The 133,576-nt window shown below is 41.6% G+C and overlaps 4 protein-coding genes across 15 annotated transcripts in view; 1 reads left to right on the top strand and 3 right to left on the bottom strand.

The window, feature by feature from the left end:
- Window positions 1-8,555, bottom strand: part of galk1 (galactokinase 1) — a 14,237-nt gene extending 5,682 nt beyond the window's left edge. The window contains exons 1-7 of the mRNA XM_020639953.3: window positions 8,225-8,555; window positions 7,166-7,355; window positions 6,807-6,926; window positions 5,379-5,514; window positions 5,076-5,257; window positions 1,019-1,169; window positions 768-930 (exon numbers count right to left, since the gene is read on the bottom strand). Of these exons, the coding sequence (XP_020495609.2) occupies window positions 768-930; window positions 1,019-1,169; window positions 5,076-5,257; window positions 5,379-5,514; window positions 6,807-6,926; window positions 7,166-7,355; window positions 8,225-8,389 (1,107 nt within the window). The 5' untranslated portion in view covers window positions 8,390-8,555. The remainder of the gene's footprint in view (window positions 1-767; window positions 931-1,018; window positions 1,170-5,075; window positions 5,258-5,378; window positions 5,515-6,806; window positions 6,927-7,165; window positions 7,356-8,224) is intronic.
- A 14,966-nt stretch (window positions 8,556-23,521) lies between these two features.
- plcd3b (phospholipase C, delta 3b) lies at window positions 23,522-45,687 on the bottom strand. Its single transcript, XM_020638110.2, has 16 exons — window positions 45,373-45,687; window positions 42,361-42,416; window positions 42,130-42,241; window positions 37,647-37,875; window positions 36,747-36,876; window positions 36,342-36,567; window positions 34,188-34,389; window positions 32,658-32,802; window positions 31,821-31,973; window positions 29,299-29,442; window positions 29,059-29,212; window positions 28,733-28,849; window positions 28,344-28,522; window positions 27,790-27,925; window positions 26,458-26,607; window positions 23,522-26,010 (listed from the first exon to the last, which is right to left on the bottom strand). Exons 1-16 carry the CDS (start codon window positions 45,461-45,463, stop codon window positions 25,862-25,864), a joined length of 2,373 nt encoding a protein of 790 aa, XP_020493766.1. The 5' UTR covers window positions 45,464-45,687; the 3' UTR covers window positions 23,522-25,861.
- Window positions 45,688-47,211: 1,524 nt separating this feature from the next.
- On the top strand, window positions 47,212-59,995 carry acbd4 (acyl-CoA binding domain containing 4). Of its 4 annotated transcripts, none has more exons than XM_020640387.3 (11): window positions 47,240-47,335; window positions 50,707-50,831; window positions 51,788-51,908; window positions 52,962-53,046; window positions 54,134-54,254; window positions 54,362-54,526; window positions 54,948-55,045; window positions 55,192-55,402; window positions 55,665-55,894; window positions 56,447-56,506; window positions 57,857-59,995. In XM_020640387.3, the coding sequence occupies exons 2-11, from the start codon at window positions 50,741-50,743 to the stop codon at window positions 57,983-57,985; spliced, it is 1,311 nt and encodes a 436-aa protein (XP_020496043.1). In that variant the 5' UTR covers window positions 47,240-47,335; window positions 50,707-50,740; the 3' UTR covers window positions 57,986-59,995. The 4 variants fall into 4 exon arrangements, with proteins under 4 accessions (XP_029134328.2, XP_020496043.1, XP_020496041.1 ...); XM_020640385.3 differs by lacking the exon at window positions 47,240-47,335 and adding an exon at window positions 47,342-47,496; XM_029278495.2 differs by lacking the exon at window positions 50,707-50,831 and having other exon boundaries at window positions 47,212-47,335.
- Window positions 59,996-60,331: 336 nt separating this feature from the next.
- LOC109988372 (rho GTPase-activating protein 23) lies at window positions 60,332-131,827 on the bottom strand. 9 transcript variants are annotated; one of them, XM_065950086.1, is made up of 26 exons: window positions 91,046-93,335; window positions 83,148-83,339; window positions 80,077-80,107; window positions 79,813-79,908; window positions 79,157-79,235; window positions 78,996-79,056; window positions 76,129-77,569; window positions 73,524-73,679; window positions 71,447-71,555; window positions 70,796-70,835; window positions 70,551-70,688; window positions 69,987-70,295; window positions 69,845-69,906; window positions 69,498-69,604; window positions 68,955-69,067; window positions 67,894-68,046; window positions 67,631-67,709; window positions 67,115-67,188; window positions 66,926-67,015; window positions 66,696-66,821; window positions 66,561-66,605; window positions 66,328-66,421; window positions 65,635-65,659; window positions 65,499-65,531; window positions 64,789-64,820; window positions 64,522-64,626 (listed from the first exon to the last, which is right to left on the bottom strand). In XM_065950086.1, exons 1-24 carry the CDS (start codon window positions 91,259-91,261, stop codon window positions 65,510-65,512), a joined length of 3,858 nt encoding a protein of 1,285 aa, XP_065806158.1. In that variant the 5' UTR covers window positions 91,262-93,335; the 3' UTR covers window positions 64,522-64,626; window positions 64,789-64,820; window positions 65,499-65,509. The 9 variants fall into 9 exon arrangements, with proteins under 9 accessions (XP_065806156.1, XP_065806155.1, XP_065806152.1 ...); XM_065950085.1 differs by lacking the exon at window positions 65,499-65,531 and having other exon boundaries at window positions 64,489-64,626; window positions 91,046-93,321; XM_065950084.1 differs by lacking the exons at window positions 65,499-65,531; window positions 65,635-65,659; window positions 91,046-93,335 and adding an exon at window positions 131,419-131,827 and having other exon boundaries at window positions 60,332-64,626.
- Between the last annotated feature and the right edge of the window lie 1,749 nt (window positions 131,828-133,576).

Genomic DNA, 133,576 nt, shown 5'->3' with positions numbered 1-133,576 from the left:
ATGAAAAGGGCTTTTTATCCGCTGAGAACAAACCAACAATGTCCTCAGACAATTTTCATTTCAATTTCTATTCACAAAGAAAAGTTTTCCCACAAAACAGAACAGAAAAACAGAAAAGTTCAATGTCCCGACTAAAAAACAGCATAACTGACTTCTTGGCGTCTGCTGTATGCAGTCACAGGATGTGAAAAAAAAAGGCTCAGATTCAAAAAGTCCACAACAACAGGAACAAAACCTCATTGTTTTAGCAAATGAAACGTTTAACTGTGTAGAGAGACATAAAAATAAAGAGGTAATGAGGATGTTACCGACGTGTGTTTATGCTGCACGTTAATGTAAAATTAGAAAGTTTTAAAAACCGTTTGGCTTTCAGGTGTTGAGACGAATCAGAATAATATTTGGATATTGACGGTGCAAAAGTAAAAAAAAATGTGCATGCCTCTAGGTACACCAGCATGCCCTATGCACTGGATAGACCGTTTTGTGCAGATGCATAGTTTAAGACAACTATATGTAATGGAAGATAAAATGATTCAGTTTTCAGTCTTCATTCAGACTTGTTCATTCATTTCTGGACCATGTGAGTTAATAGGTCATAATAGCAATGTTCCCTTAAGTCTGCCCCTGACAGACTAACTGTTGTCTCTGTGAACACACTTAATCCCACCTTGAATGTGTTAAATTTAGAAAAATCTGACAACATCAAACTGCGGATGTAACTGTGATTTTTACAGTATGTAATATAATGTGAGTGTGTGGGTCTTAACCTGTAAGTGGAGAATCATCCTGTCGATGGCGTTGGCCTGCAACAACGTCACAGTGCACCCCCCGAATCCTCCACCTGTCATCCTGCTTCCAAACACGCCCTCCACCTCCATGGCTGCAGACACCAGCTCATCCAGCTCCCTGCAGCTCACCTCGTAAAGGTCTCTGTCACAGGGACATCAGGTTACCGCACATCTGCCTCACCCTGTCCTGAACAGTGACTCCAGATGTGCTACGGCTGCAGTAACTGTACCTCAGGGAATCGTGGCTCTCCACCATAAGCTTCCCGAACTCTTCGTAGGCTCCTCTCTTCAGAGCTTCAGCAGCCTGGACGGTTCTCTCTATCTCCTCGATCACATGACGAGCTCTGCGATAAGTCACATCATCCAATCGGTCTTTTGCATCTAAAATGAGAGGTAGGGGGAAAAGTTAATGCAAAAGATCAGCACCAGCTGTGACTAAGTTTAAACGTAGCTTAGTTTGAGTTTACACACTGCTAATAGTTAAGGTGTTGCACCAGCTGAGAAAGTTCCAACATAGGCAGAAGTCACACCTTCAATTCTACACTTAGCTCCAAGTAGATGTAAAGTCCTTTGGTTGTCATGGTGATTGTTTTGAAAGGTGGGATAACTTAGGGAATGAGGAGCAGCAGAGGGTTTTTTACTGGCTGTTTTTCATCAGCAACACATTCTTCCTGATAGATTACATCCTGCCTGATGACAGCTATTTATACAACTGCTTCAGTTGCATGAGCAGATATATTGTATCTATAATAGAGTACTGTTACTGTTTGTGTAGCGACAACAGCTAACATTAAAACACAGCCACTTCCTGTATAAGTGTCTTAGTGAACAGATAACTCCAAGATTACGTCAGATATGTAATTGGGTACTCAAAAAGGGAGAGATCCCTCATGGAGGGAAGCAATAATTTCAGGAATACCGAAAGAAAGTAAAGACAAGTTAGATTGTAAAACTGACAGACGCATTTCTGTTTTAAATGTGGATTATAAAATGTTCATGTCAATATTAGCTAAAAGAATAGAAAAGGTGTTGCCATCTCTTATTCACCTGGACCAGACTGGATTTATTAATCAGAGGCAGACTCAGGACAGTTTAAGGAGGACATTACATATTACGTGGCACATACATCAATATAAAATGCAAGCTATGCTTATGGGACTCGATGCAGAGAAGGCATTTGATTCAGTCAGATGGACCTTCCTGTGTAAGGTGTTGGAAAACTTTGGATTTCACAAAACTCTTATCAAGGCCTTCCAAGCCATATACAGTAATCTGAAGGCAAGAATTAAAATCAACAGCAGTCTCTCAAAATCCTTTAGAGTGTTCATGCAGGCAGGGTTGCCCCGTTCACCACTTCTCTTCGCCCTATTAATAGAACCTCTCAGTCAATATATTAGACAAACTTAGGTATAAATATATTGCAGGAGAGGAAACTATCTTTATTTGCAGATGACGTATTCATTTTTTTGAGCCAACCTCTAATATCTCTACCAGTTTTAATGTCATCTTTGGGAACATTTGGCCAATTATCAGGCTATAAGCTAAATATTCAAAAAACCCAAATTCTGACTTTCAACTCTGATCCACCAAAGCACCTCCTGACCAAATATAGTCTGAGATGTGACAAAAAGTAAATGAAGTACCTAGGGGTTAATCTCACTCAGGCTATTACAAAATTATATGAAGCTAACTACACCCCTCTAAATATCAAAATTAAGTCAGATATTTCCAGATGGAATCACATACCCCTCCCAAGTTTAACTTCAAGGATTGAATCAATTAAAATGGTTATTTTGCCTCGTTTGTTATATCTTTTCAATTCTCTGCCAATTGAAATAAAAGATCTGCAATTTATTGAATGGGATAAGCTAATTTCACGGTATATATGGACTGGTAAGAAACCAAGAATAAAATACAAAGTAATGCAATTAACCAAAGAAAAAGGGGGAATGGCATTATCAATTTTAAAAGATTACTACTATGCAGCTCAATTAAGACCTCTGGTGTGCCTCTGCGATTCAGAGTTTAAGGCAAGGTGGAAGGAAATAGAAAAGGGAGAATCTCCAGCTCCACCATTACAAACTGCAATAGCAAACAGTAAATTGATATGAAACCTTGCAGATAAAAACAACCCTTGGATAAAAATAACTTAAAAAATATGTCAGAAAGTGGTTAAAAATCATCACCTGAAGAGTGCCAAAGAAAATACTACGATGGTGTGCATATGATATGGACTTTATCTCAAACAGGACAGACTCCAGATTTAAAACATGGAAGAGTAAAGGGATAACGGCATACTGTTGCTTGATGCAGGGTGGAAAATTAAGGAGTTTTGAAACTCTCAAAAGAGACTATGGACTGGAAAACCAGGATTTTTTTTTAGATATTTACAGGTAAGACATCGGTTATGCAATTATGACAGAGGCACTGGGGTAAGTAAATAATGATATAATAAATGTCTTTGTGACAACTTGCAAATTCGGGAGTGGACGTAGAATAATATCTGGATTATATACAAGTTTTCTGGACTCTTTAAGTTCTAATACCCTGTATGTTAAAAGTAAATGGGAACAAGAAGGAGGTATGTCGATATCTGAAGAGGAATGGGATAATATTTGTAAATTACAGTGGAAAACTACATCGTCACACAGCTGGAGGGAATTTGGGTGGAAAAGCATCCTGAGATTCTTCATTTCCCCTGCTCAGAAGAGACATCTAGGTACTGGAACAAATTGTTGGAGGTTATGTCGTTCAAATTTAGCCAACCATTATCATTTATTTTGGGAATGTCCAAGAATGAAGTCTGGGAGGACGTTCATAAATGTTTAGAAACTAGATTTCAAATCTCTATTCCATTTGATTTTCTGACGATATAACAGCAGACAAATACTTCATGAGAATATTGCTTGTCGGAGGGAAGACAGCCCTGACTAGGAAATGGTTACAACAAGTCGCTCCAACATTAGAGGACTGGTATAAAATTGTTTATGAAATTTACATTACGGAGAGAATAACATTCTCTATAAAAATACAGTGAGAGAAATTTAAGGGATTGTGGTCAAAATGGGTCAAGTAAGTAGCCCACGGAGACCTGATATGCTTGAGTTACCTCGCTAAATTGCCTACTGAGGAGACTGTTGTGAATGCATCTTTGTGGATAAATGAGTGAGTGTGACATCTTTTGTTTCTTTTGTTCTTTTGTTCTGATGTTTATATTTTGTTGTAAAGTAAAATGAAAGGGAGAGCAACAGCTGGAAGACAGTTTTTTGTTGAGAGATGGCCTGATACACTTACCTGTATGATGTCTTTATCATCGTATATTTGTTATACATCTGTGTGTGTAGTGATTTGTGCACATCTTTTTAATTCTGGACTATGTATGACCCTGATAAAAATTAAAGTATATATACATTTTTTTTTTTAAAACACAGCCACTTCCTAGCTCACATTACCAGTCCAAACACGAGGTGATGAAAGCGGTTGGATTTTGAGCTAAGGCTTACTGTGTTCAACCTCTTACCTGCCATAATTAGCATTAGTAACAGGGAACAAATGATCAGGATGAGATGCATGTGTGAACGCAAACGAAACCATTTTATCGCCCCGACTTTATCCAGATGTTTCCTGCCAGCTCCCTGTTGAAATATCTGGTGAGGACGGTGTGAGCCAATGTGTGAACGCTGCAGGAAATAGTGAAGATAAATCAGAGCTAGTGACAAGCGAGGGTTGAAACATTCATATCACATGACCTGTGTGCACCCTTTTCTGCTCGCCAAAACGTTTTTCACTCATTTGTGGATACTGGGAATACATCCAATTACATATTGCAGCTATATAAAGGCAAAAAGGCGTGTCGTTTAGCCTAGCGGTTATGTAGTTTGCGCCATGTACGGAGGTTGTAGTCCTTTATGCAGCGGCCCATGGTTCTTCCTGAAAGCTTGAAGAGTTTAGTGAAAGTGTGAAAGCACTATAATAAAGACCCAAAGCCCCCTTAATATAATAACATTAAAAGGCAAAAAACTTTAATAATAGTGTTGAACTCTGCTGCTTTGTCTGCCATCATGGACTTACACAGTGTCTTTTTAACATCATGTAAATTTCACCTCGTCTACATCACCTACAACCACTAACAAATTACTGGAGCAGAAAAAGTAAAACAAGAAACAAGAGCAAGGGCAACAGGAGGGAATTATATCAATAGATATGGGGGGAAGGAATCAGGACAGAGCACAGGCAGGGAACAATAACATAAGACAAAATGAAAAATAAGAATGATTCAATTCATACCCTCCAGGTTTTTCATGGTAGCGTCTCTGAGACTGTCCTTCCCCAGGATGGAGGCGGCCTCCTCACACTGTCTGCGTCTCGCAGGGTACTCGCTGCCGGTCAGAGAGTGTTTCACATTAGAGTTGGTGATGAGGATGACCAGGCCGGGATCCGTCAGGGGGATGGGGGTGGCCTCCAGAGACCTGAGAGAGACAAGGGAGGAAAACACGACTGATCAGGGTGAGTGGAAATACTGTATGTAGAAATTAAAACACACCAGTGGAGTAGAATGATCAAACTTCTCTCATTGGTTGATTTCACTACCTGCAGTCAATGAGCAGAGCGTGGCTCTCTCTGCCGAGAACAGACACAAACTGGTCCATGATGCCACACGGTACGTCAGCATGAGTGTGTTCTGCCTTCTGACAGGCCAGAGCTTTGGATACCTTGTCTCCATCATCTGTAGGAACAAACACAAAGATCACAAAAGATCACAGAATATAACGGTAGATCAACTAACAAGTTTGCAAGTAACTTCTCCTGTAAAATATTATCTAAGTAAGGGGAAAACTTCAACGTGTGCAGTCAAGTCAGCAAGGTTATCCAGAATTGAAACTGACATACCTGAGACAGATTATATTCTACAAATCACTTAGCAGAAACTTTGATCCAAAGCTACGTACATCAGAGAGCAGACTGTAGACACAGGCTCTGTGTCACTCCCTGTGCTTGTGTCAAAGACGTTAACTTAGGACATTTTCATTTACAAAACAGTTTCAGCTAGTTATCATTTTTATTTAAGTTTCAGTTAATGAAAAAGTTATAAACATTTTAGATTTCCAACTGGCTATATTGTTTTGTGTTTCATTAAGTAAATTAGGGGTTTCAAATGTTTTTTCCTGATATAACCAAGCTGCAACCTCCGGTGTTAAAAAGTGAAGCCAATGCAGAAGTGCAAAATCATGCAGTTTGTCAAGGGTCCGCTTGAGGCTGAGTCCAAGTCAGAGCCCCGAAAGTAACATACACACAAGAGCCAAAAAAAGAGTCGTTTTTACAGCATAAATTAACATGTTTACAGCCTGGCAGAAAAAACAGTATTGGTTTTATTAGTAAGGCACACAATGTACAGGGGGTGTATTTTTTTTATGACGCATCCATTTTGATTTAATGAACGATATGTGTTATCCATAGTTAGGCGAGTAGCCGACATGACTGACAGGTGGGCGCGATGAAACGGTTTGTCAAGAGGCTCGTTAGGTTGACTGAAAGTTAGACTGAGACAGGATTTACAGCATTGCGGCTGCTGCTGATGAGTCTCCGGGAACAGATTGGTGACGTCACTAAAGCTTGGTCCATTCATATTTACAGTATACGGATCAGACACAATATGTGTGTCATACAGAATAAAACCAAAAACTAGAAAGTTAAGGTATTTGGTGGCATTGCAGAGAGTGGGGTAGTAGTTGTTTCTAGTTAAAAATATAATAATTTTCCTCACAAGGAGATGTATCTCTTTGGGAATCCTTTCTGTGTTGTTGTCTGACATGAACAGTACTAATATGAGACTATCAAAGTCAAAAAGAGCGGCCCCGTTTTTTTATATAGCAGAACTACCCTCGAGCAATATCCTCTAAATCACCTTCAGCGTGCTATGCTGACATGTCTGGTGAATATCAGCATTTTCCTTAAAAAAAAAAAAAAAAAAAAAGAATCAGTCAAATGAGTCTGACTGTAGTCTCTGTAAAACTTGACCTGGCTTGAGTTGTTGCAGGAATGTGTAGAAGGCAACCTCCAGCGAGGCGGAGCTGGACAGACCTCCTCCCAGGGGGACACTGCTGGCTATCACCGCCCTGAATCCTGGGACAGGAGATGCTGCAGCAAACAAGACACAAGAAGGTATTCATTATGTATATCATGGTGTGCGAACAAGACAGGGCAAGATAACACTCACTTTAACAGGTCAGGTACTCTTTGATTTGTAACCTGTTGAAGGAATAATTATAACTTGTTTTTCCTGAGATTTAAAAACAAATTCCATTATCATGGAATCCCGGTCATGTTTGTTAGCAGCAAACACAATTATTGATACCTTTTTTTTTTTTTTTTTTTACCTCTATAATGTTGTATAACCCCCTTCACATAGTTTGCCCAGCTGGGTAACCCTGGAGCCAGCGTTGATCCATCACTACACAGGCTGAAGTTCACTCTGTGAGGCTCGTCAGCATCCCCAGTTGCTGTTGCTATAGTAACATCCTGGCCAGAGGTTCGACTCCCTACCACCACAGTCACCAAGGGAAGTGCCTGCATGGTTCATCAAACACAAAGAGATGCAAATAGTTATCTCGGTCACAGAGGAATTATCACACCAGTCCCCATTTAATACTTCACGAAGAAAACTGCAAGATGCTAAACACTGTAATATGTAACTACAGTTTTTGTTTTTAGAATTTGCTCTTTCGTTTAAGTTGACATGCCCACTAAACAGCTAAGAAAATCCTGTTTCTGCAACGACATTTTTAATGCAATAAAACGCAAATGGCTACTTTATTTTAACAGCTGCATTTTTGCACAACTATTTATTAGGGATGCACCAATTTAACATCAGATATTAGCCTTGTTGACACACATCAGAACACCAGCAAATATTGTAGCATGTAACAATGTCAGTCGATGTTTATCTGTTGTGCCAAATCAATTTAATGCTGGCATATAGTGAAGCTAAATAAGAGAAGAGGTTTTAATTGGTCAGATGAAGGCACCTGTCGAACAAAATCTGACTTGCATACGTTGTCAAACATGAGACAAAATGTTGGCATTGTGGGAGTCTTTCACCAAAGCAAGTCATGAAAACAAACATCGGATTCAGTGTCAGAAAATAAGTTAATTCAAACATTGGTACCGGTCCTGATTTTCCCAATCGGTGCATCTCTACTTATGACTGCAGGTTGCTTCTCATGCATGCCGAACAGTAAAGCAGCTCCTTAAAATACAATTAGATGAGTTGAACTTTGGTTGTGAACACAGTGACCCCGCCAGCGTGCACGCGAAAGTTAAATTGTCTTATTTTCCAATGACATTTGGTATGACAACATATTTCCCCTCATTTTCACACTCAAGTGTAGCCTATAGGTTTTTTTTGTTTGTCAGGGATTGACCAGTCATGATGTTACCATAGGAAGTACAAATCCTTGATTGTAGTCCGTGTGTTCCCCTATCAGGTTGACTCTTCCAGGAGCACACACCGCCACCTGAGGAGCCTCCTCCCCGAACATCTGCCCATAAAGACGGCGAGCCTCCGCTACGAGCGCCGATGCATCTTGAAACGAACTGGCCATTGTGAGAAACGGACAGATTACGTCAATTGTGGCCGACTGGGTGAATGAAACATGCGCCAATATGATACAGCAAACTGAAAAGGATGTTAGGTGGCTATCATAAAGTTAGAAGTAACTTTTGAAAAGTCAGGTGACAGGTGTTTACTTCCTGTTCGTGTGGCAAGAGTTTGAGGAAAGATCCTAATTGGTGGGGAAGCGTCATGTGACATTCAAATTTTTTTGAGGTTTTTGTCTGTGAACCCAGTGTTGTTTTATGTGTTTTAATTCGTCCCGTTTTACTTTTAGTCCAAACTCACCCGTTCCTCATTCTGTGGTTTATTTTATGAGGCAGCACGAGCGTCTTCCTTTACAGTCATTAGTGGAAAAAGTAGCATCGTAGCGACACCTGGTGGCTGCTGTGTTAAAACACAACTTTAACCTGTATTTTAGTCAAAGACTGCAGAGCTACTTTTAGGAACAGGGCTAAGGAAAAATGGAAAGTTGAAGATGAACGATATAGCCTACAGTATATTACTGCAGTCACACAGTGTCAGATCTGCCAAATAACCCTGAAACCAAACACGCACTGCGAATGTATCACGTAACTACTGTAATATTATCCTCCAAATCTGATATCAATCTATGCACACTGATTAATGTAAGCCTAAGTACTGTAAAACTATCTTCCTCATGCAAATTAACCCATCTGTTAAATAATTACTGTTATTATCATATTTATTTAAACCTTTTTGAACTACTTATCGCTGCACGGTTGTCATAGTAGTCTTAGCTTATTTTGTATTTTTTGTTGATATTTATTGACATACTTTTTGTACATAGAGAGCACAGTTTACCAAAGTCAAATTCCTCGTGTATGTGAGCATACCAGGCCAATAAAGCGGATTCTGATTCTCATTATTGTAAACTGTTACGCAACGTGCGAACAATTGACTCTTTCTGTCGATCTATACAAATTTAATAAGGAAGTTAAAAATACTTATACTTATAAAAAATAGTAATGCAAGAAATACTCATAACAATGCAACTCATTAAAACTGATAAATATTATATTAATTATATTATATAATTAAAAATAAGAAATCATTATTTATTAAGGTGTTGAATATAAAATAAACATATATAATTTAATATAATATAATCAAATATATATATCACTCTACATAAAAATATAATCTAATATAAAAATAAACATTTAGTAAAAATAAATCTATCTACATAATCAATCAAAAATAAATCCAATCCTAAATAAATATCTAACTGTATACTGTATATAAAATAAACGTAAAATAAAGTAATTAAATAAAATGAGTCTAGTAGGTCTAGACTGTGCTCTTTACATTTAATACAGAAACCCAACTTTCCTAACAGAGCAAGTATGGAGACAGTGGCAAGGAAAAGCTCCCTCATAATGGGGGCGCCGGTAGCCCAGTGGTTAGTGCGTGCTTCCCATGTACGGAGGCCATAGTCCTCCAAGTGGGCTGTCCGGGTTCAGATCAAACATGTGGCTCCTTTCCTGCATGTCATTCCCCTCTCTCTCTCTCTCTCTCTCTCTCTCTCTCTCTCTCTCTCTCTCTCTCTCTCTCTCTCACTGATTTCTGACTTTATCCACTGTCCTCTGATTGGGTGGCCATCTGCGACAACCCGTTGGGTAGAACGGGAGAAAAAGGACTATATACTGGAATAAGGAGACGGGGAAAGTGAAGGAAGGAGAACCCACAATAGCAAAATGTGACGGAAAGAGAGGAAAAGAAAAGATACACTGGTGCAAGGATGAAAGACAAGACAATATACAGTTACACAAAGAAAGGAAAAAGAAAGAAAGAAATCATTTGGGGGGTTGGGGGGGGGGGAGTAGTCTCATTGGATTATGCCTGAAGCTGAGTATACTCTACTGAGTTGCGCTGTCTCCTTCTTCTAAATTGCAAGCGTTTCTTCCACCATGGCTTTCTTTTTTTCAGGAGCCCCTGAAGCTTGATGTCTTTGGCTTCCATAATCTGTCTCCACTCTTCTTCTCTTTGGAGAAACAGCTTCCCGAGTTCGTTGGTTCTTTCAATCTCCTTTACTCTTCTCTGGCAGCTCTCCTCGTTTTCAGCCAGCTCCTTTATGTAGTTCTCCTCCAGAGATCTACATTTAATTTCCCACTTCTTGTTGTTCCTGCTCAGTTCTGATCGAATCTCTCCAAACCGAATCAGGTTTTGCTCGTGCTCCTCCGTGACTCCGATCGCTTTCTCTAACAAAGAGGAGAAAAGGTCTTTCTGGTCTTTCAACTTCCTCTCCAGCAGTCCAACCTTGATCTGCCACTTTTCTTCACATTCCCCTAGCTTTGTGGCAGCATTCTCCTCTTTAAGACTGGCCAACTTTTGGTAGAGATCTTCCATGGCTGAAAATATCGCAGCAGTCTCCTCTCTCTGCAGGCGCAGAGCTTCCTCAAGAGAGTCTATTTCTCTTGAAACCTGCATTCTGCATTCACTGAGTTCACTTTTGGATACTTCCAGCTCCTGCTCAAATTGTCTCACTCTCATTTGCCACTTTTTGTCACTTTCGGTCAGTTTTACGGCAGCGTTTTCCTCTTTAATACTGATCACCTCTCGGTAGTGATCTTCCATGGCTGAAAGCCTCGCAGCATTCTCCTCTCTCTGCAGGCGCAACATTTCCTCACGAGTGTTGATTTCTCTCTCCATTTGTGTCTTGCCTTCATCGAGTTCTCTCTTCGATCGACTAACCTGTCTCATTTTCTCCTGCCACTTTTCTTCACATTCCTTCAGTTTTGCGGCAGTGTTCTCCTCTTCCTTTTCAGAATTTGCTGCGTTCTCGTCTCTCTGAATGTGCCGACTTTCCTCAAGAGAAGTTTCTTCTTTCTTCATTCGTTTCGTGCCTTCATCGAGTTCTCTGTTGGATTCCTCGAGCTGTCTCACTCTTGTCTGCCATGATTTCCTCTCCTCCTGAAAGTCCTCCTCCATCTTTTTTATGATGGCCCTCATGTCTCCTTTTTCCTGCTCCGTCTCACTCTTGAAGCTTTGTGGCTCCTCAGGGTTGCTGCGCCTCTGCTCAATCAGCATTGAATTCTCCTCCCTCAGGCTTTCATTCTCACACTCTAGCTTCTTGATTGTATCCTGAGCTGAGTGATTAGCTGCATTAAACATCTCCAGAAGTGGTTTGGGAGATGTTGCAATATATTGTCCATTTTCATAAGATTGCACAATTTCTTCATTTGATAATGGGGCACGCCACAAGCCATAACTTGGCAATTCTCTTTCGTTTGGTTCCATTTTTTAAGAAATATATTGTACACTTGTGTAAAGGTTTATTTGTTGATGAAGAAAATGATTTCTTGGTTCCCTTTGTGTTTGTTGCACGTTAGATGTGAGAAGTTGTCTCTTGTACAGAGCACAGTGAGATCTGTGTTGATAGTGAATGTTTAGTGATGCTGACATGCCGTCTGCCTTATGTGGGCAGTGTGATGTCACAGATCAAAGGTACAGTGTGTTTCAAACATTAAAACATTTAAATAAACCTTATTGAACAGAGCATGTTGTTTATTTTTAAATTATGGCCCCATTTGTTTGGAACTTGACTGTTGCACTTCCCCCTCTGAGGTGAATTGATCCATCCCTCCCCTGACTCCAACAACTGGCCAGGTGAAGAGACAGCTGGAGAAGCTAAACATTAGCAAGGCTCCAGGCCCGGAAGGCATCAGCCCAAGGGTTCTGAAGACCTGCGCCAGCCAGCTGTCTGAGATTCTGCAACACCTCTTCAGCCTGAGTCTGAGCCAGGAGAAGATACCGGTGCTGTGGAAAACATCCTGCTTGGTCCCGGTCCCAAAGAAGATGACACCATCTGATCTGAAGGACTATCGACCAGTGGCTCTCACATCTTATGTGATGAAAGTGTTGGAGAGGCTCGTCTTGACCGACCTCAGGCCGCAGGTGAAACCATCCCTTGACCCTCTACAATTTGCCTACCAGCCACACCTGGGAGTGGACGATGCCATCATCTACCTGCTGCAGCGTGCTCACTCACATCTGGAGGGAAACGGCTGCACTGTGAGAATCACCTTTTTTGATTTCTCCAGTGCATTCAACACCTTCCAGCCACAACTGCTGGAAGAGAAGCTGCAGTTGATGGGTGTGGACTCGTCCATCAACTCCTGAATTACTGACTACCTGACAGACAGACCACAGTTTGTCCGACTTGGCAGTGTTCAGTCTGGAATGGTGGAGAGTAGTACAGGAGCTCCACAGGGGACTGTGCTGTCTCCTTTCCTTTTCACCTTGTACACCTCTGACTTTCAGTACAACTCCAGGTCATGCCACTTGCAGAAGTTTTCTGATGACTCTGCGGTGGTGGGGTGTATAAGTGATGGGCAAGAGGGGGAGTACAGAGAGCTGGTGGATAACTTTGTGGAGTGGACAGGAAGAAATCACCTGATTCTGAACTTGGATAAGACCAGGGAGATGGTGATCGACTTCAGAAGGAAGAGGACAGAGCCACCACCGCTGTGCATCCTGGGAGAGGACATGTCTGTGGTGGACTCTTTTGCAGTGGTGACAGAGAGGAGGACTCTGAACAAACTGTTATCCATTATGGATAATCCTGATCACCCTCTGCACACCCTACTGGGCAAACAGCAGAGCAGCTTCTCCAACAGACTGATACAACTCTGCTGTCACAAGGACAGATACAATAAATCTTTCTTACCGAAGGCCATAACTCTGTACAACAACTCACCTCATGTGAGCAGAGAACTGTCATCATGATAATATCTGTCTCTCCATACTGTAAGCTGTTCTGCACTTGTTAAATTTACAAATTATCCCTGCACTCAAGGTCACTTCATTTGTCTGTCTACTCGCCGTTATATTGTATAGTTTCTGCTTATATGTCTACACTCATGCACTTTAACTTATGTCAATACTGTCCATTTACTACTCTGTTTTTGCACATTTACATTTAATCTTTCATATTTAATTTACGACTATTTACGACTCTGTTTTTGCACATTTACATTCAATCTTCCATATTTAATCTTCCTATTTAAGACTAGTAATGCTTGAGTTAAATCCTGGTTGTATATATTCACATTCTTATTTTTAATATCTTTTAGTACTTATTTACTTTGTAGTTAATATTATATTGTGTTTAGATTGCTAACATTGTGTTTTTTACTCATATCGTGTGTTGGATAACCTGCTGCTGTAACGCCACAATTTCCTAGTTTGGGATCAATAAAGTAATTCTATTCTATTCTATTCTATTGCTAAGCAAACATTTCCCTCACAGAGTCACTGTGATTGGCTAGTTGTCCCTGGCAAGCCAGCTCTGATTGGTTGTTTGATTCAGACCTGATAAATAAATAAAAAATACAAAACATGGCGCTCACAGATCAGACACATGTTTGTTTATTCATTGCTACATAATGAATGAATCTTATTTGGCAATAATGAAGGGTTGAAGTGTTGCTACCTGTGATTGACAAGTCTGAACCATATTTAACCAGCAAAGGTAACAATACTGTAGGTGGTTTCCAACCAAACAGTCCTGGGGACTTTTTGAAGAGGAACTATCTACTAGAGAGTTCCCTGACAACGACACACCATGGGGACTTTTTTTTTTTGTCTGCATTCACACTGCCATGTTTTTTTTTTTCCAAATTATTTTAAGAACTTTTACCAACATTTACCGTGGAATTTAAAAATGGCGGTTGGTGGTACTGGATTGGCTGTTGTGTTAGACCAATCACCATGCACTCAAAGACCCTCTTGTGCTGAAAGAGTAGGCTACCCACACTGAAAAAAGTTCCTAGAATGATGAAAAAGTTCCCGGGGTCTGAAAAAAACCTAATGTGTATGTTCCCTTTTCAAAATATCAAATATGGTCACTTTATGCTCCAAAACAAAACAGTGTCTGCCAAAATCCTAAAATTAAGCTTTCTGAACAAAGGTCACCAAAACATAGAGGGTTTGGGCATCTATTTTTTATTCAAAGTCAAAGGATTACACTCAGTTTCAATTCATTTTCTGGACAACAAGTACATTTGTGATACAGAGGAATATTACTAAGTACTGTTGGGAGGGGGGTGTCCTGATTCATGGCCTATCACAACCAATTATTTGTCCAAATAATCCTCAAGAGTGTGCCGTGTCAATACAAATTACAATAGCCCCGTTTCCACCAAGCGGTCCGGTACGGTACCCATTTATTGGCGGTTTCCACTGTCAAAAGTTGGGAATGGTACCAAGATAAGGGATCCGTACTGTCCTGCTTTTTTGGAAACCTTCTGTTGGGGTGCCAAGGATACCAATCCGACGCTAAAGGGTCGCTTGTTTACTGTTTCCCTGTTTTTCTTGAACGTTTTAATTAATTAATAGCAGGCTTCACTGTGTTGGGCTGCTATGATGCCACACTATAACACAGCTGACGCGGAAATCTCCATTTGGCTTACACTCGGCTTACCAAATATGGTTGGCTGTGGAAACGCAAAGCAAGTTCAGGTTTTACCAAACCGGACTGCTTGGTGGAAACGGGGCTAATGGGAATACCTGCATAAGCCAAAGAGAGTGTAGTGTCATTAATTTATTAAGATGTAAATAATCTAAATAATACCTCAAATTAGGGCACCACTCCCGGTTAACCGAAAAAATAATTTAGTAACTTTAGTAGTTAAATAAAGTAATCAATCGATCTCATATCAGAATACTAAATTCTCAAGCAATTTAAACGGAAAATACACAGACAAAGTTCTGAATTTTATGTGTAAAATTTCATGTAGAAATGGTTAACAAAAAGGTACATAAATGAGACATATATATGTAAAGAATATGGTTCTTATGACAGTGATCATGCAATTGTAATGTACAGTATATGACGTTGTAATGTTATATTTTGAATTCTAGTTCAAAGAATATGTTGTTACATATGATTTAGTAAAAAGATTAGACGCGGTATTGTTTTGAATGACTTAATCAGCAAGCGATCAAAGGAGAAAAAGTTGACAAACTAATTTTGGAGTTAAATTTGGACTCGCATTCTGGATTAGACATGGCCAATCTATTTCAACACAAGCTCAGAACAAACATTGCTACTTTGTGATGTCTTACCGAACTTCTCCCAATGTGCTCTATCAAAGGTATTGATGGGATCTCTTTGGGTCAACCAGCACTTTCCACTAGCCAGAGGCTGCCGTAGTCAGCCGAGTAGAAGCTGGGTCTGTAGCTTTAAAGGTTTTGATGTCTGACGATGGCTGCCGGAGTTGGTTTGTGTCGTCGTTCCAGCAGCTCCGAGTGGATCAAAACGGAAAAATATGAAAAAGTCTTTTGATGCATCGATTTCCAACTTTCAATTAATCTGATGGCCATCCTGATTTGTTCTCAATTAAGAAATTGCCGTTCAAAAATGATGAGCCAAAACATTGAAAAGAAAGAGTTAAAAAGCCTTGAGGTTAAACTATGTAAGCCAAGAAGAGGGGGTTTTCCTCATTCAATGCTGGGAGTTCAGCATGTGCAAGAGGTAGAACAATGAGAGACGACTGTTTTTATTGATCATACACTTGACACCTATGTGTTAGGTGTTGCAGAGCATGCTGGGAGTGTTTCTGCAGAGTATGCTGAGAGTGTTTCTGCAGGGCAGGGCATGCTGGGAGTAAGAGTCATTTAAATTACTCGTACTCAGGCTTCTGTATTGGCTACAGGCCAGACCTTTGTTTCAACACATGGAGTTGGAGTTCATTTGTATTGGATCACAGATGAATTATGGATTGTTAGATATAGAGCAGTGATTGAATAAATAAATAGACAGTTAAAGTGCAGTGACTGAGTAAATAAATAAGTAACATTTTTAAAGCAGTGTATTAAAAGTTATTGCACAAGAAAGTAGAGGACAGTTAGCAGCAGTAAAGTAATTATTGCACAGTTTATTCCCGTTTGTTAGGGGGTGGGGGGTGGGGTGTTTATGGGTTAAGGAGTTTGTCCACAGCTCTGGGATAGAAGCTGTTTCTTAGTCTGTTTGTTCGTGTTCGGATGGTCCTGAGTCTGCCTGAGGGAAAGGTATTGAACATACAGTGTCCGGGGTGAGATGTGGCTTGTGGAGACGGCGCGTCTCTGAGGGATGGAAGAGGGGAGCCAACAATCCACTGAGCCGTTTTGATGATCCGCTGAAGATCTTTTCTGCTGCAGTGCAGCTAGAGTACTAGACAGTACTAGTGATGTGTCTGAACGGGAGCTCCTAGTCTCTCTCTCCCGCTCAGTCAGTCAGTGATTATACTGAACGTACTAACAGAACATTCGGGGTAAATATATATGATTGTTTTAGCAGCTTTCAGTTTGCAAACTGTAGCTTTATCCAACTAAATTCTCAGGTCATTGGCTTATTATTCACCACCGGCCGTTCTCATTACGATCGCGAGCAGGCAGAGTTGCGGAGAAGTACTGAACGATTCGGTGAACAAATCTTTTGAACGAATCACTTTACTGAACTGATTGTACTGATTCAGTACACTGAAAAGAACTGCTTTTCACATCACTAGACAGTACAGCCGTACGTCAGGATGCTCTCGATTGTGCAGCAGTAGAAGTTCTTCAGCAGATTGCGAGGAAGTCTGTTGCGCCTCAGGGTCCTCAGGAAAAAGAGGCGTTGCTGGGCTTTCTTTATTATGTGTGAGGTGTTCAGGCTCCAGCTCAGGTCCTCTGAGAGGTGAACTCCCAGGAACTTAAAGCTGGAGACACATTCCACCTCTTCCTGGTTTATGTGCAGACTGTGTTTTTTGTTTTTTTCTGTAGTCGATAATTATTTCCTGGGTTTTCTTTTTGTTGAGGTGCAGGTTGTTGTTTTTACACCACCCAGAGAATGTTTGGACCTCCTCTCTGTAGGCCGCCTCATTGTTGTTGGAGATCAGTCCTACAATGGTGGTGTCGTCAGCAATTTTGAAGAAGGTGTTGGAGCTGTGGGTGGGTGTGCAGTCGTGGGTGTACAGGGAGTAGAGGATTGGACTGAGGACGCAGCCCTGGGGTACACCGGTGTTGAGGATGATGGTGAAGGAGATGCTGTCTCCCAGCCTGACATACTGAGGTCTGTTGGTTCGAAAGTCCTGGATCCATAGACAGAGGGGTGTTCCTAACTGCAGTGTGTGCAGTTTGCTGACCAGTTTGCTGGGCTGGTTAGAGTTGAATGCAGAGCTGAAGTCAACAAACAACATTCTGACGTAGGTGTTGGGCTGTTCCAGGTGGGTGAGGGCAGTGTGAAGTGCGTGTGAGATGGCGTCGTCTGTGGATCGGGTGGTCTTGTAAGTGAACTGGTGTTGACCTGCTTCTTCGTGGTCACATTGTCCATGCAGAAGTTAATATAGGACAGTACTGATGAGGTGTGGAGCTCGATGTCTGGTTCCTCAAAGAGCTCCCACATGGTGCCCTCGAAACAGTCCTGAAGTGCAGATCAGTGATAGGTGCAGAAGGGGGGCATTGTTAATGCGCATGGGCTGATCAAGATGAAAATGGATTGATGAAAGAATGGCGTCTTCACTGAAAACTATGGAAAGTGGGTGACCTTTAGCACAGGGAGACCTTAATGTGGACGAAGATTGATACGAGTGAACGGCTGGAGCCGTCGAGCTTGAGAAGTCGGGCATGACGGTAACCTCCAAAGATAGAAAAAAAGTCAGGTGAGCAATATAATCCCTGTTATTGCAACAATCTACAGTCCTTATGGTATATAAAAAATTGACAGCGGAATACCTCGCCTCAGGTGAAATAAAAAGAATTCAGAGCTGCAGGGTCTTAAACCCCGCAGAGGTCAATCTATAAAATCAGAATGCACGTCTAATCAATTTTCTCAAACCCGATTTGCCTATTTGTATTCTTTCTAAAAATACATATTTTTAATTTGTAATTCGATATTACACAAAAGTTAAAAATAACTTGATTGACTGCTCTGTCGACGAATGCAACTCTTGTGATGTTGTGTGCGCTCGATTAGCAGGATGGAGCAGAAACTGTGAGAATGCTACAAACACTAATATAAGAGTCAGTGAACTTCCCTAGTGTTTTCCATCACAAGAATCTCTTCTGCCGAGATCTTTACCATCTTGAATGATCTTTGCCTTTTTATCTTTAAGTTAAATGTGTGTTTCGTGAGCTAAAGCGGCGTGACAACAGTATCACAGCACTTACAGACGATCTCTGCTACACAGACTCTGTGTTCTGTGTGTCTGCGCCTGTCATGGTGCTATTTGGGCTTTATCTTTGTCCAATGAGAGTACGGAGACTCGTGAAAGGCAGGGTGAATTGTCCCAGGAAGTCATTGCTTGAGGTATAGTCATGGTCCTCTATTGTGAAGCGAACCAGGGCCAAGTCTGGGGCATGGACGGTAAAGTTAAAGGTGCAGTCCCACCAAGGGTTAAAGCCTGAAACGAGCATGTCGATTGGGGGTCCCAATGGTGGAAATGCTGTCTCAACCTAACTTGCACTCAGCCTAACGACAGGCTGAGAGCCGAAGCTGAGGCGGGTTTTAAGCCTCTTGACAAACCGTTACATTGGGCGCTATCACGGCTCTGACCAGACACTGCAAGGATGATGTGACACGCCTCATGTAAGGGGATCATCATATATTTAGAAAAGAGCGCTGGTGACGTCAACAGCAACTTTATGAAAATGATCAAGAAATTTGTAGCGGAGTGGCCACATAAAAAAGGTAGAGCACTCTGAAAAAGGATGATGAACGGCACAGTGGCCATCAGGGCTGCAAACGCTCTCTCCTCATTGGGAACAATTGAAAAAAGAAGCTGGCACTCAATAAAAAAAACATCAGGTGGACACAAGCCATGAGTAAGTACGGTCGGTGTTTACCATTGTTGTCAACATGATGAGTTTTCTTCTTATCGTTGTCAATGGTTGCACTGTGTATCTCCACGCACACCCCAGGGTCCACAATGGAGTTGGGCTTGTCCCATTCTGGTTTTGGCAGCTGTTGAGCTGAAATCACCTGGAAAAAAACAACACAGCGTTATTTGAATAAGAGAAAGAAGTGCGAAGCGCTCATCATTGGAATCTTGTATCTATTCCATCAACTATATTGATCCAGGATAATTAACCTAGAAGCAGTAATCATTGATCAAGTCCCAGCAACATGATATTTATTTAATTATACTGAGTCATTTCCAAGCAAAGTTTATCAGGATGATATCTCTTGAATCGCTTTGAAACACATTTAATGTTTTGGTTTGAAGCTGCTGGAATAAAGATGTTTACTACAGTGATATCACATGAGAGGGAGTGAATATAAGCACTGTTGTGATACATTCCTTAAGGTACTAAGCAGCAGGTGAAGATTTAGACGGCAGGGTATAGCCGGGCCAAGAGCCAAAGAAAATCTTTACTTTAGTCCTGTATTGAGGAAACTTTTAATCCTTCTTATTGAGAAGAAGGAGAATAAAATTTGAACTTGTTAAACATTTAGGGAAGATTTTGCACAGTCTTACCTTAACAGTGAGCAGGAGGGGTCTGTGGCTGGGACCTCCACCGACATTCTCTGGGTTGAAGGTGGTGTCAGACTGGCACATGAAGGGACTGACCGTTCTGCAGGAAGCGGCCATGGTTTAAGTCCATCTGCTCACCAGGGGGGTCATTTATCAACAGTGCCTTAGCACGGTTCTGTGCGTAATGTGTGCGTAAGAACATTCCCATGTGTGTAAATATAAGCACAGCTCTGACCATGCTTGCGCACAGAATCTAGCGGTAGAACATTGAAACAGCAAATAAAAAGCACTACGAGTGTCACAGCACGCCAGAATCAATCTCAACGTAGATGCATGTTCCGAGTTTTCTTTAATTAAAAACCCCAAATAAGTGATTTGTCTAGTTTGAAACAGACGTGTTGCCTTAATTTGTTCCAAAACCTTAAAAAGACCGCTGTCACAGGCGTTTGAAATGTTACATCATGGCTCGTTTTGCATTATTAGATGATTTGGCGAACGGTGCGCGCGTAAGGGCTTTTCAAAAGAGCGCACTGATCTGTTTGGTCCAGCTTGTTCTCTCGTGAGAGCGTCACTGTTTGATTAATTTCCCACAGAGAGCTGTGCCCCCGATGACGCTGTAAATGCACCGTTTTTGGGTGAAATTGTGGATTATTCTGTTATGCTCCAGCTGCAGATGCTTCTCGCTTTTGTGCCGTGATACATTTTATTTTTTGCACTGCGCTTAATATCAAACATCGATTAAATGTTTCTGGAAACACTGTCTCTTTGTATTTTAAGTGATGATATCCCTTTTTTAATGTCCTGTATTCCTATATCTGTGCATCTCACACACTCTGAGTATCCATCAGAAGCAATGATTTAATCACGTCAGGTTTTTTAATCTTATCTATTCAGGAAATAGAAAACTGAGTGAGGTTTCAGTACACATGGGAATAATCTCCTGTGTGTCCCAGTTAAAGACTCCACTGGTCTCAACAGATAAAGCAGCTCTACATGTGATGTAACTTTGATCCTGTTACAGAGAAGTGTCTCCTCTCTGGAGAAGGCAGTTTGTGAGGGTCCAGATCGTTGAGGGGCTTAGTGAGCAGTTTGTCTCCCAGGATGGATCGCAGGCGTCGAGCCATCACCGTGTGTGGTTCTCCAGAGACAGGATGACCTGGTACAGAGAAGTTTGGAAAGGAACCTGGTGCAAAGTCAAGAGAAAATTATTTTTTCCCCCTAACAGAATCAGGAAAAATGTCTTTGTCAGCTGATCCTATCATCAGTTTGGGTGGCTGTGGTTCAGTTGGTAGAGTCGGTCGACTCTCTACCGGAAGGTCGAGGTTTCTATCCCCGGCTCCTGCAGCAACATGTCCAATGTGTCCTTGGGCAAGACACTTTACCCCAAATTGCTCCGTCGACAGGGATTAATGAATACTGATGGTCACTTTACATAGTATCCTCTACCATCAGTGTGTGAATGTGTAGGTATGACCTGCGGTGTAAAAGCGCTTTGAGTAGTCAGGAGACTAGAAAAGAACGACACAAGTTCAAGTCCATTTACCATTAGTAGAAAATACTGTAGGAAATACAGTATGATGGTGCTTATGGTGGTTTAGAAATGTTGTCATACTGTAGTATGTGCTGACTCCATACCATATAGCATATTAAATGCTCAGCACTGTCTGCAGCACATAGACCACAGCATCACAGCTGAGCAGACAATGTTTCACACTAGGATTGGTTTACATCAATATTAACCCGTTCTTTTGCAGTCAGTGCTATGATTAAACAACACCACCTGAACACTGGCCGAGGTGTTTAGATCAACTATCAATACTTTAGCAATGGTCTGGCTTACTACATCTAGCAGCTCGTAGCAGCTCAAAAGTTGTTTTCATCTAAAGAAAAAAGACAATTAATGAAGCGTACTTACATGATGTGGTTGTGAACTTCCAGAAGGATCAGAATCTCCATAGCTGCCACAGAGAGTAGGAGCTGAAACTTCTTTCCAAGTCCGTTTTTTGCTCAAGCTAACGTGCATTAGCACCTTAGCACTACTGTGCTACCGCAGGCTGCGGCATATTGTGGGCATGCCACAGAAGTTTAATGGGCGTGCAACATGAGCTGCTGGGCTTGCCACAATGAGCCAATGGGCTTAGATCAGTGATATCACACTGACAAGACGTCACACTGGCACATTTTTTTCGAGGGGGGCTAGAACCGAGCGTTACCTGCAGCTAATGCTGCAGGTAATGCTGCAGCTAACAGGAGGACCAGTAAGACGTAGGAGAAGCCGCATTTACGCCGACTTTGAATTTTTGCAAATAGATGTGCATAAACATGCACAGGACGCATGGAAAACACACTAAAGAGCATATAAAACCAGAAAAAGCATAATATGAACCCTTTAAGTGACATTAATATTTCCCAGTGTCTCATACCGATGCCTATGCAACATTTCTCATAATTACAAGATCTTGGTCATTATTTTTTTTGCCAGCCCTCAATTTGGGAAGTGTGGTAGAATGACACCAAAAAGGACACTCAATCTCCGAGGGATTAACACACCACAGACTTTTTGGAAAATGGCTGGGGCAGCCACGGACGTGAGAACCGGCTTTCGGGGTTTGTGGGTGCAGCCATTTTGTTTTGCGTTGCTTTTATAACCAGCGGCATAACAAGGGGCATCAATCCAGGGAGCTCATTGGCCAAAGAGTCAATCGTTACAGGGCGTTGAGTGAGAGGAACAGGTAGGCTAATCAAGAGGAATTTAGGCGGACCGCCACAGTGTGGGCGACAGGTCTTCTCTGAAAACCTTGAATCTGGGTAAAGTCAATAATGATTTTCTTCCCCAGGACTAGATCTGATCCTGTGAAGAACCTGAGGAACAAACACATGTGATGTGTATCCACATTCCTCAAGTATGTGGTTAGGTACTTCTGAATATCCTTCTGGTGGACATTCATTGTCTCTGGGAAGGTTAGGGACTTCACAACCTTTCTCACAGTTGTTTGCAGGGTTTCATATACTGTTGTGAGATCAGACAAAAGGCGCGGAGAACACAAAAAACTTAAAAAATAAATTAAAATAAAATAAATAAATACCGCCAATCATGGAGATGCCGTTTTGAACGGGACTAATATTATCACATAACCTCTGTGTTTGGCAAAATATGGTAGGTAATTTGCGGTGGAATTTTTACTTCACAAATTACGGACATGGCAGATTCACACGGGATTAAGATCACAGATGACCTTCACATTTATTACAAATTACTAGAGGTCCCCAGGTAATACTAGTCCTGTGCGAATAGGGCTTAATTCTAATTTTTTTTCTTCTCCCATGTCCCCTTAGGGGCTCTGTAGAACCTGCTCAAACTAGGATCAATATTGAAGATGCTTTTGAAAAATAGAGAGAGGTTAGAATGCAGAAAGGTTTACAGACCGATGCAGAGCTGGCTAAACACTGAAGCTTCAGTGTCCACCACATGTCAACCTGGGTAAGCATTGACTCTAGAGAGGAGGGGGCGGGGGGAGACAGCTCTCTACAGTGTTTGAATTTGGACTGAAGTACCCATTTTAAACACTAGGTGTCAGAGTTACATGTTGCTCCTTTAAGACAGAACTTACCCATCTGGTTTTACAGGCCAAAGTTTATTATTCAAATACAAAGTCACTTTGAAGCTCTTTCACTTTTATAAGAACATTTTTATTGCATATCTATTCTACCATAGTGCATATATTACCTGTTTCAATAAATACATCAGGTTAATTACGGTACAGCTAGCAGCAAAAAAGCAAACAGTAACATCAGTCAGATGTAATAAATAATTGACAGTCAGTTTTTGGATTGCACAATAACAGTTTTTGTTACCATAGCAATGAGATAAAAAAAACACAACTTTGGTCCTGAAAACATAAATAGTCGTAGTTTCTAATACTGACAGTTCCTGATATATGTGAGTGCATTATTGTTGGAAACATGGCTGGGTTTGTTGACGGTTTTGGTACTAACTCTAAAATCAAAAATTTACACAATTTCTACAAAAATCTTCTGAATTCTGATTTTGACATAAATGGCAAAGCAGATGAAGATAAAACAGCTTTTCATGTTTCAACCAAACATTATCTCAGGCTGTTTGATTGTTTCGTGCATTTATCAGATACTTAAATACTCATACTATGAAATATAACAGTAAGCAATCTCTAAATCTGCTCAGCAATCATCCTAGACTAAAAAATCCTTCAAGTCATAACATAGCAGTGAGGTCGTCATGTATGTGTGAACATACAATAACAAAGTTAAAAAACAAACTCTTACAAGATCACACATCCCTCTTCAATGAAACAACGCTGTGTAAAACATGAACAGCTACGTGACTCAGAGTGATATCTAACATATAGAAACATGTCTGATAACTTGTTCAAACACTGACAGTAAGAAAGTCTTTGTGTCACAGTTGCTGGGATTATCAATCTAAACACAATGTAATTCAAAGATGAAGCCAAATAAAAAAAGAGAAGTCTTTGCTATTTTGGAGGATGTCCATATGTGTCAAGTCTAAAAAGCAACAACAGGGACTTCCTAATCCCGTCTTGTCACTAAGTCGCCTTGTCACTTCTTATCCAGCAAAGCAGTGAATTTAGAGAGGGTGTTAATTGATCAAATGTTTGCCTCAATCACAATAAGATAAGATATCTTTATTGTCAATATCATCAGAGACCGCATAGGTGATTTTGGAAGTTTGTTTACAGATTAATTATAATTTTTTAAAACGAAGGAGGGAAACCTCAGTTTAAAAAAATACCTGCCTATATGTGGACTAGGCCTCAGAAAGGTTCAATCACTGGCTTTTTCACAGATTTCAAATTTTCACAAAAATGATCCTGCCCATATAAATTAACCTTAGTATAACCTCCTGATATAGATCGACTTTCTTCAAGCATTTTCTTCTCTAAAGGTGTACCTTTTTAAAAGGTGATTTACATGCATAAAAAGTAAAATGCGTAAATTGTTTAAATACTACAAAACTTAACCAACCTTTCCAAGTATTGATTGAGTCACAAAGCAGCAGGCATTTCTAGACTATTTGGCAAATCTATGAACTACTAAATAACATTTAGGTTAAAAAAATAAAAAGTATCAAAATACAGGGATAAAGTCGAGCACAGATTTGGTCATGCCTCATTCAAATACAGATATGCAGGGAGGAGGGATGCAATTTCTCACCGATGGACCATGGATGTACATCTTATTTTGTTAACACATAATGGAAATTGCCTTAAACTGGCTAACAGAATTAGGATCGGGATGGCAGGAGTTTTAAGTTAAGAGATACTTGGTTAATTTCTTAGTATCTCTATGGTTTGTAACAGGACAGTTGTGTCATGGGTCAAAAGTCGGTGACCTGTGGACTGAATGAATGTAGCCCAAATGATCATCAAATCAAGGGGGGGGAGCCATGACACCTGTCACTCATTTACACCACAGAGGTGAATAGAAGAGGGAGCTACATTGCTTGGGCTATAAAAAAAAAGAAGAAGGCCCATTTAAAGATATCCTGTGTTTATTAGGTTTGCTCGCTCCTCTAGGTTTCACCAAAATGGAAAAAAATCTGTTGTAAGTTATTTGAAAATAACTTTATCATAAGTCTTTAAGAAAGGGGAGGGCTTAGCTTAGCCGTACTAGTTATTTCCCCTGCAGATATCTCTTTAAATAGATTACTTAAAAGCTCAAGTATAGCCCAAAGGAGGCTGATTGGTTGTTCATGGGTGCTTCAGACACCCATTAAACCCCCCCTTTTTTTGTTCAGCAGCAGGTTTTGTTTTTATACTTGATTTTGGTGTTCTGCTGTTTTCTTTTAACTTCAGACATTAAGAAAACTAGTCACTTTTCTTTCATCACAGTCTTCTTATATGATGTATAGACCAGTAGAGGGGGTAAAGCTGCAACATTTTCTGATCCCATTTCCTGGGATCTTCCCATGCTGGCTCCAATCCTTCATGTTGCTGTGGCTAAGGATGAGATCAGGGTTTCTTGGTTGAAGACTTGGCCGGGGATTTAGCAGATGATTTTGACGGACTGCTCTGACACGGGGAGACCTTGATGTGGACGAAGATTGATGCAGGCGAAAGGCTGGAGCCGTCAACCTTGAGAAGCCGGACATGACGGTAACCTGCAAAGATAGAAAAAAAGTTAGGTGAGCAATATAATCCCTGTTATTGCAACAATCTATAGTCCTTATCATATATAAAGAATTGGCAACAGAATACTTTGCCTCAGGTGAAGTAAAACGATATAGAGCCGCAGGGTGGAGCAGCTAATATAAGAGTCCTTGAACTTCCCGAGTGTTTGCCTGAAACCTACACAAGAATCTGTTCTGCCGTGGACTGAACCTACTTGAGGGAGCGTTGCAGTTTTTTAAGTAAATTTGTGTTTTTGTGTTGTGTTTTTCGTTAGCGTAACAACAGTATCGCAGCTCTTACAGACGATCTCTGCTACACAGACTCTGGTTGAAAATTTGCTAAATGTCAGCGCCCGTCATGGGGCTATTTTGGCTTCATCTTTGTCCAATATGAGCAGTTTGGGCCACGTTGTCCATTTGTATGTCTGCGATCCTTACCTGTACGGAGACTCGTGAAAGGCAGGGTGAATTGTCCCAGGAAGTCATTGCTTGAGGTATAGTCGTGGTCCTCCACCATGAAGCGAACCAGGGCCAAGTCTGGGGCATGGACGGTAAAGTTAAAGGTGCAGTCCCACCGGGGGTTAAAGCCTGAAAGGAAAAAAATAACACTTTCAGAACAGTTCTTGCAATTTTACTGTCTCAGTAACTCATCTTTTTTTGCAGTTTTTTTTTAGTCAGCTCACTTTTTAAAAAATATTTTCAATCACAACACTATAGGCTTAATGTGTTTATATTGTTAATCATATGTAAATTTGCAGCCTTTCAATTAAATGCAGTTGACTTTTTTGTTCTTGTTTACAACCATAAATATGAATGGACAAAGCCTGAGTGACTTCAACTGTCTGTTACTGCAGGGGGCTTTGGAAGCCTGTCGATGGGGGTTGCAATGCTGGAAATCCTGTCTCAAACTAACTTTCAGGCTGAGAGCTGGAGCTGAGGTGGCTCTCTACCTCTAGTAGTTTGAGGACTGGAGGTTAAGTATCTTGACAAACCAGTGTATTGTGTGCTATCAGACTCTGATCAGACCAAGCGGCAACCTCCGGTCTTGAAAAATGAAGCCAATGTGGAAGTGCAAAATCCTGCAGTTTGTGAAGTGTCCACTTGAGGCTGGCTCCAGGAGCCCAAGAAGTCACATAAACACCACAGGCAACAAAGCTGTTTTACAGCATAAATAATCATGTTTAAAGCCTGATACAAAAAACAAATATGTCCAATTAGTTATTGTCCTAACAGCACACACTGTAAGGGGGGTTGAAAATGGCTCCGTTTAGATTTTATGAATACTACGTGTTATCCATAGTTAGTCGCATAGCTGACCTGATTGACAGGTAGGCGTGATGTAACGGTTTGTTGTAAGACTTAAAACTCTTCTCCAGCTCTCAGCCTGTCCTTAGGTTGACTGAAAGTTAGCCTGAGACAGCATTTCCAACATGTCGGCTGCAGCTGATGAGCCTCCAGAGCCCCTTGCAGGAACAGATGAGTGATGTCAATCAGGCTTTAACAATTAATATTTACAGTTTATGGATCAGTGACTTCAACAGTGCCCTTCTGAAACATTTAAAGAAATTTTACGAGAAGCATTTGGAGTGGCAGCACAAAAAAGGCGGAGCACTTGTAAAAAGGATGATGGGCACTGTGCTTTTCTCCGGGAGTCCGATTGCCGCTGCAAATGCTCTCTCCTTATTGGGAACAATTGAAAAAAAGAAGCTGGCACTAAGAATAAAAACATCAGGTGGACACAGGCCACTAGTCAGTAGAGTTGATGTTTACCATTGTTGTCAACATGATTAGTTTTCTTCTTATCGTTGTCAATGGTTGCACCGTGTATCTCCACCCACACCTGAGGGTCCACGATGGAGCTGGGCTTGTCCCATTCTGGTTTTGGTAGCTGTTGAGCTGAAATCACCTGGAAAAACAAAAACAACAGAGCGTTATTTGAATAACAGAAAGGAGTGCATGGTATTTATTTAATTATTCAGAGTAATTTCCAACAAAGTTCATCAGCAAAATCAATCTTGACCAATCCCTTTAAAACACATTTAATGTTTCGGTTTACAGCTGCTGGAATAAAGATGTTTAATACAGGAATATCGCATGAGAGGGAGTGATGTTGTAGTGAATATCAACACTGTTGTGATACATTCCTATGGGTACTAAAGCCGCAGAAGAAGATAAAGATGGCAGGGTTTCACCGAGCCAAGAGCCAAGCTTTGAAAATCTTTACTTTAGTCCTGTATTGAGGAAACTTTTAATCCTCCTCATGGAGGAAGATGAGGAGAATACCACTGAATTCTACATAAGGGGAAGGTTTTCCACAGTCTTACCTTAACAGTGAGCAGGAGGGGTCTATGGCCAGGACCTCCACCGATATTCTCTGGGTTGAATGTGGTGTCAGGCAGGCACATGAAGGGAGGCTTCAGGGTGAACCCACACTGACCGTTCTGCAGGAAGCGGCCATGGTTTAAGTCCATCTGCTCACCAGGTGTCTGGAAATTCAATGCAACTGGAGAAACACACAACAGTCAACCATTCTGTCGACCACAGTGTTGTTTGCATGATGCTTCTCGAGTAATGTCAGTGGGGCATTGCATAAATGGTTTGCACACAATTAGATCCAAAAGAGAGTGAAAAGACTACAAATAATGTGTTCCTAAGAAACAACTCTTCTCTTCTTCTCTGTAAAAAACAGACTTAAGTTAGAACAGGCTCTCACCGATTTGACAGCCTCCATTCCACATCTCCTGAGGGTTGTAATTTGAGGACTGGAGTCGCTGGCCTGAGGGGTAGATCCTGCTCAGCTGGTGGCTGTTGTGACGCACAAAATGCATCCCTTAAGGGGCGAGACAAAAAAAGTCCTGTTAGTCCAGTTAAATACAAAGAGAGACTTATGTTGGGTTTGTGCTTGTTCTGCCTAAAGAAGTTACAGTCAAAGGGTAAAACACAACCTTTACTCTAAGCTTGATTTCTCTCATTGTGGATAGCACACAATCCAGCTTATTTTTCTTTTAACGTAAGTTAGGTCACATTCACTCATCACACCTGAGTCCTTAACGTGCCTGAGTGCATCACTCTCAGAGAAAGAGGACATGTCCGTTGAGGGGTTTTTGGCTGCTTGATCAAAGGTTTTGAATGGGACACTGCGGGTGTACACCACCAGCTCAGACAGCTCTGGACTCAGCTTAGACACAACTGGCTGATATAAAAAAACACAAAGAATCATGTCATATTTATAAGGAGCTTGTAAACTTCTAGCATAAAGGTGAGCTGGTGGAGTCGTACCTTCTGTTCTGGTTTCTTTGTCTTGGCTTTGCCTTCAGACTGGCTCGCCTCCTCGTCTGAGGAGCTCAGGTCTGAAGAGCTGTATCCGCCCTCCTCCACCATGCGTTCCTTTTTCCCCTTCACCAGGATTTTCCCCTTCAGATCCTGCACACACAGGCAACATATAACACACAAACACTAAACATGAACGAGTTGTCTTAAAGATGATACTTATAGTTAGAAAAACAACAAACTAGTAACCCAAGATTCAACTGGTTTGACATTTCAGGTCACTTGTTTCTTGGCAAATGTAAAAAATATAAAGCATAATTATAGACTTAATTAAACTTATAGGTCAAGAGAATAAAAAATGCTTAAAGAACAGAATCCAACCTCAATCTTTGTTGACCTTAAAGGATAAATAAATTCTGTTATAATTTTAAGTGAAGTTATTTGTGATTACTGGTGTATTTGCATTGTGCGGGGGCTTGGTGTACGGGTTTCAGGCCTTCAGTTTATGTACCTCATCAACGCCAGGCTTTCCTCTGAGGCCACAGGACTGGCAGCCAACTGATAGGACTCTGCATCTGCACTAAATCTCACTTTTATGTCACCGGCTACCATAAAACGGTCAATGCAACTATCCAACTCAAGAGTTTATAAATTATACTGCCTCTTCCTCATTTGAAATCATATTAATCCGCCTCTGATTTGATCATTATTTATTTCATTTGTTTTGGTTTTAGTCAAAAGAAGCAAAAAATAAGGTTTTAAATTCCCATTTTGAGATGAGTTGGAGGTTTTAATGATTTGTTATTAGACTTTACATGTTATTAATTTTTAATAATATAAGTATTTAATCAATTAATTCGAGACTGATTTGGTGATATTTGATTATTGTTCTCTGGTATCAGAGTGGTGCCCCTGTTTAACTCTTAATAATTAATTAAGGATAATTATTCATATTAATTTAATAAACAAATGTTACTATATAAAACACAACATAAATGTTGCCCGTGTATTAGCTGTATTAACTGCTGTTTGATTTATTTGATGTAAAAGCACTTTGTGATACATTTGTTGTATGAAAAGTGCTATACAAATAAAGTTTGATTGATTGATATTAGCTCTGCAAAACTCCTTAACAACATAAATGGTGCCTTGTGTGAGGTCTTCTATCCATATAAATGGTGCCCCGTGTGAGGTTATCAATAAACCAGGTTTATTGCACTGTTAATGCACAGATAAAACTCAGGCTGAACTTCCCGGAGAGTTCTTGACTTCATGAATAGCCCACAGACTGAAATCAGGGACCAGTACTCAGCTCTCAGCAATGCTTTGTGCAAGGAATTCTCCACCTACACCTAGACTGTATCTGCCCCTCTTAGAGCTTTAAATGTCTTGCACCAGAAGCATGAGGCCCCCAGAGAGTATTACTGGCGCCTAAAATCTGCACATTTCCAGGGATGTAATGCTCCAGGTTTGAAAGAGGACCAAACTTTCAAGTCCATTTTCCTGCACCATCTGCATGGCTGTGTACAGTAGAATGTTACCATGCATTGCCAAACACATCAGCTTAGTATGCATGAGATCAAGAAATTTGCACAGATGACTTGGGAGACATGCATACGTCCTGGGTTTTGGAGAAACAATAGTGACCTGACCTAGCACTAGAAGGCAACACAATTGCCTCATGCTATGAATAATTCTAAGAGACCATGTCACCGGCAGAATACACGACAGAGCCAGGGGGGTGAAGGATGGAGCCAGCCACAGGGTAGTTCCCAGCCTGAAGTACTGATCACCACCAGACCCCAAAATGCCTCTTATATCTCTGAACTGTTAACCCTATGGAATGCTTCCCGAAGGAACTGCACAAAACCTTTCTACCCCATCCCTGACACATGGACTGTTAGGCCCATGTGCTGCCCTAAAGATCGTAACACGCATTTCACTCTTCAGGACAAGGAGAGATATTGGACCCAGCCATGTGTGCTGAGCATAGAGAAGAATAGACTTTAAAAAAGCCTTTACATACTGTACATAACAGAGAAATTAAAGTTCTCACAACCAGATGGAGTGTGTTAGAATATTAAAATGTGTGTCAGACTGAAATATTTAAAAGAGTCATCTCACACACTAAATGTCCATCAGAAGCAATGATTTAAGGGGTGCGCGCACTAAACCCCATGTCTGTAGGCTGTAATCTCAAACTGGTGGCCCGAGTTTGCATCCCACTTGTGGCTCCTTTCCTGCATGTCATTCTCCACTCTCTCTACCTGATTTCCAACTCTATCCACTGTCCTGTCTCTCCATTAAAGGCACAAAATTCCCCAAAATGTATCTTTAAAAAAAAAAAAGAAGCAACGATTTAATCACGTCAGGTTTTTTAATCTTACCTATTCAGGAAATAGAAAACTGAGTGAGGTTTCAGTACACATGGGAATAATCTCCTGTGTGTCCCAGTTAAAGTATCCTCTGGTCTCAACGGATAAAGCAGATCTACATAACTTTGATCCTGTTACAGAGAAGTGTCTCCTCACCTCTGGAGAAGGCAGTTTGTGAGGGTCCAAACCGCTGAGGGGCTTAGTGAGCAGTTTGTCTCCCAGGATGGATCGCAGGTGTCGAGCCATCACCGTCTGCTGCTCCACGGAGCAGTGGTTCTCCAGAGACAGGATGACAGGGTACGGAGAGGCCTGGGAAGAGAAACGATGTTGCAAAGTCAAGAGAAAAAGATTTTTCCCCCAAACAGAATCAGGAAAAATGTCTTTGTCAGACGATATTATCATCGTATCATCACTTAATTGTCGACATGAAAACTTATTTTACAGAACAGATGATGCATAAAACAATACTTATGGTGATTTCGAAATGTCGTCATCCTGTAAATGTGCTGACTCCATACCATATAGCATATTAAACTCTCAGCACTGTCTGCAGCACATGGACCAGAGTATCACAGCTGAGCAGGCAATGTTTCACACTAGGATTGGTTTACATCAATATTAAAATGTAATATTCATAAAGTCACTTGTTTTTGAAAGCAGCAAGATCATCTAAAAAGAAGGATGCGTCTTATATACAGTGTGATTATACAAGTGCTGAGACATGGGCTGTCATGCCCACAGGTGCAGGTGATGGTAGATGCTGCCTGCCATGTATAGTGACCATCAGTATTAACTTATTCCATTCACACCCCCGAGCAACTTGGGGTTAAGTTTCAAGGACACATCGGACATGTGGCTGCAGGAGCTGGGGATCGAACCCCCAACCTTCTGGTCAAGAGACGACCGACTATTACAACTGAGCCACTGCCTCCCCATGTCTTTATGTTCTCTAGAAGATTAGTGAAATGATTCTGGTTTGAGTGCTGTACTCACTTTAAAAGCATACTCATTGATGGTCTCAATGACCTCGACAAAGGGCACTTTGGAGGTGAGTGTGTGTCCGTGGTAGATGACCGGCTCTCCTTTATCTCCGTCCCAGCAGTCCAGCTCCACACAGCGACAGCCATGATTCAGAGCTCTGACAGAAAGAAAACATCAGAGTTAAAGTCCAAGAGATGATTCACTGAGTAGAAGTGTCATTTAGGCCCTTGTTACTATTCTGGGCCGAGTATTTATTTATGTTGGCAAGTATCCGCAGACCATGAGACTGTGAATATCCTGAAAAAATATATGAAGGCGGGGCGTCTGAAGCCATAACTATTCCCCAGATAGGACATTCTGGCTTGGCAGCTACCAATGCTAATGAGGTTTTGGGCAAAAAGATGAAGATATTCCCTTTAAACATAGGAGTGCAAAGTCTGGACAATAGTTTTAGGGTCTGATTTTGGACTGTAGTCCGGCCAATCATATTCCAACCTTAGTTTTATGCAGGAAATAGTCCTTTTAGATGTTCATCAGGGCACCCATTAGCTATTGCTTGACAACAGTTTAACATGTTATTCATCTTAATTAGCAAATATCTGCATAAAAGCAACGTTGCCCCCTGCTGGTCTCTAGAAAGATTACAGGCTTAAGGAACTCCTGCAATGGATTTGTGTAAGAAACCAGAGACTTCATCAACATTTGAATATTGTCTATATTTGTGAAGTACCTCCCTATTTATGTCACAAAACCATATTTTTAAACATTCACAGACATGCAAAACATTGTAGAGAGCTGTCTCCCCCACCCTCTCCTCTTTAGAGTTGATGCTCGCGTAGGTTGCCATGTCGGGGGCACTGAAGCGTCAGTGTTTAGCCAGCTCTGCATCAGTCTGTAAACCTTTCTGCGTTCTAACCTCTCTCCATTTTTCAAAAGCATCTCAAATATTGATCCTAGTTTGAGCTCGTTTCTGCTCATGGAGCTTATTAGAAACATGCAGAGGCTTTTTAGGTCGGGTACAATCACTTCTATCTGAACCCGCTCTCTTGCCCACTGCCATCGCTGCAACATCTGTTGGTTTGACCTGATAACTGGTCTCATATCTGGCAAACCGAGGGGCGTCCAAAACAGCCGTGTGGGGGGTGCCTTAAAACCGCCTACCTTCTCTGGTACAAACAAATCCAGAGCATTCAGGACCAGAATCTAAAGGTAGAAGGAGGACATACTGGCTGCTGCATTGTTGTCAGAGCCAACACTTCAACATAGCATGTTTCCTTAATGTCTGATCATATAGTAAGGTCACTTTATCATTCAATTCAGTAGATATCTTACAGATTGGTCCTTTTATGATAACGATGTGATTGATTGATCACTGATTGCTTGAGATTTATTTACCCTACAAAGATAACAAAAATAATGTATGTATTTCTTTGCTACATTTACATACCAGATTCATAAATACATACATATCAAAACATTTTCACTTTCTTTCAGGTAAAGTAAGAGAGGTGCAGGTGTATGTTTGGGATGTTTCATTCTAACCTGATGTAAGGCTCTGTGCTGCTGTCCCCGGTCAGCTGATCCTTGGTGAGGTAGGTGTTGTGTGAGGAGGAGATGAAGTAGTGTGAAAGCGGATGTTTCATGTCTTGGTAAACGCGGGCGTGGTCCGGGTTAAACACACAGTTCTCCTTAGACAGCATGTACATGGTGAAACCATTGGGTGTCATGAACTGGTTCTTCTGGGCTAGAAGGGGATGAAAAAACAGCTTTCAATTAACAGATTTATTTTTTTAACAAATCTGTCTTTTTTTCTAATCAATGAGACAAAAATGAAATGTTCTATTTTCAATGTATAATTGTGTATGTGGTTGTAACTATACAGAATTTAAGACTTTTAAAAGAAAAAAAAAACAATATCAATATCTTTTTGATACCATGGCAACAAACATTTAAGTCCTAGGAACGCAATTTTGGGTCATATCTTGTTTTCAAATCATCAAAAAAGTTGCAATCAAACTTTTGCACTCTGTTGGAATCGCACAAATATTTTGACATCTCGGTACCGAAACGTTGCCAACATATTGGTGCAACTAAGACGATGTTTCCTCCTCTGCTCTCGGTATGTCAGGAATAGATATAAACGTACCATCAGTATTTGCAGACCTGTCAATTTGAATGAACCAACGCTCTTTGGTAAAATGGTAAATGGACTTGAGCTTGTATATTTCTTTCCTAGTCTTCTGACTACTCAGAGCGCTTTTACCTCACAGGTCACACCCACACATTCACACCCTGATGGTAGAGGCTGCTTTGTAAAGAGTACATCAGTATTAACTAATCCCATTCAAACACATCCATACGCTGCAGACGAAGCAGTGGGAGGACACATCCGAAATGTAGCTGCCGGAGCTGGGGATCGAACACTTGACCAGATAGGAGATGACCAACTTTTTTACAGCTTTAATATCATTCAACACTTTTGATCATTAAAATAATGGAGGTGAATCATTTTAAAGCATGTGGAATCAAAAGTAGGTTTGACACTGCTGTCTTTGGGATGTCGCTGAACCTTCTTGACACATCACACCACTCATAAAAATATCTGTGTGGATGCGATTTCACCCATGGCTTTAACTTTTGCAAATTTACGAGGCACCTAAAGGACTAGAGAAGCATAAGTGTTTATAGATATGACTAAACTTCTGTATTTTTTTTAAAGCTTCAATACCCTTCAATACTTTTGATCATTGAATCGATTCAAAGCAAGTGGTATCAAAAATATGACTTTATTATAACTTCACGATGTCTCTGAAACTTCTTGACAACATCACATCCCCCATAAAGCTGTGGGATATTTTTTTAAGGTTCATGCCTTTATTTAGAGATGACAGTGGAGAGTGTCAGAAATCAAGGAAGGAGAGAATTGGGAATGACATGCGGGAAAGGAGCCACAGGTCGGATTGGAAAGTGTGCCTCCCACTTGGAGGACTATGGTCTCTGTACATGGGGTGCACACACTAACCAGTAGGCTACCTCCTGGGTTAAGATTATGTTTCTGTGTAGATGGGATTTCACCCAAAACTGCAAAATGATTTTAGAAAGCTCCAACCATCATTTTCACCATTTCAACGCATTTCATAATTAAAGGCTTTCTATGCTTAAATGTAATAGAAACCAAGTGTAACCTCTGAAAATAACTCTGTGAGTCATGACTGTCTACAATGGGTGTAACACCCGAGTCCCACTATCTGTGATGCTTTCCGAGTTCTATCTTCAGTTTGTTTACATCGTCAGGACGGCCAGCCGGCTCATCCCCCCGCGTATAAAAGTTGTTTAACTGAGGGACTAGAGAAAAGAAGAATAACATACTGTACTGCTTAACTGTGTTTCTAGATCACGGTCATTTCGGGTAAATTTACATGCAGTGTTAAGACATGAGCATAATAAAGATCGCTAGCATTAGCATGCTAACCCAACAATGCACCACGAGTTGTTTTGGTTTCATGCTGGTGCTCAGGGGCGACATCTGCTGGATCAAAAAATCGCATAGTAAGCCTTTAAGCCAGTTTAAAAATGGTTGTAAAGAGGTCTTGGTCAGAACAACCAAATGTTATCGTTGAAATCCCGGTTAGTGCTAACTGTGACCATTTATCAAAGGTGTATTTTTTCAACATGTATTGTAACTTAGTGCCGTACCCCATTCATTTAGCTCATAGGTGAGTATGACGCTCTGGGCATGAGTGACTGAAGCGTCCTCGCCCTGGTCTTTGAAGAAATCTCTCAGGTCTACCGTGGAGAGCACACAGCCGTTAGCAGAGTAACGGATAAATACAGCATCCAGTTCCGGTCTCCGTAACAACTCCCTGCAGAAAACTTCGATCTCTTTGTGATCGAGACGACCGTCGGCTGATTTGTCACATTTCTGTCAGAGGAAAGGAGAGAGAGAAACTGTTCTTACACTGACGTCTGTCAAAGCAGAATTATCCCATAAATCACTTTAATTTAGAAAGTGAAATCCTGGACAAGAGGCTTATGTCTTAAAGGATATGTCAGTGTGTGTGTGTGTGTGTGTGTGTGTGTGTGTGTGTGTGTGTGTGTTACCTGGAAGAGGTTGTGTGCATACTGGTCACTCAGGTCAATATTGATCATCTGCAGCAGCGTTTGGACTTCATCATAGCTCATCTTGTCGTCGTGGTTCTGGTCGGCCCGACTCAAGTAAGCATGAATCCAGGTGACACAAATATAGTTAAGGAATAAAATAAGATGTAAGGACATGAAAGACTTTGCTGCTGCAAAAACAACAGAAAATAAGAGAACAGAAAGACGAGGTGAAATAGCACAAGCAAAGCAAAACACGTTCAAAATCACAAACGTTTGGATCACAAAGGAACCAAATTAAAGAAGACAAAAAAGGAAACAATGAACAGATCACAGTGTTGGCTGTTGCAGTAATTAAAGACTAGATATCAAAAAGAGGTTTTCGAGACTTTAGCTGTGTTGCTGCATTTATGCACTCCTGTTCTAATAGTTCAAAAACCAAAATCAGGGATGCTGGAAAAAGGGGTGCTGAGTGTGCTACAGCACACCCTAAAATCATCCATCAATAGCTTTTCTTCTCCTGGGTGATCCCATGCCACAAGGGAAATATAATCCCCCCCACCGTGTTCTAGGTCTACCCCTGGTTTGATGTGCCCAGAAGACCTCCAAAGGGAGGTGACCAGGAGGCCTCCGAATCAGATGCCCAAACCACCTCAACTGACTCCTTTTAATGCAAGGGAGCAGCAGCACTACTTCGAGCTCCCTGCAGATTTATATAATAAAATAAAATATGAATATGTCCAATTCAATGTATGACGTCATTTCCACCAAGTAAAACAGGCTTCCAGCGTCCCTGGATAAAAATGTTCTAAAAATCATTCAATCAAGTATTATAAAGGAATATATGATAAACAATACATTATACTGTTCTTCCTATACAGATGGAAACAACTGTCAGGATATTGGTTAAGTTTCTCCTTCTGGGTCATGTTCTCCACCCTCTCCTGGAGGGTGCGGATACCGCGGGCCCACTGCTGAGCCTCCTCCGGGCTCTGACAGAGCAGATCCAGGCTCTTGCGGGCCCCTTTGAAGACCACCGTCAAACAACAACCCTCTGGTATCGAGCCAAGCATCGGCCGCAGCGTCTCCGATTGACAACCCTCACGAACACACTCCACGTCCATGACAGAGACTGAGGGAGAAGAGACAATTTAAGTTAGTAAAAAGACAGGTTATCCATTCTGTTATAAACAACATTCCCCTTAAACACCATTAACACAATAAAATGTTGTTTCTTCAAGATGTTCAATACATCAATATTTTTCAATAACACACGTTTCAAAAGACAGAGAAAGCGCAAGAATGACAGCAAAAGATTAAACCAAACTCAAACGAAGCCAATGCAGAAGTACAAAGAGGTGCAGTTCCTCAAGTGTCCAGTGGAAGCTGGCTTTAAAAGCCAAAGAATTCCCATCAGATCCCATATTAATATGCAAAAAAAGAAACATGTTAACTGCCTGGTTCATAAAACACATTTGGTATCAATAGCTAGATGGACAGAAAGTTAAGGGGAGATAGCATTTTTCAATATAGTATCGTTGGGCTTCAAAACGCCTCTTTAGGAACCACTGGGTTACGTCACTGAGACAACGTCCATGTTTTATACAGTATGTGATCTTAAAATAAAAAACATAACTGCAGGACTCAAGTACCGTTTTGTGTCAGTCTATGTAACTAAGGACTAAACCGCAGACTGTAAAAAACATGGACGTAGTCTCAGTGACGTCACCCATCAGTTTCTGAAAATGACTTATGAAGCTTTTTTGACTTTTGGAAACACTGACTCATAACAGACAAAGAGGTGGAGCTGAGGCGCATCTTAAGCCTCCTGGCAAACAGCTAATCTAATCAGTTACTCCTATATATGGAAATATACGAGTAACTCTCAGTTTTCACAGAATCATAATGAGTGAGTCTCGAAACAACTAAACCCCTGTATAGTGTGTACCAAAAGATGAGTGAGCTACTGATGCCAAATTGAGGTTGTAAACATGTTTAGTTCTGCCGTAAAAGCATACATTTTAATGTGGGATCTAGTCAGGATTCTTCGCAGCCTGCCTTAAGTGGACACTTGAGGAACTGCAGTTTTTTGCACTTCTGCATTTGCTTCTCTTTTCAACACCGCTTCATGGTCTAAAGCTGCAGAACCAAAGGAAGTTTAACTCACTTTCTTGGTGTGTCATTATTCAACATGAAGGCCTCTGTTCAGTGTGTTTGAAGGTGGTGTCGTTTAAATAAAAGTTGAATTTATGAATAAATATTTGACATGCCGTCTCTTTCCGGTAACCTGTGTCCTCTATAATACTACCTCTATTCATTTATGTTCTCATGTTTGTCTGAGTAATGGTGTTCTTCAAATATTTATTAGACTTCTGCCACAACCACTATAGCTACATTGAGCTGTATTATGTAGTACTGTTTCCTCTCCACACACACGAACACAGCAGTGTCTCAACAGAACATGTTTGTTGCCGGGTACATGGCTTGGTCAAAGACAGGTTCAAAAACTGAGGATAAGTTTGGTTTTTCTTCCTAAATATGAAATAACCCAGTTTATACTGTATGTTTGTAAGACAGTTTGTAAGGACACTCTGCCAGCACTGGCTTAGAAACTCATTATATTGATGACAGTGCTGCACTGTTGATTAAAATCCTCCTAAATTTAGACAGTTTGTCGGAGAGGTGGGCTGTCTATTTGTGAAATAAACACACAGTTACATAACTCAATCAACCTCTCTGTGAGTGTTTCCCTCTTAAACAGAGCAGTTTGTGTTTCATTTTCTACCTGTTTATTTATCCAAAACACCCTGACGCTTATTTCCACAGGTGGACATTAATAATCCCACCATACACTGTATTGTGTGAAAGATTTGAGAGGGCAATGCGGTTCCTCAGTCCACCCAGACCATACATACATTTACAAACAAACAACAGATGGAGTATGTCAGAGACAACAACAAATCAGTACTTGACAGAGATGAGCGCTGACATGCTGACACCCTCTTGTGGTCCCTTTGGGTAATAACACACACAAGGGCCAGGTAAAGATGAAAAGCACAGCTTGAAGAACCAATCTGTAAAATATCTACTGACTGAAATGATAAAGTGACCTTACTATATGATCAGACATTAAGGACACATGCTATGTTGAAGTGCTGGCTTCTCTGACAACAATGCAGCAGCCAGTATGTCCTCCTTCTAACTTTAGATTCTGCTCCTGAATGCTCTGGATTTGTTTGGACCAGAGAAGGTAGGCGGTTTTAAGACACAGCCACACGACCGTTTTGGACGCCCCTCGGTTTGCCAGATACAAGACCAGTTATCAGGTCAAACCAACAGGTGTTGCAGCGATGGAAGCGGGCAAGAGAACTGGTTCAGATAGAAGTGATTGTACCCGACCTAAAAAGCCTCTGCATGTTTCTAATAAGCTCCACGAGCAGAAACGTGCTCAAACTAGGATCAATATTGGAGATGCTTTTGAAAAATGGAGAGAGGTTAGAACGCAGAAAGGTTTACAGACCGATGCAGAGCTGGCTAAACACTGAAGCTTCAGTGTCCAGTACATGGCAACCTGCGTGAGCATCGACTCTAAAGAGGAGGTGACGGGGGGAGACAGCTCTCTACAATGTTTTGAATTTGGACTGCAGTACCCATTTTAAACACTAGGTGTATTGCTACTATATGGACAACCGTGTAGTTCGACATTTGCAGGGTATCAACAAAAGAGTGGAGAAGGACAAACTGGTGTACAGAAAACATAATGAAGTGGTTTTGTTTGAGCATTTTAAAACATCTTGTATCGAAGTGTTTCTATGTATAAAAAACTTACATAACAACATAAATTAACACACTAACCCAAAATCTGTAGCAACAGAACGGGAACTTTCCAGGTCAGGTCGCGGTTTCTAAAAACCGAGTGAATCCATAAGAGCCCTCCCGTATACGTTCTACCCAGGAAAACTCAAAATAAGTTTTGGAAACCCTTTGATGGCCTCTGCAGGGGACCCACCCCGAGGTTGAGAACCCTCTCAGTGAGATAATTAGAAACGAGTAGACCTTTCCTTCAACATAGAAACAGTTCAGAGCTCTGACAGGGCGTATAAGACGAAACATGGATCTATTTCTGCGAACTTAAGTGCTACTTTCTACCCCGTTCAGAGATACACTCGCTCACACAGCCCGTCTCCCTTTCCTCCACTATCAGACACACGACTCCCTGATTATAGAGCTCATCTATTTTCAGTCTAACATGACAGCCGGTCCTGCTGTAGTTCAAACAGAGAGATTATAGGACATTACATGGTGGTGGGAGGCGGCCCTGAGTCTGTGGTTTGGTGCTATATAGTTACCATAAGACTCGACCACTAGGTCTGTATCCAAGTACAGTACAAGGCCTTTAACTGCCACAAAACTACATCTGCTTATGATGTGGCACAACGTGTGTTTAGTGTCCAGGAGGTGTGTGTGTGTGTGTTACAATATCTTCATAACCTAAACAAAATCTGAAGCTGAAGTCTAAATCTGGTATTTAGTTCTTCAGCTGAATCATCTTAATTCACTCTCCTCTGGGATCCAAACCTCCTTCTGAAAACTCCCACATAGATGTATTAAATTTGACATTTGCTTCACTTCTGCAGTGTGCTTCTTATCTCTGCTTGAGGATAGTCACTCAAGGCTACGTCTGCTCTGGCTTGCATGATTAACCAAAATAATATTCCTAAATAGGAGACAGGTCAGACATGATCAGGCTCACTCTGGCTGTCAGACTCATTTCTTGTTTCTGTGTCACTTCTTGCATAGATGACTACTTTTGCCCTTATTTTGTGGACCTAGATGTAACAGACGATGATAGGATTTCTTCTACGTCTTCTTCTGGTGTTTATTGAAGTTTGGCAAACAAGATTAGAGGTGCTTTACCACCATCTAGAGAAGGGTGGAACAATGAGAGAAGATTCAGGGCAGGCAGTTCTTCTTCAACTCAGTTTGACCTGTGCTAAAGAGAAATACTCAGAAATTGAACAAACTTATGCAACTATTATCACAAATCCCATAATTCACTTATGGAGTTGTCCTCATCTTCAATCTGTGGTTGTCTATACAATGTCCACTTGGTTTTTCTGAAATGTATTTGCCTTGAGCCGAAGAATCCTATGATGTTTTTTTACATTACATTTGTGCAATGATTGTCTCGTAAAATATCTAACATGTCCCCTCGCCATGACCGCGTTTTGGGCTAACCGGTTGATCGGTCCATTAGCATATGCTTGCCTCATAGCTTAAGCCATGCAAGTTGAAGAACACACAACCGGTCCAGCGTAATTGTGAATGTCTCATTAAATCAGTAATGCTTCCTTTGATGAATTATTTTTGATATCAACACACTTACAGGACTGTAGCTCCTTGGCTCGGCTGGAGGTTTTGTGGGACTGACACCAGACAGTGACTCCGTCTTCCAGCAGCTTCAGAGTCCGTCTTTTCTGCCATCGAGGTGAACGGACCTTTAGATATAATAAATATGTCAATTATTTCTGTTTAAAAAAAGTCTTGACCCACAACATGACTCAAGATTTGAGCGATAAAGTGTTGACCCAACAACTCAGTTCATAAGATATATTACCTTTACCATGCTGGAGCCCTGCAACATCCGTTTCACATCTTCATCATCCTGCACACCTAGAAAGCGAACAGATAAAACCATTGTTGAGGAAAGACAAATGTAATGTCTGTTCAGGAGGTTAACAGCTGATGGGCACTCTGTGGCACAGAAAAAAGGGCGGAGAGGAAAGGGAGGGGATGAAGAGAGGGGGAAAGCAGCGTCATAATAAGCATGGGTGTATATATACACATGAGTTGGACCACAGCTCCTCTCTGTAAGCCGTAGCTGGGTGGGGTTAGAGAAGAAAAGGTGTGGACCACATACAGTCTATGGACTGTGGACCCAGAGAGAGAAAGACCTGAGGCAACGGAGTGAGGGTTGAAATTTCAATTAGCAGAGTGCTCCGGTCCGTTTTGGAAGCTGTCGTTAGATTAAAAAATGACCAATAGATATTCAGCTGGAAGTTCATCTTAGCCTGAGGAGATCATGTACAGTGGTTCATGTGAAAGATGTGAAGTTTCTATACGGCAGGTTATGTTAAAGTTTTTAATGCTTTTGATACCATGTGGTTTAAAATGAAACAAACTCTGTTATCTAAATGCTTGATAGTATCAAAAAGTACCAAAGCTTTGAAAAACAAAACAGGATGACACCATTTACTAGTTGCTTATTAGCATGCTAATTATTACTGGCTGCTTATTAGTACCTTATTCTACATGACTAGAGTCTATAGTTGGCCATTAAAGGGGACATCTGAAAAATCCACATGTACAGTGTTTTTGAACATATATTTGGGTAACCTGAGTGTCTACCGTCCCACAAAATGTGGAACTAACCAATCCAGTCCTTTGTTTGTGGTCTGCATAAATCTTACAACACAGAAAAAAGTGCTCTGTCTCAAATGTACTCTCCTTGTGATGTCACAGTGGGATTCTGGTAAAAAGAAATTGCCTCCCCTCCCCTGGTATCTCCACCAATGGAATCCACCCCCAGCCTAAAACAAAACTTTTGCGCAGGTCCGCCATATTTATTCTCGGCAGTGAAGGAGTGATTTCTACCGGGAAGAAAAAGTTTGCCTAACTAATAAGCAGCCAGTATGCTAATAATTAGCATGCTAGTTAGTCAGTTAGTTAATGGTGAATATTGTAACCTTCATTTGAAGTGTTACCACATACAGGTCCACAGTAGTGCTGATCTACTGAATACTAAAAACAGCTCCAGGATAAAGGGCTGTTCGATTATGACAAAACTCATGATCATTATTTTGATAGATAGAGGATTACAACTTCAATCCTGTTGCTTAATATGAGTTACATGCTGAAACTATTTCAGAGAAACAGTGATAAAAAGAAGAGTTGGGAAAACATTTCTCTTCCACTTTTAAACTGCAGAGCTGTTCTAGTCCTGTTTTCTGTGCCCAGTGCAGCTCCACTTATCAAAGACCCTCCAGGGATTGTAGTGCCTACAGAGTGTGTGGTATTTAAGTTATCGCAAGGGTCCAGGAAAAAGGGAGCGACTGTGGCTCAGTGGTAGAGTCAGTCGCCTCCGAACCGGAAGATCTGCGGTTTGATTCTCAGCTTCTGCAGCTACATGTCCGATCTGTCCTTGGGATAGACACCTAAACCCCAAGTTTGAATCAAGGAAAAGTACATCCTTTCATTGTGTTTGCAGGCAAAAGAACACTTTCCACCTCTGAAGTGAATCTGTTAGAGTGCTGTGAGGTCTCCTCTACACGCCTGGCTGAATCCTGAGCTGAGTAAGCAACATGCAGGGTCTGAATCTGAAGCAGCTCTGTGATTTGGGAAGGGCTGGGCCACTACACTCACAAACTCCCTTGTGTGACTTACTGTAAATGAGGAGTGCAAAGCTGCAGCTGTGGGAGAAACTCAGTGGCGGTGTGGTTGTGTAATGAGCCTCTGAATGATTTTTGTTCAGCCTGTGTGATGAAACACACTGTTCTGACTGATTATTTACCAAACTATAGCAGCATCTACAACATCTGCAATGTGTCCTGATACCTCATTTCAAACTTTGATGCGTTTCTAAAACTCAAACAATGTCTGTGCCTTGACCTGTGTCAAGACCACTGCTAGAAAAATAAACGTCTTAGGCGGCCATTAATGGGCAAGTTCTTGTTTTTAATCACCCGAAATTTCAAGCAAACTCCTACACACATGTCTAAATATGCAAAAATACAGTTTCAACAGTTATTTCTTCAATTCAAACAGTGCTTGTTCTCTCTCTCTCTCTCTCTCTCTCTCTCAGTCTGTAGGTATTTTTTTCAATCTTTGTATCTTTTCATTACATTAGAACAACGGACATAGTATCATTTAAAACATGTGGTATCAAAATGTAAATTTGGTGGTGTTGCCTGCATAGGGCATAGGTGATAATCACAGCCACGGGCAGCCGGAGAACGGAGTCACAGGTGAAAGAAAGAGGACATGCAGGTATCAGAAGAAGCCACACGGTTTTTCAACCATGCATGCGATTGTACTTTTTTTTTTTTTTTTTTTGTGCTCCTGTCATCAGTGTTTTCTTGTTTTCATTCCTACAGACTTGTTTTTACATAAACACCTGTCTTTTGTAGGTGTTTTTGCGATTATGTTTGACTAATAAAGATTTAAATCATATTCCTGTTAACATCCTTTTTTACCCACCATGCATTGGGAACGACTTCAAGTTCACTCCAGTGGTCTTTTTGGTTGTAAGATTGCCAATATAGGTCATATTATTACTTACTTATTACATATAATAATACATATATATTTTTTTATCTTGCTGTAGAACTGAAACAGTCATAAAGAGACATCAATATTAATTTTAGTCCATTTCAAAAGCAGCTGAAAACTCCTCACTGCAGCTTTAATATTTCCTCCTTACAGCTTTGAGAGGGGGGGCGGGGAGATAACGGTTCACCAGACCCATCATGTGTATTAGCGTGTGAGTGTATCAGTGTTACTATCAGAGGAGAAATGCGTCTTTGACCTCTGAACACATGATGTCTGAACGACCTCTGACACAAACACTCACCCAGATTCCTCAGGGGATCGATGGCCTTTGACTCGGACGTCCCGGCTCCGTTCTTAAGCACCGGGGCTCCTTTCTTCCCGTGTCCCAACATAACGCAAGGAAGCCGCGCTCAGACTCCCCCTCTGCCTCTCTGTGCACCTCCCAGTGTCCGGATCTTGCGTCGTCTTTGAGGCAGGAGATATGCGGTGTGGAGGATCAGCTGAGTGGAGCTCCTGCAGGAGAACAACGTGAGAGTGTGCTCCTCATAGTTTTATCCTGGAGGAGGAAAACAGGAGTCTGGGCCAGCCTTCACCCTGCTGATGTCACTGAGATTGGATTTATCACTGAGCTGCAGACGCGTCAAAAAAAACCCACAACGCACAACGGCTTCCTGATGCCACTTTCAAAATAAAAGTTGCTTAGAGCCCAAAGAAAAAAAGAACAATAAATTGATAATGTTTTAACACATATTCTTAACTCACACTCCTAGACTAGCTATTATCAAAGACTGTATAAAACATGGACGTAGTCCAGTGACGTCACCCTTTGGTTTCTGAAGAGACGTTTTAAAGCCCAAAGATAAGGGAAAGATAAGTTAAATTCAGATATATATGTATTGCAGTAGTCGCAAACGCGCGGCTTAAATACACGTGTAGGCAAAAACACTCGCTCACTCTCTCTCTCACACACACACACACACACACACACACACACACACACACACACACACACACACACACACACACACACACACACACTATCACCATGAAACACAAGTTAACTAGTGTTAACTAACTGGGGAATTGGCTTGTGGCTTTGCTCTCACTGTGTGGTTGTGTGCAGGTGTACAACCAACATATCAAACATATCAGAAACCCATCTGTTGGGAGCAGCTGATCGGGTGATAGGGTCATTGTGAAACAACTTAAAAGTCGGGACTAGATGATAAATCATCATTCAAAATGGATGAGTTATAAAAACAATTCACCCCACTGTGTTGCCGCGTTGCCTTTACTGGACCTTTCAACCACAACTGTTTTCTCCCCCTGTGAAATAGTTATTGTCCTGAAATCAGCTCACCTGAAAATATTCTATTTTTGTAGAAATGATCTCTTTATTGACTAAATTCATAAAATAGTCACTGGATAAATGCCAAAAGACATTTTCTCTTTATTTGCACAGTCATGTTTTGATTGTTTTTTCTGTTTTGTTGCATTAACTGAAACAACTCTTTACAGAAGACCATTACCATGCTTTTATTCTGAAGAAAACTTTCATTTCCGGTTTTGTTGTTGTTTGTTTCTGGTAACTTGACATCAGACGGATTTTTAAAGGATTATAGACGAAAGAGAGACGCTCATGTGTACAGTATGGATTAACGGTCCTCTTCTTGAGCTACTGATCTATGATAATTGTGTATATTTTAAAACTGCGACGAACAGAGCAGTAAATGAAACAGTCTTTTATCCCCTTATAAAGACTACTGTCATCTTTAATTGGGTCAATGCTGCTGCGCCTAAACCGAAAATAATGCGTGTAATTTCCATGAACTGCAGAGGTTCTCCCGGGATTTGATGGTTCCAGGTTTTTCTTGATACGTCTAAATTCTTGTCCTCAAATTCTTTAAATGACCCGGTGAGAATAAAACCCCACAAATAAAATAAATCAGAGAAAGCGATCATCAAAGAGAAGAAACAAGCTTTGGTTTCGATTGATTTTGAGGATGCCAATTAATATCGAGGCGTGGCTGAGGCAAAACAAGATATTTAGGATAAATAATTTGAAAAAGGGTGTTTATTCAAGCGATTTAAAGTTTAGTACACTGTTATTATTTGACCGAATAGTTATTATTATTTTAGGCGTCTGTCACTTTAAATGCCCAGTCAAACGCGTCCAAAAACGTGTGACGTCATCCGATACGGAAGTCATCTGTTTAGAACTACATCGCGGAGTGGCCGTAGACGACAGGGCAACCCCAGCCCAGGTAGGTACAGCAGGGGCAGCTTCACGAATAAACTTTACCGTCAGAGTTAACGCTAAAGTCGCCGGCCGGAGACGTGAGGTCTCTTAAGCTGCTTCGGTGTCTCTTATAAATCGGTTGTTTACGTCGCGCCGGAGATGTAAAGTGTCCGGACAGTCCGAGAGGTGAGACAAGTTGACAAGCTAAGCTAACTGCTGCTAAGCTAAGCCACACCGGGCTCCATAACTTGGCTGCTATGTCAGCTGACTGACTTTATTTCAACTAAAAATGCGCTTTTCTGCGTTAATGTGATTCAGATTATTAAGAGTTTGATTTTAAGGAGGTGATCCGTGTGTTGGGGGTTACATTATCTTTAAGGTAAAAAGTATTTATTTCGAGAGGCTTTCTGTGGATTAAACTGTAAACAAACAATCGTCCCTGGACGATCTGTCCCCAAATCAACATCACGAGTAATTGAACAAGTATTTTTTTTTTTGTTTTTGCCCTCATAGTTCACTGACATGGTCTTTTTACTGTAAATATGCTCAACTGTTAAAGCTGGGATATGTTTTCTAATGAAAGAGAGCATATCTGATGAACTGAAATCAAAGCATGAAAACGACATATTTTAGTTTTAAAGTAAAACAATGAACTTCTCTAAAACAGTAAAAAAATAAATAACTTGCATTTCTTACAAACAGTTTTTCCGCAGTGTTTACATTTGACTTCTTTTTGTTTGGTGTTGTCTTCCCTAAAGAGAAAACATGTTCAAATAACAAACACTGTTTCCATGTAGGGGATTGGATGTGTTGTCACGTGACTCTGCCCTCAAAATAATCAAAATATTCATCATTAGAGGATCTAAATGTTGGTTTCAATTCATTTTCCATTAATTTCCCAGCCCTATTGGGGAGGCACATTTAAATATAATAATAATAATGATATTATAATGCTCAACTTTGTATATAGCACTTATCAAAACAGTGTTACAAAGTGCTTTGAAAAATACAATAACATTCAAAGAGAAATGTGACGAAGACAATAATTACAAGAGTTTTGAGACTAAATAGTTCCTGATTATTCAACAAGAGAGTCACCAATTAAAAGGGAATACAATGATGTAAAAAAATGAACAGTAATGGCATATTTATTTATAAAGCAAATGTTCTGACATGTAAGATCAATACCCTTCACATCTAGTTTAAAAACATGAATAATTGAATTTGTGTCCAGTAGAGCCAACCGCTTAATTTGCTGATATTATCATATCACGTGGCTGATAAGTGCCGATATAAAATATAACTGGATATAACTAATGTAAGTTTATTATTGATTTCTATATAGTTTATTTCTATAATTGTTAATTTGTAATTAAACGTTAATCTTTCAGTGCACCGTTGTTTTTATGGTCAATAAAAGTTTCTGTTTAACTGTAAAAAAAATAAATCTAGTCTTTTCATAAGTGTTTGATAACAGCATTTGAGGGATCAACGCAATAAATGTTTGTGTATTCCTTTATCTGTCTCTAAAGATCGAAGATATCGGCCGATCTATCGTTATCAGAATCTTTTCTCTCTTTAATATTGGTATTGGTTGGTCCCTAGTTTCCACAGTCATGAATAAGATACAGAAATCAAAACAGCAGAATCACACTCATCACAATGCAATCATCAAAACACCAAACCAAAAGAAAGATACATGTAAATATAAATAAAAGCCTAATGCTCCACAAATTCTTGTTTTAAATGACCAACAATTGCAGGCAAACTTCTTCACGCTGTCTCACTTGTCAAGTCGAGTTCTCTTTATCGTCTTTTCAACCAAATATAAAAGTACACAGTGAGATGAAATGTTGTTCCTCTCGGGCCGTGATGTAGCATGATGGTGGAGGCATGAGATTAAATGTAATGACAGTAGTCATTACATTTACATAGTTTAAAGACACAAATTGCACAAATGCTTTGGCAAATTATTGCCGTGTAATCATCTCATAAACATAATCTTTGCATTTTTATGAGATGATTACAAGACTTGAGAAATGTCCGTGTTTGCCGACCTTTGAATGGACCGCCGCTGCTCTTTCTCTCTCACAGCAGCTTTGGGTTAAAATATGACTGAAGGTCTGTTGTTTTCTCAAAACGTCAGTACTTTTGGATACTATCGGTCAACAAGGACACCTATTAGGGAAAAGGGGGAAACTTTCTGAGGGGCCTGTTAGGGTTAGGTAAAACATGGTCATCCTAAATTTAAGCAATCATAACATATTTTTTGTAAACCTACGGTAAATACTCACACAAAATTTAATTTCCCTCTTCTTAAAATGGTCTGAACCCTTTTTCAGTGACATTAGAGGGGTGGGCGAGCCCATTGAACTTAACTGTTAGGCTAGTAATGTCCTGCTGGGTAAAGCAACACCAGGACCTGCAGTCAGGATGCTAGAAAGAAAAGAGGCTGTAAGGCATTTGACCCCAAAAGTAATTTGTTAGAAAACGTTTTTCAGAGGTGGCAGATGGACACAGCTCCTGGTACAGGCTCTTGTGATCTTATCACACATTGACTTTTGCAACTCTCTACTGGCAGGTCTTCCTAAATGCACTATCAAACCCCTGCAGATGATACAAAATGCAGCAGCGCGACTGGTCTTCAACCTCCCTAAAAGAGTCCATGTCACTCTGCTGTGGGGCCAGGGGCCTAGCCATTCCTGTGGGCGGGCCTGTCAGTCAATAAAAAACAGAGATTGAGTCGTTATAAAACACGTGGTATCAAAAAGTATTGGAAAAATTTGACAACCTTGACATGGAAACGTTAACAGCTTAATTTTTATTTACAAGTTGTATAAGCAGAAAAAAGTCAACAGTGTATTTTGAAAAGTAATGTCTCCGCCTGTTGTGGTGAAAACAAACAGTTTTTTAGATATTGTGGAAGTTTTGAAAGTCAAGTCTGTACATTCTTGAATCCATTTGTTCCTCTCAGTCTGACTGCGAGCGGCGATCAAACAGCAGTCAGCTGATCTGTGGAGTGATTTATTAATCCTGCAGGCAGCTAGCGGGCAGCTGATGCAGAAATCACTATTCTTTTAATCTGAACATGGATTACAATCAACTTGACAGAGATAAAAATAACATGTGCAAAATATCTGTTTAAATTTACTTTAAAGATGAATGCAGCATATATTCCATTAAAATCAATTTTTGTCTTTTGTGATATGAATGAAGACGTTGACACCGTTAATAGCAGCATAAAATAAACTGGGGTATAATTTATTAAATGTTTTAACACTCGTCGATTCCTTGATGAGAACCTCCAGCAGCATTATGTAAATAACATGAACAGTCTTGATTGCTGATTGGACTCTCTTAACAGACTCTTCCTGTATTTGGGTTTTGTCACCTCAGCGCCTCCTACACTCGTCCCATAAGTTCGAGGGTCATGCCGGTCCCGGCGATGGCTGAGTGCGTGGTCGATCACCAGAGACGCTTTCAGGCTGCTGTGGATGTCATCCATAACCTCCCCAAAAATGGTACCTCACCTTTTAACTCGCAACAAATCACCTCATACACCTTTTTCACAGTTTGTTTCTGAGTGTAGAAACTGTCTTTATTATGAGTCGGGTTAACTCAGAGGTCATAGGTCGGTTAACCTGTTATTGCCGCTGGGGTTTATGCTGAATTCTTTTATACAATACAATACAATACTTCATTGTCCCCCAGGAGGGAAATTTGTTTTCACAGCTTTGCATGGTTGGTACACATGAAGAAAACATTTAACATTAAGTAGAAACATGTAGCACAGGTGGAAAACACATAACAAGAAGGGGCCAGTCAGCGTGGAAGCTTGTTTAGAGCTTCAATCGCTGAGGGGACAAAGCTCTTTTTGAAGCGTGCCCTCTTCCAGGTCAGGGTTCTGTATACGACAAAACTTCATTTAAAAAAACTGTGTTAAGTGTAGCCTTAGACAGCTGTTACACATTTTTGAGCTTGGGTCTGATTTTTAACATCTAACGTAGATGATGACAAACTCTGAATGGGGGAATCGGCCTTCAGGGATTACAGCACAGCCATCACAGACTTTGGAAAATTTTGAAACCCCCCCCCAAACTTCGTACCTTTTAATCATTATGCTCCAAATAATGAAGTATGACTAAAACATTTTTGATTATTCAACCAGACTGCATTAGTTATTGTTGTTTTAATGAAACATTAGATTTCTGAATACAGTTTGAAGTGATGTTTGTACCGTTGGATGTCCAAACTGAACCATTTTCCACTGAACAAATCGGATTGGTTAAAAAATATCAGACATTTAGGTAAAGATTTTTGATGAAGGAGTTGGTGGTGGGTCCTGAGACTATACCAGTTGAGAACCACTGTTGTAGTCGGTAGTAGTTATTTTATGTTTCTTTCTGTGCCGGTAGATGTGTCAAAAGCAGGTAACCAAACCTGATAACTGTGTGTGTGTGTTTGTGTCATCCTGCAGGATCCTACAGACCATCCTATGAGGTGATGCTGCGTTTCTACAGTCTGTACAAGCAGGCGGTGTGTGGACCCTGTACAGTAGCTCGACCCGGCTTCTGGGACCCCGTGGGGCGCTACAAATGGTCTGTTTGTGTGTGTGTGTGTGTGTGTGTGTGTGTGTGCATGTGTTATAACAATGTCTAACCAACATTTTTGAATCAATTTAGCCAGTAGAGTAGACGCTGTGTCACATGTGCTACATTTTTATATCATCGTCAGTGTGATCTCTCTGCAGGTTAGTGACTGAAGGCTTTATCTCACACATTACAAAAAGGTTTCATTCAGCCCGACTCTGTTGTGTAAGCTGAAACTGTGACTCAGGTGCTCGTGCACATGTTGGCACATCGCTACATTGAGGTAGCAGAAAGTGATAGCACCGTTGACATACAGAGACCTGGTCTAAAGTCAACGGTGCAGCACTGTCCTGTTATTTAAAGGAAGCTTTATTTACATAGCAGGCAAGTTCACAGCCAGTTCTACACAAGGATTTGAAACAGCGCTCCTACCACTCAGTTTAATATCTGGGCTACTCATTTATATTAAATGACAAAAACTGGAACCATGTGCCAAAATCCACACAAACGTTAATATTGACTCTGTGTCAACAACATGTGTAAAGCCTCGTTCACACTTTGCACAAAACTCCTGAAAACTCACTGAGGTTTTCCGGGTTGAGCGGCTTGTGTGAACAAAAGAGACTTCCTCCAGAGTTTCTCCTGTCAGCCTCTGGTTATTGAGTGGCCTATGAGTGCTCTGCTTTTACAGGGGAACAATGGAAGGAGTGAGGTTAAGTGAACCTGACACGCTCTGTTAAAAATGACTTAAATCAGGGCGCCAGAAAGCCTAACAGTCATGTTGTGTGCCTCATGTACAGAGGAGTTAGTCTTTGTCGCAGCAGCCGTGGGTTAAAATCCTTTGCTGCATGTCATCCCCCGCTTTCTCCCCCCCCCCAACATTTCTTGTCTCTCTTCAGCTTTTCTATCCGATAAAGTAAAAAAAAAAGTCCCCCAAGAAAAAGATTAAAAAAAAGAAGTCTCATTTCACTGCACAGTAAACACTTGATAGTTAGTATTACAGCAGTTTCATCACATGTAAGTGTTGATATTTTTAACAATTGTTGTGTTTGTGTGTGTTAGGGATGCCTGGAGCAGCCTGGGAGACATGAACAGCGAGAGCGCCATGTCAGCTTACGTGGAAGAAATGAAGAATGTAGCTCAGGAGGTACATGACAGGTTTTTTTGAAGCTCTGCTTGGCTTTTATTTAAAGTATTTAGAGTCCAGTATATACTTTCTTGTACCACTCTGATTTAATCAGGACTCCAGAGGTCCTTGGACCTTGGTGGGGGGGGGGGGGGGGGGGGCAGGGCCTACAGCACAGAATGTCTCTGATTGGTCAGGCACCCGCAGTGTTTTTAGTCTGTTTTGAAAAGCCTGAAGCTTCAAGCCCACTGTTTATATTTTCATCATGCTGCTATTTAACGTTTTTCGAAATGGACCCGGAGAAGAAGGCGTTCGATAGGTACAGTTAGGATTCCTACAGCGGTAGATCTTTTTGTAAAAGAGTAAGATGCTTTTACACTGCTTAAAATCACCAGACTCCAGTGGGGGAAAGATGCTTGATTTTCCTTGCAGAGTTCAGGAGTTGCTGGTTGAATACTGCCCTTTTTGTGTTCTAGTGGGATACAGAAAACTTGAGTTGGATTAGACCCAAAAAAAAAGCAAAAGAAACTGTGAAGCGCCGCAAGGTGAAGTTATTGTTTTTGTTAATTTGATCTAGTGGCTGTAAAAAGAAAAGCAATGTAACATCAGTTTCTGGTTAAAAAAGTAACCTTGCTATTTAACAGACTTACCATAAAATCTGAGCTTTTTTAGGTTATTTTAATGATGGATAATGTCACAAAATACTGACGCTTTAAAAAAACACTAAACCACAATGTGCCAGAAGTGAAAGAGAGAGAGCAAAGTCTAAAATGCACAAATGTGTTGGCAAAGTTTCAAAACCAAATCGTTTTGTGCAGGAGTTGGTGTGCATGTTTTGGTGATTAGCAACAAGTTTAACCTGATATCAGGGGCCTGAGCAGAAATCTTTTTACAGACATGACGACCTTCTGGGAACACCTGAGCTCTTGTAACATATCAGTTATTTAGACCTCAGTTTATGTAAAAAATAAAAAAAATAGGATGGAGACTAAACAATTATTTTCCTGATTAAAAACAAAGTCTCTGAGTAGCTTCCCCTCTGCTCAGATGAACAGAGAGCCGTAATTAGAAATCCAGGGATCAATAAATGTTTCCACTGACTCTGCAGGTCATCGACACCATGCCCATGAATGAGAAGACCGCCTCGCTTCTCCACCACTTCGAGCCTCTCTACCTGGTGATCGACGACATGCCGCGGCCTCCAGAGTCTCTGCTCATGTTCAAAGAAGGTGTGTGACCCTGAGGCTCAGACTCTAACCAGCACTGACTGACCGTCTGTCTGATGGAGGATCTCTATTCTAACAATGATAACTGTAATGTTGACAATCTGTTGCAGGCCTTAAAGGCAGTGAGGACGCTGACAGTCCTGCACAGATGAAGGAGGAGGAAGAGGAGCACGCTGCTTCTACAGAAGACTCTTCTCCTCCAGAGGTTGCAGATCCAGATCAGGAGTTCAACCTGTCCGAGGTTATAGACCTCACGGCTAACACCATCACCAACGGTAAGTGATTGTGATGCACTCTGATGTCACAAAGAATCCACCCACCAACCACCGGAGAGAACTCATTCACAAAAGTCTTACTCAGCACTAAAAGGGAGTTACTTATTTTGTCATGAAGGATAGGGAACACATTTTGGTATGAGGGGCTTTGAATCTGTGAGTTTTTTATATATTTTGTTGGAAGATTGTGAGAAATAATCATAACAAACCATGAATCCCTTTGAGCCTCGATCTCCAAAATAAATATATTTAAAGCATTATTGCCAGCTTGTCTTTTATTCAGTGTTGTTCCCTTTAAAAAGTATGGACATGTCTTAAACAATCCATTATCATATCATATTATAATATGTCCTTTTTATCGCAAACACAAATACACTTAAGGCTGGTACTAAACATGTGATGTGTTGTTGTGTTCCTGCAGACTCGGGTGTGTCGGAGGGTTTGGTGTTGACCAGCGACTCAGAGAGCGAGATCTTCTGTGACTCTGTGGATTCAGTCGAGCAAATCAGCAACATCAAGGTGCAACATCTGAAAATTGATGACATAAATGCATGGAATCAGATGTAGTACAACTATTTATTCCTGTTAGAGGGGGCAGTATTTGTAATATGACGTGTAAATTCTGAGTTTTGTTTTATGTGAATGAGCTCATTTTCGCTACACAGATTCCAGTCGTTAAGTCAAACGGTTTCCACAATGGCCACGTGTCCTCGGAGTCCTCTGCGGTTCAAAGCCATCACCTCGAAGGTCGCCTGGAGGTCAGACAGGTCGGAGCAGGTCAGGGTGGAGAGGGGGCGGACGATGGGAAAGGTCCCGGACACAACAGGAGGAGTCGAGACGTCGGACGGGACCCTTCGTACCACAACTGGAGAGAACGTAAATATGGGCAGAAAGACGTGACATCATACAAGAGCTGCTTCACAATGAGACCTCAGAGTGTCTGATTTAAAGCAATATAAATGTTGCGACAATGAAACTTTTCAAATTTATTACAATTTGATTTAACGGTTGTACTAATTGTGACTTTCCCTGTTTCTGAATGTCTGTCTTACTCAAGACTCACAATGCACACGTATCTGGTGGAAGTTTGGGGTTAGAGTGAAATATCTGCATTTAAACTACTCACGATGTTCTGCAGGTGGTGTTCCTCAGGGCAGTCCGAGACGGGGGGCACCGGGCGGAGGTGGTGGTGGTGGAGGAGGAGGGGGGGCCGGGCGAGGAGGCGGAGACGGCTCAGAGTCAGCAGCAGAGAGGCTGCATGACGTCCAGCTGCAGCAGCAGATCATCCTGGCCCTACGGAGGCTCAGAGAGGACATGAGGAGCGTGATGGAGCGCCTGGAGGTGGTGGAGCGGCTCGCTGCCACGCATGTGAGCTGCTATTCCAAAACTGTTCTTTGTTTTCTCGTTCAATGACTGTATGTAAGGATTGGATTTATCCTCTCCTTTTAGGAAATGTGAAAATGGTTAATACTTGCATTCTCTTTAATGGCCAGCAGGAGGCGACTCCACTGATGTCAAAAGAAAAACTGATTGAATTCTATGACAAAATGTTAACAGCTTCTTTCCACAGATTATAACCTTTATAATCGTTTTATTCAACACACCACAATGTGACGTTTGTAAATATTCGTCACATTTACAGTGAAACGACGACACAGAATGATTTCTCTCTGAAGTCTCTGAGAATGTTATACTTGGGGCTTTTTCACTTCAGGCAAGATTGTTTCGTAACATACTCAAGCACAATTCCTCCCCGCTCGTCTGCTTAGTTAGTAACATCGTTCAGTGTCCGAGTACACTTGTGTTTGATCACAGTCTGATACAGCAGGTGGTAATATAACTCCTACGGCGCTTCATCTAGAATATACTCTTGAGTCTTAAGATGCCTTCAGTGCTCTAAAGTTATTTTGTGTTTGACAGACCCAGAGTTCAGAGTGGAGGTCGTGTCTGCAGTGTGCAGCTGCAGCCTCACAACAACAGGTAAGAAGATCTCCTGTGTGCGAAATGTTCTGGTTCAGAAAAGTCGATTGGGAAGTAAACACTAGAAGTGACCGACTTCACTATCTCCTCCACTCTCCAAATATTGTTTTTTTTTTTCAATGTGAGGCACTAATAGTCGAGGAGACGGGGGCGGGTTGTTCTACAGAATGTAATCAGAATAGAACACCCAGACAGGAGGAGATCGTGGATGAATGCTGTTAAATGCTCGGCTGTCCCTGTGAGGGAACAGAAGAACAGACTTCTCCTCATCCTCACATCAAAGATTGTGTAAACTTGAGCTAATTATTTCTGCCCCAGAACACTGACTGACAGTGATCCTGATTCTATCATAAGGGAACGTTTACTAGCTAATGTTAGCTAATAAGCACTCACTTAGTATAAGTCCAAGAATTGTCCACTTAATATAAATTATGTAAACGTCACAGAAGGAAAGTTCTGGCAAGGCCTTTACTGCGAATTAAATGGTGTCCCTTGTTGCTGTATAAGGGTCCCAAAACGTTTTTTGGGCACTTTATCTTTTTCGTGAACATGCATAGTTTTAAAGTGACAGTAAATTAAAAACCTGGTGCTGCAGCTCCACAGAGTGTTCAGCTCTTTCTGCCCTCCAAGCCTCCACACCAGTCACGAGTCTGAAAGCTTTGAATTACAGATGGTGACTCGCACTACCTGTCAGTCAATCTAGTAACAGGAAAAAAGTCGGAAAAGTCACAGAATGTGTCTTCAGTGGCCGAAGGTTCGCACACTGGTTATTGAGTGAAAGCTGGATGGTAGCATTTTTTATTTTATATATTTGAAATGATATTGCTGTTTTTTTTTTTTTTTTTAGATAGAATTAAAATGAGCTGAAGCTTTTAAGGGCGCGGTCTCACTGGCCATACATACCATGCCCAAGCACGCTTCAACGCAAGCGTCCAGTTCATTTGACCAGTGTGACTGCTCCGTATCGTGCTCAGGCACGGTACACTTCCTTGGCACACTTCGGAGAGGTGTGCTTCAGCACGGTACACTTCATGCACAAGCACAAGCACGCGGGTACACAACGCTGACAGCCTTCATTATGGAGAAATCCAGAGTTTCATGTATCTGACTATAATGACACAATATAAGCCACAAAGTAGCTGTCATATTCTCTGTGTTGTTCTCCGATGTGCGGGCGCCCGCCCGGACTCGCACACGGAGCGTCTATACTACTCACTGTACTGTACTCGCACGGTACAGATGGCCAGTGTGACCGCGCCGTAAAAAAACTAAGGTGAAAAACTAACACTACACAATGATAAACAGTGCTGTTTGGGTGTTATGTCTAAATAACATTTCATTCTCTCTCAGGAGGAGACGTGGTGGCCGTTCGACGTGTCGGGTCAGACCGTGCTCCTCTTCCTGGTGTGGCCGTTTGTGGCTCAGGGTCTGGTCTACCTGCTGAGGAGAGCCCAGAAGAAGAACCGCATCACTTCATGAACAGACCTCACAAAAGACTTTTCACCCATTCACCCACAGCGAGAAGTTTTTATTTGTACGGCAGAAAGGATTGAATCAAAAAAGAATGAATGGGAAGCCGTCATCCTCCCTCACTGAGTGCACTGGATCGAGGGAGGGAAGACGCATATGTGATCCACATCTGGATTTTAATCCCCTCTTACCTGCTACATAAAGAGGGTCTTTATTTAAATCATCCAGGTGGATTAATCTGCTGGTTTTTGACGGCAGCAAGAGATTGTCTTTGCCAAGCCTGGACTGGTACTTACACTGATCATCGGAGCCTGAATACTAGGATTATAATGTTCCTGTCTAAGTATGAGCGACACAATGGGCCTGATTCACTTAGAAAGGATTGCAGATTACGCTAATCGCGCCAAAAAAATTGTGCATCATTTGCTCCCACTATCTGCCCTGCCTTAAGGTCTGCTTCACAAATCGTATAACTCTGAAGATATTGGGCACTAAGTTGGGCACTTTGTGTGCTGAACACAAATAAATACAATCCAGTGTTTCCCACAGAATGACGAGATACCTGGGCGGTAGAGTTCGCACGGGGAGGCTTTACGGGGAACTTTTCTTTTCTTATTACTCTTATCCTAGGGTTTATTTTAATATTAGATTTTTATTCATATCAAATGTGTTTTCCCAAATAAATGAATTAACTTTTTTCAACATCTTTAATCTGCTCAATGTATCAACGCACGCGCACGGACGTAAACACCAGGAGTACGCCACGTTTTGAAAAGTTCCACTCCATATTCCGTTATTTACAGGAGTTCAGCATCAGCAGCAAGCGGCTGTACGTTAACATTTTTTAAAACAAAGCCATGAGAAGCTTCACTTTTGATACGAGCAAGAGAGGTGTATGGACAGTGGACCTTCTCTCTCTCTCTCTGAAGTGGATTCGATACAGCTGTCTTGGTTTTACCGTGCCGTGAGGTCCAGAGAGCGTGCGCCTGCACTTTATTGTGCACGCTCTCTCACTCTCACTCTATCTGTGCACTCAGCAATTTTATTAATAAATGAAAATATGAAAAAAAACAGGTCAGAAATGCGGCCCAGGTATGGTGGATTTGTGGGAAACACTGCCATCAATCATGTTGCCGTTAGCAACCATGTTTGTGAATGGGGCTTATTTGCGTAGAAAGGGGCTGAGTTTTCCCATAATGACTTATCATCTGAAAACGTGCAAACAGCATCAGAGCACAGAGACACGTTCCTCTGCTGTGCAGTTAGGGGAGCATTTAACCCTTTACGTGTGTTGTGTGAATGGACGGCGTCTTTTGCACAGCTTTGGTTGAATCTGTCTCTGTTGTGAATCAGGCCCAATGTCATGTCACCATATATTTATTTCTTTGTAGGCTTTAAACTACCCTTATCTCAGAGCGTTTTGCTGCAGCCATTCTGCTCTCCACTAACTGAAGTCAACCTACAGATCTGATGATTATGAGTCATGTAGTAAAAACATCACCGTTTGAAACGGGGAGGAGCAGCCATTTTTAGATGAGAGCACTTGTCATTTTATTGCACTCTTTCACAGCTGATTCTTGACCCCTGAATGTTTGTCAGTGTCTCCTCTGACTTATATTCACAGAGAATTCAGGTAGTTTTAAAGTTTTGATGGAGGTACTTGGATAGAGCTCATTTGTCGCCATGGATACGCCTTTACAGCGTGTTTGCTGGCTGAAGAGTTTTGGTGCCTATACTGTAAGTTAAACACAATTATTTTAAATACAGGAATTCCCTTTTAAGACTAAAAATGAAAGCGCCTGTGAACTTCTCTGGCATTTCTTTAATGTCTGAGATATGTGAAGCTGCACCTTTTTATCACAGGGCGACTCAAAATGTGGCCGATCACGTCGATCCAAACGGCAATGTTTGCATCATCGGGTTTTTTGTTGTTGCATCCGTTTGTTTTCCAGTGTTTTCAAAGTGACACTGACATGACAAGTGTAATGGAGACAATCATCAATAAATGATGGAAGATCAGTTGTGAAAGTTGGTGTGTCGTAATAACTGAAGCTTCACATTTCACATCATCAAATCTGCAGCTCCACTCAGATGAGTCATTAAATGAATTTATACAGGACAATAACAATTAAATTAAAAACCCTTACTCAAGTGATTTATTGAATTATATTGTTGGTGAAAAGTCAATTCAGTATCCAAATTGTTATATTTGTTTAACTAGTCGACACTAAACTTTGTGAGTGTTATTTCTATCAAGCTGTATAAAACACTGTTTTTTTTCCACTTACTGTCAGTAACGTTATCATTTTAATTCATTTTATGTCACATTTGAGGAAAAAAATACACAATCCCAAATTTTCCAAAACAAATAATTTAATATATTATGTATAACATTTATATACACAGGTTAACTTAACAAGGCTTTGTACAACTGTTACAAAATTGGTCCACGCACAGTCATCCACGTACATAAAGAACATGCACAGGGGCACAGAGAGAGAGAGAGGACAGACTGATATGATTAAGACAAACATGGAGTCTGGTCAGACGACAGGGTTTGGCAGTCACAACGGTTCAGCTCAAATTCTTGTTTCTTCAGACTCGGTTTTACAAAAACTAAAGTTACAGGAAGGAAGTAGAAATACTGAAACTGTGAAAAAGGAAGAATGCAAAAATATCACTCGGGTAAGACTCAGTGGTTGGATTTAAGGAGGTTATACTCTCCCATGACGATTCTCTCGCAGTAACCAATTGCTTAGGTTCTCCTTGCCTCTTTTATATTGCATCACTCCACTCGGCTTTCTTGGAACTGGACTTTTCTAGTTTCCCATCAGCAGTCTCAGCTATTCCTGGTATGACTTCTGCCAAGGTTCTAGTAAGCTGAGCAAATAAAACACTGCTGACCGTCAGCAGGAAATGTCACTCGCAAGACAATATGCCCAAATATGTTGTCAAATTTACAATAAATTCAAAGTTAACATTGTGTAATGTTCCTGCCTATAGGAGCCCTAATCTTACATCACTCCATACATTTTTTTTCTGTAATAACAAGTAAATTTCAGATGTTCACTCAATATCTCCACTTTATTTATCCCATGTATACGTTAAAAAGAACACTGATCCGTGAGGGAAAGAGAGCGAGCAGTGGTGACGTATTGAAATTCACACGGCAGCAAATACTGGCTTTCGTCAAATTGTTACGGCATCTCATAGACGCAAGTTACCGCAGAGGAGGGGACACTGTCAAAATTGCCTGTGTTTGTGTGCAGTTTAGACAGTGATGACTATTTTGACTAGAGTCAGCAGCTTTTTCTTTAAAAAACCCAAAATATAGATATATATAAAACTAATGTTGCTCAATCATCCCTTCTGGGCCTCCATACACGAGTGGCGGTGACTGTGTCTGCAGACACTCTGTCCTCTGACTGGATTTTAATGTGTTGGTTTGTTTTGGTCGACTCTGGGCGTTTCTGGGCGGGGAGCTGGTGTGTAAATTCTAGTTTACTGACACCCTAGTGGAAAACTTAGAGAAAGTAGAAGCGTCAGTTCCAAGCAAGTAGAGTTGAGTAGAGTCAATACCGTACTGTGTAGGAACGCAGCACACGGTCGTCTTTTGGCTCCATACTGCTGATAATATACATATACCCAAATAGAAAAAAAATAATTTGGCATGACTTAACATAGCTGCCTTTAAAAACTTTCTGATAAAAACAGTGTTAGTATCCTCAAAAGTCTGACCCTCCTCCTCAAACATACACACGCCCTCACACACACAAACACACACACATAGGGGAAGCATGATAGGCTTGTGTTTAACACTTAGGGTTTGCATATCTTTATATGTCACCGACCCCATGCATGCAGTTTTTTAGTCCACAGAAGCTTTGGCATAACGCCCGAGTGACATCGTCCGGAGAGGGAGTGAGTTGCTTTGCTCCTGCAGATCTTTGACGTTCCCTGTAGATCCACGGGAGACTTTGGAAGAGCTTGTAAAGGGCTGAGAGGTTTTCTGTGCTGTACTCAGGCTGGTAGGTAAGTGTGCCCACATGGGTTTTGTTAAAGACATCATTGGTAAAAACCAGTGGGGGAAGACACCAGCATTTGTACAGCAAAGTCAGTCAGTTTGGATTCAAAAATAAAAAATCACATGGCGGCACGACTGCTGAAGTCTTTGCTGGTGATGGTTAATTGTGAAAGCAGCTGCTGCGCTCTGGAGGTGATGTCTAATATGGCATTTAAATGAATTTTTATTATAACCTTTTGTTGAAGAGATTCATTCCCAAACATTGTTGAAGAAATATGTGTTAAAGCTTCCTTTTAGAATTAGAAAATACCTTACTTTGTCACCACCTAGTGGTAGTATGAAAACATGTAAAATAACATTTGCAGTAATTTTCAGAACAGATCGATGTATTTGTTTTTAGTTTTGGAATAAACCTCTTCACGTGCGCACAATCAGGGGCGTGTCCAGAAGGTTGGCCAGCCACAGCAATGGTCCCACCTGCAAATCTGATTGGCCACTCCTGGTGCCAACCCAAAATTCTACACCTTGATTGGCTAATTGCCTAATCAGAGGCGGGGCTTAAGTTCAATCAACTATTTAAGCTATACTGAGTCAGACTGCTAATGGCTATAATTTAAATTCAATGTGACACATAATTTTTTGGTCCTTAATTTAAAATTTTTAATTCTAATTTCTTTTTGATTCCTTAAAGGTATAAAATGTGTAATTTTAATCATTAATATAGCAAATATCAAAAACATCCCTTTTAACTATGTAATTGAGTAATGCCTTTGTAAAGATAGTGAAGTCAAACTTCCTCCGGGTTTGTTGTTAACACCCCTGTGTTCACACTGACGGGCCGACGCTTCCTTCACCTTGTATATGATTCACTCAGAGGCTCAAACATGTTTCATCCTGTAGATGTTTTTTTTCCACAAAATCCTTTCTCTCTAACTGTTAGCCCTGCCACAATGTGGGGGATGACGGCCCCATCTATTCAGGGACGCTGTTTCTTGAGGCATAATCACAAACTGTCATCGCAGGAGTAAAGGAGAACCAAAAGATCTTCCAAACCACAGACAATACTCTGGTTCTAAATACATCAAAGAATCATCTTTAGTGTGCATATCAGAACGGAGATCAGTCCTAAAAACGGCTGCAATCGGTTGGCACATTAAGGAAGGGTTAGGGGAGGAGGGCAGGCGGTGCACTGAGGGACAGAGGAGGCATGGCCAAAGAAACGTTTTGTTTTGGTCAAAGATATTTTGCTAAATTGAGACATCTATTCTAAAGTTGCTAAGCTTTTAAAAAAACTGAAGCTTGTAAGACTGACGTTAAAAAAGTATTAAACATAGGGATATGATATCTGTATACGAAAGGTAAATCTGTTCAGTGGAGGCAGAGGCAGAAAATAAATGCTATTCTTCGATTTGTTTGCGCAATACTACTTCATGCAACCTCTGCATAAATCAGAGCAGTCAATCAAGTCTGGACACGCCCCTCTGCACAATTCTTAAACAACATGAACACATTTTTAACTTTAGTGCCAATGAAAAGCAACAAGGAAAAGGCCTCAGACAACTGGGATTTCTGGAGCAATATGAACCGTGGCTTCAGAAGCAGAGACAGAGGTGATTCAGTGTGTGTGAGTAAAGGGTGAGTACTTGGTTCTGCATTAGTAAATGCAACAGTCGGGTTAAACTACGACGGTGTGACGGCGCCACGCTCTCGTCTTGTCCCTTGGGTCCAGGGCGGATCTCCTCAGAACCACAGTGGAAGGTCCTGCAGGGCTTTGATCTATCAACCCTGAGGAGGAGGAGGAGAAAGGGGGAGCCTCCTTCTGCAGACGAGGAAGGGGATCTATTTGTTGAATCGACCGAGGACCCAAAATTGATCCCTGAGGAACCCCATCACGTCCACGCTGACCTGATGTTTCATCAATGACTCGAATTACCTCCACCCTGTCTGCCCTCCATCCTCTGACTATGTCGTCTCCCCTGCCAAACTCAACATCAAGATTCATGGACACAGCCCTTGTTCTCCCCCCTCTGGTCTTCCTGTAGCGGACAGGTGCTGACTGGTTCCAGTCTGGATGTTGGGTCCCATGAAAGCTGGGCGCCTGGTAGAGGGTGGGAAGCCTGTTGGGGCAGATCCAGAAGGGAACAGTGGGGCGTCCTCTGACTAAATTATGAGGTCTCAACTGGGAAGGAGGATTAGTCGCTGGTGGGGGTCTTGGATATGAGACATGGGTCTGTTGGTACAAGCAGGTAAAATTTTGTTCTCTCTTTCCTTTTCTGTTCCTAAGATCTTTTTCAGCTACTTCTTCTCCCACCAATGAATCTTTTCCCTCTGTGGTCTCTTCAGCTTTCACCCCATTTTCCTTTCCCTCATGTTTTTCTTTTTTAAGAATTAAAAGTTCTTCCTTCTCTGCCTCTTCCTCTCCTCTCTCCTGCTCCTCCTCCCCTCCCCCTCCTTCTCCGGCCCCGTAGTTGCTGGCTTTGACTGGCTCGTGCTCGGAGTCCTCGTCAGTGCTGCTGCCCTGCAGGTGGGTACTGAGGCATTTTTTTCGCTTGCGGGTCACAGCAGAGATGAGGGACATTGGCAGGAAGTCCCTGGCATTCAGGTCTTTCTTGGAGCCTGATGAAAGCTGCAAAATCAAAATTCCAGTCAAATGATGCCTCAATGCCTCAAATGATGCCAACCTCCTCATAGATTACTTTGCTAACTGGTAAAAATATGGGGAAAAAATTCTTAATTTTTGAACAACTGGGTCCAAGAATTAAGTACAAGTAAAATATTTTCTTCTTACCTTTGACTTAAGAGAATCGCTGGTGGTGGAATCTGTAGAAAATAAATAAATATGTATGAGAATCTTGTTGTCACGGGACCAGTGGTGGTATTAGTGTTGAAGCCAGTTCAGACTCAAGTTTTGTAAAGAGACGCAAAAATTAGGGTAAAAGTATCAGGAGCGTGAAATGGTCTGGAACAACTTGACTCTTACCAGCTTATGGAGGAGTGTGATACTTAGCTTGTGAAGTCACCAGTGGCAGATTTTAAACCTTTAGGCTGGTCATTTAAAAAAAATTAAAGTCATATCAGCCAAATCAGCCGGTAAAGTCATTTATGAGTCTTCACCTGTAAGGCTGGTGAGTTGAAGAAAATGCTCTTTTTTTAAATGATTTTGTTAAATTGTTATGATTGAAGTGAGCCAAATAATATTACACATAGTTATACCCAATCTGTTCTTAATACTCTTGATGATTTAGCTGGTGAACACCCTGAAAAGCCGACATTGCATTGCACTGAAAGTAAATGTAACTTTGAGCTGGTCTCTTTGACAATTTCTGGTCTGAACTGGCTTGTTGGAGTAGTAAAAAAGGTGTGGTATCTGGCTAAGTCACTGCACACACTACCAGTACTACAACCTTCAGGAGAACTCTAGCCATTATCAAAGGACTCTGCTTTAAAATCAATGGAACAGCTGCGATTATTATGAAGCAAGAAATGGCTAGGGTTCACCTTTAACTTCTCTAGGACAAGAGGAAGATGGCACTTTGGTGGAAAACAAGACAGACAAAAAGTAAACAGATGAGTAAACGAGTCCAAGTGCGCCAAACACAAACACAAACACACAGTGAGCAAGACCTGGTCCTACCGAAGAGGCTGATCCAATGTCTCAGCTAGAGAGAAAGAGAGTGCAGAGAGGACGGGAAAGGAGAGAGGAGGAAACATCATGAGTATTCACAGGCAGAGACATGGCAGCTTGAGAAGTAAAGAGAACTACTGGGAAGGAAAGACACCGAGCTAAAGGTCACTTATAGGGTATACAGAGTAGAGCTTGTAAAGAGTGGGTTAAGATAAAGAAGCTTTTAAATAAAAGGTTTCGTATGCTCAGACAGTAAGTCAGACAGTTTCCCCAAATGTGCATTAAACATATTGGGCGTTTTATGCCTTTATTTTAGAGATAGGATAGTGGATAGAGTTAGAAACCGGGGAGAGAGAGAGTGGGGAAAGACATGCGGGACAGGAGCCACAGGTCGGATTCAAAAACCCGGGCCACCCGCTCCCTCTGCAAGCGTATTTGCGTCCCTCCTCCTCCCCAGCTCCTCCCTTTATGCTATTCTGACTTAATTAATGTCATGCTTGTCATTGATGCTTGCTCTGTTTGGGTTCGCTGCTTATCTCCCTGCCTTATAAGCTTTCCTTATATGCACGGGAAGGGCAGGAATGTGTGCTGTTCCTGCCTAATGCTTTCCACGTAAGCATGTGGAAGAGCAGGGAGATCCCTCACAGAGCCATACCGCCAAATATAACTTTAACGACGGTGTGTGATGCTGACACTCCTCACCTGAAGCCTCTCCTGGCATACCCGGCCTTCCAATGTTGGACAGCAGATGGTCAATATTGGGTACAGGCTGCATGTCCCGCTTATCCTCCGGGGCCTACACACATATACACACACACAAACACACGCAAAGACACAACCAAAACAACAAAAATAAAGCAAAATTGCAGACGTTAGCGTACAAACATGTCCTTCTGTATTTTTAACACTTGAAGCAGCTGTGATCTCACACATACCTTCTCCTCTTTATCAAAGTCTCTGTTACTGAAGAACCAGTCATGCTGTTGGAGAAACAAACACAAACACGTCACTAACTCGTAAAGAAGGGTGAAGTATGTCTCGCTTCAGAGGAAGAAGTTTTTCATTCTTACATGCAGGATCAGTGTCTCCACTATTTTGTAGCGGTCGGGCATGTGTGTGACCATGTCGGTCATGTTGTCCTCTGATGTCCTGACCAGAGTGGGACCAAACACCAGAGCCAGGTTTCTGGGCTCCATCTGGAAATAAAATCAAAGTTGTGTTCAGATTTGGCCTCAGCAATGAGCACAAGTTTGTAAATAAATAAATAAATAAAAAAGCCCATTCAAGGAGGTGAGGTCACCTTGTTCTTCTCTGCATTATCTGCCACCCTCTTTAAGTGTCCCACCAGGAACTTCATGGTGTGATAATAGTGATCAGGGAGGTCATGGATCTGGATGAAGAGGTCAAGACAAGGGGTTAAGATAGATACGATAGTTTAGTCTGACAAACAGATGTGTTGTTTGACTCTTTGCCGTCCTCTCACACGTACCAGTTTCTTCATGGTCTTCAGTCGATCCTCTGCGTCCTCTATCCGGTTGGCATCAATGAAGTCATTGTATTTGTCTGTGAAAAGAGGTTACAGTTGAGTTTTCAACGTCTAGAAAAGTCACCCTCCGTTGAAAGAACCTTAAAAAAAAGCTGCCCCCACCACGAATACACACACACTCTGGACTTGTGAGGTGAATGTGACTTTTAATAAGTATAAATACATATTTTTGATAAGAAGTAAGACGAGCAAACTCGCTACGATGAGAGATTTTTTGCATTGTTGTGCTTCGAAAACAAAAGTGCAAAGACTTGGTTTATTGCTATCACAGTTATTTAAAAGCAAACCTGAACTAGAAAAATAGAATCTTGGTCTTGGCTCGGTCTCGATCCCTAAATGTCTCGGCCTTGTCTTGGTCTGAGAGCACTCTGATCTCAGGCCTGTCTTGCTCTCGGTTAGTGTGGTCTTGACTACAACACTCGTTCCCTGTAAGTACAATAAAAATAGATCTGGACTCACCGTCAGTAAACAGCGGCTCGGGAAGTTTTCGGAAGAAGGATTTGAGCAGGCTGCTGATCACATTCAGGTCCTGCCATCTCTGAGGGAACAGAAAGGGTTAATTAAAGAGTTTCTAGAGGAACATTTCATTATAAAACAGCACATCTTTTCTGAATAATGGCATGAAACTAGTCTCAGTTATACTTGTACATCAGTTTGAAAAGGTTGTTCTTATAAGGTGTGTATAAGGTGGTATACAAAGTGTAACCATGAAGTCTGCACACCTCCTCAGCAGTGTTGATGTCCAGGCCTTTGTTGAGATGCTCCTGCAGGTTGGACACCATGGCGTTGTTCCCCGGCACCCGGTAGATACCGGTGTAATCCAAACCTGTGGTCTCCACCACACCACAGCACATCTCCACGATCAAAGGGACAAACTGTGGAGAGATGGAAGGAGAGAGGAGGGTAGAGAGAAAAGACAGAAGGACAATTGAGTTTGGCATGAAATCGTGATTTAATATTTCATGCACATCATTCCTCCAACTATCACGATATAATTACAATAATGGAGTTTTGACAGAAAAAATAGGAAAGGTCTGCACACTGTACAGATCCAAATGAGCAACTTTATTAAGGGCAAAGTTTCGATCCAAAGAATCTTCTTCAGGCAAATATACCAGGATCTTCCACCTTGTCCTGCACCTGTATATAATTTGCTTGGATGTGTGCGCACTAGTCTTTTTTCTATTTTTTGAAGTTTTGACACATATTAATATTCAGGATGAGCTGCATGCATGAACGCAGATGGCCAAACTTTTCACCCCAACTTCAGGTTCAGGTTTTTTCTCTGCGGCCCCCAAGTAAACTTTCTGCATGAATCGGGTTGAGCCGCTGTGAGAACGCAGCAGAAAATGTTCTGGAAAATTCACTGTAAGGGAGGGGTGGGAATGATGAAGTTCATACCACATGGCTAATGTGATCTTTCTGCATATAATGAAGCTTTTCACGCCATTACGTTGACGTTGCTGAGACTGTGAAAACGTCCAATTACACATAAGACTGATATAAAGGCAAACAACTGTCTTTTACAGTGACTTTTACTGCCATCTTGGATTTACGCAGCATCTTTTTAAAGTTTACACTATGAGGGTCATGAACAAACAAAGAAAATCAAGTCTATGTAAGGACTGAATAAACAAAGAAAACTATGGTATTTATCAACCAGTCAGTCAATCAGTCCAAATAAGACCGTTCATTTCAACCAAAGAATAGTTCTTGTCACTTTGGATCTTGTTGTTGGGGTTCTTGTGATTTGGCCTGGGTATTAAAAAAATGAAAGGCTTACTTTATGATTGACAGCTGGCTGACAGTCCTCCAGTCGCACGCCAAAAGCCTTCGGACTGCCCGTCTTCTTCGCCTTCTTCATGATGTTGATGCCCCACAGAGCTTTGTTGTCATCTGAGTCCAGACACGGGGAAAAAACAACAACAATGAAAAGATTAATTGCTACCGGAGTATAGAAAGAAAAGAGTCAGTTTATATCAGCAACTGTGGAGTGACAGCAGTAAAAACAGATCTATAAGGCACGTAACATAAATGGGGGGGGTTAAAGATATAAATACTATGTCAATGTTTAAGGGAGAAAAAATAGCATGAAAAAATGACGGCATGCCTGAGGTCTCACATGTTAAGCAATAATTGAGAGGGCCTACGGTGGTTGCTTTCTGAAGTTAGGTCGGATCGATCCACACCAGGGTTTGATTGACAACTTTCACACTAAAACGAACCGAACTACCTTGCCCAACAGACTAGAGTTTGTTGAATTTGTAAAATAGCCGCCTCGATTCAAACTGAGAGGCATGGCATAAAAAAAATCCATCTCACGCACCCGTTCTGGAGGTTCGGTTCACTGAGGTGTTGTCAGTCTTTGCCAGTAGGAAGGGAGGCATCATACGATGAGCTCTGGGAGAGGAGTCGGGTTTACTACCTGTCAGACTGCACACAGAGAGAGAGAAACAAAGGCAGTTCAACATAAAGTCAGTTTTGCAAAAATGTCCTGACATATAGTTAACAAAAAAAGATGGATGCCTTGTTATTCTTGCTTTTTGGATGTACAAATGGGTGAAGTGATCGTTTCTGACAGGCACACAGTCTGAGGCCACAGAGAATCCTAATTACACATGGAGTCAGGGACAGTTGTGATCAAACATTTTCTAAATATAATCCTGAGCTGACCTGTGTTTCCTGTAGTCGTTCATCTTCTTGTTGATGAGGGCTTGTCTTGAGAAACCGATCTCCTACAGTAAACAGAGAGTAAGAGTTTAGTTTTTGTGCACGTGTATTTGTGTAATATCTCGAGTTTAACTGAACATCTCACCTCGTTGTCGGTCTTGCTGTTCTCCCGGATGACCCTGATCCACACCAGCATGTCTTCCCGGTCCTCGGCCTGCAGAAGGTACTCGCAGAAGTCCTGCGTGGTCAGCCTGAGCGTGTTCTTACGTTTGGTTTCACTGTAGGCGATGTCGATTAGGCAGCCCCGGATGCTGATTGGAGGATGCTCGTCCTGACCTGGCCCCGCCCCCGCACCGTGAAGAACGGCCTCCCGCTTGTCCTTGTAGAGGAAGAGGGAATGGGAACGCAGCACGGAGAAGACGCGCTTCCACGGCCGCATGCCACCTCCTACTTTCTGTAATAAGAAAAGAAAAATATGCTTTAATCAACGTACTCCCTCACTTCAAAAAGAAGTTTCACTGGACTGAGGAGGTTTTGCGCCACGAGTTCAGGTATCTTTGCAGGCAGCCGGAAGCAAGTACAGAGAAAGATAAACATACTAATCTATCTTTATCATCTGCTAAACCTTCTAACGTTTGCTAAATATTCATTTAAATGTGCCTCTGTTGAAAGGACAGCTTGTCAGGTGTAGTTAGCCTGATGGTCCTACCTTCCCCTTCTCCGTGAGGATCTGTTTGTAGTGCAGCCAGCCCTCCTTACGAACGTCACTGAAGGTGATGGTTCCCAGCTCAGAGGTGGAGTGACGCTTTGACCGCGCCTCCTCCTGGGCTCGCAGGCTCTCCAGAGACTGAAACATCGTTTAAGTGAATTAGAAACTAATCAGGAAACTGAACAGTGTTTCAATTGGATGCATATATGAATATAAATGACAGCACGTGTAGAAAGAAGACTCACCCCATCAGTGAAAAAGCTCTTGACTCTTTTTGGTAGTTTACTGTGAGACACAAAGCACACAGGTTACAGAGTTAAATAATGAACTGAGACTGCTGCTAAATGAAAATATATATACCGTACTAGAGTATAGTAGAACATCAGGTCAGCTGAGTGATCTCTTTTTAAAACCTTCTTAGGACAAACTCTGACTAGCGAGCCTTTCCTGGTTTCACCAAGTTTTAATTTTTACTTTAAGTTTACTTTTTAAAATTCCGTTAGAAGAATTTTACGTCTCTTCATAAATCTTTTAAATGGATTGTACGTCTTTACGTGTTTGTTAGTTCTTCATCTTTTGCCTTTGCTTCTGATTTCATGACCTGTATGTGTTGTTATTTTTTTGTATTATGTCTGTCCTTGTGACGTCGTTTTTAAGGATCTAGTGTCTGAACTAATTAGGGAAGGAACTTGCAACTGTTTAAAAATGTGAAATCATTGAAATGGATGTGTTTACAGAAGTGTTTACCCATTTGTTTTAGTTCCAGCTCCCTTTGAACGCTGTTTGCTTTTGGATCATTATGTAACAAGTTTAGGCTACTGGCTCAAGAAAATATTCACAGACGGTGTTGAGCCATATTTGTTAGGAATGCAGTTTTTTAAGTGTCCGGGACTTACGAGAAGACTCTGCTTTCTTCTTTAAAGTTGTTCAGACCCTCGTCACAGGACTTGGATCTCTCTGTTGTGATGGCCAGCAGGTACGAGGAGCGACGGCCTTTAATACTTCCTGAGGAGAGAGGGGACGAGTCAGAAAGGAGAAGAGGAGGAAGACGGAGACATGGAGGAATAACGAAGTGTTTGGTGGTGAAATGAAATGACAAGGAGACACGTCATTAAAGGGGAAGGTGGTTCACATTGTGACTGATTAATGTTTCATGTTACATCAGCCACAATGAGCTGAGCTGATCAAAAAACATAAACAATGTGACAGTTAGTACTTTGTTGTAATCACTTCCACATAAACTTGTCAGGAGACATGTTTGTGTGAATATTAAAGGGTGATTCAAGAGTTAATAAGCCGAGGCTGTACTGTATCTTTAAGACATGTAGGGACCTAAATAACTAGAAACCAAACATGTTATGATGCAACCAGATGATTGCTTCAGCCAGAAGCTGCAAAGCAGATGTTAAAGGCTGCATTCTTATTCTTCAAATCTACACGGTAGCTACGCCTTAGTGGAACCACGTTGTTGTGAGCACTTCATACTTGTGCGTTGGTGAGTCTGAGTAGCTCAGCAATACTCCGCCTACAAACACAAGACGAGAGTGCGATTTCTATGCTTGTTGGATCGCCAGTTTTCAGTTCCTCCACGTTCTCTGCTTGTTTATGTAAAGGAAACCATGGCGACTGAGACCAGGCGTATGATGTTGGATTTGGAGCTGATGAATGGCGATCTTGTGTTTTCCTTCTGCAGAATTTTGAAAAAAGCGGCGATATCAAAACCATTGTAAATGCGGTAAATCCAATGCTACGCAGCGGACCAATCACAGTGCGTTTGTCATTTTATCATTTTACTGAGGGTATTTAAAAAGTCAGGGAAGAGTCAGGCAAATCTTTTTTTTTGCTGTTTTCATTCACACATGCAGCTCACAATTTTCAGGAGTTTTGTACATGTGTGAAAACAGCTGACATATCAAATAAAAAAAAAGATGAACACAGAGAAAAATGTTTTTGTTGAAAAGAAAGAAAGTTCTACATCAATCTTCTCAAAGCCAGCAGACTCCATCGACAGAACCACTCGTTACCTTTTTGAACACAGGAGCTTCTGGTTTACTTTGCCTTCTTTGTTTGTGGTATTGTGTGACGTGACTGAAAGCTTAGCTCAGCTCTGACACAATATTTGTGTAACACACCCATTAGACCATTTAACAAACGGTCTAATGGGGCCGCACTCACACAAGGCAATCTGTACCAGGTCTAAGCACGCTTCATCCCTAAAGCCCATTTCTTTTGACTAGTGTGAGTGCTCCGATCCAAGCTCAAGCACGGTACACTTCCTCGGCCCTGGCACGCTTTGAAGAGGTGTACAGTTCATGCACGAGCACAAGCACGGCTACAAAGCTTGGACAGGCTTCTACAGTTTATGAGTTCTGACTCAAAATAAGCCACAGTAAAGTAGCTGTCATGTTCTCTGTGTTTTTTTTTAATTTTTATTTCGAGTTCGCCTGTCTTGTAAACTAAGCACCGTTCATGACCACGTGAAGCCATTCATTTGTTTTATTACGACGTTATGTACAAGAGGTAACCTCAGGCCTGGTTAGTGCTGGAGCAGTGTGAGTGCAGGTTACATTTTGTTTTCACATCAGTGTATATTTGTAGCTTTAAAGAGAGCAATGTTACGCCTGTTGCTTGTTAAAAAAGGATCTTTAATCAACAAAAAGCTTTCAATCCTGAGGGATTTACTGCCATCGATTAAGATGTAAGGTTTCACAGCTGCAGTCTTAACTAATCTACTGAAGCAGTTTTAAAAGCTTTTGTACTTGCTCATCATTTAGACCCCAAAAAAAGTCTAATGTCTTTCAGAAGACTAAAGGGACCCTTAGAGATAGAATGAGGCTAAGGCTAGACAAATATATATGTGTAGACATAGACATGCAGTGATTTTTACTAATATCAGATCAAACATACTTGAAGAATGATAATATATTGGTCTAGCTCTCATTTCAGCTTCTCAGGGTTTAACGTGAGACTCACTGCAGTCCTGAGAACGAAGTCGAACAATGGGAGTGATGGATGTGAGGGTGGGGGAGACAGAGGTGGTAGTGAGGATGGAGGCCTGGGAACTGGACACCACAGAGCAGGCTGGCACAGAGCAGGCCTGAAGGTCAATGCTAGGATTGGCGGGTTCATCTGAAAGGTCATCACACAGGTGAGCACCAACAAGGGAACAGATTATGAACGACACAGCGACAGGAGCAAACGACAGCAGGTGGAGTTTGGTTTGTTAGAACATTGATCTAAAGCAGAGCTGCTCTGGAGGCTGAAACAACATCTGATGGAGAACCACAGTTTGTCCAAACAGATTAAACGCAAACTGAAAACCACGTTTCAGTGAGAAGTGTGGGTGCAACACCTACAACACCCACAGATACAACAGGCCAGGCTTCCATGAAGGGAAAATCTCCAAACAGCCTGTTTGAGCACACATTTTCTGGAAAGTGGAGCAGGGAAAAGACCGAGAGGATGGACTTTTCTGATTATTGGGGGGTATGTAGACGGACTACAGACATATATTAGAGTTAGAGAAACATGGTAAAGTGTATTTTGCTTAATATGTGACCTTTAAGTCTGAAAATCTACGATTTTAGTGTTTAATTTGTCGTATTCTTAAAAGATACAAAGATTAGTGGCAGTGGTTTGGTGTGTGTTATATTTAACCCCCGACAAATAGCTGAAGGATCTCTGAAAACAACAGTGGAAGCAGGAATCTTGACACATAAAGATATCAGAGTTATATCAGACTAAATAAGGCTGGAGCAGGAAAGATCCCTGAGCAGGGAGGTGGCGTACTGCAGCATTAAAGCAGCAGAAAATAGTTCTCTGATTTCCTTGAAGAAAAGTGTTGTAACAGCGTGTGTTCACCTAACGGCTCGAGCAGCTCTGCTTCTAGGAAATGTTTCCAGAACTCAAAACTCCATCTACTGTTGTTGTTGTTTCTTTACAATACACAAACACTGGGTGAGTTAAGGCTCGTACTTAAACATTTAACATTTAGTTAACATCAACACAGCTATGAACACGGACACAAACATAAATTGAGGGTACAGGCATAATGTTGACATGTTTATAACACACAGAGATGGTTATAAACACACATTAAAGTTGCTCTATCACGGCCACATAGAAGTACGTTTTATATTAGAGAGCTCTGTAGCAACAGACACAGAATGATTGAATCTATGAATAAAAATGTTCCTTTGAATGACCGAAAATGCCACAACTTTGAGTAATTATATAATAGTTTATATAGTATTAGTCTCAGTTGGTTGGATCAATCTGACTCCCGATGCCGAGGAATCACTCAGGCTACTTTTTACCAGTTTGCAACTTCTTCAAAATGCCGCTCTGCATTTATTTATGAACTCCGTTAGTGCTGTCCTCCTCGCATCCTGTAAAAGCCTTTTTGTGGATGCTTTCAAGAGGCACCAAAACACTGTGTTCAGAAAAAAAGCAAAGAGAATCCTTGTGGTACTTTGAACATGTTGGCTGCAGGTCCATTTGTGTTTATTTGTGATGGTTAATAACAAGCCATAAAGGCCCTGACACACCAAACAGACGGCAAAGGTCCAGTGGCAACAAAGGCCGTCTGTGGCGTCGCTAACCACCACGTACGTTCTGTGCATGTGTGAGAGGAAATAACTCTCCATGCCAGCAGGTGGCGGTAGTCTGTTGTTATGATACGAGAAGACCACTTTCACACCGCTGTCGCTCACCACTCGTATTATAGGTAGCCTACTAATGGAGAATAATGTCTGATAAAAAGTTGAAAATGGCGCTGGCGTTGTCAGCCCTTGGTCTTTTAGTGGAAAAAGAAAAGAAGAGGCGGAGGAGACAAATAAAGAGAAACCGCACTAATGGGTGAAAGCATGGATACTACAGCGGAACGCTCAAGGGGCTTTCCTGAACCTGTGATGAGAGCTGGAGAGAAATGAAACCTCCCAACAGCCAATCAGAGAGATTCCTCTCACCGACGTTGATTCTACATCAATGGAGAATCAACGATGGAGCCGGACACACCACAAAAACTAGGGCAACGACCGCTCACCGACGGTTGAACTACGTTTCACCCATACACATCACAATCACACACTGATGACAGAGGCTGCTACGTGCTAATCCCATTCATACACATTCATACGGCGCTGACGCCTCTGATGTAGCAGTGGGAGCAATTCAGGGTTCAGTGTCTTGCCCAAGGACCCTTCGATATGTGCCTGCAGGGGCTGGGGATATAACCCCCTCGGTTGAGAGACGACTAACTCTACCACTGAACCACAGCTGCTCAAACAAGTGCAATGATAAGCGACATAAGAAACTTTGAAATCTTGATTTTGAATTGTGGTCAACTAATTCTGAGTATTTATTTGTCTTTAATTGTGTTTCTTTGCTTTTGGTCTGAACACACCTGAAGCTTCATTGTGTTTAACTTTTCTCTTTTTTTCTCTTGTTTGATTTCCACCAGGTCTGTAAAACACTGCAACCAATTCAATTCAAAATCCACGGCATTATCAGAACATGTTAAAGGTCAATTTTGCCACAGCTGCATAAAGTCAGTTGCTACAGAGAAAAGGTCACTAACCTATGAAGGGAATAGAGGACAGGGAGTTGAATGCATGCTGTGCCAGGCTACCATTAGCTCTGCGGTTGGGGCCGGGCCCAGAGACTGGAGAGGGCGTCCCTGGTGAGGGTATCAAAGCAGGGGGCTCAGGTGACTCCACAGGTGAGGCATAGTGAGGATGTCGGAGGGCCTGAACCGGGGTACGACGGCCTGACGGCGGCTTCTGCCTCAACACCACCTCTTGATTGAGGGAGATGGGGGAGATGACCTCCCTGTCCTCACCGAGTCGGGCTCTCTCCTCCTCTGACGCAGACAGGACGGGGGTCGACTGAGGCCTGGGTACCATCCCACCATCATTTCTGCTGCCAGGGCTCCAGTTGAGGTGGGGGCCGCTGTAGCCGGGCTCTCTGAAGGAGTGAGCCTGCTGGAGGAGGTGGCTGGCTTTACGTGAGAAAGAAGGGCTGTAGCTTTGGTAGCCCACCAACTCTTCACCTTTGACTCTTCTGGTTTGGGGTTCAGCTACCTGTTGACCTGGCTGTCTGCCACTAGGTGACGCTGTGGAGGCGGCTGTGATGGGGCTCGTCACTGCGGTTTGGTGCTGATGCCCTGCTGGGACTCTCTGGTCTTTCTGCTCATTGAATTTTTCGGTTTGGGATCCTTGTGAGGAGTGATCGTAGCGTGATGAGACCAGAGCAGAGGCTTGTGCGAGTGTTTCCACAGAGCGCCCGTAGTTATGCTCGTACTCAGCGTATGCTGCCAGCAGGTTCTCAGAGCACGACCTGCTGCCTGGTCCTGTTACCCCACCCCAGCCCCCTAACCAATATGAATCATGGGAAGCAGCAGCCGTCTGGTGGTGGTACAGGAGGGTTTCTCTTCTGCGTTGCTCAGCAGAGATTGTGGGAGCAGGTGCAGGTCCGGGGCCGAGAGCCAAACCCAGCCCTAGTTCTGCCAAACGGTCCTGAGATATACTGCGATGGCGAGGAGACATAGACTCGGCAGCCTCAGCCTGGCTGTAGTACCAGTCCGACAGAGCCTGGTGACAGAGGGCATCAGCTCGAGTGCGGGAAGATGCCGGCATGTTGCTCTTCCGTGGCGCAGGCAGGGTTGCAGAGGCGATTGCAGCGTTGTGGTTAGCAAAGTGAAAGTCCAGCGCACTGATGGCCGAGGAGGAGCGGCCGCGGTGCCGACCCGACGGCGCAAAGTAAGCACTGGAATCCTCGGGACCCCCGGACCAGCCGGAGGTGGGGGGAGAAACATTAGGGGGCCGGTTGTCCAGCGGGGATGTGGTGGGGCCGGGTCGGCACTGCCAATTGTCCAGGGGAGTGTGTAGGCCGTCGCTGGGCGGGGGCGCAGCGGGGCTGGTCTTTGTGGTGGGGTAACAGAGAGGTGGGGGCTCGGGGAGGTTCTGGGCCACACCTGAATATGGCTCATTGCCTTTAAGGTAGGCATCCTGGGAGTACGCCTGAGGATAAGAAGGGTTAGGACACAATGTAAAACCTGACAAAATGACACAAGAGTAAAGGTGAGGGAGCAGATCGAGGAGAGAGAGGCTGATGCATCGTGCACCATGCAGCTTTACTTCTATCTGCATTCATTAAACTCATCTAAAGCACCGTGGTTTAATATTCAAACTAAGACAAATGCTGAAGAAAAAGTTCTAATTCAATCCAGCCTTAAAGAAATAAGTAGTCATGTTTTTAAATATCGACTTATCTATATTTTTCTCTTCAATCAGAAGACCAAACCAAACAACGCATCGTGTTTGAGACATGAAAACTGAAAATAAATCTTGAGAAATATTTTTGCAGTTGGACCACATTACATTAATGTACGACCGGGCCCGTAATCAAGTCTGTCACGTGCTGAATGATGATGTTACCTTTTAAACTCAGGGTTTTACCTTTGGCCCTTTCTCAGACTATCACTGACTTCATTCAAATCCTTAAATACAGAACACTGAACGCTGAAAACTTTTAGAACATTTATTGACCAGAACATTTTTGTCTTATCACCAAGTTAAATTAAATGCCTCTCTAGTAGACATTTACTTTGTAAGGGTTGGGGTTTAAAAAACGATATGCCCAATACGTTGAGGATTTCTAGGAGTGTTTTCAAAAGAGCCATAGTTTAGATCAGAACTGTCTAATAAAGTAAATATCTTTGGTGTAATTTTAGTAGACGCCTCCTTCTCTCCTTGTACGCCCTTGTTTTCTAACAAGGCTTTTGTTGTGAGACGTCCTTTCAGTTCTTATCCAATAAAGTTGACATCTGTTAAGCTTCAGAAGATTTTTATCAACATTATTTCTAATAAAAGGCTAAATTTGAGGTGAATTATGACCAAAAATGTGAATAATAATAAATGTATTTATTCATATTCTAAAAAAGCAAATCCTAAAAAAAAACTTGCTCACCTTCAGTAACTTCTATGGGTGCTGAATCCTCAACCAAAACAACATATCGAAAGTATTTCAGGACAGCATGCCAACATTTTACATTTCACCCCCCAAAAACGTATTTTTTTATGCTGCAGACATAACGGGCAAAGCTCTTCTTGAGTGGCTTCAGGTAAACAATGAATATATTCTCAGCATGTTTATCAAAAACCACTCGTATGAAAATGATTTCTCAATGTTTATATCCTTGTGTTGGTTCAAAGGCCTCCGTTCATTACCTTTCTATAATCCTATCTACAAGCTCATATCAAAGTCCTTCCTATGCATGCACAATAGTGATTTCTAAAGTTAAACTTGAATTAGTATGAATCCTGATATAAATACACAATCCATGTTATTACATAAACAGCCTAGCTAAGTGCTAACTTTGGCTTCACACAGCAACAAGGTGAGAAGGGGAGGAGAGCAGAAAGAAGAAGAAAAGATAATACTCACACTTACCAACTGCAACACATCCTCGTCTTTTGGCATAATGGAAAGCTCCAGAATGTTTTCACTACACACAAAGATATAAAAAGATCATAATATCATTACAACATGCGCGACGAGTCGGATGTGATCATTAAATATATTTCATAAACGCTGAAGTCTTTTACCTGTTCTGGATGAGCGCGATCACTTGAGAGTAGGTTTTACCTAGGATGCTCTCCCCGTTCACCTTCACCAATCTGTCCCCTGAACACGTACACACACAGACACACACACACACACACACACACACACACAGACACACACACACACACACACACACACACACACACACAGACACACACACACACACACACACACACACACACACACACACACACACACACACACACACACACACACACACACACAGCAGTCAAGTCAATACCTTCTCTTTAAAGGAAGTGTTAAAACACTCAACTATCTCATGAAGGAGGCGCGTAGGATGTAAAACAGTGTTTCAGTCCCTGTGGACCTTTTGTCATAAGTGTTTTGAGACCACACATTACAAAAGGTGATGCTGAGCAAGAGTATAGTATAGTAGATTTTCTATTTTCAAGAATAGACTCTCAAAATGAAGAAAAGCAATCTGATGCAGAGTAGTTTTTCTTTTTTAAACCTGTTGCTTATTCATTAAGTTCAACTTAACTACATTTTTATCTGCATCCTTTTGCAGCCAAATCAGGCAGATCAGATTCATATCTCAACACCGAAGTTTGCCGCTTTGTAATGACCTTGAGCTCTGCCATCATAAGCTGTGTGTGTATGTGTGTGTGTTGTCTACCTGTACGCAGCCCAGCTTCTTGGGCGGGCCCACTGTCTTTGACACTCTTAACAAAGATGGTGTCCATCGGCTCCAAACGAGCCTGCTGACAACCTGCTTGAACACAAACAGACACTATCAGGTTATGTTTTCACACTTAATCCTGAATCCAAATTCAGCTGACACGTCCACAAATCCTGAGTACATGAGTGTAAGGTCATAGATACAGAAGAGCTTAGTAGGAAGACGCTCGTACTGATCAAACAAACATAAACAAACACTCACCTTTTCCGGTCGCATTTCCATTCTCTTCATCCTGTGGGAGAAACACAGAGCAGCTGTTACAGGTGTTATAGCAGAGGAGGAGCACAAGGGGGTGCTGCTAAGCTCACATTCACTCTGCAGGCCTGAGTGACTCCAGCTGTCCTCCAACCTGCTGGGCTGTTTTTCAGACGCCTGATTTAAAATTAAAATGAGTGTCTGTCTGAGTGTATCTCTTTTGACACTGTTTCCCTGTCTATCTGTCTGTCTGTCTGTCAGCCTGTCTATCTGCCTCACCTTATTTCTCACAGTCTGTCTGAAATGTTTACTTCTGTCTACCTCTCTGTCTCTATCTCACTATATTTCTCACAGGCCGTCAGTCTTAAAGGGATACTTCACCCATTTGCATTAAGCTTTGTATCATTAGAAACCTGGCAGTATTTTTGAACGGTCATGCATCTCTCCCTCATTTTCCCCTGAGAAGGGAAATCTTTGTATTTTTAACTCTGAAAAGGAGCTTCCGATGACGCAAAAATCATCATTTTGCGTCATCGGAAGCTGTTGTGGTTAGCAGGGTGAAACTACAACGCTAGTTCCTCATGTTTTCAACCACTGAAGCTACAGACCAATCACAGATCAGTGCGTGGGAACTCACTCCCAGAATCGAAACTTAACGTCCGCCATATTGCTTGGTAGCTATGCTAACAGAATCTATGGAGAAAGATGATAATGGCGAAAAAGCTGATATGGATGAAGGGGATTTTGAAGGTCTTATGCTCGAATCGGATGTTCGTGGCTATCTCTATAAGCCGCAATATTGGCTGCTGCAGACAGGCCGGTCTTGTGTCGGCGGTGGTGAGGACGAGGAGCCCGGGAACGGCTCGAGCTGGGGCGGACTGGTAGTGTCGGTGCGCTCACTGTTTGCCTATGGACACAGACATAGAGTCTGTTTGCTGCCAGGAATTTTACAGACGCCAATTCTTTCAGGACGAAATCTTGGAATCAGTTGAGGAAACGGCCGTATGTGTAATCTGTAAATACAGGACCTTAGTGGGAGTGGCCTGCGGTGCTGAGCATTCTGGGAGTTGGTGTCTCTCATCCACATGAGCCAAAAAGACGCTTTCTGCCTTTTTCTTTGGCCAAGAAGGCACCAACTTCAAAATGTATTTCACATTTCTACTACATATATGACCCAATGTCAATACAGATTCATGTTTCAACGGGTGAAGTATCCCTTTAAGTTTTTGTTTCTACCTGTCTATCTCTTACTACTTCTCTGTCAGTCTCATCCATTTCCCAGTCTGCCTGTTGGTTTTTGTTTCTATCTGTTTGTCTGGCTGTCTGACATTACAACTTATAGACTACGGTACCTGTTTTTCTTTCTAACTCTAATTCTCACAATCTGTCTTTTTACCTGTATGCCTGCCTTTCTGTCTGTCTGTCTGTTGGTCTTTCTCACTTTATCTTCCATAGTTTGCCTGTTACCTTCCTGTCCCAAAGTCCATCTGTCTCACAGCCGTTCAGTGTCTGTCTCACAATTGTTTGAATTTTGGTTTGAATGATGAATTTAATGATTGTATGTATTCATGGTGTCCTCTTGTAACTTCATGTTGTCATGTATATAAAGTTTGAGGTTGATTTTGAGTCTTTGTTCTCTGTTGCTTCTTTTCACCTGGCTGCAAAACACATTTTTCCTCAGAGACAATAAAGTCAAAGTTCTAAGTTCAACAGTCTGTCTGTCTGTCTGTCTGTCTGTCTGTCTGTCTGTCTGTCTGTCTGTCTGTCGTGAAGCTTCGATGCTTCGCTGAGTTAGCTCATTCCTGACGCACACACAAAGGACTCTGCACAGTCGGCGGCTGCTACACACACTGATTACACACACAACATTCACACCGCTGCAGAATCACACACCTCTGAATTTCACCAAATGAAGATATTTACTAGATCCATTACGTCCATTCAGTCACACATTTGATGTTTATAGTACCATCGAAAAAAAAATCATTTCATGACCATCTGCATACAGAACAGACCATGAGTGTACTATTTAAAAAAAATATATATATAATTTGCAGAAGATGAACCAGTTGCTGGGGGTTTTTCTTCATATAAAACTACAAGCCCGCTTTTGGCATATTTTATACCTGTCCTCAAAGTTTGAAGGGAGTTTTCATTGAGAACATTGTTTCCCATAGATTGAACTCCATACATGTTTCATTTATAAATGCAATTAAGGCTCTCTGTCAAAATAACACAGAGGAAGAACGTGACAGGAAAAATTGTCCCTATAGAGAATCCATGCTTTTTGGCTTCAGGCAAGGGTATATAATTGGGCATGTCCCTTCCAATATCCAGCAACCACTGAACTGTCCCTGCTCCTTACCAATAACTAAAACTAAAATGTATTTTGCATCTCTCCACATGCACATGGGAAAAATGTCTGCTTTCTGATATGTATGTATTTATGAATCTGGTATGTAAATGTAGCTAAGAAATACATACATTATTTTTATTATCTTTGTAGGGTAAATAAATCTCAAGCAATCCGTGATCAATCAATCACATCGCTATCATAAAAGGATCAATCAGTGAGATGTGTAGTGAGTGAAATGTGACCTTACTCTATGATCACACATTAAGGAAACATGCTATGTTGAAGTGCTGGCTTCTCTGACAACAAAGCAGCAGTCAGTATGTCCTCCTTCTAACTTTAGAATCTGCTCCTGAATGCTCTGGATTTGTTTGGACCAGAGAAGGTAGGCGGTTTTAAGGCACCCCCACACGGCCGTTTTGGACGCCCCTCAGTTTGCCAGATATGAGAGCAGTTATCAGGTCAAACCAACAGGTGTTGCAGTGATGGAAGCGGCCAAGAGAACTGGTTCAGATAGAAGTGATTGTATCCGACCTAAAAAGCCTCTGCATGTTTCTAATAAGCTCCACGAGCAGAAATGTGCTCAAACTAGGTTTTTTAAAGATTTTTAAAATTATATAAGATTTGCTCTCAACATCACATTTTTACCAAATGACAGAAATGAATCACATACTAATAAAATGCAGATGTTCTGTGAGTCCAGACCGGAGAGTAGGGCGCTCACCTTGAGGCTGTGGAGCGACGACTCTGGTGGGTAGACGATGAAGTGACGCAGAGTGAAGCCAAATCCCTGCAAGTTCTTCTGGACAAAGATGGTGCGTGGGCCCTGCCACGACACGCCCTCCACCTCACCCGACGACAGCGGACGACGCCTGATTTCACTGGATGCCACCATGCCATCTCTCCGCCCTTTAGCCTACAGGGAAGACAAGATGGAGAAAATGTTTTAGTCTACTTATTCTTCCATGTCCTCTTCACAGAAAAAGAAACAAAACCTTACACTTTGGGTCTTGAAGTTAGTCGTGAGTCTCATTCTCAGGAGTCGTCTGCCCCGTGACTGAGTACTCATACAAACTTGAATACATTTAAAGGAAGTATGAGTGGGTGGAGGTGGGCGTATGGGCTCTGCCCAGATCCGACCAGGGCTATCCCACCTATGCCAGGAATTTCTCAGAGACTTCCTTTTTTCAAAGAGGAAGCTCTATTTTCCCCGAGAACCTCACCTTTAATCACATTTACTACCTCCAGCCAACAATGGCACGGTTAAAAATATATGCAGTCTATTAATAACAGCCATGGAACAACAGGACATTACTAGGGCTCATAAACTCAGATCTGGAAAATCAGATAAAACAATAGACAAAGAGAGAGATTAAAAACATCCACTGTTAACTCCACAGGCTGCGGGAGGTGAAATAAATTCAGATACAAACACACTATTCAGAAATAGGGCGCCGCAAGTGACTAAACACGGATAATTTATGCAACACATGGAATTAGAACTGGTACCAGATTCTGGATCAGAATATTTGCGTGTGATTGCAGTTCAGTGTATGTGGCGGTCAACAGAAAGTATCCGCTCTCAGGTTCAGACCCTCTCTCCGTCAAAAAAAAAACAGTGAACAGTTGAGTGTGGTGAATATTAAGACTGCCATCACCACCATGAAAACACCCACCACCAGTGTCAGGTAAAGCGTAAACAACAGATACAATTAACTTGCATTTATGGCTCCTACATGCCACATTTTCAAAATGATTTTTCTGTAAAGTAAGCCACAAAAAGTATGTTTTATGTTGTCTAATTTCTCCATTGATTGATTTTCAACATTTATGATGTGCCATACAAAGGTCCTACATGGATCAGCTTTCTGTCTACTGGTAAATCATTGGTTCACACATTTTTCACCACACATAGAAAACACTGATCAGCCTTCTCAGCAAGTTATGAAAACAACAGGACGTCTGTTTCTTTGAGACCGGAAGTTTAGAGGCGTGATTTAGGGAAACCTTCGCCTCTAAGAATAGCTCCAAGGAGGACGAGGAAGAAACACTTTCCACAAAGGGGAGCCAGTTTAGATGGATTCTTTCTTTATATGTAACAGCGGGGGGTTGGCACGATACCAAAATTTACAACTTTGATACCATAAACTTAAACAGTATCGATATACCATGGCAACTAAAATAGAACTCTGAGCATCAAAAATGAGGTAATTTATTGTTTTCAATTTACAAAAACTGTAAATAAACTCCTTCACACTGTTGTTGCCGATGTCTTATCAAATATAGACACATGTAAGGTTGTAAAAATTGTCAATACTTTTCACTACTACGTGTGAATCCTAGTGTTTAAAATGGGTACTGCAGTCCAAGTTCAGGTCCAAGCTGTCTCCCCCGCCCCCTCCTCTCTAGAGTCGATGCTCATGCAGGTTGCCATGTGGTGGACACTGAAGCTTCAGTGTTTCGCCAGCTCCGCATCAGTCAGTAAACCTGTAAGCAGTAGCTCAGTCCATAGGGACTTGGGTTCCCAGTGCGGACAATAATATGGAAGTTGGCCTGGTAGCTGGAGAGGTGCCAGAACACTTCCAAAGTACTGCAGAGGTGCCCCTTGAGCAAGGAAACCGAACCCCCAACTGGTGCGCTCTCGCAGTGTGTAGCAGCCCCACTCTGAAATCTCTCTCACAGGTCCTGTCTGTGCATGTGTGTGAGAAGCATGTCCCTAAAATAACAGAGTGTAAACCCAAATTTCCCCTCTGGGATTAATAAAATATATCAAAATTTAAAAAAATAAAATGAAATTCCACAAAGGCTTTTGGCATCTTTTACAAACATATAAAGCAGAGAGGAGGGGGACACTGTCTAAATTGAACAAATACCGATACATAGCTAACATATTTGTGGATTTCAAACAGTGTGAAGGAGTTCTCCTGCAATCTTTAGTAATTTAAAATAAGTACTGGTAATGAAAAAGAGTTGGGAGCTTATTTCTATATTTTGGGTGCAAAACAGGCATTAGTATCGTTTGAGTATAATGAACTCTGTTTCAGAGTTAAATCTCTGGCGGCGTGAAAAACCTGTGTGTGGAATAAAGGAGTGATCATCATCTCACCAAAACTACTCTTGGAAAAAACAAAGTGACTTGTGAAATCTAGTAGGAGGTGACACCGTCTAAATGGCTCAAATACAAGAGCAATGTTTCAGCACCCAAACATTTCTTTTGTATTTGTGCAAAATTACACAGTGTGCAGGAGTAAGTAATTGACCCAAGACGGGGTGCCTTAGACTTCTATAAAAGAGGAATTGATGTTGAGTTTTATTAATATCATATCTACGTTACAAATTCTGGTATGGGGAACAATCATAGACTTTAAATATTAGGGAACAACTCTATGAGTGTGATGTGCTGAAATAATTAAATTACCAAAATAAAATTGCAGTTTTCTTTGAATTGCAGTCTGACTTTTCAAACTTTTGAGATGACCCACTCTTAGAGCGTTATTATGTAACAGATATTCTCCTCACCAGGAGAAAGAAAACAACCTGGGAGGACTCCTGCCCACTGACATTTCTCTGTTTGTGTCTGTGGGTGTGTTGGAGAGTCGTGTTGTGCAAACCCTCAGCATGCAAAGACTCATCATATATCTGTTTGTATGTGCGTGTGTGTGTGTGTGTGTGTGAGATAGTCGGACACATTGTTGTGTTAGATTCCTCATAATGCGACATCTCTGCAGGTGACATTTCACACATGAATGAGTGTAAACAAAGAGGTGAGAGCCTGTGCATGCTTACCTCTGTCTCCCCCGCTCTCACTCCCTCTCTCTCTCACTTTACATACACACACACACAAACACACACACACACACACACACACACACACACACCCACCCACGCACGCATGCACACACACGCACACACACTCAGGGTGAAATGCCAACATGTCACAGTGTGTTTTATTGAACAGTTTGTTTGTTTGTTTTTTTCTCAGTTCATTCAGTTCAAGATTAATCTTCTTTTTTAGTTTGAAGTATGCTGGAATCAAAAAGATGTTTAAATATTTTTTAGCACCAACGGCACAACTAACAATGCACTTTAAATAAAATAAAAAATAAACTGAATAATCATCAACTATTACAGGCTGAACGATAAACTACTTTCTGTATCGGCTAATTTGATGTCTTATATGTGCAGATAAATAGATAGATAGATTTATTCAATGTAAGTTTATCATTAAATTTTAGATCATTTTTATTTATAATTGTTAATTTATTTACTGTTTCAGTGCACTGCTGTTATTCTGGCCAATAAAGGCTTTTGTTAAACTGTAAAAAAAAAAAAGAAAAAGCATTTGCGGGATCAACGCAATAAATGTGTGTATATCTATCTCTATCTCTAAAAATCTGAGATAGATCTAAGAAAGATATGGGACCAATATTGGAATGTTTTTTTTTTCCCTCTCCCTAATATCGGTATCAGTCCCACAAATCCAATATACTATAACAGCTTTTATACACCAGGGGAGGAGCCGGCCGTCCTGTCCATGTAAACACGGCTCTCACAACAACACAGCCAGCAGGACTCAAGCTTCTCACTCATTGTAGACAGTCATGACTCAGAGAGACATTTACACAGGATACACTGGATTTATGATATATCTATGTGTAAAATGTTGCACATTCTTCCTTTAAATGTATGAAGGAAGATAAGTGAAATGCATATTTTGCATTTTTATGGTAAGGGAGTAAAAGATAAGAATTTGAAAATCATTAAAAATATTGACACAATTTTGTCATGAACTCGTGATATGTATCGTATCATAAGTTCATGTATCCTTGCATCCCAGCTGACTTTAAATCCTGCTTTGTAGCTCCACATGCCTCAGACCGCCTCAGAGAGAAGCTTCTGCAGGACCGGCCCCGCTGTGCAGCTGTGAGCAGATGTGTAATGTAGGAAAATAAGCGTATATAAATCCTACTCACAAAGAAAGCCTGAGGGTGTTGTTGTTGTTAATGCTGGTCATGTGGGTAATTTGTTTTCATCATTCACACGACCTATTCATTTAAGTGAAGAGAGTCCTGGAGTGATCTTTGCTCTGATTGTTCGGCTCTTCCAGGGAAACGAGGACTTCTTGTTCGGACCAATCACTCACTCTCTCGTTGTCCGTCTCCTGCACCAATCATTTCATTTGTGGGATTTGGATCGAGGATTGAATTGGAGACTCTCCCCTCTTGTGTTTTGAATTTATTTTGCTCGTCTGACATTTGGAGAGCAGCAGAATGAGCTGAACCGAGAGAAAGAGTGACAGAATTCATAAAGACACAAATCCACTCTGTATGCACACATCACGTTTAATACAACCTGACAGAGACTCTGTGTATTTACACACACACACACACACACACAGTCACACACAGTGGAAACGAGACGCTGGATTACAAACACAATCTACCAGCAGGCAAACATACAAAGAATGGGTAGTTATGGAAAAAGGTATGGTCCTCTGTGCATCCTCGAACAGATGATATAAGAGCAACAGTACACACACACACCCACATATGCATACATAAGATTTTATATAAAGCTACATGAGTGTGTGTGCATCGTGAGGGCATCAGCCTCATCTCTCATCCCCTCTGCTTCTCAAAGGCCCCCCTCGGTGCCACGTTACATAACAGCCAAAAGATGCAAAACACACACACACACACTTGAATGAATCAAACCCCACGTGCTAAATCTGCAGATGATGACGGGCCGGTAATAACCGTCCTGTCTGAATCCCCGACAATGCATGGTTATAGAGTCCCCGCTGAAGATGACACCACCTCTCACTCCCGGGACGTTTAAAGATCGAGGGCGGTCAATAACTGTATCCTGCTCCCGCTCTGACAAGAGAAGGTTAAAGATGGATGGCGGAAGTCGCATCCCAGAGGAGACACACCTGTCCACAGTCATCAGATCAGACAGGCGAGGAGGGCGACAGCACTGTGTGTTTTTAGAGACGCAGTCAGTGCAGGGATTCACCACGAGAGAATTTATGAACTAGTCCCAACACTAAACTGATCCCTTAGAACAGATCAGAAATCCCAACAGGATAAATCTGCTAATTGGAAGAACTGGTTGCATTTTGCTCAACAGTAGTTGAAGTAATCACTTCTTTATTCCACACCAGGGGAAATAAATGAAGCCGATGAAACTTGAACGATATCGATGCCTGTTCTGATACCACGGCAACTAAAATAGAAGTCCTTTAGGAACCCGATCTCTTGTTTTTAATTACCAGAAATTCAGAGCAAACTCCTGCACACTGTTTACTGTTCACAATTAAGACAGCTCCTCTGCTCTCCGTCTGTTTGTAAGAGACATAAACTGAACTTTTGTATCTTTATATGACGCCATAAGGACTTGAGAAACATCAGTAGTTATGGTTGACCGACCTGTGATTCTGAATGAGTCACTGCTGCTTATGCAACAATAGATTGGGTTAAAAATGGAAGAGATGCACGATACCATTTTTTCATTTCAGTTTCGATTCCGATACATATACTGATATATATATATATATATTCTTATTTTTTTCTTATTATATTTATTACTGTTATATATGTTGTTGGTATTATGTGTAAGGCTACACAGAGCTGTAGTGAACCCAGCATTGCATTTTATATTGAAAGAGCAAAAAACAAATAAATAAAAATGTAAATTATTCAAATAAATGTGTTTACATTTTCGGCTGGCAGGAAGCAGCAACAACTGCCAGATTAAATCTTTTAAAATGAAGTTCAAGAATTGTATTTTTGATCATATAGAAGTAGCTTTTTCATCTCCATCTGAGCGTCGTCATGGAAACAATTTGTGGGCACTTCTTACAGTTCAGTCTTAAGCATGACGATGCGAGCTGAGAACATTTTAACCGCCCAAAGATCCACTGCATGAACAACCAGATTATTGACCCCATAAACGCCAGTGAAGATATCTTTCTTGATCCACAGTACAGTCAGTCCGATAGTAATTACTTCAATAACGGACCCGATACTGCTATTGGATCACATCTGTCCCAACTCTAAAAAATAAGACTGAAGAATATGACTGTAGTGTTTTAAGACGATACGGTACTTTCCGATACGATCGATTATGAAAATAACACAGATTGTATCATTTGAAAACCCGTGGCATCGAAAGTACTGAAGAATTAATAATCTAATAAAACATTCTGCCACACTGCATCGTCAGCAAAGTGAGTCACGTCAACTGGATTCATAGGGCGAGAAAGCAACAAGCATCTGATCACCTGTTCATTCTCCTCCAACAGATACACACCTGAGAACTTCCATGTGTGCCAATCATCGATGCAAACTGTGCATGTTGAAGTAGAAGACGAGGCCTTGTTCATGTCTTTAAATTTGCTTATTTCTGAATAATGAAAAAATTAACTGAAACTTCTGGAGTTTCCCCTTTGAGTATCTCTGGATGTCAGAACTAAATTATACTGTACATTAGGTTTGAAAAGTTGATTTACCTGAAAAAATATAAATATATTAACGTCTGTTTCACAGTGTCAGTGAAAAGGGACAAGTGTTTAAACTTAAGTGAGTAATAATCATCTTCAAATCCCAGAGCAACCTTTCAAAAACGTAATGACCTCCTTAACAAAATTAAAAACTAAACAACCCCCCCTAACCTTAAATCATACAATTCAGATCAACACTCTAGATTACAATGAAATAATTCCTCATAATATTATCATTTTAGAAACTGAAAGGGTCTAAGGGAAAGAAGGCCTACTGTAACTGAAAAATAAATGACTTCTTGTGGCCCACCTGCAGTACTTTCAAAACCTACCAGGGGGCCACAGCCAACACTTTGGTCCGATATTACTACCTGAAAGTGTCCTAAAGAACTTTGCTTCCAAGCTGATATTGAAGCTGCTGCAAATAAAAAGGCCACTGGAAGATTAATAACGTCAATACACACTGCCTACACACTTCCTACGATCTAATTATGTTATCATGCTTTTTTTTAGACTTTAGGGGTAAGGTTGTCAAAATGTTCAATACTTTATTTCTAGTTTTAAACAGCTCAATCTAAGTTCTTTTAACAATCATTCGCATCAAAAAAGACCAAAGCTTTAAAAAAAATCAACACGTATTTCTTAAAACTGGTGCGATAAGAAGAATCAGGCCAACAAAAATTCCAGGAAAACTCCTGCACACAGTCTCGATTACACACAAACATTATCAACCTTTGCATTCAGAAACATTTTAGTGCAATTTAGCCAGTGTGCAGAAGTTTATTAAAAATAAGAAATTAATAAATATCGGGTAGCTAGCACTTCTATTTTTGCTGTGTGGTATCAAAGCAGGCATCGATGTGATTTGATTTTTACGATAATCATATTGAAGTTTAAAGCTCTAGTTTTGTGACAGCCCTCCTCCTTATTGTAAATACCTGTTACCTTTAAACAATTTAAATGATCAGGGTTGATCTAATAGTTAAAAAATTTGTGAAATACGTACAAGATAAATAAATATATTTGTGCAAATGATTGACTCGAGAATTATCATGAAATGACAGTGGGGAGGGGGGGGGAAGATGAGTCAGGTAAGCTCAAAAAGATGTTCACACTCTTACCCAGGTTAAGCGATGGCGCTGTATGATCCTCCGGGAGCCCCGTCTCCTTGGTGAAGCTATAGGGGTCGGCCGGGGTGAGGCACGAGGTGAGATCCCCCTTAAAACTGCCAGCCAGATACAGCGAGGTTCAGCGTCGCTACAGTCCACCCCGACAGAGCACTGAAAACGCCACTCGTGGCCCGACGGAGCTGGAGCAACACCCGACACCCTCAGCATAGCACCTCAACATCCGTACGCACATGAACCGTCTGTGCATGCGAACGCACACTAACAAAAAACCTCTGAGGGGGGTTGAAGGGCTGCTGAACCCACGGCTGAGATATCCGATCACCTCGTCCAGACCCCTGCCTCATGCATCACAGCAGAAGTTACAACCGAGGGTAAAGAAACACACGCACGTCTACAACTCAAGTCTCACAATCAACCCTCTGAAGGCAAGTCCCCAAGTCTTAAACGCACAAATTTGTAATCCTTGGATCCTCCACAGATTCAGCTTCATCATTCATGTGTATCTCCCTTTGGGCAGCTCATTAGATCATGATTCATGCGTCTCAGAGCTTCGTGGTCAAGCCATGACAATCCAGTCCAAAACAAGGAAAAGCTCTGATTGGACAAGACCAAATTCATCATATTTCATCCAGTTTTCTCCAATGTTTCCTCGGGCTAGTCCTCATCTCTTGGGATCACCAGGAAAATCTTAACAAATCTCGACCTCTTCTCGTGCTCGTCCACTTTTCATTCAGTCCAGTTCAAAGTGACCGATGAGGAGTTCTGCGGCTTCCGTAGCATCCTCACGTCCAGACCGTTACTCCCAGGACAACCCTGATTGTTAAATTAGCTGTGAGACCTCTTTTTAAACCGGTCCTCTTCAAAGCTGAACTGTTTCTGTGTCAGACCAGCCAATCACTCGCTTCTCTGAAGAAGGAGGTAGTTTTCTTGTCGCTTATATTTTGTGCTTCCCTCGTGATTTATGAAGCAGATCCATCCAAGAGCGGTTCGATTCTCTTCCTGGACCAGTTGGACTGAAAAGGTGTTTCGTTGTCGGACCAGATTTTAAAATTGGATTCAATCCCATGCTGCCGCTCAGAGATCCAGTGTGTCCCCCTCCATGCTGGCACTTTAGTGCAGCGTTGGCTGAGGCTGACTATCTTTATTGCTGTCTAAGTATAGTTCTCTCTCCGCTCGACCATGCGCTCTCTCGCTCTCTATTCATTCTCTCTCTTTCTCCCCTGGGTCTATTTGCTGACATCCCTGCACCCTCTCTCTCTCTCTCTCTCTCTCTCTCTCTCTCAGTCACATTCCTCTCATCCCTCTGCTGCACAGTCCAGCCTTTTGGTGGAGCAGAAAGCACTGTTACTCTCTCTCCTTCTCTGTGTTTGCCGGGTCTCTCTGTCTCCTCCTTTAAGACTCACAAACCGGAGGATGATGCTGCAGTCAGCATCAAGAGGAAACTACAAGTAAAGTAAAGCTTCTAATGAATGTGTTTTATGAGTATAAGTTAAACTGGTTTCAACTCCTGAAAGTCAAGGAGTTTTACTATATTTCTCTGCAAAACATCAAAGTGATTTCTTCATTTGGAAGACAAAGACAAAGATATCATCCTGCAGGGTCCGGGAATTCAAGATATTTTGTCCAAAATCGACACAACTTCAACGCTACAACCAGTGTGTGTTCATGTTTCGTTCTTAAAAGTTAAAATAAGTTCATATGAAGCCAGCAGTTTTTGTTCAAGTGATGCAAAACGTCTTCCATAAAAAATGAGGTCGAACAAAACCAAAGGTCAGACCTTATTTATGGACTAAGTTTAATTCAACTTGACCTTTTATGCTCTTTTAAGCAGGTGTAATAAAGTGGACATGCACTATGTTCAGAATCAGGCAGGTGTGTGCGCACATATTTACTTCATTTTGACGTCACCCTCAATAGACAGGGAAGAAGAAAATACACAAAGGTCACACAAGCACTTCAACTTGAGATGTGGGAGATGCGTGATCTACAATATGCAGATAAAAATCACTGTAGGCTTTGTCGCTCAATTTATACTGTTTTCAAAGAGTTTTCTTGATAGAAGATGATCGCTGTTGGGTTCTGAGATTGCTCACATGGTATCACATATCCCTTCCTCCCTAAGGTTGTCAAAATATTTAATACTTTTATTTTGTACTTTTTGACACGACACTGTCTCTGTTATTTTAATGACTGTGACTATCGAAAAGTACCAAAGCTTTAAAATAAACTCAGAGCTTCAGTTTTATTTTTAACCCAAAGAGAGAGAGCCCTGTCTCTTTTTTTTTTTTAAGGTGATTTTTGGGGCCTTTTTGGTTTTATTGGAGAGGACAGCTGAAGAGAGACAAGAAATGTTGGGAGTAGAGAGTAGGGGATGACATGCAGCAAAGGGCCGAGGTCGGATTTGAACCCACGGTTGCTGCGCTGAAGACTATTGCCTCTGTACATTGGAGCGCACATCATAACCACTACACTACTGGCGGCCCGAGAGAGCCCCATCTAAATTGCACAAATACATCAATGATACGGTTAAAAAAACATTGCCAACATATTTGTGCAAAAAACATTTAAACATAAAAAATCTAATTGTAGACTCTATTGGTGTCTACGTTTCTTTAGGGCTACACGTTTGGCTTTTATAAAGGCTAAGTAGAAGCTTTGTTTATTCTCTGACATTTATTTTAATCTTCAGGATATTTATCAAAATGATCAAATGTCCCATTAAAATATACTGACATGGCAGTCCCACGCAAACATTAAGTATCAGGCCTTTATCGTACGGTTTAAACGCACACACTGTAAAAAAAAAAAAAATAAAAAAAAAAAGTCTGTGACAGAGAAAGGAAATATTACCACCAAACTGTCAGCTGGCAAAAATGTGTGTGCGCATCTTAAATGTGAATGCCAGACTTTGTGTGCGTGCGGTTGTGTGCGCACGTGTCTCTGCTCCTCTGGCCGTCCACAGCAGCAGCTCTAGCTGTGCTGTCACCCCCTCAGCACTCTTTTCATTGACACCTGAGAGCGGCTGAAACGACAGAAAGACAGCGAGAGACGGGAAGAATGGAGCTGAAGAGGGAGAAGTGGGATGCAGAGATGCTAAAAGAGGCTGACGTTCGTGCAAACATCATCCAGCAGCCTCTGCATCTCCCCTCTCATGCCCTCCTCTGCCCTCTACTTCCTTTCCTTTACTCATACTTTATTTCCCTTTTCATTGTTCATATTCTCTTCTTTTACACTCGTAACCTTTCCTTTATTTTTGCAGGCGTCTTCAGTTTTCCTTGATCGTATGACACTGTTTTCTGACTGCGAGGACTCATAATCATGGAGGAGTAAGGCCAGAACAAAAATAACGCAGTGTGATGAGTGAGTCAGAGGAGAGTGTGCATCTGTTCTGCCCTGATTCTTTGTGCGTCGGCACAGTTAGGACGGCTCTGGAGCTCAGGGCGAGAGTGTGAGGGTGAGCGACCACATGATGGCCCTGAGGAGGGACGCTGCTCTGCGACTGTCTGACTCTCTGCTCACTTCATTCAGTGTTTTACAAACACAAATCACATAATAGCAAAGCGCAAACACACTTACACGGTTGGTAAATATTCAAATTAATGAACTTTAACTTGACCTCAAAATGTTGGAACGCATTAACAGTTAAAAAACAAGAAGCTGCAAAACTGCAGACACGCCTAAAATACTTTGGCTTCATGTCCTCTTTAAAGGGATAGAGAGTGTTTATTAATTACACAGTAGAATTATATTTATATACAGACTTAAGTTCTCTCTTACATGTTTTAATGGGGGGCGCTGGATTAGCTCTTTGGTAGATCAGGTAGACCAGATACAAAGTTGTTCCAAACCTGAGACTGTTAGCACGTAAACAGCTGCATTATGTTTTCAGACTCCTCCCCTTGTGTATAAAAGCTGTTTTAGTCAAGGACTAGAGAAGAAGAAGAACATACTCACTGATTATTTGGATATCGCGTCAGCGCTTTTAGATCACAGTCATTCTGTGTCAATTTGAATACAATGTGAAGCTACAAGCTAACTAAAGAGCGCTAACATTAGCCCGCTAACACAACAATGCAGGACACAGGCGACTGCAGCTCGAGCAAAGGACAATCTGAGTGTGCTTAATTATGGAGTGCTCAATTTTATAACTCCTTCATGCAAATGCAGGTGGAGTGGGGTTAGAGGTGTGTCTCTGGAGGAGAGCGGAGGCTTCAGTATGGAGGAGGCGTGGCCTAACAGCAGTTTGTTTTGGTTTCACGCTGGTGCTCAAGGGCGACATCTACTGGATCAAATAGGCGTTCATTCTTCCTTTAAATGGATTAATTGATTATCTACAGATTGGAATTGATCTCTTCACTACAATGAAGAGTGTTCATCAGACTTAAAGAGGCAGAAACTAAATATCAGAGGAAAATTGTTCACATAGACAGAAAGCATTACGTTGACTTCCCTCACCAAAAATGGCGTGTTTCTCTGTTTGTGAACTTACTCATCCTTTGCTAACTTAACCACTGTAGCAAAGTGAGTTGTAAACTTGTCAATGTTCTGCAGCTGAGGTCAAGTTAAAGTTTAGAGAGAACGAGGAGCTACCGAGAGGACGAGAGAGCGAGTGAGGAGAAGACACGAGTGAGGTAAATAAAGAGCTGTCAGAGAGAATCTCAGTCTGAGAGGAGGAAACAGAGAGAGGGAGAGAGAGAGAGAGAGAGAGAGAGAGAGAGAGAGAGACAGAGACAGAGACAGAGAGAGAGAGAGATAGACAGAGAGAGAGAGACAGAGACAGAGAGAGGGAGAGATAGACAGAGAGAGAGAGAGAGGGGACAGGGACGAGTGAACCAGACAGCACGTAAGATTAGAGCTAGAAACAGAGATAGAGAGAGAAAGAGAAGCCCTGTAGGACAGAGAGGGGAGACAAATCATGTCAGATGAACTAGGACCAAGTGTGAAAACAGCAAAGTGTAAGTGCTGTGCTAAGCAATGCTTGGTCACTAGGGGGCAGAAGAAAACTAAACAACCTCTGAGGAACCTCGCACAGCACACGTCTGACATTCAATATAAATTAATTAACAACTTAAAGGCTTTATATGCGATTTTCCACACTTAAATGTAGCAGAAATCAAGTTTATCCTCTGAAAATAACTGTGAGTCATGACTGTCTATAATGAGTGTGGCACCCGAGTCCGACTGTCTGCGATGCTTTCCGAGCCATAGCTAGACTTTGTTTACATCGACGGCTCGACCCCTCGCGTACAAAAGTTGTTTAATTGAGGGACTAGAGATTTTACAGTGTTGTGTAGAGCCCGACTGATTAATCAGCAAGCCGATAATATCAGCTGATATCCAGTGACTATCGGTATCGGCTAAATTTATGACAGATAATATATGGATTTATACACCAGTTACGTTGCATTTCATATTAATTTCACTACTTTCATTATTACTAGCAGTTCTCTGTCCCCAACAGAGTGTGCATTATGAATTACAACCAGCATTATCACCCTCCAGACTGTCAAGCGGTGATGCACGTGCATGCGCGGTTACTTTCCAGTTGAGTGACCATGTTATCTTTTCCACAAGCGTTTGATAACTGCATTTGATGGATTAATGCAATTAAAGTGTAACTCTATATCTATCTCTACAGATGGAAGACAGATCTAAGAAAGATATCAGCTGATATATTGGGAGTAGCTTTTTTTTCAAAATATTGATATTGGTATCGGCCCCATATCGGTATTAGTTATGTGATTAAAAAGGTTGTGGGAAAAGTAAAGGTAGAAAAATAGGGTGGGGAAAAAACAGATAAACCACAAAAAAATTTAAAATATAAAATAATAACATAAAGTACAATGAAGATATATGCAGGACTCAACTTTAAAAATCTAAAGTAGTTTTCAGAGAGCTTTTTCTTCCCAACAAGAGTGAAAAAAGCTGAATATTTGTTGTTCACTCGTGATAATTTAACATTGTCACATTTAATAATGCTCTCTCTCTCTTTCAGTGTGAGAAAGCTTCACGTGCATTTAAACTGACGACAGTTAGAGAGACAAAGAGAGACGGGCTGAATGGAGGGATAAAGAGGTGATGACAGCACTAAACTCACTCACACAGCAGCAATGGACGCACAAAAGAGACGCTGCAGCCACACAACAAAACCACACGAGGGACAGATCAGAAATCCCAGCATGCAGCACAAGAGCTGCTGCACACATACACGCACGCACGCGCACGCACGCACGCACGCACGCACGCACGCACGCACGCACACACACACACACACACTGGGAAAGCTCCTCAAAAATGCAACAATCAAAACTACAGTTTGTGTGTTTGAAAAGTGAACGTGATGGCTGATATTGGTTCTTATTGACACAAATACATGCATTCACTTTGTTCAACGTTAAATGTTTTTAATGTGTGTGTCACAGGAAATATTTACATCCAGGAATTCACAACTTTGTTCCTACTTCTTATCAAACGAGGACACTTCAAAAGCAGCCATCGGCTCTCAGATGAACAATTAATTGGAGATGTGAGCAACTTTATATCTACTTAACGACAACAATTAATATTAAAGGTATATGTAGCATTTAGCAGAGAGAATTCCCATGATTCCCCGCCAGCCTCAACGTCATCTCTTCTTATTGTTTTGATTGAGAGCCCCCTGACGCAGACTTTACATAATTTATATAACGCTAAAAAGGACCAAAATAAGCAAAGCATATTAAGGTCATAATTCATGTTCAACAACTTCTTCAATTACTGTCAACAAGTTAATAGGAGGGCAAACTCTTAGTTAATGACCTGTTAGCTATGCACCAGGGTCATGTAGATTAAGGTACTAATAAGGGTTTGCTAATAACTAATAAGTAGCCAGTATACTAATAATTAACATGATAATAAGCAGCTAGTTAATGGTGAACATTGTGGCCTTCATTTAAAGTGTTACCCTGTATTTATTTTTAAAGCTTTGGTAATTTTTGATACTATCAAGCATTTGAATAATCAAGATCGTACCTCAGCAAATGATAACAGTAGTGATGTGATGTATTTAGATTGTACTTAACATCAAGTTAAAGATAAAACAAACTGGGATGCAGCAGGTGATCATTTCTTCACAGAGACTAAAATAAACCAACACCCTGCAGAGCCCAGAGAGCTAAGAGAATAATTCAATGATTCCCCTGTACAACCACCAGGGGGCAGCACTGCATTACAAACAGTAATACCTCAGCCACATTAAACTGCAGAGAAGCCTCATTCAAACAGTGAATCTGGGCAACAAATGTGTTTGTTGAAAGGAAATGATATCACATTTTTTAATGCCTTTGTTAATCTATCGCTTCATTTAATCATTTTATTGCTCTTAATCTGTTCTTTCCATTCCTACTCCGTCCTCTTCTCTTTTAGTCTTCTGTCCTTTGTTGCTCTTTTATACTTCTTTAACTTTTACGCTTCTTCTTTATCTTCATTTAGTTTTTAGTGCCCGGGATGTGATGTCGTCCTCCTCCTCCTCTTCAATCTTCTATTATTGTCATCATCTTGTTGACTAATTAATCTTTTGTCTAATTTTCTTTGATTGTATTGCTTTATAGCTTTTGAGACCTTCCTGTTCTGTCTTTCTTATTCCTGTTGTTTGCATTTATTTTTAAAAAACAGGAAGGTCGGGGGTTCGATCCCCAGCTCCTGCAGCCACATTAACCCCAAGTTGCTCCCACTGCTTCTTCTGAGGTGTATGAATGTGTATGAATGGGATTAGTTAATTCTGATGGACTCACTACATAGCAGCCTCTACCATCAGTGTGTGAATGTGTATTTGTGAGTTTTCTATTGCTTTCAATCTTTTGCCTCTCAAAAACTGAAGCTCGATTTGATCCCATGACTTTAAAAAATGTAAAGTTCTTGATATGTTTATTGTGACGTCTCACAGTTTAACACTTTACTCCTTTTATCCAGAAACATCCCGTCATCCAGTAACCACAAACAAACCTCATGTTATAAAATATATCCGCACATTCCTGTTAGCAGGGAGACAGTAATAAACTCCTTTCAGCAGCTGCACTGATGTGTCAGTGTGTACAATAATGTATGTTAATGTGTGAACACGTTCGTAAAACGAGGTCACATTAGAGACATGAACGAGTTGAAAATGAGAACAAAATCACTTGTAATATCTCTCATGAAGGCAGAGAAAAATAATTGACCTATTTTTAGTCAACTGTGAAACTAAAGCTAAAAATAACCACAAAGTCTTTTTTATGTGTTTCTTTGGTGAAGCCGCTCTGAATGACCGCCATCTAAACCGTTACACACAAACAGAGAGAACATTTCCTCCTGAGGAGCAACGTGAGCAGACTGTCTGCTCACACCATTACAGAGATGTCTGATAGAGACTCAATACGATCTCATTATTCTTGATTAAGAAAAATGTTAATTCAAACGTCGTGGACACTGAAGCTTCAGTGTTTAGCCAGCTCTACATCGGTCTGTAAACCTTTCTGCGTTCTAACCTCTCTCCATTTTTCAAAAGCATCTCCAATATTGATCCTAGTTTGAGCACATTTCTGCTCGTGGAGCTTATTAGAAACATGCAGAGGCTTTTTAGGTCGGGTACAATCAATTCTATCTGAACCACTTCTCTTGCCCGCTTCCATCGCTGCAACACCTGTTGGTTTGACCTGATAACTGGTCTTGTATCTGGCAAACAGAGGGGCGTCCAAAACAGCCGTGTGGGGGTGCCTTAAATCCAGAGCATTTAGGACCAGACTCTAAACTTAGAAGGAGGAGATACTGGCTGCTGCATTGCACTCCAACATAGCATTTTGTAAAGATATGTCTTTCCAGCTCGTCTCAGCTCCTCCTGCAGACTGTTCCACCGTCTCGGAGCGTGACGGCTGAGACTGCGTCACCAATTGTTTTTGTTTTACTCTGTTGAACAACTAAAAGAGTACAGCCGGTTGACTAAAGGAATCTCTGACAATCTGGTGCAAGGCCTTATAAACTTACAGGGTTCAACAGTTCTGGAAGTACAAATCCCTTTCACTTTCTCCATAGCGGTTATGACCATTAGCCATAATGTCTTATCCATCTGAGGTAGACTGACCTCGAGTCACCTGAGTGTGAAGTGATGGTTTATGGTCCTGTAGTAGACACAAGTTTGTATGATATCAACCTCTTTTTAAGAAAAACATGGTTTATTCACGATATCAGGGTTAGGGTTAGGGTCACCTGTCTGACAGGGAAAACTTCTCGCTGTGAGGTGACATGTGAAGAAGCAACTTTGGACATTTTCGGGCTAGTCTGTCCTGAAATGTTCTAATCATTTTAAGGAGTGCATGAATGAAAACAGCTTCCCGATGAAAAAGACAACAACTCTTGTTGACAGCAGTCAATGATACAGGACTTGGATGTTCCGTAAACACGGACACATCCACAGATCCTTCGTTGTTGGACCCTGAGAACAGACCAGCCTCCTCAGCAGACACTGAGTCTTCACTGTGGACTCAAACTGACCACAAACCAGCCTGAGCAGAACAACACCATTGTTCTCCATCACACAGTGGCTCTGTGTGTCTACAGGAGGCATTGCACTAAACACTTTGGGTGTTTGTGTTACAAAGAACGCAGCAGCACTAAGAGAGAGGAAGGAAACACAACACTGACAGACACGTCGACAACAAGGCTTCAGTTACTCAACGTATTCAGATCTAATTTATAGGAAGGTTTGATGTTTGACCATGCAGTGAATTCTTAAGATGAGAGAACAGACCTTTGGAATCCTTCCAGGATTTATGCGACTTCTTCTATGATTTTTACACCTGTTTTGCTGAGATGTTGAGATGTTTTGAGGCTTTTTAATGTGTGTATCAAATAACACACATCCACGAGGCAGGCCTGAAACACTCCAATAAAGCCATCTATTGGCTGAGCGAGCTTTTTGTCTTTTGACATCACTTCCAGTCAACTTGTGTATCAAGACGTTAAATAAAAACTCTCTCCAATGAAGGCACAAAAAGCCCCAAAATCTTAAAATCTCTAGCACTCTGCTGGAGCAACGTCATGCACTCCAACATTTCTACATTGTAAATACTACGATTTGATATCAGCGCATATTTGAATCGTAAAAGCATATCAGATAAATCTGAGTGAGGTCAGTTTTTGCTCATTAATGTCAGCCGACTGAACACTACATCAAAGAGAGAGCGAGGAGGTCTGACGAGAGAGGAGGAATACAACAAAAATAAACATCAGCTGTCTGTGAGCACCAGACAAGAGTCCACCAAGAGGAGGTCAAAGGTCACTGAAGAGGAGAAAGATCAAGGAGTACATAAACATCTGACATCAGAGAGAGAGAGAGAGAGAGAGAGAGAGAGAGAGATCTACGTCTGATGCCAAAGCTTTTTGAAAGCTTTATTGCATAACAGCGTGATGTGAATTATTAAAGTGACACCTTCCTTTTTCAAATCTCTAAATAATAAAAGCATCAACATCGGTTTAAAGACGTTCTTCATGCCAGTGGGCCGTACGCGAGCACAAAGATGAACAAATTGATCCCGTTGCGATCGTAATTCCTGTTGGCAGAAGGATCATCTCTGAAGCTACACTTCACCTCCTTTGTTTTGAATCTGGTTAGCCGCATTAGCTGCTTAGCCTCTCATTGACCTGGCAAGTTTGACAAGCACTCGGTCTATTTTAGGATTGGCGTTTTGCTCGGAAACATGTGGGAATGATGAAACGAGGGGTTAGCAGACGGCGCTTCTGTCTTTCATGTTGCTCATTCGAGAAGCAAACGCCTTCAGCAGTCACATCTTCTCTCTGCATGAAGCTTCATCACAGAGTTTTACTACTGAAAACAGACTTTTGAAGATTACACACCAGCAGTCTATCCTATTTCAACACAGTCATTTTATCAGAAGTGTAGACGATCAACCTGATTGAGTTTTTCTACGCTCATCTCCAATTCCTCTTTGTAGTGGGGGGTTGGCAGGATGAAATCTGTTCTGTTTTACAAAGGTTGTGACATTTGTAAACTTGAGATTGTATAGTGTTTTTCTAGTCTTCTGACTACTCAAAGCACTTTTACTCCGCATTTCAAACCTACACATTCACACACTGACGGCAGAAAGATTGCTATGTTAAGTGTCCAGCATGAGAAGTAACTCATCCCATTCATACACAATTCATACTCCGCTTAAGAAGCAGCAGGGGGACTTGAGGTTAAGTGTCTTGCCAAGGACACATCGGACATGTTGCTTCAGGAGCTGGGGATCGAACCCTTGACCTTCCAGTTGAGAGACAACCAACTCTACCATACTCTGCCACAGCCGCCCCCAACTGAAGATCTTTGAGAAGAGGCTATTATTCTATTTTTTTTTTGCTTGTATTGCAATTTGTGCTCTCCTCCAAATGGAGTCAGAGATCTGTCAAACGTAACTAATGCATGTATCAATTCTGAGCCACTGAGCCTGTTCCTTTTGACAACTTCACCTCAGCAAGGCTACAAGAGTCAGTCCACAAATCTGATAGGATAAGGTAAACACACCAACTTTCTCACACTTTTTGTGTTAAGGAATTGGCAGTTTTCACTTCCTTGATGGCTTAGTCCCACAACAAACAATGAAACTAAAATCTCTTGTAAAGCAAACTGTCTGCATTAAAGCTGTCAAAAGTCAAAAGTTGATTCCACTAATTTACAACTTCCGTTATTTTAATGATCATTACCTAAGCTATAAACAAAAATAAAGATCTTAAGAAATACTTTAACCAGAAGCTTCTGCATGTGAAAGGGTTTAACACTGGGATAACGATATGAAGCGCAACAAATAAACAAAGAATAAATATGTGTATATTGGCTTCTGGTTAACGGTGCAGGCATGCTTCATACCCCAGCTTGCTTTAATGCATCATGATCATCATCATGAGACCGTCAGTGAGGTCTCAGGGCTGCTGTGATACCTGATCCTGATAGCAAAGCACAGCAGCTGGGAGCCCAGATGGGACCAGACCTCTCCCCAAGAGGGATCCAGCTGGAGCTTTCTGGATTGGTAGGGTAAAAGGGGGGGGGGGGGGGGGGGGGGGGGGGGGGGGTAAGTACAGATATCCACACACACACACACACACACACACACACACACACACACACACACACACACACACACACACACACACACACACACACACACACACTCACATATATAGACACATGGGCTTCAGAGTTGACAGCAGCTGTAATTGACTGCACCTGATACCTCCGGAGCTCTGCTGGCCCTGATTTCACTCCTTCTGCTTTTATCTTCTTCCTGTTTTAGGAATGTGAGTCCATGACGCCAACCAGTCATCGCTTCAAGACATTAGATGCTTCTTTGTTGCACATTTAGGATGTAGTAAAAATTCTAATGTGTTTTTTCAGGAAATCTCAACACGGATTGGCTTCCACTCACAGAATCAATCATACATTTGGAACAGCTTGTTAGCTGCACTTGCATGCAGATATCTGTCTTTAGAGATCATTCAACCGTTGTCAGATTGCCGCAGGGTTATAGAGTGTTCTGTTCAGCCTGTACAAAAGTCTTCTGATACTTCACAGGTTAAATTAGAACTACTACAAGCTACAAACGGAAACCTGAACACTTCACAAACTAAAATCCCCAGAACAGATTCTAAGAATGGAAGGTGCATAGAGTATGCTAAAATTAGCCAAAACTATCAGGCTAGGTGTGAAGTCCTCAACCACTAAGTGCCAATTTCTACATAGTCTGTCAGTGCCGCGCAGTACAGCTCCACTCCCTGCCACTCTAGTCAATGCTCCTGTTTCCAAAGCAAGCACCGCAGTCCGTCTCCTGAGTGTGCCACTACGCTCTGCTCCGTTGTAAATATCCTCCGCCGTGTCTATTTTATACAGATCAGGCTGCAAACACGCATCAAGCTGGACAGATTGTCCCAGACAGGAAGTCGGACAAGGAAACGCAAAAGAGCATCCCGTCAATTTCAAAATAAAACACAATACAGGGACCCACAATAGAATTATCCATCACTTTACCGACATTACGTCAAAACCGACACCAAACAAACAACAAATCAACCTCAGAAAGACAAAGCAACATGTTGCCCAGTGGGGCAGGACGCACGCTGTCCTACGGAGCAAAACCTGACGGAACGCGGCGCGCAATATTTTGTTATAAAAAAAATAACAGGAAATTGTTTTATGCCTATTTTTGACGACGTGATATCGGAACAGGTATTGTTTGTTTTTTTACTAATAAACGTATCCAAGTTAAAGATTCTGGTATTGTGTCAAACCTCATTAACAGCATATACAGAACACTCGTCATAGTTGGGAATTGTTTTGCGAATACTGTATTGATTTCAGGGACCCCAAATCAGCGCTCATTATTCACATCAATTTTGGATTTCAAAGTCAGGGCTACACAGTTTTCAAGCTGCACCTTCCAACTGTTTATCCTCTTGTCCTCAGACACACATCATTCCTGTCCTGCTCTGTAATCACCAACACTCTTTCATTGACACATTCCTGAACAGCCCACCTGTTAAAGTAGAATGGTCCTGTGTGTGCAAAGTTACAACCCCCAACTCTGTGTCTCACACACACACACACACACACACACACACACACACACACACACACACACACACACACCACACACACACACACACACACACACACACACACACACACACACACACACACACACACACACACACACACACACACACACACACACACACACACCTTTCCGTTTATGTGGGAACCATCAGCATTAAACAAGGTCGTTCTGGCCTCATGTCCAACCTTTCGACCTTGACCCACACAGCATCTCCCCACATCATTCCTCCCTTTCAAACACACACACACACTAATGGAGTACACACAGTTTAACAGAGCTCCATTGTAGCCCATTTCGCAGCAAGTCTCTGCCTGTCCGACCCCCCCCCCCCCCCCGACCACTACACACATGACACACCCCCCTCCCCTTTTCTGCCATACAGTACAGAGCCGAGCATCCACGTTTAAAAAACAGCACAACACGATGACTGTTCCTCATCTGCAACAGACAACTTGGTAACACACACATCAGAGATCCCAGCATGCAGCACAAGAGCTGCTGCACACATACACGCACGCACGCACGCACACACACACACACACACACACACACACACACACACACACACACACACACACACACACACACACACACACACACACACACACACACACACACACACACACACACACACACACACACACACACACACACACACACACCCTGCTTATTGAGAAGGGGTTTGTTTGTGTAGTCAGGAGTCTTCATTATTCTAAAAGGGCAAAGTCACTCAGTGACATTGATTCTTCAGATTTCATTTCTCCTGAAAGAGCTGAACTTCTTCCATTAGCTCATACTTTCATTGTTACTTTTCTCTAAACTGTCCATATGAATAACGTGCAGCATGCAGGAACATAATACACGTATTTGTTTCTTCCAGGAGCTTTAGATGATTATGCTGTTCAGGATTCCCCATCCCAGTGTGCACTGACTGAGAGTTAGCAGGAAACAACAGTGGCACACTCTGTAGTTTGGTCATCATCTCCAGCTGCAGAGTGTGAAGCTCATCACTTTCATGGTGGAAATTATTACAAACAAGATATGAATACAGAATATGGATGTAACGATTCACTCAACTCACGATACGATTCACGATACGGTTTATTTTACAAAATGAGACTGTAGACAAATGATGACTGAAACAGATTCCTGCAGGGGCTGCTAACCTGCTTGTCAGTGTGGTTCCACACCTCAGATTTGGTGAGTCCTCAATTTCCAAAATCTCGCTCTACAGCTGCCAACCGCCTCTGCTCTACAGCTGCTGACGCTCACCATTTCATTGAGACTCATTTTTCAGAGTACGTGAATCTTGACACCTTTGAATCGATTTATCACGATTTTACAATGAATCTTTACTTCCCTAATACAGAATGAATAAAGCTTCACTGATCACTGTCTTGATTGTACTTCTACATCCCAATATGTAACCAAACCTAGCAATCAGTCAGCATGAGACAACTGCATCAACACTCAGCTCTAATGTGCTCTCCTCCCCTCTCTCCATGATAAGCTCTCTGGATCGTCTGAGTGCTCTTTTATGGAGCTATTTAGACTCCATGCATTATGAGGGCGCGTACAGCATCTTAAACCGCCTCCGAGGCTGCTCTAAGAGTCAGCTGTAGCATTCCCTACAAACAATAAATCAAGGACCAATCAAGTGAAGAGCCTCACATGCCGACATTACTGCTGCATAATGAGAACGCTTGATAAATGCACGTGAAAGGGAGAACTTTGTCCACCGAGAGGCTGAGTGTGCCGTACGCACAGTCCACTTCATGCAGAATAACAAACATGCTTTTTTAGAACATCCCGGAAAAGCTGCTTTGTTCCTCGAGTGAAGATGTGAAGTTAAAGCTGTACAAAAGTGATCGCCCTGCACTGCACCTACCGCCCGAGCTCAGGGCAGCATTTAGCAGCCTGATACAGGACATATAAGGAGAGAGGAGCCTGCTCCACTGAACACACAGAATCTGATGGGGGGGGGGGGGGGCTTAGATAACAAAGACATTTAGAAATAACAAAAAAAAGAATGATTCAGATACATACTGAAGCTGATTCTATCTATCCTTGTTTAGAGACAGTTTTTATTCAACATTGTGTCTTTAAAACAAATAACACAGATGTATGACGGTAACTGTCGGAGGGGGTGCGGGGGGAGGGGGGGGGTGAGCAGAGGGGCTAAATTAGGATTTGTTTTGTGGTGGGTGCTCTGTGGTTTGTGGGTTTCCATGGGTGCACTTTGGGTGTGTGTGTGTGAGACGTGAGTGTGTGTGTGTGTGTGTGTGTGTGTGTAGACTACTAAATGTGATTTATTATATTTGACAAACTGTAAATAAAATATAACAATGTGACACCACCCTGTGCTCTGAATGTGCTAAAAAGTAAATCTAGACACTGTTGGCAGCGCACAGAGCTGAAGACTATAGAGCTCTAAGGTAAGCTTCACAACTTCTGATGTTTGTTGCTTTTGATGAAGTCCTTTTCAAGATTCAAGATCAGTTTAACTCTGATGCCTCTTAATTTTCAACAAAAGTAAATGAGACAGCAAAAACATGTTTTATTTTGGGGTCTTTTAGCTTTTATTAGATAAAACAGCTGAAGAGAGACAGGAAATATTGGGAGGAGAGATGGGGGGGGTGACTTGCAGCGAAGGGTCGAGGTCGGATTAGAACCCACGGCTGCTGTGACGAGGACTTTAGCCTCTGTGCATGGACGCCCCTATATGGATATTTTTTATTTCTGAAATGCTGCTGGGGGCGGCGGTGTCAAGCCAAGTCATAAACACTTTATATGTATTACTTATGAAAGGACTAAATCAGCAAGTAATAAAATGTCTAACAAACCGACACGAACCATATATCAATCAAAGGAGCTCAAAGCTTCCTACTCTTTGTGTCTCTTAATTCTATACTTTAAACTTTAACCTCTGAAAATAAGAACAGACTTTTTCAAAATGCACACCCACTATAATGTTGTTTTCACACATGCACAAAACTCTTGAAATTAATGTTTCCATTTGGAGTTGCATGTGTGAATGCAATCGTCTTAAGTTTTCACCCCATCTTTAGCTAGACTTATTTCTGCCAGCCTCCCTCATAACATTTCTGCATGAAGTCCGGGTGTGGCAATATATGGTTATTAAGAAAACTTAACCACAAGCAAGCGAACAGAGATGATCACATTTATATATCACACAACCTGTGCAATTTTCATGCAGGTTTTTTAAATTGTGCAGTTAGCTACCAGAGGATAATCCCCTTCAGAACAAGTTAAAAGTATAAGTTTCAGTAATTCAGAGCAATTTACATAATTACCCTGCAAGTCTCTGACCTACAGTATACGTACCTGCCTATCAACCTGTCACTCTGACAACTGCTGGGTAGCTTTTTAGGAAACTAACTCACACATCAGAGGGAGACCACGAGAAAGATGGTTCTTTTATTACCTAATTTAGGCGTATGATCTCTACTGCTACAAAGAAAGTATGTTTTAGTGTTTTGATTGGAAATATCAAGATGGATTAAGTGTCAAACTAAACATTGTTGAGGATTTGTATGAAGTAAAAGCGTCCTTGGATGACGAAGAAGAACATAGAGAACTCCTTGCAGACCAAGCCCTGTTAAGGTCGGGAATGCAACTTTTCTTGGAAGACATTTTTTGTAGTTTTAATTGAAATAATATTCACATACTGACAGCAATCTATAAAGAAACACCAGTGTACTTGTTAATGACAGGACTATTATAATTGAAATGTCTCGGGTTTGATACTTAAAAGCTGCATACACCAGCTTTAAAACTTTGTTATTGCAGGTTTATTTTTGCCCCATGAAGTATCAGTACACCGCAGCGCTGACTGGATAATCACAACATCAAAGAATGCAAGCGGCAGATTGTGGAGGTGTTCAGAAAGTGACCATCAAAGATGAGGCTGTTTGTGGAGTTTGTGAAGCAGCTGCCGTACTTTAGTACAATCAGTCTGAGCACTCAGCCGCTCGCCGCAGCCACGGCGGCAGCTGAGGCCCCAGAAACAAGTCGAGCAACATCAACTGTGTGCAACCTCGACTCTCTGGCTGCACTCAACAGCCACCCTCAGGACCCTCTGCACAAGCTTGTAAAAAGACCATCAACATGAAGAGAACAAGATTTATATGAAGGACACGTGAGTCACTGGAAAGAAGACGGTTTTCAGGATGATGACAGAACTGGAGCAACAACATCAAATCCCAAGTGGCAGCAAGATCTCCAGACATGCAGTGCAGTTGTATGACACCACCCAGGACCATTTAGAAACCATAAGGGTAAAACTCTCAGAGACTTCTGATGGGTGGGGGCACTGAAAGCTAAAAGCTTAGTGATGTTTTTCCGTATCAACACACATTTTCTCCCCTCAAACTTCCGACAAACGTAAGCCCTTTTCACACATGCACTCCTGAAGATTTAGTGAAAATTTCACAACAATCTGGACAAAGACATGACGCAAAAGACCCAAGAGACAGATTAAACAGGCATGCCTGCTGCCTGATGGTGATTTTGGACACTGTCTGCCACTTTTTGTGCAGACACAATCAGGAAAGAAAAGTCCCGTAGTTGGGGAGTTGGCTCGTGGCTCTGCTCTCACTGTTCGAGTGTGTGCAGTCGTATGTCAAAAATGTAAAAAAAAACATTCAGGAAAGTCATCTGTAGGGAGCCGCTGATCGAGCCCAAATTGTTTTCCATTTTTGACATTTAAAGCACTTTCATTTTTTCAAACAATCTCAGCTTTAATTTGAAAAAAGTTGACACCATTGATTGCAAGAAAATACTACAGATAAGATAATAATAATGTCCATTATTGACCTGAATAAGAATAATTTTTAACATCATTGACATATAGCAGTTATCTATAGGTTGTAAGGATGTCTGGGATGTAAAGTAAAAATGGACTTATGTTCCATCTATGCTGTTAAAAAATAAAACTTTACATAAAAAGTACGGTTTGGAGTTTCCACAACGATTCTGCAGCACTTACGCAGTCTTAGCATGTTCTGATGATTATCAGAACATAATTGTGTTGTTGACCCATGACCCTGATGCTAAGTGGACCATGAGACAATCCAACAAGCTGTGAATAATATAATAAACACACACACACACACACACACAACTAGCAAAGAAAATAACTAATACGCTCCAGGACAGAGAACAACGTGCTGAGTGATCAAAGTGATGAGATATGACGAGAAAAAACTGTCAGAGTCAATATGAGCTGTTCACTTCAACTTCCCGGCTCAATGTGGGAAGATATTTGAAGAATACTGGGTCATGTTTTTAATGAATCTTTCTGCAGAGAGAGACGACTAACGGCTACAATGCGCCGTCTGTCACTGACTCTGTATATGTGGGCTGGCATATGGAAATATGCATTCCAGCCAAATTTCTTATTGTCTCTCTGCCCACCCACCCGTACATCGTCCCTGCAGATGGAGGGGGGGGGAGTGTTAAACTGTCACAGCAAAAATATGTGCTGCATTCCTTGAAACCAGGGATAATTTATGCAGCTATTTGTGCTGCAGAATTACATTATCTGAAATTGTTCCAGCAAACTTGCAAGACACGAAATAGACTTTTCTCTCCATCTGCTCTCAATCACAACAGTGCGTTTGCATCACTTTTTAGTGGATTGACATTAAGTGGTTGAACAGCCTGCAGCATGCTCTTTTGTTTCAGGCTGCAGGGATTTGACAAGTTGCATAAGACAAGTGCAGGAGAGCATCTCCAAATGCAGCAGCCCGGACACTTCAGAGGGTGTGTTTCTGCAGGAGGGGATGCACACTGACACACAGTTAAATTATCATAACTGACTCTTTTCATGTGATGCAAACATAGACAATGAGGGCTGGATTAAAAGAAAAATACTACAAAATCACTTGTCTGAGTTCACAAAAGGTGTATGCATCATCTATATCACGGCGTATAGTAAGTAGTAAGGATTAGCATCTCGTGGATAGGCTTGTGTCAGTTTTTGAGGGGGAAATTTAATTTGACAAAGAGAGACTAAGCAGAGCAGCACAATAACAAACACAATACACAGAAATAAAACGGCCACGAGCGAAGGATGATCTAAAGAGTAGTTTAGTACATTCAGTCCGGACTTACTTCAGTGTCTGAGGAGTGAGGTGGGATTCCAACAAGGCAGAAAGTAACTCCATTCATGGGTTCACTTCGTCTGTTTCTGTTCAACCGAACAAAGAAACCGTTTCTAACTACTCCGCTGTCAACATTGTGTCCACAGCTCAGGTCCCGTCGTTCACAGCGGCTTCGCCACAGACTGAACGGTCCGCCTCTCCCTCTCTCCCTGGCGACGTCATTGTCCCGCTACGAGCAGCGTCATGACGTCATACTAACACACGCACACAAAAGGGCCGGAAGTTTGACTTCAGGAAAATATATTTTGAAAGGGGGTCTATGATTTTTATGGAAAAGCAAACATGCCTTTACCATTGGAGATTTTTTTTTTTTTTCACTTGTTTCACATGTAATGATAAAAAATAAATGGTGTGCTATTGTCAATGTGTTTTAATATTTAAATGTAATTTTCACAAGGACTAAGTTATTAGCTCAACTCCCTCTTTGAAGCATTTTTATTTTATTCATAAAGCTATTCTGAGTCTCTTGTATTAGTTACCAACAAAAGTCTGCGTCAATGATTTCATTTTATTCAATGGGTCTGTCAATTCAATTATTTTTATTATTTTATGTTGGTTTTTTTTACAACTTTTCTTGTACTTATGTCATTTTGTAAACTGGTATGTCTGACTGTTTGTACATTTACATATTTCAATAAATCAGAATACAACTGTAAACCAACTAGTTCACAGCAATCACACGTCGTCATCATCTAGAAAGTTCAGTGCTGCTGACCTTTCTAAAGTTTTTGTTGTTTTTAATTCTGGTACTCTTTTTTTAAAAAAATCTTTTTGTCCTTTCTCCAGTTTTTGTCTAATTTTATATTCCTGCTGTATCATTTATGAGCTTACATTTCTGAAAAAAGTATTTCTCTACATTTTGTATTTACTGTAGGCCTACCATAGCTGTTAACCTTTAAATAAACTGTACAATTACTTAGACTTACTTTTAACTCGTTCATATCGTCAACTCAACAGTCAGAGTTATTTCTGGCATTTGCACGGTCAGACTGCAAACAACTCATCCTCTTGTGTTATCAATCCACTCAAAACTTTGGTGGCTTATAGAAGATCTTTTGGATGAAAAGGAAGCATGTAAGTATAACGCAAACATTTTGTTCTTCTCATTTGTGCCTCCAACTAGGAAGAGGCCGTAAGCCTCATTTGACATGCATCACTCCACAACTTACGCTGTGCAGTCAACACTTTCAGAGCAGATTTGAGTGCTCTGTTCCTGAAGAAGAGATTTGCGAATGTGCAGCACCCCGATGTGCACACATGTGCAAGGGCCTGGTCAATGCTCCTTGGAGCTTTAATTATTTTTATCCACTAAATATTTAAAAAAAAATGCAATCAGTTTGTAATTGTATGTTTCCTGTGTTGGCTCAATTTTACCAATACAATGTGGAAGTTGAGTTCCAGGTCAGATGCTCCCCAGAATAAGTTCAAAGCTGCCCCTCACTAATTATATTATGCCCTCTCAACAGCTCAGCTAAACATAAGCTGGGTTTACAAAGACCATTATGGACTGGGTCTTCAGTGGTGTCCCCAACAACAGATGATCAGGCCACCCTCTCCCACGCTATCAAACATAACATGATCCTTTCTGTCCAAACAGAGGGTCCAACATATTTCTCTGATGAACACCACCAGGGGCTTTGCAGCTGTGCAGCTGAGGAAAAAAACTGTAGATAAGGTTTATGGGATATTTCATTCTTTTTTTCAAAAAGGACCAGGTCATCTGTCACCGACTGCAGAACCTCCATTAAACACTTCAGCCCAGGTTGACATCCATGGTTGAAAGATTTTTAATTTGTCACTAGAAATGTAATCGTAAAAATGACACTATGAATTGTTTTGTCTGCCTTACTGCAAGAATTTCAAACATAACGTGTAGCTTTTAGCTGTTTTCACACATGCACTGCTGAACATTTCTGGATCATTTAAGGACAGCCTGCCCCTGAAATCTTCCTGATTAGTTTTTTCAAACATGTCGCTCACAAGGTGAAGTTTTCTCTGTCTGTTGGTAGCGGTGGGTGGGAATAGAGTTGTACAAATGGTAAATGGACTTGAGCTTGTGTAGTGCTTTTCTAATTTTCTGACTGCTCAAAGCAATTCACACCTACACAATCATTCACTGATGACAGAGGCTGCTCTGTTAAGTGTCCATCAGAAGTCACTAATCCCATTTATACACCACCAACAAAGCAGTGGGAGTAACTTGGGGTGTCTTGCCCAAGGACACATCGGACATGTGGCTGCAGGAGCTGGGGATTGAACTCCTAACCTTCCGGTTGAGAGATGACTGACTCTACCAACTGAGCCAAACACTCTCACATCAAAACTTTTCGTATAATTTTCAGGAATTGTGGAATGTGGAAAAACACTTTGGGATTTAAGAGAACCTTAAGTACAAATAAGTACAATATACAGAACACATTTCATTCTAAGAAGGCAGGGTTGCATTTAAAGCTTTTGCCCAAGCTCCCATGAGTCCAAACTTTCTAATCATTCTTTATCATTTTCCTTCAGTTCCTCTAGATTGTCAACCTTCTGTTGGACCGCCCTCTTTTTACATAAACACATAGACTGTTTGTTGGATTATTTGCTCTTCAACGTTGATGTGTTTCATTACCGTTTGTCAGTCAGTCCGCTGTGTGTTGTGTTGTGGAGTGTAGTGGGAGAGCTGTCAGGCCTGAAGAAGAGTGTGTGTCATGGTCAGTGGAGCGAGAGATGAAGCCCCAGTGCGGCTGATGTTGGCGACAGTACCCTCAGGACAGAGGAGCGGGCATGCGCAAATAGCATATATATAGACACACACACACACACACACACACACACACACACACACACACACTCTCACACACACACACACACACACACACACACATACACACAGAAACAGCGAGTCATTATGTAATGGCAGGGCGCAGAATCAAAGGGTAAAAAGAGAAGACACACACACACACCCATGTGTCACAGCTACCAACACTGATCATCACTGGTTCAGTCGACGTCTGACAAACACAGACTACTGATGAAATTGCTTCCTTTACAAATAATGAAAACACACACACACACACACACACACACACACACACACACACACACTAAAGCCTTTTCAGGGAAGTTTGACGTGTACCTTTCATATCATAAGCACAGGATAACACACAGGATAAATGTATTATTGACTTCAATTTGTGTAACTTGCTTTGAGCTCCTCTGCTGACGTCACATGTGGGGATTTTGGATGCTCTTCCTGTCTGCGCTTGCTTTGAAAATGAAGATTTGTTTAATATTTTATCATGTTTTAATTTAGAGCGTCAGGATACAACTTAAAAATCCCCGAACCTCAGAATGTGAAGCTGTCTGGCTGCAAGAAGAACCCTGAAAAGGTTAACGCAGAGTTAAATTTTAGGATGACATTTTCTGAATAAAGCAGATTCTTGATGTCGATACAGTTATTGATTTCAGAGGGCAGAAAGTACGGAATCGTGGCTGACATTTAGTGATCTATCGAGCTGAAAAAAATAGGTTTTTTGTGCACCAATATTGCACCAATATGACAGAGCAAAGATAATCATAAGGCTGCTTTTTAGTCAAATGATATAATAATCATAATAATAATAATAATAATGTGTTAAACCCTATCTAATGCAGACCCCAATCTGCTCAGCTGGGATGCTCCGCTACATGTGCTGCACACTAAGAAGTTCCAGTGCACTTTTTGGGAAAATAAAATAAAAACCTAAATTTCACAGTGCATACAGTATGTCTTATCTAGATGAACTTCTGATTTCAAGTAAAACAATAGACCTGAATAGAGTAAACAAGCTGCCAATGCAGCAAGCTAAATGTACTTGATTACTTACTTAAATACAATATTGATCATATTTAGTCATTTGTACTCCTAACAAGCAATTTAGGCTGTATTTGTAGCCTTGAATATCGTGAAACAAAAAGTGAAACCCAAAAATAAAAATAAAACAAGTAAAAAATTCTAATATAGCCTTGGTGATAGTCCTATTACAACTCCAATGTTATTAATTTACCTCTAATGTTCTTGTTTTCCATCATGAGACACAAATACTAAAAACACTCTTTGAGGCTAACTGTTCTTTAATCACACATCTTTTTTTATTCCCTTTGTCTTTTCACTCTTCGATTGTTTTCAAATTGAACCCAAAGTGTGGATGAACAGATTGAAGATTAATTGAAAATTCAGTATGTGGTCTTCCATCAGAGGAGATTAGCAGCTGTGATGATGCCAAAACATCCTCAAACAAAGGGAACCCCCCCCCCCCCCCACCAAAAAAAAAAAAACAACACACCAAGAGTGACAGAGCAGAGCACAGCAGCTGTAACACCCCTGTGCTCCAGTAAAGACAAGGAGGGTTTAATCCAACACTGTGCTGGGGAGAGATGATTGTCGGGTGGGAGGAGGGTGACCTGTGTGTGTGTGTGTGTGTGTGTGTGTGTGTGTGTGTGTGTGTGTGTGTGTGTGTGTGTGTGTGTGTGTGTGGTACATGTGGTCACACTAATCTGGCCTTGTTTTGAGCAGGTTTCATTCAAACAGCAGGGGGTCAGTGGAGACCCAATATTCTCATCTGCCCATCATCTCCCCGTTACCCCCCCCCCCCCCCCCCCTTTCAAATACAACATACCAACATAGCATACAGGAATCGAAGCTGTCAGAAATACACAATTTCTGAACACTGGATAGTTTCAGTCCTAGATTGTATAATGAATGGACAACACTACAGTGGAAGAGTAGTGAAGCCAAAATATGTAGAGCGCCCCCTGCTAACTGGCTGGTTGTTTTGAGGTCGGTTCATGTTTTTACTAAAAACAAACCACACAAGAGTTCTATAAAAAAAAATGGATGGAGACCCGCTTTTTCAAGTGGTCTGGGTACAGTTGTTTGATGCACACCAGGGTTTGATTGACAGGCTTCACACCAGCACCAGCAAACGAATGCATGACAATGAAAAATAATAATATAAACACCCTCTTGTAGAGAAGAGATTCCTTTTTTTTGGAGTCAAAGTCTTCAAAAGACAAACATCTGTCTCTATTCTGGGGTGTTGTTGTGAACTGGCATAGCAACAGAATGGTGTTTGGTGTGTGTGTGTGTGTGTGTGTGTGTGTGTGTGTGTGTGTGTGTGTGTGTGTAGGGGGAGGGTGGGGGACACACCCATCTGTCTATTTAAAGCAGCATGGGGAGATTTCGCTAAATATCTAATCCATCTAATCCTTCCAACTGAACCTGCAGTGGTGCGCGCTGACCACTAGAGGGCGAGATGACTATTTGCTGCTGAACGGAGGCTCGTTTTAACTCACAGAGAGGATGAATGAGGCTGACCATGTCAGGGGGAATTTGTGCTCAAGTCCTGAATGAACAGGAAGTGCAGTGTGAGTAGATTTCATGTGTACACACTTTGCAGCATCAGTGGACTTCTTCTTCGTCTCTGCAGGGATGGGATGTCCTGCCATGATCACTTATGAACTGCTGATTGAATTAGAGTCCTGTAGCCTCAGAGAGAGGCTCTACTTTACAGAACTATCATGTTTCGACTGTGTCACTCGTCTGCAGCCAGAGCACTACCACACACACACACACACACACACACACACACACACACATACACACATCTCTGGACTTCATGTACTCTATGGAGTTTGATGCAAGTTTGACAGTTTGTGTCCAAACACTTTGACTCTTTTGTCTCTTTGGTGAATAAAACCTGAATAACAAAAGGCTTGAATGGAAACAGCTCGGTTTCTTAAACTAAGAATTCTGTGTGGAGTTCATAATAACAAAAAAATTACCCCCCAAAAAATTATTTTAAGTAGTTATTTAACATTTTGGAAACAACGCAAATTGAAACAGCACTGGTATCTTTTCCTGAAAGACTTCAAGCAGATGGCATCTCTTGGGAATAAATATTGTAAGTGTTATAATTGATTCCTGGAAGGACTTTTCCAGGAATGTTATGGGAATTTACAGTAATGTATAAGCACGGATCCTCTTTCTGGGAATTTAAAGCTGCACTAATCAATATCTCTGTATTAACAACAGGTCAAATGATCATGTGCATAAAGAGGTCACGACCACAGAGAGTTATCAACACATCTGCTGTTTTCTCCAGCTCTTATCAACATCTTTGCCTGCATTGTTTTATTTCTCAGTGTTCTCCTTACTCCTGGTAATCTCACTGTACTCCACCTGCTCAGCATCACACAGGTAAACAGAATTGGACGACTACTTCTGGATGCAGTTGAGCCTTTTTGCAGATATAGAAACATGCAGAGGCTCTTTAGGTCGGGTACAATCACTTCTATCTGAACCAGTTCTCTTGCCCGCTTCCATCGCTGCAACACCTGTTGGTTTGACCTGATAACTGCTCTCATATCTGGCAAACTGAGGGGCGTCCAAAACGGCCATGTAGGGGTGTCTTAAAACCGCCTACCTTCTCTGGTCCAAACAAATCCAGAGCATTCAGGAGCAGAATCTAAAGTTAGAAGGAGGACATACTGGCTGCTGCATTGTTGTCAGAGAAGCCAGCACTTCAACATAGCATGTTTCCTTAATGTCTGATCATAGAGTAAGGTCACTTCATCATTTCAGTCAGGAGATATCTTACTGATTGGTCCATTAGTAAAAAATACAAAAAGTGAAGAAATTCTCCATTTAATGGTAATTCCATGGGTCAAAATGAAAAGTTACTAAGAGCCTGAGTTACTTTTTCTTCACTGATGTACACCCGACCACGAGAGGAGCAGTGAGGTCCCCCCAGTTCAACCATTGAGAATATGTTTAATCCCTACAGAGGGCACATGTCAACCCTACATAGCATTACACAACAGCCTTAATCTGCTGGATTTAAAGCCTGCCACCAATCGCCACGCTCGCCAGCTCACGATCACATACACACACACACACACACGCAACTGACCTACACAGTTAACAGTCTTTATAATTGACAACAGCCGAGATACAGCCTCAGAGCGATGCATTTAAACCACCATAATGCCTGCTGAATGTTTTTCAAAACTCTTCAGCTGCTATTTTAAATCTTTTTTTTTGTGTACATTTGGGGTTTCCTGACTTCCTTATTAACTTGATTCACTTGATGACCTCTTTTTAATTTAACTGAGGCTGTTCCACAAATAGCTTTATTTTGTATATTAGCTATTTCTGCATATAAGAAGTGCATTTAGCCTCTGGGTCAAATCATAGTTTGTGTATACAAATGGACAACATGCCTCAGCCTCCTTCTGGTAAACAGGATGAAAACAGAACATCGCTGTGATGAACGCTGACATATTGCACATTTTTCACCAGAGTCTGCACAAGAGAGATCAGTTGGAAGAGCCGCTGTAATGATATCTTTTCGCTTCCGCTGACAAACAAACACATTTTTGTTGGTAGAGTCGGTTGTAACTGACCAGAAGGTCGAGGGTTCGATCCCCAACTCCTGCAGCCACATGTCCGATGTGTCTTTGGACAAGACACTAAACCCTGAATTGCTCCCGCTGCTTCATCTGCGGTATATGAATGTGTATGAATGGGATTAGTTACTTCTGATGGACTCTTTAAACAGCAACCTCTGCCATCAGTGTGTGAATGTGAAGGTGTGACCTGCGGTGTAAAAACGCTCTGAGTAGTCAAAAGACTATAAAAGCTATAAAAGCTCAAGTCCATTTACCATTTGACTCACAGATATAACATCAAGCATCCTTCAGGTGGGTTGAGTCCACATCTGAAGAGATCCTTGTGACGGTTTCAAGCAGACACTCACAGTTATTGAAAGTTCAACGACATTTTCTCTCGCCATTTTTGCTGTTTTCTGCTAATCCATCGCACACAGCATTGCAGTTGCTGCATTTGCCAACAGAGCTGTGCTCGACACCAAGTAAAAAACTCATTTATTAAGCTTTAAAAAATGCACTTGAAATAAAACAGAAATGTCAGTAAACCATACTCAATAACCAATAAGTACTCTGTGAAAAAGTAATTTAAAGTGTTCTTTATTCAGTGTTTAGCTCATGAAATGACACATTACTGTTTGCATTTGATCAAAAATATAAATATTTAAATATTTGTAAATATTGGCACAATGAGCTGCTGTCTCTTTCTCTCTCTATCTGTATGCTTTCCTATGGCGCCCCCACAAGAAATCCGTTCCCACAGTTAAGAAATCCATGCACATGGTTTATAGCGTTTATGTGGGAGGAAGGAGGAGGGGTTTACAGAAATGTCAGGTTGACGGAGGAGAGCATCAGACTTGCACAGTCGTGAGTTTGAAACAAGGTCTACTCCAGGTGACGATGTTGCACTGCTCACTAATACAATTGTTTGAGCCGCTTTAAATATGAGATGCGTCTTGTGACAGAAGCGAATTTCCTTATGAAATCTGGTCTAAAGTGGATTATCCGGCGTCCTCAAGTAGTCGGTGAAAAAAAGTTTTGAATGTCTTTAAACACGTAGTCGTCTTTAATCGTCTTATCAACGGGAAAACGCTCACTGGGTTAGATCATGGAGTACACGTGAGAGATCAGACAGGACACTTTTATTCTTTTCAGACATACTATAGTCTAACAAACACATACACACTCTCTTTAACACACACACACACACACACACACATGAGTAATATGTTCTGTGTGGAGGAGCCCCCTGGGGGATGCACTCTGGAGGAATCCTATTATCAGGTCAGAAGCACACACACACACACACACACACACACACACACACACACACACACACACACACACACACACACACACACACACACACACACACACACACACACACACCACAGAAATAAGGCTTTCATCGTTCTATTTCTGGCAGATACAGATGAATAAACTGGAGCAGAGCAGAAACACACACACACACACACCCACACACACACACCCACACACACACACTCGTACAAACACACGCACAAACTCTATCTCTAAAATATGCTCGCATCATTGCACAACCTGCACAGCCCTCATCCTGCTGAGTTGTGTGTCACAGCACAGATGGTACAATCAGCTGCTGAAGGTGTGAGTCATACAGATGGCAGCATGATGATGATGTCACACATGAGCCCAGCGAGGCGAACGATGACGTCAGAGTGGAGGAACATTTTCTAGAAATGTTCAGGCGTGCATGTGTGAAAACAACATGATTTAATCAAGCTTTCCTGCAAACAAAGAAGGACATCTAAGCAAATGCTGCTCGTGAAATCTTCCTGACTTGCTTAATGACACGTGTCCATCACAGCACAAAGTTTTACGTTTTATTTAGCCGCATTCTTCCTCGTCCTCTTCCGGCTTCCCCTTTTTGGAATGACCATTACAGATTACCGCCGCCTGCTGGCATGGAGAGCAATTGCCTCTCACGCGTTCGTCGCCACTCTTTGTCGTCTGCTTGGCCTTTAGACGGAAAGTGTGTGTGTGTGTGTGGGGGGGGGGGGGGGGGTCTTAGGAGGTAAGACATGACGTACAAAAGGACACAATGGAAATATTTGATCGTACAGTTGTGTTGTAAAAACATCATCAGCCCTCCACACACTCACTCTAAGTGAATATACTCTGCTGCATAAACACATCAGCCCTGTCTGACTTCATGCAGAAGATTTTCTAGGGGGAACTTTGGGTAAAGTTCTGGTGAAAAACGTATTTTAGGTATCAATGTTAGAGTGGAGAGGGATCCTACAGAGATACTGCTCTTTGTTAGAGTGAGTGAGATCCTTTTTCAACCAGAAACAAGTCACCATTTTAATCAAATCCACCAAACTATTGACAAAAACATTTCACTTTGCAGAACATGAGACTGACTGACATGAGAGAGGGACTTTCTTTCTGACGCCGTGATGTAGGCAGATGTCGATGAAACATATATATAACTGTGAAACAAACGCTGTCGATGCTCAGGGATTGTTTTCATCTCAGCGCCACATTCCTCGCTCATTAAATCAGCCGCACAGATTTCACTGTATTGTTCGGTGAAGTGTGTCTAAATGCATGAATTCTTCACCAAACAATGAAGAGCAGCTGCTGCAGAAATACAAGAACTGTGTGTGTGTGTGTGTGTGTGTGTGTGTGTGTGTGTGTGTGTGTGTGTGTGTGTGTGTGTGCGCGCGTGTGTGTGTGAGTATGCGTGCCAATGCTAATGAGAGGCAAGGAGTAACCCTTTTTCTCTTTCTCTTCATTCTTGTAACCTTTACCCAGGGTAAGTAAAGTCTGTCTTTTTATCCACAGCCTGATCGTTCTGTTTCTCAGATGTCAATGTTTTTGGATTAAACCAAAACAAATATGTATGAAGCAGTGATCTTTTGAGAAATATGGAAGCCCTAAGTAGACTTCCATCCGTACATTTAATTTACTCCATTTCCCCATGATAACAAATTATGTTCCTCAACTTATTAATCTTGTTTTCTCGTGATAACAACCACACACTTGGAACTCAAGCGTTGTCATCCTGAGATGACGATATGAATACGTTGAGTTCTCGTGGAAACAACCTATATTTAAGGTATTATCACAGGAAAACTGATTTAAAAACAAAAATAAATCATCTTTCCTTTAATATAACGAGAACTGCACTACTATTATCTTATTTAGCCTTGTATATATTAGTCTTTTTTGCTTATATTATGTTTATATTCAATGTTGTTCTTTTGTACATTGAGAGGACAGTTAACTTGTGTGTGTCTAAACAAACATTGTCAATAAAGCTGATTCTGATTCTGAGTCAATGTTTTTGTCTCTTATACTCGACTCTAAGGGTAGAGTTGGTCGTCTCTCCACCGGAAGGTCGAGGATTCGATCCCCAGCTCCTGCAGCAACATGTCCGATGTGTCTTTGGGCAAATCACTTAACCCCGAATCGCTCCCGCTGCTCTGTCGTTGAGACCAAACACTGGTCTCAACGGTTTGCTTATTCTTCTATTTCATATCTAAATCTCCCTTTAACATGATTTAAATAACTACCTCCACTGAAACTGCATTTCTTTTACCCCCCCCAAATTAAATTGCTTTAGTCTGAAGTCCAGTTTAAAGACTTTAAATCACATCCAGCTTGTGCAGACATTCTTCTGTGTGCAGCAGAAAATGAAAGAGCGTTCAAACCAGAAGCTTCTAATTACCGAGGAAAGAATGATCTGCACTCAAGCATCAGTGCAAGCCAGAGCAGCTGAGCTTTATAAAGCCGAGCCATGTATGCTATTTTAAAATTGAAAGTGAACAGAGTCAACCCTGTGACTTTTTTCTGACGCTGGGTTGTTCTGGTGGCACCGACACACACACGCACACACACACACACACACACACACACACACACACACACACACACACACACATGCTCACACACACACACACACACACACACACACACACACACAAATACCGTATGAAGTCAAATTCAAAGGGGAAGATCCTATTGTTGTTTTTCTGCTTGAAGATACGATTATATGGATAAGATAAAACCTATCGTCCTTTGCAAAATTAGAAATTAGAAATTTGCAAATTCTAAGCTTTCAGATAAAGTCAGAGCTAGCTTAGTCAGTAAATTGCTTTCAGAACTCAAAGTAACTGTGATGCTAGGCTACAAAATATCAACCATAAAGTGCATTCTGGAGCTAAATGCTAATATTAACCTTACTACATGCTGACAATTCAAACATTTACTGATTAAAAAAAATGTATGTTTACCACTTCAGATTAGCATGCTAACATTTTCAAAAGAATTCAGATTAGGTTTATGGGAATGTCATTACTTCGTCCAATAAATTAAAAGATGATGAGTGGATGTTTGATTCAAAGTAATGGCTTTATGATTGCTATACATTTAACTAATGCAATCATACTTTCACCAACATGTGTGTTTTTCAAACATGCTACTCAACACGCTCTCACAATAAACAGCCATCAAACAAGAATATCCGGCTTTGTGGTCATTTGGTTCCTGATCTGAATGTGATCGAGTTTGTTATCGAGTTCAAACTGCAGAAGCACAAACACTCTCCGGAGAAATGATGAAGTGAGACACAAAAGCATTGTGTACTATTCTTACATCCTGTAATCGACATCCCAGCAGCGAGCTGACTGTTATCAGCACGCAGCAGAGGAGAGGGGAGGGGGGATGGGGGAGGAAGGGGAGCGTGGAGGGGGTCGCTGACAAATTATAATGACAATTCACAAAATCCTGCACGCCTTTCAAATGTTTTTAAGTCACCCACAGATCTGTTTCATCATCTTTAGTTAGGCTCCCTTTGCACAGTGTCTGTAGCCGTCTGACAGGATACGCTGAAAATGTTTGTTGTGATCATAAACCTATTGGGCAAACATCGCCAGACTTGTCTTTCTATTCTTAGAAAACTATGGTGGCTGACAAGGACATAAACAATAAGATTGGCCCAAATCAGCTGATAGAAATGGACTGCAAATTCAGTAAGGATGTGAATTAAAAAAATCAAATGCATTTGATAGGTTCCTGAAGTCACACTGTGAAGCCAAAGTAAGTCAGACGCCCTATAGGAAATGTTGACTATCTTAAATTTCAATCTCTCGAGCAATAGCCAAAGAGATGGAGGTTAGGCGGGACTTGAAGCCTCATGGCAAACAGCTACATGTACTCATCTGTCAGTCTGTCAACTATACCATGCCCCTAATTATGAAAATGAATGCCAAGACAAGTTGCCGAAATGTCACCAAAACAACTTTAAAAAAACTCCCCTCCCAAAAAAGGTTTCCACCAGTTAAGTTATGAACTATATGAGAGCAAACACAGTTCTGAACCAGGCTGTAAACGTGTTTATATTTGCTGTTCAGTCTGCCGTTTCCAGGCTTGATATTGACGCCCCTGTGACGTTTCACCTTCAATCTGAATGTCACAGAGACGTACTGGGGGGGAAGAAGTTATCCCCACTCTCTAACATCTTCAGAGGTCGTAACAGAGGCGAGATGGGAGCAGCTGAGCTGAGTGTGTGTTTCTGAAACTCTGTTCTGATCGCTGTTCTGTACTTTCTGGCGCTTCTGCAACGTCGCAAGGGCGGCAGAGCTTTGTGACGCCGCTGTGGAGGAGTTGCACTAGTATATAGTTAAAGGGCTAGCTATTCCTTGGCTTCGCAGCATGACATGCTCCTTTGAGGAACTGCAGTTTTTTTTTTCAACATCGAAGGATCCTGCTTTGACATTGACCAAAAGCAACCATGTGGTGTTGAAGAATGGATCCACTGGAGTGCAAATAAAATTGCAGTTCATCAAATGTCCATTTTGACAGCATAAATAACATGATCTCATTTGGTCTGAATAGTTCATGAAAATCTGTTTTTCTGTGGTTGTCAGGTGATGTTAACATGCGTCATATAAAGAGAAATAATGAATAAGATGTGCTGGCTGCAGCTCCGCAGAGTCTTCAGGGGTACTCGCTACTTTCCTCTTTTTGCCCTCCAAGCCTCTGTCTCAGTCACGTGACTGAAAGCTATGAATTCATACAAAATCAACAGTCCAAACAGCCCACTGCAATTTCAACTCAACAAAAGTATTTCCAAACACAAGCTCCCCTCTGTCCAGCTTCCTTTTTGTCGTCTTTGTTTCCTTTGTCTCTCTGCCCGTCCCTCTGGCTGGATGAGTCTGTAAGGCCGCTGCTCTGAGTGTAATCCACATGTAAGGACACACACTGGACACACACTGGACACACACACTGGACACACACTGGACACACACTGGACACACACACTGGACACACACTGGACACACACACTGGACACACACTGGACACACACTGGGCTCAAACTGGACACACACTGGACACACACTGGACACACACTGGGCACACACTGGGCACACACTGGACACACACTGGACACACACTGGGCACACACTGGCCACTGGCCGCAGTGTAATTGAGAGAACATAAAAAGGAGAAGTCCTGGGAGACGCCTGGAGGCTTCAGACAGCCGCGCTGCTGAGCCGGACTCGGTACAGAGGACATGTCAGCTCAGTGTGAGTCAGTTCAGTGAGTCACACACTGAAGTTCATGTATGTTGACCGGACCTCACCAAAGCCTTTTCCAGTGTTTCACATAAAGCATGGGAAGTTAAATGATAAAGCTTTATCAGATTTATAAAGCAGGTATGATCATTTCCTGCCTTTCTACACGCAGTTTGTATGAATATCAGAAAACTGATACTGATGAGTTTTGGATCAATGGCAATCCTTAAAACTGTAGCACTTAATTAAACACAGAGAGGTCATCTTTTTCCTTTGAAGCATATATCTATTCCGTCTTTTGGGGTAATTTCAGTATTTCTAACCTATGTGGCTTCCACATGTGTAAGGAAAGGTTTACTAAAAGCTGCAGTATTATTAGTAGATGTCATTATAATGGCTGCAGGAGGCAAAGGCAGACTCACTACAGTATAGATGGCATTTTCACACATGCACAAAACTCCTGAAATCTTCCTGAATTGTTTTTAGGATGAACTGAAAATCTTCGTAATTTTTCACTCAGACTTTAGCCCGAATTGTTCCTAACAGCCCCCTAGTAAGATTTCTGTGTGAAGTCTCGTGAGCTGATGGGAAAACGCAGCAGGAAATATTCAGGAAAATTCACAGCAAGAGTGGTAGTGGGAGAGGCTGATGGCGTTTATATCCTGCGATCAGTGCGCGGCCATAGACATTGTGCACGCAACCAGTGCTATCTCTGTGCAGGTAATGAAAATGCTTCATTGTGTTCTGTTTACTAGATTTGTTTACCTCTCTTTTGTTGATATCCTGAATGTATCAAACTGCACCTAGCACTAATATACTCGGATATAAAAGGCATACAATTTCCTCATAGTATCAGTCTCAGTTGTTTCATCCGTATCTTCTGCGTGGTTCTTTTTAGGTCATGTCTTACCTCCCGAGACCCCCCCCCTCCCACACACACACACACACCGACACACACACACACACACACACACACACACACACACACACACACACACACACACACAATCCAACTAGATGTCGGAGGTAGACTAGCAACTCCTGTGTTCGGTATAGATTATACTTTTTATCAATGGAGTCTGGTCGAGTGGATGCAACATTTCTGTGTTCAAAGAAAGCATCTTGAATCAGACACTTTGAATAACAATGTGAGCCTGTCAGTGACAAAAACAAACACTTGGAGGATGTACTTTGATCATGCTTATTTGCCCCCAAGGATTATGGTAAGAAAGGAAGGATGTCTCTCTCTCTCTCTCTCTCTCTCTCTCTCTCTCTGCCGTCTTTGCAGCGTCTCTCACCGTCTCTCTCCCCCCTCCCCAACCAAAGCAGCTCTATAACGACGACGACGATCCAATAAAGTTTTACATTCGCAGCTTCTAGTTGACATGCAGGAGTAAATCACAACAGCTTTAAACAAACTTTGAGGTGGAAAATCAGCCGAATTCCTATTAACACAAAGACATATTTTCTCACTCTTGCAAGACAAACAAGTAACCTTCCTTTTAAACAATGTTCTATCCCTATAAGGGCCTTAACTCATATAAGTGGCAGTGCCTAGTCTGAGCCCATCTGGGGCTTGGCAAGCACGCTATACCAGAGGAAGACAACAGTTTTCCTGACAACATTTTCAACAACGCATCTCTGTGTGATCATGCCCAAACACAAATTACTCCAATTTAATGTATATCAAATTTTGTCTATGTATTTTGAAACCACCTCTGGTCAACATATATATGTCATTAAACGTTATGATTATGTTAAAGTCTACAGAGGCCCTGAATGGACATTCATCCATCATTTTATGTGACTCTGTTGTCCTGTGACAACGAGTGATTCTCAGTTCTTTTCTTGAGATCTTAACTCATTTATTTTGTTTTCTCAGGATGACAACGCTAGTTTTTCTGGGAGAAAAAGGCTGAAATCAGCTCGTCATCACAGAAAAACAAGATAAATCTGTGTCTGATAAGTTTGTGCCTAAATTGTCAATATTTCTGTGAATAATACCATTACTGTCATACTTATTGTACCTCTATTTATCCTGCTTTAGGCACATTTTTTATGAGGTTTACCGTGATCTACTGAATACTTTATCATACTTAATGTTTTTTGTATTTCTCTGATATTCGACGCTCATTTTGCATGAGCTTTTTCTCTCGGGATTATGAAGTTCAATCTCATTATCTGATCTTTAGTAAGTTAGGCTCACGACAAAACAAATAATTGCAGAAAAACGGAGTGAAATAAATGCATCACTGCATGGCTTCCTTAAACGTCTCCCCCAGTGATGAATATTTGAAAAGCCAAAAGTGCCAAACATGGTTTACACTGTAGTACAATTAAAGTCTTATCTTATTGTGGTATTAAAGTCTAGTTGGTCTATTCATTTAGTTTGACACGTTTGTTGGAAAGTTCTTCAGTCTGTCTCCTATTTGTTCCAGTAAATGTGTTAGTCTGTCCACAAGAGCAAGAGCAGGATATCCTGACATTACCCCCCCCCCACGCACACACACACACACACACACACACACACACACACACACACACACACGCACAACTTCCAAAAACACAATGCACCTTTCACACTGACTACATAGTTTCTCCATTATCCTGCGGGGCAGAACGAGTCACACACACTCAGAGAGCTGCCTTAAAGGAAACACTGCGCTCTATATTCACATAAAGACCCCCAATGCTCTCTTGTTCCCTCTGTCTGTCTGTCACCATCTATGAACGACTACACACTCTGTCTACTCTTAACCAACACACATGCAGAAATAACACACACTGAATAAACTGCATCACTCGGCTAAAAATACAGAGCCTTCCTTTCTCTGAGAGAGATGCCCTCTCCCTCACAGAGACAAGCCCAAAATACTCCACCCCTTATTTCACTGGCTTTTGTTGCACTTGGTGCTCCGCTCCTACACTGACAGCCACAATAACACGTTTTATTCTCTTCATAATAAATGTTTATCCGTCTGAGAAGCTCTTTTTCCTTTTCAACCCAAACTCTCTGTGTGTGTATTTTTAACAACAACTCCCTGTTTAAACTAAACAAAATGGTTTGAGCAAAAATGTTCCAGTTTTCAACCTTTGGAGAGAAGGGCTGTTACAAAACCAGAGTATTAAACTTTGATGTCATAGTAAAAATCAAATGATAAAAATATCAAGGCAACACAAATATAAGTCAGAACTACATTGCCAACGTATTTGAGCATTTCCTACATCGCCTTCTTTGCAATCTGTCTGTTTGTAAGAAATATATAACATCTTTGTGACACAATAAGGACTTGAGAAACGTCATTATATCCAGACATGTGAATGTGCTCTCTCTCTTTCGCTCGTGCCACCTTTTGGTCAATAAATTACTTTAGATTTTATGGGGTTTTTTAAAGCTTCTGTACTTTTTGATAACATTGATCATTAAAATAACAGGACTTGTATCGTTTTAACACAGGTCGTATTGCGTTTCAGCGATGCAGAGGCACGACACAGAGTCAGCCATGGAAAAACACACAGCGCTGCGCTCCCCTGCTGGCTCAGCTGATTCATGTCTCGCCTCTGTAACGCCTCTGTTACTAATTCTGAAGACAGTACAGGGGATCACGTCTTCCCTCCATGACACCTTCAACATTCAGATTGAAGGCAAAACGTCACACACCTGAAACGCCACTCTGAATAGGGCTAAAAGGTACAGGAACTTTTGGGGGTGTGGTCTGCAGTGATCAACACTTCTGATTGGTCTGCAGTATTTAATTTTGGCCCAACATTTTTAATATCTACAGCTGTCTCAGGACGCAGTGAAATGTAAAAAAAAAAAAAAAAAAAAAAAAGACGCTGCAGTTGTTATGTTAACAAGATATCCAAGATGGCAGGGTGTAGTGACAGTTTTTTTCCTAAAATCAATGCTACGTGTTATTGGAAGAACTCTCAGTATCAGCCTAAGATTGGAGAAGATGATTGCACCGGTTTCATGATATAAATGTCACCAATCCCACCTGCTTGCACTCCAACTTCATGCAGAAATTTTATCGGGTTTGGCAGGAATGATGGGGTAAAGTTGGGTGTGAACATTCAGCTGTCACACATGCAGCTCCCCCGGGAAACATTAAGACATTTTCAGGGGTTTTTGCCGTTGTACTCTACACTGTATGAAGTTTTTTCCTGGGACTAAATGTACCTTTTGTTTTGGGTGGAAACACGACTATTGAGTCGTCTTTATTGCCTATATGAAATGTTTGTCTCAGGTGTGGAAACTAGATTCTCCCAACACAGGGAGTAACCAATCAAACTGTCGGGATCAGCAGGGATGAGGGCCTCTTTAGAAACAAAGCAGGACTCAATAAAAAAAAATCAGTTCTCTCAGGAGCTTAAAGTTGGAACATTTTGGTCCCAAGCCGGGCTGGATTTACCCCCAGGGGGTCCCTGCATGGTGCAAAAATAAGCCATAACCCCCGTTCACCTCAGTGTGGGAAGCTGGTGTTTTACTGCTTTGTTCAAGGTTAATTTTAATACAGAAAATATGACAATCTCTTGTCATGTCACCACTTCCTGATTGACCGGCAGCTTAAATGACAATGTGTGGTGAAAACCCTGTCAAGTGGCCATGAGAGAGAGAGAGAGAGAGAGAGAGAGAGAGAGAGAGAGAGAGAGAGAGAGAGAGAAAGCACTGTTCATAATTGCCAGAATACAATTATAACGTTCTGGTACTCTAACGCCTGCAACTTTAAAGGGGACATATTATGAAAAATCCACGTTCACAGTGTTTTTGAACATATATTTGGGTAGCCTGAGTGTCTACAGACCCAATTTTTTTTTTAAATAAACCCATCCAGTCCTTTGTTTGTGGTCTGCATAAGTCTTATAACACAGAGAAAAATGTTCCATTGCTCCGTGATGTCACAGTGGGATTCTGGTAAACAAAAAAAAACCTCCCCTGGTGTCTCCACCCATGGACTCCACCCCCAGTTTAGAGCAAGACTTTCTCGCAAGTTCGCCATTTTTATTCTCACTAGCAAAGGTGTGATGTCTACCGGGGAAAATTAATTTAGAGACACACACACCAAAACGGAGCGTTCTGAGAGAGCTGGTTTATACAGGGTCACAAACCTCCTCTGGTGCTTGATTCATGTTATATTTTGACCAAAGCACAGCACAGATGTTTCATTTAGACCACAGGGGACTGTTTGAAAAGGTGGAGAAGGGGGATAATATGTCCTCTTTAAGTACTTCAGAACTTCTAGTTTTGTTGTAGAGGTTTTGAAACAGGGATATTGTTTTTGTTTTAAATAAAAATTAAAAACATTTCACAGTGTAATAATGTTGTCAAGATTTGTGATACCGCAACACTCATTAAAACACAGTATATTTGAGGCGTTTGTGGCCTAGTGGTTGGTATGCGTGCCCCCTGTGCGGAAACTGCAGCCCAGGTTCGAATGTGGCTCCTTTCCCGCATGACATTCCCCTCTCTCTCTCTCTCTCTCTCTCTCTCTCTCTCTCTCTCTCTCCCTGATTCTTGACTGTATCCACTGTCCTGTCTCTAGGCTAATAAATCTTTGAATACTCCAGTGTTTTGAACAAAAACAACCGACAACCTTCAGTCATTCTGCGGCAGGTGAAAGACACAGCAGTCAAAGTCCATTCCAATTCACTGGGTGGGAAATACTGACATTTTTGAAGTCCTTTTGGCGTCAAATAAAGATGCTAAAGCTAAGTTTATGTCTCTTACAAGCTGACAGAGAGCAGAGGAGGTGACATTGTCTAAATATCACTTATACACTGGAGATGTTTCAGCGTGCAAAAGTTTGCTTCTAATGTTTGGTAATAAAGAACAAGACACGTCTTAATTTGAGATGCTTCTATTTGCATTAATATTTCTAAATGGTTTGATTTCCACGAGTATTGAATTGTGACACGTTTTAGCACGCTTTAAGGCTCTTTTCATACAGCGTTTGTTGTGCTTTTGAAATTCATCATGAAATATTAATCAAAGAAAGTGCCACACAGGCCGGCCTCTGGGTTCGGTGCCCCTGAGGGAACCTTCATCCTGAGAGCTTTTGCACATTTCACCAAACTGGTAATCCAGCCGTGCATCCATGTATGTTTTGTTACATAATTTCTGAGCAATGATGTAATATCTAAAATGTAAGTACTCGTCTTTTAGCATGGATTACAGTCCCAAATAAGAATGACAAATCAAATTAAAAGCACATCACTCCTACATGATGCATATTTACAGACGTTAAGACAACAGCTAAACAGGTCTGATGTGGGAACATCTTTGGTGGTATAATAACAATTTTGCTGTCTGCTGTTACTGCACTCCCTTTTCAGTTTTTCAGAATTTAAGTCTAGTAAGTCACAAAACTTCTTCGTCTTGGTGTTTACACTCAGTCACACACTGAAAAAATTAAATCAACATAATTCATGAGGCGTTAAAAGAAAGGAGACAAAGGGAGGAAAGAGAAGATCTTTGGTCCCAAAAGGTGTGATGCATTTAAAGTAACTATCTTTCAAGCTTGTGCATGCTTTCAAATACACCCTCATTCTTGCATGTGTGTGTGTGTGTGTGTGTGTTGCTGTCTCCTCACCTGGGCCATGGTCTTCAGCAGGACTTTAGCTGGATCCTGGTCCTCAGCATGGCTTGTGAAACCTCAGGTTGTTTCTCAGTAGACGATGTTTGGGTTCTGCTGATGGGAGAAGTTCACTTCACACACACCTCCTCCTCCTCTTCTGTGACAGCACCGTCCTCCGAAGCTCTCGCTCTTGGAAATACCGTGCTCCTCCTCTTCTTATTCTTCCCCTCTTTCCCTGGATACTGCCTGCCTCCTCTCCTCTAAATATGTCTGAGGGAGCTTGTACCCCCTTTACTCCCGTCCTCCACGCGTCTGTCCTCCCTGCTTCAGGATCTCGTCGGTTGTAATCTGGGCTCACACACACACACACACACACACACACACACACTCTCTGCCTCTCCTTTTCCTCCTGCTCTCGCTTGCTCTCCTCTCAGCTGCTCCCCCTCCTCCACCTTCCTTTTAAAACCCTCCTGCTTTTTCCCTCCCTCACTGTACACGGCATTAGTGAGAGACATGCAGAGGGGAGGGGGGAGGAATCAGAGGGATTGAGTGTGTGTGTGTGTCTGTGTGTGTGTGTGTGTGTATGTGTGTACCATGTGTCCTGACGGTGTAGTAGGATTCCCCCAGCAGCTGTCGCACTCATTCCTCCACAGTGCTTCACTATAAGCTTCATACACTTCCATTGATGTCCTGTGTTGTTAAACTATTAATGGAGCAGGGATATATAAAGTAGTCATTCCTGTATACAAATATATAAGAAATAAAACATAGAGCCATTTATTGACATGAAGTGCAGGTCCCACCCTGACGAGGCGAGGGAATACAAATTGAAGATTTGGGAACAAGAACAGACAAAATTAAAGGTCACATATTATCCTCCTCCTCTTCAACCAGTGTAAATAAGTCTCAGAGCTCCTCAAAACATGTGTGTGAAGTTTCTTGTTCTAAATCCACTCTGATCCTGCATTTGATCATGCCTATAAACCCCTCTATTTCAGCCCTGCTCAGAACAGGCTGTTTCTGTGTCTGTACCTTTAAATGTAAATGAGCTGTGTTTGACCACGCCCCCTCTCTGGAAGGGCTTAGGTGTACTCTGGCTTTCTCGCTCCATGCCCTATTGTTTACGGTGAGAAGGCAGAACAAACACCTATCTGTGGGAATGTCACCCACCTGAGGGAGGGGTTACTTTCCCGTAAATTCACAGACTGGGACCCCAATATTAAAAAAAGGGCTTGTAATGACCATGACTGGGCGACAGGGCGGAAATATGTTGTTATATTTCTATCAGATAGCAACCTCTGGTGTCAAAACATGAAGCCAATGTAGAAGTGCAAAAAAAACTGCATTTCCTTGAGTGCCCACTTGAAGCTTGCTGCAAAAGTCCTCAAGGTCACATACAGACCCGTGTTAAAATGTTAACCTTTGTGGAAATAAACATGTTTGCAGCCTGGTACAAAAAAGGAATTTGGTCTGAACTGGCATATTGGATTTGATTTGTGTGTAAGGGTTATGCAGAATAAGATCAGACTGATCTAACTGACAGGTGGGCACATTGTAGCTGTTTGTCAGGAAGCTTAAGACCCGCCTCAGCTCCACCTCTCTGTCTCTTACTCGGTTGACTAAAGTATGGTTGAGACTGCATTTTCAATATGGTGACTGCCATCGTTGGGGAGGTTTTAAAACTGCACAGACCTACAAGATGAGACTTCTTTCAATCTGTTGTTGAGACATGCTACACGCTGAACTACACACGTGCACAAACAACATCGAATGGACATGCACTAACAGAGAGATGTCAGAGTTAAGGGGTGAAGGGTTAAAAGAGTGCCCAAGCAGTTTGGAGTACGGTGCCTTGCTCCAGGGCACCTCCTCAAAAAGTGAACTCGCAGCTCTCCAGCAACCAGCCCGACTTCAAGACTCGGTCCGGAATGAGACTTGTGACTGCGATCCTCCAGTTCCCAACCCAAGTCCCTACAGAGTGAGATACTGACACCCCAACAGAAAACAAGACAAACATCAATCACACCAGCTAATCAAACTGTTAATGAATAACATTTTATAATTACTTATAGTGTGATAGTCAAAATTAAAAAGTATTCTGTACAAAAAAAATAAAAAATCTGATGTTTTAAAGCAATAAGTTGTTGGTTTCATGATCTGATGCATTTATTAA

This window comes from Labrus bergylta, chromosome 21, assembly GCF_963930695.1.
Source record: "Labrus bergylta chromosome 21, fLabBer1.1, whole genome shotgun sequence".
NCBI classification, from domain to species: Eukaryota; Metazoa; Chordata; class Actinopteri; order Labriformes; family Labridae; genus Labrus; species Labrus bergylta.
This window is presented reverse-complemented; position numbering and strand designations above follow the sequence as displayed.

Coding starts and splice junctions, on each gene's coding strand:
- plcd3b (XM_020638110.2), bottom strand. CDS start 45,463: ATGTTGGGACACGGGAAGAAAGGAGCCCCGGTGCTTAAGAACGGAGCC. Junction 29,213..29,298: donor CAAAGAAACCAGAACAGAAG/GTACGACTCCAC, acceptor TTTTTATATCAG/CCAGTTGTGTCTAAGCTGAG. Junction 26,608..27,789: donor TAATCATGTTGACAACAATG/GTAAACATCAAC, acceptor TTTTCCTTTCAG/GCTTTAACCCCCGGTGGGAC.
- acbd4 (XM_029278495.2), top strand. CDS start 47,227: ATGCCCAGTCAAACGCGTCCAAAAACGTGTGACGTCATCCGATACGGA. Junction 47,336..51,787: donor ACAGGGCAACCCCAGCCCAG/GTAGGTACAGCA, acceptor GTCATCCTGCAG/GATCCTACAGACCATCCTAT. Junction 54,527..54,947: donor GGCTAACACCATCACCAACG/GTAAGTGATTGT, acceptor GTGTTCCTGCAG/ACTCGGGTGTGTCGGAGGGT.
- LOC109988372 (XM_065950079.1), bottom strand. CDS start 91,261: ATGCTGAGGGTGTCGGGTGTTGCTCCAGCTCCGTCGGGCCACGAGTGG. Junction 83,340..91,045: donor AGCGCCATCGCTTAACCTGG/GTAAGAGTGTGA, acceptor TCTTCCCTGTAG/GCTAAAGGGCGGAGAGATGG. Junction 66,606..66,695: donor TGGAGACACTGATCCTGCAT/GTAAGAATGAAA, acceptor TTTCTCCAACAG/CATGACTGGTTCTTCAGTAA.